The sequence below is a fragment of the Myodes glareolus genome, chromosome 10 (assembly GCF_982192425.1).
Source record: "Myodes glareolus chromosome 10, mMyoGla1.1, whole genome shotgun sequence".
Classification (NCBI taxonomy): domain Eukaryota; kingdom Metazoa; phylum Chordata; class Mammalia; order Rodentia; family Cricetidae; genus Myodes; species Myodes glareolus.
The window spans coordinates 23847948-23970072 of NC_142035.1; the positions used below are offsets into that span (position 1 = coordinate 23847948).

Sequence of the window (122125 nt, forward strand, 5' to 3'; positions counted from 1 at the left end):
CGGGCTGGGCATGCAGAAGAGAAGGTCCGGAAGTAGTGTTCTTCCACGGTTTTAGCTTCAAGATCCTGCCTTGAGTTCCTGCTCTGTCTTCCCTCGGTTAAATAACTTGCTGAAGGTCGCAGAGCGTTTAACCACTCCTCAGAACACAATATAGTGCCTGGAGGACGGTTGGAGTACAATAAATACACATAAGGCACTCTTTAAAAATACAAAGGTAAACATTTTAGCATTAAAAATATGCGCATTGATGAACTTATTTATTTAAGATGTGCTCACAATCTCAGTAAAATTGGTACAGTATTTTTCCCTTCTCTTGGGTGAGCAGGGGTGCAGTCCAAACCTTTACTACGAGTTTGACACATCCCGCTTTCCGTCGTCCCGCCGCAAGCCTTCCTGGGAGTGGTAGTCTTCAGGCCGGTGGGCTCCAGCAGCAGCAGCAGAATCGCCCGGACGAGGTACTACAGGGTGGCGCGCAGGGCTTGAAGCTCTTCCGCATTGCCTTTTGCCCTCCCCGCCTGCGCGCCCGCCTCAGTTATCATGGCGGCTCCCTTAGTCCTGCTGCTTGTGGTGGCTGTGACCGTGAGGGCGGCCTTGTTTCGCTCCAGCTTGGCTGAGTTCATTTCCGAGAGGGTTGAGGTGGTGTCCCCACTGAACTCTTGGAAGAGAGGTGAGGCCACCGGCTGGAGCAGGCCGGTCTGCACTATCCCAGCCTCAGTGGATTGAATCGGAGGTGGAGGCAGTGGGCACCAGCGCGCGGTTCTGAGCGGACTGACCCGCGTCTGGGGTCCTTCGCGAGCTGAGGGCGGAGCTCTGGTGCGGAGGATGGGGGTGTAGAGGAGGTGTGGAGTGTGAGCCCCACTACCCGAGGGGTGGGTCTCCGAGGGGGCGTGGCCCACTCTCCCGAGTCGGACAGCGGGATCCGCGGGAGGATGGACATCCCCAGGTGCCGCGTGCATAGGGTTAGTGGAGTGTTAGGGTTTGGCAGCGGGTTTGCAGGCGGTGGTCCACCCAGTAGCAGATGAGGGGGACCGAGGGAACCCGTGCTTTTGCAAGAATGGTATCTGTGTACTGAAGTCACTTCTGCCCAGTCTTGGACTCTCAGTAAAGTTTTTCTTAGTTTGTCTTTTTAATATATGTATGATACGTTTTTCATCAAACCTTATTGCATGCTATCCCCTCCAACAAGGCACAGAAATTGGAGTGAAGGAGCCACAGGCCAGTAGGGGAGACGAACAAGGGTTTATCATAGTTGCCTTAATTGTCAGACCTGATAAATTGTCTTTCATTTTCCAGAACGGACTAACGAAGGACTAGAGTTTGGAAAAGATTAGAAAAGGGGGGGAGTTCCAGGTTGCAGAAGGCAAACGGGATCAAGAAATACTCGAGGATTTGAAATATCCAGAGTAGAAAAGATCTGTGGGTTAGGTTAGGGCTACAATTTGATTATTTTTTTTTTTTATAATCATTACTTGTGTGTAGGGGGGAGGGATTTTGTGTATGGTATGTGTTCAGAAACTAAAGGAAGATGTCAGGTGTCCTCCGGTATCACTCTACCCTTTATTCTGTGAGATAGGGCCTCTCTGAACTGGAAGCTATTCCCACTGGGCTGTATGGCCAAGAGCTCCAGGTTGCTGCCTGTTTCCACCCCTACAATGCTGGGGTTACAGGCATCTGTGGCTATGACCATTTTTTTGTTTTTTTCATGAGTGTGGAGGGGGGATTTGCATTGAGGTCTTCTTGCTTGTACACAGAGTGAGTGCCCTTATGCACTGAACCATCTGTCCAGATCAAGTTTAAGACTTTAAACAAAACAAAAAAAAAACCTGAAGTACATTATACATATAAAGCACGTGCAAGGGGTCTTAGTGAAGTTTTATGAACCATGCGTACACGGATAACCAGCACCCAGATAAAAAATATTAGCACCCTAGAATTCTCCTTTGTAGCCTTATACTTGCTTATTATTTGTTTCTGAAATTGGATCTCTCCTTTAACCCAGGATGGACTCAAATTCATGGTGACCAGCCTTCAAGTGCTGGGATTGTAGGTGTGAGCCACCACATCTAACTTTATTCTCAAACTTTAATGCCTGTGTTTTGATATCACCTGCTGTCATGAGATAACATTTATTCTTCCTCTACACTCTTAGAACCTTATACATGCCTGTTTTTAAGACTATTTCTCTGAGCTGGGAGTGGTGGCACAGGTCTAAAATCCCAGCACGGGATGGGGAGGCTGAGACAGGAACATCTCAAGTTTGAAACCAACCTAAGCTCCTTATAGAGTTCAAGGCCAGCCCAGCTACATAGTGAGACTGTGTCTCAAAACCAAACAGTATTTCTCACCTTATATGACAATTATTTGTTGAGATCTGGTCTTCCTGTAGTATTACCAGCTCCTTGAAATACTGTTTTATGCTTAAATTCCTTGGTGATGGGCATAGAACAGGTGTGTAGTTAGTGCCTATTGACTAATGTGGAAGAAATGAAAGCATAGGGTCTGTTTACAGAGTAGATAGAAGGATTTAAAGATGAGGCAACGTTATGTATCATTTCTAGAATCTTCAGAAGGATTTGAGTCTTTCTTTGCTCTGCCATTTACTTCCTTTGTGACTTCTGTGAAACAGGGACACTAAGTGAGATAATCCATTCTGAAAATGAGCACAGTAAAGCCAAAACCTCAGTTCTGAGGTCTTGAGTTTAGGTACTAGAACAGGGGTCACATTGGCTGAGCTGAGTAGGTGAGTCAGAAAGGATAGGGTAATAAGCATGTGGCGTGTGTGTTAATTGTATGACATTCAGAGGTTTAGAGCTCCATAGCTGGAGGTCAGTATCTAGGCTAGAGACATTTTACACCATGACCACAGCAACTCTTATAAAGGAAAACATTTCATTGAGATGGCAGCTTACAGTATCATAGGATTAGTCCATGGCGGCATGCAGGCAAATGTGGTGCTAGAGAAGGAGCTGCTACAAGTTGATATGCAGTAGACTGTCCCAGGGAGTGGCTTGAGCAAAGGAGAGACCTCAAAGCGCACCCCCACAGTGATACACTTCCTCCTAGAGGGCCACACCTAATAGCGCCACTCCCTTTGGGGCCAGCTTTCTTTCACAGTGGTCATAAGGCATTTGGAATTTGTTAAGAAATAGCAGTTACTAGCTCATTTTAAGGAGAGGATACAATAACTTTCACTTACGTTTATAATTCGTTTAGTAGGGTAGATCTAAAAGCACGTAATTATGCCAGGCATACTGTCTTATAGTTGTAATTCCAGCATTTAAGAGGCTGAGATAAGGGATTCATTAGGAGTGAGAGACCAGAATGGGCTACATAGTGAGTTCTAGATCAGCTTGGGCTACAGAGTAAGATGTCTCAAAACCAAACAAACAAGCAGGTGATTACATTAAACTCTAAATACTAGGCATTTAAAGATAGTGAAATAGGGCCAGATGTGGCGGCACACACCTTTAATCCCAGCACTCAGTAAGCAGAGGCAGACAGATCTTTGTAAATTCGAGCCTGGTCAATAGAGTGCATTCCAGGACAGCCAGGGCTACACAGAGAAACCTAGTCTCAAAAAACAAACAAAATAAAAGTAAAGTAGGGACCATTCTGGTTTTACATGACATTTTGAGATTTTTGAGTCACCAGCTCTTTGGATAAAGGGCCTGGTATCCTCATAGACTTTGGTTGGCTGTAATATGTGCTTCTTTATTTAGACATTGTGTGTGTTCGTGTGTGTGCAGGTGTGTGTGTAGACCAGATTTGATGTTAGGTGTCTTCCTTGATTATGCTGTAATGAAAGGATGTACTGATTTGCTCTCTGTTGGTGTGGTAAAATATTACCAAAACTGACTTGGGAAGGAAAGAGTTTCTTTGGTTTACAGGTTACGGTTCATCATCAGGGAAGCTGAGACAGGAGCCTGAAGCAGAGACCGTAGAGGAAAGCTGCTTACTAGCTTGCTTCCCCTGGCTTGTTTTGCTCCCTGTCCTGTAAAGCCAGTCAATCCTACATCAATTAGCAATTAAGAAAATACCTCCCAGACATGCCCACAGGTCAGTCTGACAGAGGCAGTTTCTCAGTTGAGATTCCCTCTTCCTTGGTATGTCCAGGTGTTTGTCAGGTTGACAAACACCATGACAAAGGGTCTTTCACTGAACATGGGGTTCACCGACTCAGCTAGGCTAGTGGTCAGTGAGCCTCAAGATCCTCCTGTCTCTGCCTCTGCAGTGCTAGGATTACAAGGTTTTTAATATGGGTTCTTTACCGACTAACCATCTCCTCAGTCCCTGTTTTTTGAGACCAAATCTCATGTATCCCAGGCTAGCCTGGGAGTCAGGTAGTTGAGGATTACCTTGAGGTTCTGACCTGCTTACCTTTACCTCGCAGGTGCTGGGATTACAGGTGTGTGCCATTATGTTTGGTTTTATGTGGTGCTTGGCATTGAACCCTGAATTTCTTGCATACCAGTCAAGCTGGGTCCCAGCCTACCTGATGGGTTCTAAGTTAGGGTGTTATCATTTGTTCTTTTGTATGTAGATAATGACGATGCCTCAGATCCACAGTCCACACCTGAAAGCTGAGACAAGAGGTGTGCAGCCAGCTGTAGTCCAGCCTGAGCACAGAATGAGACCTGTCTTTAAGAAAACCAAAACCACCACTGCCATCACCACCACCACCGCCGCCTCCCCTCTCAGAAAAAAACTTAGGGCTAGAGAATTGGCTTAATGAGTACGAGTACTTGCCATGCAAGCATAAAGACCTGAGTTCAAATCCCTAATCCAGGCAAAAGCTGCATGCATAGTGTAGTTGGTTGTTTTTGACTCATTGACTCTTTTGGGGGCCCATCACCGAGCTCCCAAATAAATGCACATGGAGACTTATTATTACTTATGAATATCTGGGTTTAGCTTGGCTTGTTTCTTGCCAGCTTTTCTTAACTTAAATTATCCCATCTATCTTTTGCCTCTTGGCTTTTTCTTTTCCTCTGTAATCTTACTTTCACTCTTATCTGTGTCTGACTGTGGCTGGGTAGCTGGCCCCTTCTTTTCTCACTCCTTGCTCTCTCTTGCTTCTCATCCCTCTTTTTCTCCTTCTGTTTATTCTCTCTGCCTGCCAGCCCCACCTGCCCTTTCTCCTGCCTTGCTATTGGCCATTCAGCTCTTTATAGGTCAATCAGATGTTTTAGACAGGCAAAGTAACACAACTCACAGAGTTAAATAAATAAACATAAAAGAATGCAACACATCTTTGCATCATTAAACAAATGTTCCACAGCATAAATGAATGTACCATATCTTAAAATAATATCCCACAGTATGCATAGTGTGAGCATCTGTAATTCTGGTAATCTTACTGGGTAATAGGAGGCAGAGACGAGAGAATCTCTGGAATCATGAGGGCCAGGTAGCCTGGCATGTGTAGCTGGCGACTACACTGGATGTTTGGGATCCCATTGTAACCCCAAGCCTGTTACACATACATTCACATGATACATAAAAATAAATGGAATAGAAACAAATGGGCTGTCATGATAGCTCAACGAATGAAGTTGCTTGCTGTCAAGCCTGATGATCTGAGTTTGATCCCCAGAAATCACTTGATAGAAGGTGAATTGACTCCCACAGTTTTCTCTGACCTCCAAATGTATACCGTCACACATGCACATTCACGCAGCCAGTGTCTCTCTCTCTACACACACACACACTCTCTCTCTCTAAATGAATGTTAAAAAAACAAACTTGACAGCTAAGATTTAGAGTTATAGTTCAAAACTATTATGTGTAGAGTGTGTATGTTACATGGATGGGTGTGTGTTTTTGTGTGTGTGTGTGTGTGTGCGTGTGTGTGTGTGTGTACTCCTATCTGGAGGCCAGAGGTCAATTCTAGTTATTTTCTATTATCCTCAGTTGTCTTCTATTATCCTCTACCTTATTTATTTATTATTTTAAAATATACCTTCACACCACATGCATGCATATACATAATTAAAAATACCCCCCCCCCCATTTTAAAAGAGTTGAGCTGGGGCTTCGTGGCTCATACCTGTAATCCTAGTACTTAGAAAGCTGAGGCAGGAGAATTTCTGTGAGTTTGAGGTCATCTTCAGATATAAGTTGTGGTTTTATATATTTATAATATAATGAGTATCAAATAGGTGGTTGTCAGTGTGAGACACTGTCTCCAAAAACCAAAAAGCAAAACTAAATGAATAAAAATCGAAGGACTCTAGGTCTGGGTGTGTTCTTCAGTGATAGAATACTTGTCTGTGATTATGAGGCTCTGAGGAAGCACTTAGAATCAACCAAATGGCCTGGGAGAGTTAGTTCGAGGCATTACTACTTACAGAGGAACCAGAGCTTCTGCCCAATGGTCAACCTCAATAACTCTGGACACTGGTCAGCGAGCAGATGAGAGCTGCCGTCACTGACAGCATATGACTGCTTTTCTACAAAGTTCTGGAAAAGGAAAGCTCCCTAAGCAGTTTGCCAGCCTGAAGTCCAAATGCTTCAGAGGACTGTTTCAACCAAACAACAATTAAATATTTTAAGAGGCAAAACTGAGTAAAAACTCAAAGAACTAATAAGCTTTAAGCTGCCCTTTCTCATGTAGTATTTAACATAAATCCATAAGTACGCTAGAGGAGTACATCTTGTTGTAGAGCCCAGGCTGGCCTTAAACTTGCAATCCCTGTCTAGGCCTCCACAAGTGGGGAGCACAGATATGCAACACCACACCTAGCTGGAACATTTCTACCTTCCTTTAGGAGATTATTATCTAATTAATATTTTGTAATAAGGTAGATTTTTGTTGTTGTTTGGTTGGTTGGCTTTCTACTGGGTTGGGATAAAACCGCCTGGCTTTTGTTGCTATTTTATTTTGGATTCAGGGTCTCACTATAGCCTGGAACTCCATAAATAGACCAGGCAGCCTAGCACTTATCATAATCTTGCCTCCGTCTCCTGAGTGTTAGGATTACAGAAGAGAATTTTGATGCTCTTTTGACTGAGATAGGAAATACACACTGTAGGCCTAGGAAAGTTTTCATACATGTGCATCAAAATAATAAAAGTGACTGAATGCATTCAGTTGAAATATCTGCATAATGACATCTGTTATACTTTATGTTAAATTTAAAAATCAATAGACTAAGCCGGGCAGTGGTGGCACATGCCTTTAATTCCAGCACTCGGGAGGCAGAGGCAGGTGAATCTCTGTGAGTTTGAGACCAGCCTGGTCTACAAGAACTAGTTCCAGGACAGGCTCCAAAGCTAGAGAGAAACCCTGTCTTAAAAAAATCAAAAAAAAAACCCAACCCCCCAAAAAACAAAAATAAACAACAACAACAAAAAAACAAAATAAAAGACTATTCTGAATTTATGCCTTTCTTACATATCTTAATATTACAATAAAGAGAGGTGTTTTTATAAATGTTCTTACATGAGGTTGATTTTCCCCCAGATCTGTTATCCATGAAATAATATGATGATGTCTATCACCAGTTGCCAGAGCCACATTCTAGGCACTTGTCAGAGAATACTCGAGTTTACTGGTGTCTCTAAAAGAAAGGTGTGGAGTCTGCTCTCTAGCTGTTGTTGGAAACCTCTCCCTGGGTTTAGTTGGGGATGTGAAGCCTGCTGTTTCCAGACAGTCTTATACTGTCTGATTCCCAAGTGTTGCTTCTACTGCTGTGTTCAGATGCCTTTGGCCTATGCTGAGGGAAGTCTTGTGCAGTGGGTTAATGAATCCTTGTCTAGGGTCTCCAGTAAAGCTATTACTGAGAGTTAACAGCCATCTTACAGAGCGACCTCTCTGCTGCTTCTTAGCGGTATTTTTTCCTGGTCCTTGTAGAAAGGACCAGTTACAGTTGTCTCTGTAAATTTTTATATATTTTCTTTGCTCCGTGTGTGTGCATTTGTGTACACACACATATACCTGCTTATAGAGTTAAGACAACTTGTGGGAGTTGGTGATCTTCTTATACCATGTGGGTTCCTAGGATTGAGCTCAAGTCATCAGACTTGGCAACCTGATTAATGTGTCTTGCGAGCCCCAGTTAAAAATTATCTTGCACAATCAGGCTTTTTTTTTTTTAATGATGCTGGGTGGTGGTGGTACACTCCTTTAATCCCAGCACTGGAGAGGCAGAGGCAGGTGGATCTCTGAGTTGGAGGCTAGCCTGGTCTACAGAGCAAGTTCCAGGGCAGCCAGGGATACACAGAGAAACCCTGTCTTGGGAGAAAAAATGTTGGCAACTATAGTTTCCTTCTTTAGGTTAAATACACAGTTTAAAGCATTTTAATATTTATTTTCCCAGGTATTTCTTTTTTTGTCCCTTCCTCATCCCTCCCTTCTTCCTTCTGTGTTTGTTTTGAGAATCTTACAGTGTAGCCCAGGCTAGCCTTCAACTTTAAATCCTCTTCCTTCAGTCTCTGTGTTTGTATTACATGTATAAAATGTCCTAATGAATCCCATTCTTTTTGTGTATTTGATGCTAATAAAATTTCTTTAAACATTTAATAAAATTGTGTTATATTTTGTGTGCTGTATTTCTTCCAGCTTTTCTCTTAGCATTTTATGGGCAGATTTCCTTCAGTGAACGTAGATCTGTAGTTTTTTTTTGTTGTTGTTGTTGTTTGTTTTTGTTTTTTGAGACAGAGAAGTTCTGGAACTCACTCTGTAGACCAGGCTGACCGCAACCTCATAGAGATCCACCTGCCTCTGCCTTCCGAGTGCTGGGATTAAAGGTGTAGTCCCCACTGCTGGGCTGAGGGAGATGGTTCTTTCTTCCACTTTAGGATCTGATGATCAAACTCAGGTCATCAGTCTTTTCAGTAATAACCTAATTAACTGAGCCATTTTGCCAACCCTGAAATATTTCAATTTTCAAAAGAGTTGCAAAGGGACTGGAGAGATGGTTCAGCAGTTAAGGGTACTTATTGAGGCAGGTGATGGTGCACACACCTTTAATTCCAGCACTTAGGATCTCTGGGAGTACAAGGCCACCATGGTCTACAGAATGAGTTTCATGATAGTTGGGCTACACAGTGAAACCCTATCTCAAAAAATTAAAAAACCCAACAAACATATAAATGTTTTTAAAATTTTAATACACACATATAGTACTTACTGGTCTATCTGAGTACTGGAGTTTGGATCCCAGCATCTACATCAGGTTGTTTATAAACTCCAGTAACTCTGGCTCTGGTAACCTTTTCTGGCCTCCATAGGTACTCAAAGCACATGTGTGTGTACACACACACACACACACAGAGTTGCAAAAATAGAATTCCTATTTACACTTTACCTAGTACACTTAATATAGTGGCTTCAGGCAGTTAGTAATGTTAGTGTATATACCTTATTAGAATTGCACTGTGTCCCTGTTGTCCAGTTTCTAGCCTAATGTTCAGTCCATGATCTCGTTTTGCATTTAGTGGTTACATCTCCTTAGTCCTACCTGTTTGGGACTCTTCCTTTGATTTATTTTTTTTAAGAGTACTAGGCAGTTATGTACCTATCATTTTTGGTTGCCTGATGCTTTCCTATGATTAGGTGGGTTTTTTGTTAGTTTTTGTTGTTGTTGTTGTTGTTGTTGTTATTCTACCACATTGTTGGTGTGAGGACCACAGAATTCTTCTCATCACTCCATCAGTGAATCCTGAGATATTTGGTAATTAATATAGCTAACATATTGATATTTTAATGGGATTACCTGATTAAAGCAGGGAATGTAAGGCCTACATGAAATTACTACTTTTCCCCTCGAAAGTACTTCTACCCCTAACTTTAGCATCTACTAATGATGCTTGCTTTCAGAGCCATTCTGTGGGCCAGTCAACTGATGACTTTCTGTTCTTTCTTCCATTCTTCCTTGTTTACGCTTTTTGTCCTGATGTTGAACTCAGATCCGCCTGCATGTTTTGCATGTTGCCCTGCTGCTGTGCCACGTGCCTAGCCTTCTTACACTTGATGTTGAACATTCTATAAGGAGAGCATTTCTTTTTCTTCCACCTATTTATTTATTCAGTTATTTACAATATAGTTTTAATGCCTAATATATCAGTATATATATTAGTATATCAGTAAATACATATTTATTTCAATAAATCTCCATTAATCAAATGGCATTATTTTCAAGTCTTTATTAAGTGGAATTGGAGAGATGGCTCATCAGTTAAGAGCACTGCCCACTCTTCCAGAGGACCCAGGTTCCATTCCTGGAACTCACTTGTTAGCTCCCAACAATCTGTAACTCAGTTCTAGAGGATTTGATGCGTCATCAGAACCAGGCACATATGTGGTACATAGACACATACACAAACAAAACACCCATACACAGAAGATAAAGAAAATTTATTACTCTTGGTGCTGTACTGAATATATTGTATCAGGCACGTGATCAATTATTTCCTAATGTAATCTACTTTAAGAATTATCATGTGGGGCCAGGCATGGTAGCACGTGCCTGTAATCTCAGCACTGGGAAGGCAGAGACAAGCGGGTCTCTCTGAGTTCAAGACCAGCTTGGTCTATATAGTGAATTATAAGTCAGCTAGAGCTACATAGTGAGACTTTGCATAAAAAACAAAAATTATTTTGTGTACCTGATACAGCATAGCAGTGGAGTGCTTGCCTGGTGTGCACAAGTTCCCAAGTTCAGTCCATAGCACCAAACCAACCCAAAAACCCTCAAACCAAAAACCCTCAAACCAAAAAACAAACATTTTAAGCTGGACGTGGTGGTGTATGCCTGTAATCCTAGAACTTGGGAGATGGAGGCAGGAGAGTTAGAGTTTAAGGTGATTCTTGACTGCACCGAAAGTTCGAGGCCAACAAAGTATCATCTTAGCTGGGCTTGATGGCCAGCTCCTGTAATTCCAACACTTGGTCGGGGGCTGCTGGGACAGGGGGATTGCGAACTTGAGGTCAATATTTCCTACATGTAAATATTCTGCCACAAAACAAAAACCTAGTTAAACAACCATTCGCTCCTGAAAAACAAAACAAAAAATCAATTCCCCTCTTCCTCCCAAATCCCCTATAAGGTTAGAATTAAAGAAACACAGCTAAAAAGTACATCTTACTCTGTAGAAAAATGACGTAAATGTCACTAAAACAGGTGGCACAAGAGAGTGACTTTCATTAACCTGGAGGACTTTTTTTTTAAAACTTGTTGCTGATTTGTTAGTTGTGCTTTGGAATAGGGTAGACTATGCATAGTAGAAATGCTTTAGGGTTGGTGGAGACCACAGAGAGGTAGAAGAAGTTTATAGTTTTTTAATTGCTTAGTTTTATTTTTTAGATTATGTGCACGTTTGCCTGTCTTTGTGGGAGTATGTGTATGCTAAGGGCAGAGACCAGAAGAGGGGGATGTGTCCTCTGGAGCTGGAGCTCTGGGCAGTTGTGAGCTGCTGGACACGGGTGTTGGGAATTGAACTGAGCACCAAGAGCAGTATGCAACTCTTAATTGCCAAGCCATTTCTCTAACCTCAGAAGTTACAGTTTAGTATAAAACTTCCTTGTAATGGGCACAGCTCATGATGGAAAGAACTGCTTTGTGTGGAAGAATTCTCCATTCTTGAAAATTGCATGTGTGTGTGTGTGTGTGTGTGTGTGTGTGTGTATGCATGTGACATTCTTTGAGAATTTCATACATGTGTACAGTCTTGAGATTTTTTTTTTTATTTTATCAAATCAAGGCCTTCAACCACTTGCTTGACCTGAGGTAAAGGGTTAAACTCAGACATTCCTTGGTCCTAGGAATATCTGACATTTTAGTTTATGACCATTTGCTGTTGTCTCTAAAGTGAACTTGTATTTCTTTGTTTTCAGTGGTTGAAGGCCTCGCACTGCTGGATTTGGGAGTGTCTCCATATTCTGGAGCAGTATTTCATGAAGTAAGTGTTGTACTTTCTTTCCCGGCACTATGAGTAATTCATCGTCATGGATACCAGAGTCCGAGCTCTGTTGGTACAGACGTTTAAAAGGATCTTTTTTTTTTTTTTTTTTTTTTTTGATAGGAATAGCCCTCTTGTAGACCTGCTCTGCATAAGAAAGCTGTTTCACAATTACAGGGACAATGATCCAGGTTAGGATTTTAAGGAGTTGGGAGGGAGGGAGAGAGAGTCAGTGTGAAGATTCTGGGTCCTTCTGTCAGGAGTGCTGAGATTCCAGATGCAGCCGGCTTTCTGTGAATTCTGGGGACCACGCCCGGCTTGTCGGGCTTATGCAGCAAGTATGTTTGTCTTGGCTTGGAGGACTATATGAGGCATATATAGAAATTATTATTGTTTTGTTTGTTTGTTTTGTTTTGTTTTCTGAGACAGGGTTTATCTGTGTAACAACCCTAACTGTCCTGGAACTCACTCTGTAGACCAGGCTGGCTTTGAACTCGCAGAGATCTGCCTGTCTCTGTCTCCTGAGTGCTGGGATTAAAGATGTGCGCCACATGCCTGGCTCATAAAATGAGGCTTTAAGACTAGTAAAATAAGACTAGTAAAAGCAAGCTAGGTATGGAGGCTCACACTGTAACCCCAGCTTTCCAGAGGCTGAGGCAGGAGATCTGCCATGAATTCAAGGCCTGCCCGTGCCTGGGCTATATGAGACTGACTCTATCTCAAAATGCCAAAACAACAGAAGAGTAATCATACCCTTTGGTTATTGTCATCTGTCCCTTGGATTGCTGTAACAGCTTTCTTGTTAAGTTTTTCCTGGTTCAGTCTTGCTCATTTATTCTGCAGTCAGGGACACTTTTCTAAAGTGTGAATCTCGATTTGTCACTGTTGTGCTTGGCACCTGTATTTGCCCCTAACCTCAGGCTTAAAACCCAGGCACTTGGAGGAGCATTCAGAGCTCTCACTGCATTTGTTTCTGATCCCCTTTTCTTCTCTTCACCCTCCCTCCTTTCCTTTTCTTAAGGACACAGGCAGTAACTGGGAGTAGATGTGTTTGACACCTGCATAACAGCCTATTAGCCCCAAGGACCAGTGTGAAGTGGGCCTCAGGTGTGCTTTAAATCATAAGCTTTCCTGTGCCGTTTTCTGTTGTCTGACACCTTGCTCATGCTGTTGTCTCCTGTAGAAGCCAATCTTCCCCTTTTTGTGCTTGGCTCTATTAGTGAGACACAGCGTAGATTTTACCTGCTCCAGAAAACCATCCAGCATCACTTTAGACTAAGTCAGACGCTCCTGCTTCATCACCTGAGCAATCTTATCCTTTCATTGCTCATACCCCACTCTTAAATTTACCTCTCATCTGCCAGGTGTGGTGGCGCACACCTTTAATCCCAGCACTTAGGAGGCAGAAACTGGTGAATCTCTGAGTTTATATATATATTTATATATAGATAGCTGGGGATGATCTTGAATTCCTGATCCATCTTGCTGCTGCCTCCTGTGTACTAGGTTTATAAGAACTTGAATTTTGAGATGTATTTATTTTTATATTATGTTTATGTGTGTCTAACCTCCATATATATAAATATATATCTCACATGCGTGCAGCTTGCATAGAGGCTAGAAGAGGGCGTTGGATTCTCTAGAACTGAGTCACAGAGAATTCTTAGTTATAATGTGGGTGTTGGGAACTGAACCTGAGTCCTCTGGAAGAAATAGTCTTAACCACTGAGCCATCTCTCCAGCCCAGGTGCTTGTGCTTATGGTTTTGAAATAAAAGCAATAAGAAAGGCAGACTCCAAAGCAAAGAATATCGTCAGAGATGACAAAGTTCATTTCATTAGAGTGACAGGATAGGCTTTCAAGAACGGTAACTACAGATCTCTGTTCTAATTACAACGTTAAAACACGTTACATAAAGTCTGATAGGCTGGACTGGGGAAACAGCTAAGTGGGTACACATGCTAACTGTGCAAGTCTCTGGAAACCACATACAAAACCAGACACATCTTTAATCCCGGCATTTTGTCAGTTAAATGGGAGATAAAGCCAGGAGAATCACCTGGAGCCTGATAGGCCAACTAACCTGTAGTGTACGGCATGGCAGCAGAAACAAGAAGAGACCCTGCCTCAATAACATGGAGGATGAGAACTGTGACCTCCAAATTGTGCTATGGCATGCAGTCCCCTGCACCCCTCCCCCCTGCGTGTAAATGAGGCCAGTCTCTGATTTGAGTTGGAACTTTCAGTATCCCTATTGACAGGTGGAAGATTAGCAAGAATATAGAAAGTGTATGTGTCTGTGTGTTTAAAGATTTGTCTGTTTTAAATTTCTGTGTATGAGTGTTTTGCCTGCATGGATGTATGTACATCATTTGTGTGCCTGGTGCCCATGGAGGTCAGAAGAGAGCATGGATCTTTTGGAGTTAGGGTTGGTTGGGAACCACTATGTCGATGCTTTGAGTCAAACCCAGGTCCTGTGCAAGAGCAAGTACTCTAAACCACTGAGCCATCTTTCCAGACTCAAAAATATAGAAAATTTGAATAATGTCAGCTATATTGACCTAAGAATGACCCATTCAGTAACATCAAAGTACATTCTAAGTGTATGTGGAACATTTGTGCCATAGACTATGTTCTGCCCATAAAAAGAAGGCTCAGTATATTTAAGTCACTTAAAGATTCATTTTTCCTGACCACAGAATTGTAGGAGGAGGGCCCACTTGTTCCTGGCCGCCTGGCTAGCTTAGCTCCAAAATAACCACACAGAAACTGTATTAATTAAATCACTGCTTGGCCCATTAGCTCTAGCTTCTTATTGACTAACTCTTACATCTCAATTTATCTCATTTCTATTAATCTGTGTATCACCACAAGGTTGTGGTCTACCAGCAAAGATTCAGCAGGTCTATCTCCAGCAGTGGATCCATGGCATAGTCTCTGACTCCGCCTTTCTTCCTCTCAGCATTCAGTTCCGTCTCCCGTACCTAAGTTCTGCCCCATCAACAGACCAAGGCAGTTTCTTTATTTATTAACCAAAAAAAGCAACACTCAGACAGAAGGACCTCCCACACCATTCCTGTTTTCTGTTTAACCAAAAAGGAAGGCTTTAACATAGTAAAATTATAGCAAGAATTACAGTTACATTATTTATATCTACTTTATCTTTTATCATAACAAAGAAAAACTATAACTATAAATTCTTCAACTCCATCAAAGACAGCAGAAGGATATATTATTACCTAAGTAAACAGGAAGTACATTGTAAGCAACTTGCAAAACTCTAGAATTGACAGAGACATTTCGCTGCCTGGACAGTCATCCATAGTTCTTCTGTACTGCATCAGGAAGTTATGTGTAAAATCCCCCAAATCTTTGGTAACAAATAACCTGGGAATCAAGAAATCAGAAGGGGTGAGTTCAAGGCCAGCCTGGTGTACAGAGTGAGTTATAGGATAGTTAGGACTACACAGAGAAACCCTGTCTCAAAAAACAAAAACAAAAGCAAAACAAAATAATAATAATAAAAAAGAAATCAGAAGGGAAGTTAGAAAGTATTTTTGAAATTAATGGAAGTGAAAACCTTAGCTGTCAAATATGTAGCATGCCACTAAAGTAGTACTTAGGGAAATTTATGGTCACTCAAATTGATACACAACATAAAGACAGATTACATTCAACACATTCTTCTTTTTTCCCTTGTGCTGTATAATTAAACTGCACATACACGCTAGCCCACTGTAGAAGCCAGCCATTTTACTGATAGGCTTTTTGAGAACTGTTTCAATGTTTTCCTTGTTTGGGGCCTTTCTAAATGGTCTGGAGCATCAAGAAATTTTGAAAGGAGGTTATTTGAATTGAAATATAAATATCAGGTTCTTTTTTATATATAAATTGACAAAGATACTTGAATAATAGAATTCATTAGTAGACAGCTGTAGTCCTTTTAGAACTATGAGAACAGTTGATGCCTGTTTTTTAAAAAAGAAGTTAGAAAGTTGATCACAAGTAGCCACATGGTGAGATTTAGCTTATGCTAGGCATTGTGGCATTTACTTTGTACACATAACTGCAATTAATCTCCCCTAGGGCCCTGTGAAATAGATTATTTTAATGATTTATTTAAGTTTTAAAATTTGTGTGAATGGGTGTTTTGTCTGCATGTATGTCTGTGAGACACTTGCATGCTCGGTTCCTGCAGAATTACAGACAGCTGTTAGCAGCTGTATGAGTCCTGGGAATTGATTCTCAGTCCTCTGAAGAGTAGCCAGTGCTCTTAACTGCTGAGCCATCTCTCCAGCCTCTGACATAGAGCATCTTCCCCAGTTTCTGTCAGAGGAAGCTAATTCTCAGAGAGGAAGGCAGTTTGCCTGCAGGCCACACAGGTATAACAAAAACTAAGGATTTAAATCCAAATTCAATTCTAAAGTTTCTCTTCTTTCTACCATAACTTGTTGTTACTTACTAAAAAGCCTGTCAGTGATCTTTACAGTCCCCCCCCCACCCTTTTTTTTTGTTATTGTTTTTTTCTTGAAACAGGGCCTCTTACATAGCTCAGGCTGGCCTAGAATTTACTAGTTAGCCTGGGCTGGTCTCAGCTTCTCAAGTACTATGATTATAGATGGGAGTCACTATTCCTGGTTCAGAGTATATCTGTAACCTTTTTTTGGGGTTGGTAATAGAGTTTCCACTTAGGGCTTTGTGCATGCAGGCAAGTGTTCTATTGTTCACCTACATCCTTAGCCCATTATAGTGTTATAAAGCATTTTTTTACATGTAGTTAGGAGGTGATGAGAATAGATACTTCTGAGCCACCACACTAAAATCAAATTCTGGACTTCCTTTTCTGATTCTGATGGACTGATGAGTTAGCTTACAGTACTGGGCCAACTGTGTTGGTAACGGCACACAGAAAAGAAGAATAAATTGAAGGCATTGAAGGCATTGGAAAGTACCAGGATACTCCTAACTCAAGAGTAAAGTTCACAGAATGAGAGTCGGGGGTTGGAAAGTTGGCTTTGTGGTTAAGAACATTTGCTGTTCTTACAGGGGACCCAGGTTTGAATATTAGCGCTCCTCTCAGCCTGTAAAACCAGCTCCAGGGGATCTGATGCCCTCATCTGACCTCCTCTGGCATCAGCATGTAGGCACACACACATACCACATACACACACAAATAAAAATAGTAAAATTAAATCTTGAAAAAGCTAATGAGACTAGGGTTGGTGATGTAGCTCTGTTGGTAGAGTCCTTGCCTGTCTTACATGAAACCGTGGCTTCCGTCCCAAGCATCTCATAAACCTGGTGTGTACTGCATGCCTGTAACTCAGGAGGTGGAGCTGAGGAGATCGTCAGAAGTTCAGAAGTCATCCTTGGCTCCATACTAAGTTTTTGGTCAACCTGGGATACCTCAGATCCTGTCTCAGGAAAACAAAACAAAGCAGAAAAGGTAAAACCAGAGCCTGTAATCCTAGCACTGGAAAGATGGTGGCACCCCGGTCAGAAATTCAAGGTTGTTTTGGGGCCTGCCATTGCTACATGAGCCTCCATCACAAAGATCCAGAACCAAACCAGACTAAAACAAAACAAAATACAGAAAAAATAATTGTATGTTCTTTTTGAAGAAATGAATCTTCAAGCTAGGGAAATCTAAGATGTATCTTAATGATATAACATGTACCTACCATGTACAAGGACCAGGGTTTAATTTTTAGCATCAAGAAAAAACAAAAACAAAAACAAAAACAAACAGCCATCCACCCTTCTACTATTGCCATCAACAGCACCAACACCTGAAAAGTAAGTACATCTCAGATGTGAGGACACAGAAAAGAAAAGTAAAAAGCTTGAAAGGCTTGGTCTTGGGATGTAGCGCAGTTAGTAGAGTATTTGTGTACAAAGCCACAGGTTTGATCCGTAGCACTCATAAATCTAGGCATGGCGGCACACACCTATAACCCTAGCACTTAGGAAGTGGAGGTAGGAGAATCAGAAGTTTGACATCATCCTTGGCTACATAGTGTGAGTTTGAGGATGGCTTGTACTTTATGAGACTCTGTCTCCTAAACCCAAAAAGCAAAAGGAAGGAAGAAAGAAATCTGTCATGCAGATACTAGTTTGAAGTCAAATAGCTTATGACTTTAAAGCCAAAAGCAAAGAAACAAAAACCCAGAGGATTATTTTATAATAATATAAAAATTGCTCTACCCAGAAAATAGTCTTTCTATATAGAACTGCATCTAATTCACAGCTTCAGGATCCACAAAGCAGGGATGGAAATGTAGCTCACTTGGTAGAGTGCCTGTCTAGCTTGCATGAACTCTTGGGTTTAGTGCATAGCATTGAATAAAACCAGGAGTAGGGCACACACTTGCAGTCCTAGTACTTGAGAGGAGAATCAGAAGTTCAAGGTCATCTTGAGTTTGAGGACAGCCTGGGTTGTATAAGACCCTGTCTCATAAACAAACAAAAACACAAAGCAAAAAGAGAAACAAATATACCTATAGCCATAGTGGGAATTTTATTTTAAACTTAGCTTTATTAATTTTTCTTGCATGGTTTTCTTCTGTGTAGCATGTGCATGCAGTACCTTTGGAGGAGAGAAGAATGTGTCTGGTTCCTTGAGTGTCACTGATGGTTGTGAGCTACCATGTGGGTGCTGGGATCCAAACCCAGGTCCTTTGCAAGAGCAACAAATTCTTTAACTGCTGAGCCACCTCCAGTCACAACAGTGGGATGTTTTTAACCTGTCTTTTTCATCAATAATAGAACAGAGAGACTCAAAAATCAATAAGGATGTAGAAATTTAAAAGATCATTAATTACCATACAAATTATATGTAGAATGCTATGACCATAAATGTTATTATGTACATTCTTTTCAAATGTATGTAGAGCACTTGCCCAAACTGATCAGATAATGAACCTTAGCAAGTCAGACCACACTTTAAGTTATTAAAATCATGTATTGTACTTTTAATGATGATAATATAATTAAGCTATAAATAAATTATAATATAAAAAGAAGGGCTGGGGTCAATGATAGAAGATTTGCCTAGCATGTGCAAGGCCCAAGGTTTAATTTCTAGCACTTTAAATAACAAATATTTGGAATTAAGCCATATACTCTTTTGTTTTTGTACTAAGGATTGAGCATAGGACTCATGCATAATGAACATCCTACCAGTGAACTATATCACCTCTGGCCAATCTGTATATTTTAAAGCAGTATCAAAGAAGAAATGTCAATGGAAATTAGAATATACCTTCTTTAAAAAGAAGATCGATCCATCCATCCATCCATCCATCCATCTATCTATCTATCTTTTTTTTTTATTTTTGAGGGAGCGTTTCTCTGTGTAGCCCTTGCTGTCTTGGAACTCACTCTATAGACTAGGCTGGCCTCCAACTCAGAAATCTACCTGACTGCCTCCTAAGTACTGGGATTAAAGGCATGGGCCACCACTGCCTGGCAAAAATTTATTTTTAATTATGTGTATGTGTGTGCACTATGTGTGCAGGAGGCCAGCAGCATCAGGTCCTCTGTATTGTAACTACAGGTAGTTGTGAGCCACCTGATGCGGGTGCTAGAACCATACTTTGGGTCTTTGCAAGAACAGCAGGTACTCTTCTTAGTGCTTAGCATCTCTCCAGCACCTAGAATATATTTTTAATTGAACAATATAATTGAACAATATTGGGAAGAAAACAACATATCAAAACTTTTGTGTTATTGCTAAACCCATATTAAGAGGAAAACATATTGCCTCAAACAAAAAAGAAAATATTGTGAACAACCTTATGTCAGTGAGATGAAAATTTAGGTGAAATGTATAAGAAAAATACTAATTACCTAGACTAATAAAACAAATCAGAATAATGTTTAATAGATGAAAGAAATTAAATCCATAATTTAAGTCTCTCAAATAAAACAAAATAAAACCTTGAGAAGCCAGACTTGGTGGGGCACCTGTAACCCTAGACCTTAGCAGGCCAAAGCAGGGCCATCAGGAGATTCAGGCAGGCCATTGTTGGTCACATGTTCAAGGCCAACTTGGTGTACATGAGACCTTGTCTTAAAAACCAAAATAAGAATCCATTTAAGGGGCTGGAGAGATGGCTCAGAGGTTAAGAAGTGCATTGTCTGCTCTTCCAAAGGTTCTGAGTTCAATTCCTAGCAACCACATGGTGGCTCACAACCATCTGTAATGAGGTCTGGTGCCCTCTTCTGGCCTTCAGGCAAACACACAGACAGAATATTGTATACATAATAAATAAATTTAAAAAAAAAAAAGAATCCATTTAAAAACAAAGGAAAAAACCCCAGGCCAAGATTAGTTTCACAGCGAGTGAATTTCTCCAAACCCTTTTTCCCCTTGAGTGTTCTGCAGTATTGGTCTTGAACTTTCCATTGTATATCAGCCTAAGTGCTGCAGTTGCAGCAAGCATCGCCATGTGGGTTTCTTCCTCGGACTCTGAGGAGGAATTAACATTTCATACAAATTTATCAGAGAATAAAGGAGCCAGGTGGTGGTGGCACACACCTTTAATCCCAGCACTTGGGAGGCAGAGACAGGAGAATCTCTGTGAGTTTGAGGCCAGCCTGGTCTACAGAGTGAGTTCCAGGACAGCTATAGAGTAACCTGTCTCAAACAAACAAACAAACAAACAAACAAAAAGAATAAAGAAAGGAAAAATTCCTCATTTGTTCATTCAACAGTCTTGGTCCTCTGTGAAGTGTCCCCCCCCCCCCCGTTTTATTTTTTTGCTTACTTATTTTTGAGGCAGGATCTCACATAGCCTAGACTAGCACGGGACTTGCTGTAGCCAAGATGACTTTGAACTTCTGATTCCCTTGCCCTCCTTTCCTTTGCACTTCAAGTCCTGGGATTATAAGCACACCCCTGGGTTTTGGGGAGTTCTGGAGACCAGCCCCAGAAATTCATGCATCCTAAGCAAACATCCTACAAACTGAGCTACATCATCAGCCCCTATTTATTTTTTTAAATGAAGTAAATTGAAGTGCCCAGTCCTAGGCTCAATATACTTTCTCATTTCAACCTCTTGAGTACCTACTGCAGGCATGAACCCCCAAGCCAAGCATGCCAAGCAGATAGCTAGCTTACTTCACATTTTGTTATTTCCTCTACTATGTTCAACTGATCGTTTCAGTGATACCCTGTGATTTAGGATACTAAGTTGTTCAGTTAGTACCGAAGTAGCTGTTGCAGGAAGGATCAGATTTCTTAGCGGAATAAGTTTTTTCCCATCCCCAGTTTGGAAACTGATCATTTATATCAAGGTTTGACTTAATTTTTACCTCTTTGTTTTTCTCCCACAGACTCCATTGATAATATACCTCTTTCATTTCCTAATTGACTATGCAGAATTGGTATTTATGGTAAGTATCTTTCCAGAGAAAATCAACATATGTGTATATTTTTAATTTTACAGTTTGTTTTTAAGAAAATAAGGAGCTTGTAGGAGGCAGAGGCAAGTAGATCTTTGTGAATTTGAGGCCAGCCTGGTGTACATAGCAGGTTCCAGGCCAGCCAGGGCTGCCTTGTGAGACAGAAAGAAAAAGAAAGGAAAAACAGAAAACCAGAATTTCTGAGAAAATAAAAGCCAAGACAATGCCTTTAGCTTGGAGCCTGGCTTTGGGATGGTATTATAGAGTATAAGGAACAGGCGGGAACTTGTGACCAGTTCTACTTTCTTATTCTTTGGTTTCCGGACTATGTAGTCTTCAATTTTCTAACCCAAGATTCTGTGGTTGACGTTAACTGTGCCAATTTGGAGGACAACCTGAGTTTCCTAAGCATTCTGCCAAGAGATTCTGAGGGGAACTGAAGAGGCTTTCAAGGATAAGGTTTGAAGATTGAGATGACAGGAACAGAGCAGCCTGAAACATTAGTCAACAGAGTTGGAAATCTAGGTCAGGATAGCATAAGAAACCCCGAAGTCTTCCTTAATTATAATGGCTACTGTTTGCTGAAGGCTTACCATGTATGAGGTGCTAGACATACCAGAAGCCTATAGGTCAATGGATATTGTTCCCCTTTACACGTGTGTGTGTGTGTGTGTGTGTGTGTGTGTGTGTGTGTGTGTGTGTGTATGTGTGTGTATCTTTGTTTGTTTCAATTTTTTTTTGAGACAAGGTCTCACTGTGTGACCTAGGCTGATCTTGAACTCATGGGAATTCTCCAGCTTCCTGGTATTACAGGTGTTAGCCACAATGCCTGGCTTATTTTCATTTAACTTGCTGGTCTGAGAGATATAGGCTTCCAGATGGAATGGATCATAATATAGGGGTTTTCTATCATACCTCCCTTAGTAGACTGTGGCCAGCTGTGAGTTTGGTGCTGAACAGTCAACCTAGTACCATCCCAGAGCTCTTCAGGCCTGGCAGCATTCCAGTACCCTGTACCAACTGTACTTTGTGTTACTCCTGTACTTTCCGTTACTTCTCTTTCTCTTGACAGATAACAGATGCCCTCACTGCTATTGCCCTGTATTTTGCAATTCAGGACTTCAATAAAGTTGTGGTAAGTCATTAATGGGTAAGACAAAGCTGGTGGGATTTGGTAATGTACTTATTATGGCAATGGATCAAAAGTCATATACTTAAAGAGATCCAACTATTATTTTTTGGTGTGTGTGTAGCTTGTTTACTTGTCTTTGTTTTTTTTTTTTTTTTTTTTTTTTCAAGCCAGAATTTCTCTGCATAGTCCTGGCTGTCCTGAACTTACCATGTAGACCAGGCTGGCCTCAAACTCAGATCTGCCTACCTTTGCCTCCCAAGTGCTGAGATTAAAGGTGTGTGCCACCATCAGTCAGTGTAAAGTTTATTCTTAATTATGTAATAGCTAAGGAGCATTGCATCATGGGATCATTCTCCTCTTCAGGCCTCTGGGAGGATTAACAGATAAACCATGTGTACTATGTACATAGTTATGAAAACAAAAGTTGGCTACCATCCTCCTTGTGTGGCTGGGAGCCACTGAGTTAGGTCAGGGTAGGAGGAGGGTGCATCTTAGTGACCTTCTGTTACCAACTAATAGACCCAGAAACAGCAGTTGGCCATTCTGTTGCACTGTGATGGGTTAAAAAAAAAAATAAAGTAGTTGAATTCTAAACTTTTAGACCTCATAGAGATTTTAAAAACGTCTGGAGTATGACCTTGTAATTTGATCCCATTTATAGGTTTTGGGGTATAGTGAACCCTTGATGTAACATGAGGGGGCCTGCTTGTTGGGGGTTTTCTGTCCTGCCCTGCCCCCCACAACTGTTTAGTCCCAGAGAAAAATTAAACAAAGATCTCTGTTATAATGCTGATTGGCCCTTTAGGTCAGGCTACTTATTAGCTAACTCTTATATCTTGATTAACCCATTTTTCTGATCTATGTTAGCCATGTGGCTCAGTACCTTTTTCAGTGGGGCAGCTCACATCCTGCTGCTTCGGTGATCTGGGGGGGAGTGGGAGGAATCAACTTCCTCCTCCCCAGAATTCTCCTGCTCTCCTTGCATCATTTCCACTTCCTGTCTGGTTTTCCCGCCTACACCTCCTGCCTGGCCAATCAGCGTTTTATTTAAAACATGATTGACAGAATACAGACAATTCTCCCGCACCACCTTGAAATGGTGTAAAAACCATGTATATGTATGTGTAATGTTTTAGATGGTCCACAGCTCTCTTTGACTCTTCCCCTAAGGGTTTAAAAATTTAATTTAAAATGTTTTATTACGTTTATGGGTGTTCTTAAGAACTATATTTAAGTTTTTATTACATTTATTTGTGTGTTGGGCTGGCAAGTTGATATATATGCCACAGCAAATGTATAGAGGTCAGAGGACAACCTGTGGGAGTCAGTTATCTTCCTCTATGATGTAGGTCCCAGGGAACTGAACTCGGGATGTCAGCCTTGGTGGCATACACCCTTACCTGCTCTGCCATCTCACTGGCCCTAAGACCTATATTTCAGCATTACAGGCTTAGATTGCTAAGGCTGAGGAGTATATATCATACTAGTGAAGCATGATCTATAAGCTTTAGGGGGGAGTTGAACTATTCCAACAGTTCCCTTGAGGACCACAGATGAAATAACTGGGCATAAGATTCATAAGCTGGTGATTCCACAGATAATTCCTAGCAAAGGCAGATCTCCGTGATTTTAAGACTAGCTTGATCTACATAGTGAGACCCTGTCTTGAAAATAAACAAACAGAAAAGATAGATTGTGTGTTTCTGAGTTTATGTGGAAACAGGATTTTTTTCTTTTGTGTTTTAAAATTAAGAAAGATAGATGTGGTATCTCATGCCAGGTAGATGCTGAGGCTACACAGAAAATTTGAGGCCAGCTTGGTATTTGTAAACCCTGTCTCAAACAATAACAAAGAAATAAAAAGAAGGAGAGAGAACTAAATGACCTTATGTAATTTTTTGTTTGTTTTTGTTAATATGTATGAGTATTTGTCTGTGTGTTTCTTTATGTACCATATATGTGCTTGGTGCCGGCAGAGGTCAGAAGAGGGTGTCAGACACCCTGGAGCTGAAGTTACAGAGAGTTGAGAGTTACCATGTATATGCTGAGAATGGAACCCAGGTCCTCTGCAGGTGTTCTTAACCTAATGAGTGAGCCATCTGTCCAGCCACTTGTGTGTGCATGCATGCTGATGTTTTTTTTCCTTGTATTTTGAGACAGGGTCTCACTAGTAGTCCAGGATGACCTTGAACTTCTAATGTTCCTGTCTCTCCCAAGTGCTAGGGGTATAGGCATGTGCCACTGTGCCCAGCTCACTGTGCTATTTCTTAGTGTACCCAAGGTTCTCTTATCCCCAAGACTGAATTAAAATTTAAAATATTTTTGTTTCCCTATTTGTAAAGTTCAGATTATTATGACATTGACTTAGAGTGACTTTTACTTACACTATGTCACAAATGAACTCATTTCGAATGCCAGCTGTTTATTTATTGATATATTTTCCTTTTGTGTTTGTATTGCTGGAAATCAAACTCAGTACCAGTGCTCTATGATTGAGCTATATTCCCAGCCTTTTGGTTTGTATGATTTGGACAGGGTCTTGGTGCATAGCTCACTCAAGTGGACCTAGAATTTGTGATTCTCCTGACTCAGCCTCTTTCCCCCCCCCCCCCTTGCTGGAACAGGGTTTCTCTGTGTAGCTCTGGCTGTCCCGGAACTTGTTCTTTAATCCAAACTGGCCTGACCTCGAACCCAGAGACTCACCTGTCTCTGCCTCCCTGAGTGATGGGATTAAAGGTGTGCGCCACCACCACCTGGCCACTGATCTGGCGCCTTGAGTACTGGGATTAGGGGTTTGTTTCTCCCCCATGTGAGTGCTGAAAGTGGCGCTCTTAGTGCTAACATTACATCATATGCTGCTTTTTATATTGTCCTTTTTCTAGTGTTTAGGATAAAACTCAGAACCTTATGTTTGCGAGGCAGTCTACTACTGAGGTACACTCCAAGCCTCTGTTACTTCATTATTTATTTATTATGTGTGTACACGTGCTATGGCACACACATGTAGAGTAAAACTTGCAGGAATTGGTTCTCTCCTTCCACTATGTTGATGTCAGGGATTGAACTCAGGTCATTTGACTTGATAACAAGCTCCTTTACTTTCTCAGCGTTCTTCCTGGCCCTGTTATTTTTTCAGACTGAGTCTCCATATGTAGTTCAGACTGCCCTAGAACTAATGATGTAGCCCTGGTTGACCTCTCACTCATGATCTTTCCTCTACCTCCTGGGTGCTGGGATTACAGGTGTATGCTACCACATCTAGAGTATACTACATACTACTATTAATTTAGATAGAATGGCAGCACATGTATTCCTCTACTAAAAGGCTCTACTTTGTAAAGGAGGGAGATTCATTCTCTTCAGTAGTGTTACTGAAGTAACTTGTTTGTGCTCCAGTATATAATGCCTCCTTCCCGTGCTCATGCAAGCAACCCTAATTAAACTCAACTGGTCTTTGTCTCTCTGTCTCTAACTGGTCTCCCTACAACTGGTCTCTCTCTTTGTCTTTTGTCTCTCTGTCTGTCTCTGTCTCTCTATCTCACACACACACACATACACATACATACACACACATACACATGAAATAGAAAGGTTGTCAGGTGGTGGTGGCATACGCCTTTAATTCCAGCACTCGGGAGGCAGAGGCAGAGGCAGGCAGATCTCTATGACTTCGATGTCAGCCTGGTCTACAGAGTGAGTTCCGGGACAGCCAGTGTTGTTACATAGAGAAATCTGATGTGTGACTATTGGCAGAATGAATTCCCACAACAGAAACCCTGTCTCAAACAAACAAAATAAAAAATTAGATCTGGATGGCTCAGTGGTTAAGAGCATTGATTGATTTTCCAGAGAACCCAGGTTTAATTCCCAGCACCCACATGGTAGCTCACATCTATTCAAAACTCTAGTTCTAGGGGATCCAAAGCCCTCTTCTGATCTTAATGGGTACCAGGGACTCAGGTGGTGCACAGACACATGCCAGCAAAACATCCATAAACATAAAAGAAAATGGAACAGTGTAGAGCAGGAGTGAGAAGTAGGTAAGAGAGCAGTAGGAGATGACTATGATCAAAATTACCATTATATACATATCTGAAATTATCAAAGAATAAATAAAAATTATTTTTAAAAAGTTTCCATTTGACCGGGCGGTGGTGGCACATGCCTTTAATCCCAGCACTTGGGAGGCAGAGGTAGGTGGATCTCTGTGAGTTTGAAGCCGGCCTGGTCTACAAGAGCTAGTTCCAGGACAGGCTCCAAAGCTACAGAGAAACCCTGTCTTGGGGGGAAAAAATGTCTCCATTTGTCAAAAGGATCCTTTTGCTATAGTCTACAAATGTTTAGTCTTGGTAGGCCTTGGGACTGTATCCCTGTAGTCTGCACAGCATCCTTGAAAACTGCTGCTGAGGGGACTTCCCACCCACCCTCTGCTCAGCTGTTAGCCTGTGAAATATGAACACTAACTCTTGGTAGCCAGTTGACCGTGGCCAAAGTATTGCTAGGCTAATCTGCCCTTTGTTGTGATGATGGTTCCATTTTAGAACTCAAGCCCATGAATTTGTTGGGATACACAAGGAAAGCAGAGAGCTTTCCACCCGCGTTGACTACCTCTGAACTCCAGCTCCCCAGCCACACCAGTCTCCTTTCTATTTCACGCCTCCTTTCTGGAGGTATAAAAGAAACCAACCAAACAAACCTTTGAAACAGAAGAATGAGGAAGGGAACCTGAGATAACATGCATCCAGGTCATTGAAACTGCTTGGACATGTTTTGCTGATAGTGCTTTGAAGCCCTGCCACCACTGATGTCACCTCCCGGAATGACTAAGAAGTGGCTTTGCCATACCTTCAGACATTGTTTGCCCACTGTGCTAAGTGTTAGGCCTACACAGAGAGCAAATAAAGTACCCCAAACCCTTGTGGAACTTACTCTCTAGGGAGGAGCCGGACCCTCATCAGTTACACAGGAGGGCAAGACCTAGGGCTGTGAACGAGGATAGCAGGAGCTAAAGGGCTGTGTGTCCTTCAAGGGAGGGAGGACTTAGCTGAGGTCTCGAGGCTGTGTAGGCGCTAACTAGGGGAGAGTTCTGCGTGCATGAGGAGCATTGCCTGTTCATGTGCTAGAACTCGGTGGGGGTAGAGTGGAGGAACGAGTTTGAGAGGGCCCTGGAGAAGTAGGGTAGGGCAGACAGTGTTATGTGGTCAGGGCAAAGGTTTTTGTCTTCATCCTAAAACAATGGCAAATCATCTGTTTTGTGTGTCTTGTGCACCCTCCCCCATTTCTAGTTTAAAAAACAGAAACTCCTCCTAGAACTGGACCAGTATGCCCCAGATGTGGCTGAACTCATCCGAACCCCTATGGAAATGCGATCCATCCCTCTGAAAGTGGCACTGTTGTAAGTATCCCTCACAATTCAGAGCTCAGAACCAACAAATGCAAGGAAAATCTGATGAGACGTTCCCATGTTGTAGTTTTAGAGATTTGTGGTCTTAGTCATCAAGTATTTGCTGCAGTTCTCTTGCACAACTGGAGTTTTGGCCAGCAAACGACACAGAGCCACTCTGTCTCTGATGAGACAAAGACTCACACAAGGGCATGCACAATCAAACCCTTCACAAAGGCTTTCTGACTCAGTGCTGATCTGGGCTGGAACCTGCTTGGAACTAGTGTTTCTAAAAAGCGGTAGTTCTTCATTACTGGTGTATTGTATGAAATTCTGGTCTTCATCTGGCGGTTGTTTCACACAGCTTCTATATTTCCTGTACGATTTAATCCCTATTTATAATTTAGAAAACTGAAGTAAAATACCCATCTGGGCTAGGTGCCCAGCCTGGAAGAGTGAGACCCACCGATGCTTTAAGAAAGAATTCTGTAGGAGTAATTATCGATGCTAGTGAGTGTGATCCTCTCAGGTTATTCCCCTTTGTGTCTCTGAGATAGGTGAAGTGGATTATTCAACCAACCAGTAGTCATCAGATATCAATAACATGCTAGCTTCTCGGAACTCACATGAAACAAAACATACATTTTCTCACGGAAAAGCATGTCCATAGAATTCTTCAGAATTAGGAGCTGGACATCCCAGCCTCAGGGGTCCTAAGGCAGAAGGATTGCTTAGAGGAAGCTAATCTGTGCTATGTAGCTTTATTCCATATCAGAAATCAAGGGGCTGTAGAGGGAGCTCGGTTGGTAGGGGGCTTGCATAGCACATACAAGGCCCTGGTTTTGGTCCCCAGGACCAAATGTCCTGGGCGAGGTGGTGCTTGTCTGTAACCCCACTACGTTGGAAGGAGGCAGGAGGATCAGAAGTTCAAGATCAGCTTCACCTAGTGAATTTGAAGCTAGTTTAGGTCATCTTAGATTCTGTCCTGGGGAATGGGGTTTTTAGGAGCCTTTGCCCGGTAAAAATTTCCTATTCAGTATTCCAGGTAGATGTCTAGGCAACTGCCTTTTCAATGTCACTCACTATTTAAAATGGTTTTGTGAATTTTTTCCTATGAGATAATTTTGGTATATCGGTTCTCAACTACAAATTTCAGAAATTTGATGGGAACTACTTTAATAGGACCAAAGGTTTAGCAACATAATGAATCCTTATGGACTCTTGTGTCCCCTGAGGGTAGTTTCATAATAGCTGCAGCCATTTCTGTAAAGGTTGTGTAACATGTCTATCTGACTGCTGGGAAAAACAAAACAAAAGAAAAAAAAACACCAAACCCCAAAAGTTTCTAGGCCTTTGGTTTTAGAACTACTAATCTTATATTCCTATGAGGTAGAATTAGATTTAAGATCATTATTTGAGAATAAGTATCTTTTCCTAAGATACTGGTGTGTTTCTTCCTGACAATCAGAATTATGTAACTGACCTTTCTTCCTTTGTCTATCAGGAAACTCAGCCATATCTGAGGCTGGTTATTGTGCATCTGTAGACCTGTCTGAGGCTGGTTATTGTACTGCTGTAGTCTGTCTGAAGCTGATATTGTACCACTCTAGTTCTTTGGTTTTCCTAACTCTGCCTTTACCTTTTCTTCTTCTGTGTTTCCCCCGGTCTTGATTATGGCTGGTTTTACTTCTTTACTATTTTATTTATTTGTTCTCATTTTAACAGATGCAAACCTTTTGTAGAAGCAGGACAGAAATAAATAAAAAGAATCCTCTCTGACTAAGACTTTCCAACTCAAAGCACTTCAGATTCGTTTCCTGATTCCATTCCTTCCTATTTTAGGGGGAAAGGACTCCAGCTTAACTTTTTCCTAATGGTCCCAAGATCCTGTGATGTTCTATGCCAGATAACTTGTAGAATTTAGAGGATACTTTGTTCATGGTCTGGGTCAGGAGATACTGCTGACTACAAAGAGGGCTTCATAGAGAGAATGTTGGCTTTAGAACTAGGAAGATTTTTGCATATATTTAATAGCTTGTAAAAACTTAGGCAAGTTAATAACTGAATCTCAGTTTCCTCGTATGCAAAAGTAAGATAATGCTCCTGGGCCAGGTAGTATGCCTGTCCTCCCAGCACTCTGGAGGTGGAAGCTAGAGGGTCCTTCCCAGCTGCTTAGAGTTCAAGGCCGGCTTGGGCTGTGGAGACCCTGTCTCAAAAACAAAACAAAAAGCCAGGCCTGCAGTAGTGGCACACAGGCCTTTAATCCCAGCACTAGGGAGGCAGAGGCAGGTGAATCTCAGAGTTCAAGGCAGGCCTGATCTACAGAGTTAGTTCCAGAACAGGCACCAAAACTACACAGAAAAACCCTGTCTGGGAAAAAAAAAAAAAACAAAATAACCAACCAAACCCCAAAAAAGCCCTAACAAACCAAAATAGAACCATGAAAAACCCCACTAAAAATGAAACAAAAACTGCAATGTTTTTGTTAGTTTATAGGATCTTTGTCATTATTAAATAGAAATGTGACAGCTTTGGATATGTCCTGTAGCATAATGTTGAGTGCCTTTATTCGCTGACACCCAAGCCCCTCTATCCTCTTGTATTTGGGATAACTCATTTTTTAAGGAGTTTTCTTCCTTTTTGTAGATGAGTTGAACTTCATGGCTGTGGTGACCAGGACTCTCTGGTCCATTGACCAGGTTTATTAATGACAAATATGTGTGTTTTCCCAGCTACCTCCTGAATCCCTATACGATCCTGTCTTGCGTTGCCAAGTCTACCTGTGCCATCAACAACACCCTCATTGCTTTCTTCATTTTGACCACAATAAAAGGTAAGGCACCCAAGAAGAGTATAAAATAGGCAGGACTTTATTATACTTTATTATACTTATGTTCCAGATTTTTCTTTTCTTTTAAACAGCAGAAGCTGCACATGGTGGCACATACCTATAATTCCAACAGCTGGGAGGTTGAGGCGGGAGGATAAGGAATTCAAGACCAGCCTATGTTGTATAGCAAGAATTTGACTCAAAAAGAAAGAAAAAATACAATATTTTTAGAAATTACACACAAATAATAAAAGATTATGGAAAATGGAGCTAAACCGAGAAAAAAAAAAGTTAGTCTAAAATATCTATAACTCAGAGAATCATTGTTGACATAGTCTGTTTAAAAATGTTTCAAAAGAATTATAATGAGAATGTCAGTCTTCCACAACCCTAGGCCAGCTGTTATCTTCTCTCAGTTTAGCTGATATTAAGGAGAAGTGCTGTACAGCGGCAAGGCCAGCCTTTGTTGTTGTTCTGAGTCAGGCTGTTTTATTCCGAAGACTACTCCTCCTGCCACCACCTCCCTATGCTGGTGTTACACTTCTGGTTAGTTCGGCTTCTTTGGAGCAATACTTTGTGTGTTCATGGGGATGCATATGCCATGGTACATGTGTGTAGGGCAGAAGACAACTCTGTAGTTAGTTCTCTCCTCCTACCCTTTTTTTTTTCTTTTTGAGACAGGAGACAGAGTTTCTCTGTGTAGCATTGAACCAGGCTAGCCTCAAACTCACCTGCCTCTGTCTCCCAGGTTCTGGAATTAAAGGCGTGTGCCACCATTACCCAGCTCTCCTACCTTTTTCTGGATTCTGAGATAGAATTTGGGTCGTCATACTTTCACAAGTGCCTTTACCCACTGAAACATTTTGCTTTTTTGTTTTGAGACATGGTCTTTTTGTGTATCCCTGGCTGACCTGGAACTTTCTATATAGACCAGCATAACCTTGAACTCACAGAGCTCCACCTGCCTCTGCCTTCCAAGCATAGGGATTGTAGTATGTGCCACTATTGATTGCTGAACCATCTATCTAGCCCCCAAATGTACCTTTTTGTTTATTTTCTTTCTTAGAGACAGGGTCTCACTTTGCAGTCTGCGCTGGTCTAGAACTCAATTTGTAGCCCATACTTCCCTTAAAATTGTAATGGATTAAGTAAAATGCTGCAGGATCCCCGGCAGTTGCAGCGGCAAAAGACGCTACAGGTTCCTGAGTGGCAGCAGCGGGCAACCCGTCCCAAGAACAGCCAGTCTTAGGTAGGGACTGGCGAAGTGGCTGCAGCAAGCCATGAGGAGAGACAGACAGATGGGCATGCCACGAGACCATGGAAGCAGGTCTCCGAAGAAGGCAGCAGGGAGCCATGCAGTGGGTGGGTTGGAGAGAGAGAGAGAGAGAGAGAGAGAGAGAGAGAGAGAGAGCGAGAAACAGAAGGGGGGAAGGGGAGAAGTGGGGAGAATGGAGTGAGGCAGAAGCTACTTCTTTGGGAGAGAATGGGAAGGAAGATCTGCCTGCCTCAGCGGATGGGGGGAGGGAGTGGGTGGGGCTAGTCTCATAAAGGGACAGGACAGATCTTTACAAAAATTTCTTTATTTACCCAGCTTTAAAAGTTTGGGAATTGGGGGCTGGAGAGATGGCTCAGAGGTTAAGAGCACTGGCTGCACTTCCAGAGGTCCTGAGCTCAATTCCCAGCAACCACATGGTGGCTCACAGCCATCTGTAATGAGATCTGGTGCCCTCTTCTGGCTTGCAGGCATACATATTTTGGTGTTTTGAGATAGTTTTTCTCTGTGTAATAGCCCTGGTCATCCTGGAGCTCACTCCGTAGACCAGGCTGGCCTCTAATTCATAGAAATTTGCCTGCTTCTGCCCCTGAGTGCTGGGATTAAGGGCATATAACACGAGCCTCTGGCCCAGGCATGAATTTTTAAAGTTTCTGGTTGCATCATATATATTAATATCTCGTTGATCAAAATATAATATATGGGCCAGTTGTGGTTACATGTGCCTGTATTTTTAGCACCCAGGAATCAGAGGCAGGAGGATTGACACAAATTAAATGACAGCTTTATTTGTAATAGTGAGTCCTAGGCCAGTTTGAGTGACAGTGAGACCATAATTCCAAAATAAAACAAAGCAAAAATAAATAATCAGAAAGGGGGAGGCGACTGTCTAGCTTGTTCACCATGGTAAGGTACTGGACATAGGGAGGGATGGAGATCTGAAGCCAGCTAGTAACATGGTCCCATATATATCATTTTTCTGTGTTTTTTTTTTATTGCATTAGTTCCTTTTTTATTGCTGTGACAAAACACTGTGACCAAGACAACTTATTTGAGGTTTGCAGTTCCAGAGGGTAGGAGTCCATCATCATCATGGTAGGATTATGGCAGCATGGACCAGCTGCTGAGAACTCATCTAAACCCACAAACAGAAGCAGAGAACATACTGGGAGTGGCGTGAGTCTTTTGAAACCTCCAAGCCAGCTCCAAGAGACATACCTACCCCAACAAGGCCACACCTCCTAATCCTTCTCAATCAGTTCCACCAACTGGGGACCAAGTAATCAAAACTATGAGCCTATATGGGAGCTGTTCTCCTTCACACTACTGTAGTTTGTTTTAGAGAGAGAGAGAGAGAGAGAGTCTGCCATGCTGTCTAGGTTGGTCTCAAACTTATAGTCCTCTCTTTGTAGTTTTCTAAGTGCTCAGATGTAGTCTGGGTTTATTTTTTTTTAAGTATTTACTTATTATGTATAGTGTTCTGCCTGCATGTATGAACAGAAGAGGGCGCCAGAAGAGGGCAAGCCAGAAGAGGGCGCCAGAAGAGGGCGCCAGCTCTCATTATAGGTGGTTGTGAGCCACCATGTGGGTGCTGGGAATTGAACTCAGAACTTCTGGAAGAGCAGCCTGTGCTATTAACCTGTGAGCCATCTCTCCAGCCCCATTTATTTTGTTTTTATAAAATTGTGTTAATTATGTGTCTGAGTATGTGTGAGCATGTACATACATGCCACAGCACACTTGTGGAGGTAAGAAAACAACTTTGGGATTTGATTTTCACCTTCCACTGTGTGCCCTGGGGATTGGACTCATGCAATCAGGCTTCTGTGCCATATGCTGTAGCTGCTGAGCCCTCTCACCAGTCTGAGTTTGCTTGTTTGGTTTTCTCTTTGGGCTGAGTCTCACTTTATAACCCTGTGCTCAAGCTTGTTGTCTTCTCAGGCTGCCTCAAGCCCACCGCCTCCTCTGTCGCCTGAACGCTAGGGTAAAGGTGCGTGCCACTTTGACCAGTCCAAATCTTCCTGTTATTTTTGAATACTATTCCATTGTGTGAATGAATATATGTAGATTCTTTTTTAGACTTAATTTTTAATTATGTATATATGCATATGGGGGCTATGCACTCAGATTGTTGGATCCTTGGAGCTGGAGTTAGAGATGGCCGTGGGTGCTGGAAATTGAACAGATCTCCTGGAAGAGCAGCAAGTTCTCTTAACCCCTGAGCCATCTCTACAACACCTCCCCCTTTCTGAGAAAAGGTTTTGATATGTAACCCAGATAGACTTCAAATTCAGGATGTAGGCCAGACCAGCCCGGGTCTCTTGATTCCGAATTCCTCAGCTTCAGAGTGTTGGCATTATAAGTATGTTTCAACCACCATGCCCAGCTTAGAAAATTTTTAATCAATTTAATATTAGGTGATTTCCTAATATTTAGCTATTTAAATACTACTACAATTAGCTTTGTCATTTTTATTAATTTTTTGCATTTATAACCAGTGGAATCATTGTGCTACTGCCCTCGTGATTTCTTAAAGTTTTTGCTAAATTTATATTCTTATAAAATATCCCTATGATAAGAATGCTTATTTCCAAAGACTATTGCTTAATCTTTTGTAAGATCAAGAGAAAGTCATGTGACATCATGTATCATGGAACTGTTTATGTACAGTGTACTGACCTTTTGCAGGGAAGCACAGAAGAATGACTTAGCTCTTTGTAAGACATTGTTTCTTCTAAATTTCTTAGGATGTTTTTTTCTTTAGGCCTTTTAGTTTAATTTATTGGGTTATTTATAATATTGCAGCCAGGGATGTAGCTCAGTGCTTGTATAGCAAGCATAAAGTCCCTAGCTTCAGTTTCCAGTGCTGAAAACAAATAGTCATATTGTATAACTTGAATTGTTTTGTTCTGAAGGCTGTGGTCATTTTGCAACAAGCACTTCTTTTTTTGAGACAGGTTTTCTCTGTGTAAGAATCCTAGCTGTCCTGGAACTAGCCCTTGTAGACCAGGCTGGCCCCGAACTCACAGAAATTCACCTGCCTCTGCCTCTTGAGTGCTGGGATTAAGGTGTGCACCACCATCACCTGACTGCCCTTTTTGCTCAGCCTTCTAAGTAGCTGGGATATGTGTCACCATCAGTGTTGAAAACAAAAGTGTCATTTTCAGCACTAATAGTGACACATCCCAGTCACTTGGAAGGCTGAGCAGAAGGGTCCCTTGTACTCAAATGCTGAAGGCTTAACTTGAACATAGCAAGACTTCTCTACTCAGGTAAAATAATAATAATAATAATGATAATGATAATGAAATGATAATGATAATAATGATAATGATAATAATAACTATTTCCATTATGAACATTGCCAGTTGACTTAACACATTTGTATGGCCCTTCTGGGAGGCATTTATCAATAGTCTTAAAATGTTTGTATTTTTTTTTATTTATTTACTTTTCTTGATACAGAGTTTCTATGTAGCTTTGGCTATTCTGGAACTTACTATGTAGACCAGGCTGGCCTTGAACGCCATAGACATCTGCCTGCCTCTGATTCCTGAGTGTGCACTATAATACCTGGCTTATTTATTCTACTTTTGAGAGCCTATCCTAAAGTAATGCAAAGGCTTGGGATGTAGCTCACTTGGTAGTGCACTTTCCTAGCATGCACGAAGCCCTGGGTTCAATTCCCAGCACTGTATAAATTGTGTGTGCTGGTGTACTTTCTAAACTGATACAGACATTAAACACACACTTGTCATTTTCTTTATACCTTTAATTTTTAAAAATTAGAAATGGTTCAAGCATTTCTAAGAATAAAAATAATCTAAAAATAATAATGTAAGAATAAAAGCAATCTAAGCATACCAGAGAAAAAGCGAGTCTTCTGCACTCCACCCCATCCATTTCTCACACATTTGTTCTGAAGCCTGACTCTTTTTTGTTGCTGGACATTTATTTTCCACTGATGTCCGCTATAAATAGGGACTATCACAGTTTTCCTAATATTAAAATATTTGAAGAATTCTGTCTTAGCCACATCTCTCTGAATCATGTTGACTCTTCAACTATAATAGTGATGCCTAGTAATCTTCAGTAAAACTGAATCAGTTTTTCATTCTCCAACCTTTGTTTTTGTATTTCACACTTGCAGTGCATAAATGATAAAGCTAAAGACGGGATTATTCACTTTCTTGTGTTTATTTTGACTTTTTGAGACAGTCTCGCACTGACTTCTGTCTATTATGGTTCAGATACAGGCTGAGATCTAGATGGTGGTGATGCAGTGGGCCTGGAGTGAGACTGGCCAGGCTCACCTCCCTTTTCCTCATCTGTAAGACGGGGATGGTAGTCGCTATTAAAAGGCCTACTTTTTAGGGCACGTGGCCTGGTCACAGTCCTGTCTGGGACAGAGCAGGTGCTCAGAGTTTCATCATCCCTGGTTTGGCTGGACTGCCTTCACACAGACTGCCCTGTTAAAAGAGCACAGTTGCCAAGGGGTGTAAATGCACTGGGCTTTGTCCCTAGCTGCTCCCCCGCCTCCTGTTGCCTCAGATGCTGGTGCAATTTTCTTTTCTGATAGTCTCTTGGGACCTCAGCTCTTTTGGTCAGAATCCAGTCTGTCCCACTGGCAGTCTGTCCTGGAACAGGTCACTGTCTGTGACCCAGTCTCTGACTATGTATTCCTTGCTAAGTCCACTGTGTAGCACAAACTCTAATTGTTCCAACAATAAAAACCGGAGTCAGCTCTCAGGTGTGAGAGCTGAAGGATTAGAGGAGCAGAGCAGCCAGCACTAGAGTTCTTTTTTTTTTTTTTTTTTTTTTTTTTTAAAATATGATTTATATATCTTTATTTTATGTGCATTGGTGTGAAGGTGTCAGATCCCCTGGAACTGGATTTTCAGACAGTTGTGAGCTGCCATGTGGGTGCTGGGAATTGAACCCGGGTCCTCTGGAAGAGCAGTCAGTGCTCTTAGCCACTGAGCCATTTCTCCAGCCCCAGCACTAGAGTTCTTACCTCTATCCGTGCTCAGACCACAGAGCTGATCCTGTCCTCAGGCTGCCTCAAACTGCCTGCTGCCTATACTGCTCCAGACTGTCTCCGCCCGCCTTACATTCCCCTCTCCTCCCAGCCATTCACTCCTGTCTCCACCCCCCTACTGTTGGGATTAAAGGCACGTGATTCCAAGTGCTGGGATCACCTTGTTTGAGCTCTGTTTTTCCTTTAGAAGGGATCTGTTTCTGTACTGCCCAGGGAGTCCTTGAACTAACAGAGATCCCTCAGACTTTGTCTCGGGATTAAAGGTGTGTGCCACCACTGCCTGGCTTCTAGTGATTTAACTCTGCATTCTGATCTTCAGGCAAGCTTTATTTGTTAAAACACAAACAGAATGTCACCACACCATGTGCTGAGTCAGTCCCCTGGCTTTTCCTTGTTTCATTCCTATGTCTCTTTCCTGCTCTGCCCTGCTGCTGTGCCACCCACCCAGGCCATCATGAAGGTGCAGTCCCTAGAGGCACCTTCTTGCAGAGGCTTGTTTTGGCCCCCACCCTGATACAGAGAGTTGGAAAACATATTCAGAGTTAGATTGGGTAATGCCGTTCCCTGATGGCAACCAGTGCCCATATCAACTTAGCTAATGTATCCTAATGTTTCTGTGACGAGGCCAAAGGTAAAGTTTTGCTCATGAAACCTAGTGCTTATATGGGCTGTGCTCGCAAATACTAGTAAATTGTTTTATTTGGGGGTAAAACTCATATCCTTTTTGGCACAGTTCCCCCTAGTTAGCCATTGATTCAGTTTTAGACCTGTAGGTAGTTATTTTTGATTATTTGTGTAACTAAACCTATGCTCTGATCTCTGCCTGCTTGTTGAGACTTTAGATGGCAGTTTGTAACTTTTACTAAAGTATATTAGCTAGGCCAGGCGGTGGTGGCACATGTCTTTAATCCCAGCACTCAGGAGACAGAGGCAGGTGGATCTCTGTGAGTTCGAGGCCAGCCTGGTCTACAAGAGCTAGTTCCAGGACAGGCTCCAAAGCTACAGAGCAACTCTGTCTCGAAAAACAAAACAAAAAAGTATATTAGCTCTACAAAAAAAGTAAAATAAAAAAAAAGGCTGGGAATGCAGCACAGTTGGTGGAGTGCTCGCCTCGCCGATAGAACCCTTCATAACGCATAAACTAGAGCTGGTGGCCTACGCCTGAAGTCCTAGCATTTGGAAAATAGAGAAAGGAAAATTAGAGGTTCAAGGTCATCCTCAACTGCTTTGCAAGCCCAAGGCCAGTCTGAGCTACGTGAGACCCTGTATCAAAAAAAAAAAAAAAAAGGGAGTAAAGTGTCTCTTGTGAATACTGGTAACATTCTGCCTCTCAGTCTGGGTTCTGGAACTCATTATTTTGTAAAATTTCATTTGTCTTCATCCTAATGGTTCCCGTGTTTTTATTTTTTTATTTTTGTTATTGCTTTGTTGTCTTGAGACAGAATCTTAGGTATCCTAGACTGACCTTGAACTCACTGGTTAGCTGAGAATCACAGTTGAACTCCTTGATTCCCCAGCCTCCATTTCCCTTTCCTGTCCTATAGACCGCCCCCCCAACAGTGCCCATTCTTCTAGCTCCTCCTTCCAGCCTCTTCATTTGCCTTGTGTTAGTTAATGTCCCCCCTGGTCTTAGGACACCATTCACCCTCACCCTCCTGCTTTGCCAGTGCTGTTTTCCTTAGATGACTGGGTCTCTCCTCCTTACTGGTCAGAACTCAGGTGTGGCCCTGATGGCTTGTCTGTTTCCACTGTACTTCTGTCTTATATTTTGTATTGTTTACTGGAAGCGCCGTGAGGACGTGAACTGAGTCACCAGTCTCCCTGACACGAAGCATGTTTGACACAGCGCAAACTCTGGCAGTGTTTGCTTATTGCACAGTTTGTCTAAAATATTTGGTAACCTTTTACTTTTCATCTTCCCTGCCCCTGTGCCAACCACCTTTCATCCTTACTCGATGCCATCTTCATTCTTCTTACCCTTTTAGATTTCTGCACACCTTACCAGTTCCTCCTGTCTTTCTGTACCTCCGTATACTCTCTTACTTTTGCTTAGGTTATGCATGTGCCCATCCATGCCTGACTCTTTCTCATACCCAGATGCCAGGCCACTGGCTAGCATAGCACCATATTTCTACCCCAGAATTCAGGCAGCAGCCATCATTTTTCTAGAAAGCTTCCCCATGCCAGGCCCCTGGCATTATGAGCCTCAATTGCTCATCTGGATGATCTGATCCATTCTAATGTCAGGTTTGTGTTACGCCTTCCTCATGCTACATTACCCTCTCTTTAATGCTCTCTGAGGTTTTCCTCAAGACGTGCTTGTTTTTCTTTCTGTCTGTCTGTCTTTCCCCCCTCCCCCCGAACCAGGGTTTCTCTGTGTAGCTCTGGCTGTCCTGGAACTCACTCTTTAGACTAGGCTGGCCTCGAACTCAGAGATCTGCCTGCTTCTGCTCCTGAGTGCTGGGGTTAAAGGCATGCCATCACACCCAGCTATGTACTTTTTGAAAGGATCTCCTGTGTATTATTGAATGATGTTCATTCATTCAGTTATGCATTCATCACGTGTGCTGCAAAAGGTGGAAGAGATTCAAAATTAAGAAAGATTTATTGCCCTTGAGAAATTCCTAAGACAGACAGGGAAGAAAGGGCAAACTGGCATTGCTAGAAGACAGCAGACGCGGCTGCTTAGCAAGAGTTAAAAGTATGGACTGGGGCAGTTGGGCAACTCGAGTTTCTTTACTTAACCTTGCTTCTGTGCCTTGGTTTCTTCACTGGTGGAATGAGTAAAATATGTGATTTTGTGACATTTAGTGTGTCACAGGAAAATGAGCTGAAGGTGGTTCTTTCCCAAGTCTGTTTGATGCTTCCCTGAGGGCCTCTTTGAGTCTGGCACATTCCTGAGGTAGACACTACACATGCATGTCACCTAGTAACTGAGCAATCGGTGTTAGCTGTGGCTTCTTTTGTTACGTCTGCTCGTGTTCCACATGCTGCTGAAGGTGACAGGACAAGGGCTCAGTCAGGAGGAAGAGCCTGAGCCCGAGGCCTGAGTGGAAGAGCAGCAGGTGGGATGTGTAGGCAAGCAGCGGGCAGGAGAGCTGAAGACAAAACCAAGACACTGAGGATCTTGTTTGCTCTTGGCGGTTGAACTTAATCTGACTGATAAGATGTGACATTCAGAAGTCTGTTTGGTTTTGTGTTGTTTTTAATGAGCCAGGTTTATTTGTTCATTTCCTGCATTTGAGAAACTCTTCAATGATGTTCTTGGCTGGAGATTCTTTGCCATAGTCTTTAACCACTACACAACTGCAGCCAACCTCTTTATGGGGTTCCCCTCTTGATCAGCTTTGCAGAGGCCCACCCATTCCCCTAGTCTCTTGCTGTCATCAAATTTCATTTGTGTGTTTTGGCGCTTGGTACAAAGGGTCTCCACCAACTTGGCATATACAACTGGAAGCAAGCACACAAAGACAGGCTTGGCACTTGTCTAAGGCGGTGGCAGTTCTGAGGATTCCACATGGTAGGACATTGTGGTTGAGAGTGGTTTTCAGTACTACTTGTTGTAAAGCAGTATGAATGCCCATTACAACCCCATGAGTTATGGGTGAAGTCCAATCTTGAATTGCACTTGAGCCCCTGCTGCCACATGACATGGCAGCAATGGGAAAAGACTGTCTGTTTGTTCTTTTCTTTCTTTTTTTTTTTTTTTTTGTTTTGTTTTTGAGACAGGGTCTCATGTAGCCCAGGCTGGTTTCATCTAAGCCAAAGGTCCTTGAGCTCCTGATATCCTGCTGACATTATAGGTGTGCACTGCCATACAATGGCTGGGTCTTTGTAGATAAGTCACTGTTTTAGAAGAGTCCTTTAGTGCTGTCGTGAAGGAGAAGCCAAGAAGAAAGAGACTGCAAACACTGGTGATAGATGAGAGCAAGAGCTGACTTACTTCAGAGGTGGATCTGGGCTTGCGCGCTGGTGTAAGAGGGAATGTAGGGCTGAGGTGCCCAGCTGGACTTGATGCCACTTATTAATAGAAAGCTTGGTGGGACAGATTCTCCCTTCTCAAGATTTCCATCTAGGCACTAGGAATGTAGCTCAGTGGTAGAGCACTTGCCTAGCAAGGTCCTGATTTATAATCCATAATACTAATTAAAAAAAAGATATTTAAGATATCATCCAAGGGCTGGGTGTGGTGCAGATTCCTTTAATCCTAGCACCCAGGAGTCAGAGGCAGGTGGATCTCTATGAGCTTAAGAGCAGCTGGTGTACATAGTGAGTTCTACGACAGCCAGGGCTATGTAGAGAGACCATGTCTGTAAATTAATTAATTCATAATGAAAAGGAAGGAAGAATGCTTTGTCCTTATCTGCGGAGCACATTTTCTAAGACATTTCTCATTCTTTCTACCCCTCTGCTAGCCTTTTTCCTCTCTTGGGTCTTATAGACAGCTGTTCCAGACAAGAACTATTGATCTTGGGCAATTAGGGCAGGAGGTAACTGTTTAGTCCACTCTCTGGTGTCTCCTGGGGCAGAGAGTGAGGTGAAGGTCATGTGTTTTCACCTCATTTGTATGAATGAACGAATTGGAGTGGTTGCCTCTCTGCCTGCTCTCACAGCTCTTAATGGGCCTTTCTCTCTCCTGCTACCAGATACGGAGAAAAGCATGTGGAATAGGAAATTCTCTACAGCATTTCCACACTCTTAGCCAATTTCCCACAAATTGTTATTCAGTTTTTTGGCCAGGTCAAGGAATCCTGAGCCTACTTTTGCTCTGAGCTAAGCAAAGCACTTTTCCCACGGTGCCACCTCCCCGTCTTGAGGTGACTTGGTTCCAGTTCCAGATCTGTACAGCTTAGTAGGTAGGAGGAGGCCTTCCATGGTGTCAGGACTTGGCTAGGCCTGTCCCCGTCTTTGCTCAGTTGTAGCAAGTACCTGAATTTCAGAATTTGTCCATCACTCACTGCAGCAGTGGGCCAGCCTTGTTCCGGGAATTCTGCTCCTTGTCCTTTACATCCCACTCCCCCTTCTCTGCCGTCCTACTTACTGCACTGTCCACCATGATGATTCTCAGTCTGTAGGGTCTTGGTTTGAAGAATGGATTGTTTGGAGTTCTTTTTTTCTACTTTCTCATCTTTTAAAAGAATAACCTATTTTTAAGAGTAACATACAAAGTAAAGGTTTCATCATGACGTTTCTCTCCTCCAGCTTGTTCCCCTTCTTCCCCAGTTAGTACCCCCTATGCTTTTTAAGCATGCATTTTGTTAATACATTTCCCATCTTCTTTAAACTATTTTATTTCCCTGTCATAATCCCCTTCTAATTCTATCACACATGTATGTCCCTAGCCTTTCCTCCTCCCAAGGTGACTCCTTATGTTTCAAGTATATAGACTGCTCAAAGGGATGGTGAGGTTGACTTGGGGAATGGTGAGGTTGACTTGGTGATATTGACTTGGGGGATGGTGAGATTGACTTGGGGGGGATGGTGAGATTGAGTTGAAGGGATGGTGAGGTTGCCATCAAGTAACTAGAAGAGTGAGTGAAAGAACGCATTGATCAGCTCTGTGTCCCTGCAGCTAGGCTGAGAAAAGTGTAAACTTCCTCGGTTCGAGAAGAGTGAGGGTTTCTTGTGAGACACCAGTGAGAAGATTTCTGTTATTTTTAGTAAAGAATTGATTCCACACTCAGGAAAGTGACCATGAGTTTTACTGTTTTATAAACCATAATCATATGAGACACGTGCTTTGAACCATTATATTCTACTGATTTCTAGGTCACTTTGAAGCCTGTGTTGAAACTTCTCACCTTGATATAAAGGTACCTAGTTGTCTTAAAATATCTGAAAGGGAATAGCTGTTGTCATTGTTTTTTTCCCCAAACAGAAAAGTCAGTGCCTTTCCTGTAACAAACAAAGCGTGTTCTTTTTTTTCTCCGTTTTTTTGGACATAGGGTTTCTCTTTGTAGTCTTGGCTGTCCTGGAACTCACACTGTAGACCAGGCTGCCCTTGAACTCAGAGATCCAGCTCCTGAGTGCTGGGATCAAAGGTATGTGCCACCACTACCTGGCTATGTTCATTTTTAAAGTTTTTAAAGAAAACAGACAAGCTGAGTCTGATGGTATAAGCCATATCGCTTAAAATGTTACTTAACAAGGTATTGTATCTTTTCACATCATCATGGATTCTTTCATGACATGCTTAATGACTCCCTAGTAGTTGATTTTGTGTAGGGAGTAGCCTCATTAATAAAAGGAATGTACTCTTAGCTGGATTTGATGGTTTATGTTTGTTACCCCAGCACTTGGAGGACTTAGGCAAAAGGATTGCTACAAGGTTGATGTCAGCTTAGGCTACAAAGTGAGACCTAAAAGTAAAGAATCAATAATATGTTTTTATTGGAAAAGTAGAAACATTCAAAATAGAGGTATTACAGAGTGATGAACTGTTGTGATATCCAGAGGGCTGGGTTTCACGGCTCTGAATATCATGAATAGTAGTTTCAGGTTAAAGAACTTGGTGCATTAGACGTGGACATTAATAGATGTTATCTCTTTGTAAATCTTTGGGTTAAGGTTTCATAAAAATCTTTCTGGATCTGAAAAATTCTTGAGAAACATGTCTGTGACATTGCAGGTCGCTGAAGGCAGGTGATTTTGACTTCCATGATTTCCTTTCATGGGATCAAAGCCAAGTGTTTTATTGTTTGGGTTTGCCCAGTACCTTGCGTATGAGGAGCACTTGGCAGGTAATTGGGCAGTTAGGAGTTTGGTGTTGTGTGAGGTCTTGATTGACGAGGCTGGGTTGTTCTACACCTTTGTTTCTTTTCACAGGCAGCGTTTTCCTCAGTGCTATTTTTCTTGCCTTAGCAACATACCAGTCTCTGTACCCAGTCACCTTGTTTGCCCCAGGACTTCTCTATCTCCTCCAGGTAAGCACTTGTTGGTGCCAGTGCCCAAGTGACACTTGGTACATGGCCTGGTTCCTTCGGGGGGCTCGGGGAGGAAATGAATGGCTACAGTGATTAGCTCAGTGTTGGATGTTTGCCTCTCACACATGAGGCCCTGTTTCAATCCCTGGTGCCACAACAAAACAAAACAGACTTTAAAAGTGTTGCTGGGAGTGGGTCTTCCTGCTGCCACTTGAAAAACAAAGGAGAGAGACTTCATGGCCATTAAGTTTTCGATGTGTCTGTCATTGCAAGTGTGTGGGGTGTAGGGACAGTTCACTTAGAATATTTGTAGTTGGGATCCACCAAACACTGGGCACTTTCTTCTACACCTGATGTACATAGATCTCTTTGAGCTCATTTATGTTTTTATTTCTTAATAACTGCTCTTGCCTTGTAAGGTTCTTACAGTGATTACACAAAAATGGCAATTTAAAAAAATAAAAATTTATTTATTTTATGTGCATTTGCATTTTGCCTGTATGTATGTCTGTGTGAGGGCTCCAGATTTCCTGGAACTGGAGTTACAGACAGCTGTAAACTGCCTTGTGAGTGCTGGGAATTGAATCTGAGTCTTCTGGAAAAGCAGCCAGTGCTCTTAACTACTGATCCACCTCTCCAGTTCCCCAAAATGGCAAATTTTAAATAGCATCTGCTATTTTCAGTAAGCAGTTGACTCCACACTAGTGAAAGTAATGGTAGGTATTGTCTTATTTTGAAGCTCGAGGCACCAACCAGCCTTACACCATTGCACCTGGCTGACCTCTGCACTGCTTCGGAACCTAGGTGTGAGCAATTGCAGAGTACGAAGTGCTGATGTTTGTGGGGAGCAGCCTGCATGGGAGGCACTTACGTTAAGCCCTCTGCAGACATCATCTCATTTCAGCTTTAAAGAACTTGGTAGGGTAGATTGTAGTTTTATTTCATTTAGACACACGAATTAGAACTAGACTGTTGGGAGGTTCAGTCAGCTAATCCATCAGATGACAGCACTGTACTACAAGCTCAGGCAGTCTGACTCGGGAGTTTGCTTTCCAGTCAGCTCTTTTTTTCATTTTATAAAGAATATTCACCTTGCTGGACGGTGGCGGCGCACACCTTTAATCCCAGCACTCAGGAGGCAGAGGCAGGCAGATCTCTGTGAGTTCAAGGCCTGCCTGATCTACAACAGCTAGTTCCAGGACAGGCTCCAAAAGCTACAGAGAAACCCTGTCTTGAAAAACAAACAAAGAACTAAAAAGTATACACCTCAAGCTGGGGATGTAGCTTGGTGGTGGATCCCAACAGTCAGCATTCATGAAAAGCTTTGGGTTTGATCCTTAACTACTCATCCTACCCCATAAAAGAGCACACATCAAATGCAGGACCGAGATGGATTCAAGTCCATTCATAGAAGGGAAGTTTTGCAAAGTGTATGGTTGGCAGCACTGGGATTCAAATACAGAAGAGTCTGCTGTGTAGGCCAGGACAGACTATACACCGCCACTCATTAAAACAGATCATATGCTCATTATTTTATGTTACTTGGTGATCTAGAATCATATTGATGTGCACAATGATAAAAGGTTAATTCTTGTTTGTAGAACTTGAGGTGCCTATTTATTGTTAATAGTTTGTGTATGTGTGTGCAGTGGAAATTTATTTTTCCTCTTTTTTATACTGAGAATTGAATGTAGGGCTGAACCCACAATAGTCAAATACTCTACCACTAAGCCAGATCCTCAACCCTTTTCTTACTTTTTAAAAATTTGAAATACCCTCTACTAAATTATCCAAGGTAGCTGCTTTGTACTCACTATGGAAGGAAGGCCTTCTCAGTAACTGGGATAACAGGCTTACATTACCAGGCCAGCTTGAAATTCATTCATCCTTCCTTTCTTTTTCCTATGTACCTTCCTTCCAACCATTTTTACTCTTCCTTTTTTTTTTTGGTATATACATATATATGTGTGGTCATGTGTTGCTGTATATGTTCATGTAGACATCTAGAGGCCAGAGGAGGACATTGGGTATCTCCACTGGATCTGGAGCTAAGCTGGTAGCCAGAAAGCCCCATGGATTGTCTGCACCCCAAGTAGTGCTAGGGCTATAGGTGTGTTTGCAGCCATGCCTGACTTTTTTTTGTGTGTGAGTATGGGAATTTGAACTTGTGTCCTGCCATCTCCCTAGCCAATAAAAAGCCTTTTCTCTATTATTTTCTAATTGGATCCAAGGCTGCAAAAAGTTTTATAGTTATTATATGCAAAACCAGACTGTTCCTCAGAGAACTTGAGGCAGCCTGTGGTGTCACCAGCAGTATCCACAGGGTCGTGAACTGTCTTCTTGTCTGCCAGCACTGGCTTTTCAAATTAGATTTGTGGTTGCTAATTTAATAGACAAATTAAAGTTACATGATAAAGTTACTTTGTTTTGGTTTTCTTTTATTTTCTTGTTGAATTCAAGCATTTTCCACATATCAGTATGTGTTTGCTGTGTGTGTGTGTGTGTGTGTGTGTGTGTGTGTGTATGATTATGTGTAGGTACACTTGCTTCTGTGTGTACATGCAGAGACCAGAGGTCCAAATTAGGTGTTCTTTATTGTTCTCCTTTTTTTTTTTCTTGAGACAGAGACTCAGTATGTGGTTCTGGGTGACCTAGAACTCACTATGTAAATCAGGCTGGTCCCAAACTCATGGAAATTTGCCTGCTTCTTTCTCCCTAGGGCTGGGATTAAAGGCATGTGCCACCATGCCTGGCATCTTCACTTTTTTGAGAGTGTGTCTCACTGAACCTGAAGCTCACTGATTCAGCTAAATTATCTGGCCAGCACACCAAGACCCCCTTGTCCCTGCCCCTCAGAGCTGTGATTCCAGGTCCATGACACCATGTTAGACTTTTTAGGGGTGCTGGGGGATCCAAGCTCAAATTCTCAAGCTTGTGCAGCAAGCTCTTTGCCAACTCTGTAACCTGTGCATTCCCTCCTTTGCCAACTCTGTAACCTGTGCATTCCCTCCTTTGCCAACTCTGTAACCTGTGCATTCCCTCCTTTCCTTTCTTTCCCCTCCTTTGCTCCTTTCTTCCTTTCTCCTTCCTTTCTGCTTTTGCTTCACCCTCCCAAGTGCTGAGATTACACAAGTGTACCACCACTGGCTACATTTTCTTTCATCTTATTTTTCTCCTCCTGAGACAATGTTTCACTGTGTAGCCCTGGCTATCCTGAACTCAGAGATCTGCCTGCCTCTGTCCCCTGAATGCTGGGATTAAAGGCTTGTGCCACCATACCTGGCTTCTTTCGTCCTTTATCTGTATACTTTATTTAGGAAATCTGGTAAAGGTGCTTACCTCCAGATCTGATGACGCTGGTTGTATCCCTAGAGCTGAAACGAGGAAAGCAAACCAGTTCCCACAAGTGGCTCTTTGACTTCCACATGTACACTGTAGCACATATATGCACCTGTACATACGCACAAATAATGAATAAATGTAACTGAAAAAATATAAAAAGAAAACCTGAGCCCGAATGTAGCAAGGTGTTAACATTTAAACTAGGTATAAAATAAAAAAACAAAAATAGACTAGATGAGGGGCTAGAGAGATGGCTCAGTGATGAAGAGCATTGCCTGCTCTTCCAAAGGTCCTGAGTTCAATTCCCAGCAACCACATGATGGCTGACAACCATCTATAATGAGGCCTGGTGCCCTCTTCTGGCCTACAGACATGCATGCAGACAGAATATTGTATACATAATAAATAAATAAATCTTAAAAAAATAAACTAGATGATACATGTTTGATGATTGTATCGCTGCAACTTTTTTTCATTCTTGAAAATTTTCAGAATAAGAAAAAAAGGAATAGCATACAGTTTCTAGTATCTTAGTTTGGACACTCTTGGCTTTTCTCTTCAGTTTCCTTAAGTATAAAACAGGATAGTGGGCAGCAAGAATGGTCACTCTGTAAAGCACTGACAACCTAACTTAGGTCCCCTGAACCCACCATGGCAGAAGAGACTTTACTTCCCAGAGTGGTCTTTTGACTTTCACATTACATATCACACACATATGCACACACACTGATAATAATGATAAATAATTTAAAATGGGATAATAGAACGTGTTGAAAGGGTTCACACCGGGCGATGGTGGCGCAAGCCTTTAATCCCAGCACTCAGGAGACAGAGGCAGGTGGATCGCTGTAGTTTTAGGTCAGCCCGGTTTATAAGAGCTAGTTCCAGGATAGACTTCAAAGCTACGGAGAAAACCTGTCTCGAAAAACCAAAAAAAAAAAAAAAAAAAGAAGGTTAATGCATATTGTGTGTCTAGAATATAGTCTAATGAGAGCTCGGTAGGTGTAATTATTTAGTATTCAAGTGACAATGATGTGGTTGTTGACAGGATAGTCACTCATCACGAGGGGAAAGGAAAATTACTTTTTTTCTAGGGTCAAAGGAATTGTAAAGTTAGTTTGTATTTGGTCTTTTGACACCATCAGCCTGCCTCCATACTGCTGGTGGAGTTTCTGGAGCCTGTAGGGAAAGATTGTTTTTCTGTTCTCTCAGGAGACACGGGGTCAAAAGCAGGGATGCTGCATCTGGCTCCCTGGTGAGTCACTAAGGAAAATGATAGTTTTGAGTCCATCTGGTCCCCTCCCCCAATGCTGCTCTTCCGTTGACCTTGGCTTGGAGTCTAGTTTCCAAATTAGAGAGATACTTACAGTGTTATGATCTGATAGCATGCAGAATAGAACAGAGAGCCCTAGTATGCACGGCACCGGAGTTCACAGTGAAAAACAAGCTGAGCTTGTTCCCTTTGTGGTGATGCAGAGTTGTAATTTCAGCACTCAGGTGACTGAGACAGGGGGATTGTCATGAGTTTGGGGCTAGTCTGATTACCTAAAGAGGTCTACGATAGCATGGGCTACATAGTAAAAAACCAAAACAAATGTACAGAAGGGAAAAAGAAAATAAAGAGAAAGCTTGACTGTGATACCAGTGAGGGAGACTAGGGGTTAAGGGAGCTCCTCGGACAGTCCAGGAAATTTTTCTCTCCTCTCCTCCCCTCTCCTCTCCTCCCCTCCCCTCCCCTCCCCTCCCCTCCCCTCCCCTCCCTTCTTCCCTCCCCTCCCCTTCCATCTCCTCTCCTCCCCTCCCCTCCCCTCCCCTCCCCTCCCTTCTTCCCTTCCCTCCCCTTCCATCTCCTCTCATCCCCTCCCCTCCAAGTGGGGGAGGCAAGTGTGTTTGCAGATGCCCATGAACACATGTGTCTGCTTGTAGATGCCAGAGGATAACATTAGATAGTTTTCTTGGTCTCTTTCCGCCTTATATATTGGGGCAGGTGTCTCACTTGAACCCATAGTCCCCCCCAGTTTGCCTAATCTGCTAGGCAGTTTGTTGCAAGTATCCCTTGTCTGCATGTCCTGTATGCTGGAATTACAGGCATAAGCCACCTTATAGGGTCTTGTTTTAAAATTCCAACAGCTTAAATATAAAACCATTGTTTGGATTCAATTCCCTTTAAAGACTTGATTCATGAAAGAAAATAGTTTCCATGGAAATATTTTAGAGCATTAAGGAGAGGTGAACTTAATTCCTCTTGTCGGGGACCAGCCTCGACAAAAATTCCTCTTGTCGCGGTAGAGGCTTGGGGATTTAGAAAATCTTAGTAAAGAATATGAAGAAAATATATAGGGTACTATTGGGAGGGAGTTCCAGTGAGTACTGAAATTTGCCTGTGTTTAATTTCCAATTGCTTTAAACACTGCTGACCCCAAAAGGTAGGAGTAAGACAAAAGACTGCATTAATTTGATACACGGAAATAAACCAATTGAAGGTCGTGGGCTAAGACCATAGTTAAACATTCTGTCTAGACCAAAACATTCTGTAGGCAAACCACTCCCTGGGTGGAATCCAATGTTATCTTCATAAAGGAACTGGACCCTTGATTGGATCCTTAGACTTTTGTTTGAGTTAGAAACACATCTACACACATCTACGTCTCTATTCCTGACACACAAGGTCTGGCTATTAGCCACACCTATTGACGATAACCTTGAGGGAGCAGAACTCTTTTACCTAAATCTAGGTAGGACCTTTGTCTGAGACAGAAACACAATAATCTTGAAGGACTAGAGGTAGTTCCAACTCTGACCTCTGGTCAATGTGGAAATAGGCTCCACATTGTCTCCTGCTGGAAGTCGAGTTAGTTCAGTGGAGCACTAGCCCAGCATGTACAGGCTCTAGGGTCAGTGTCTAGCCCTGAGAAGCCCTCTCCCTTCTGTAATAAGAGAAGCCCTCAACAAGATGTTTGAAAATTATTGTCCCTAAATTTTTTGTTTGTTTGTTTTGTTTTCGGGACAGGGTTTCTCTGTGTAACAGTCCTGGCTGCCCTGGAAACTCGCTTTGTAGACCAGGCTGGCCTCAAACTTACTGCCTGCCTCTGCCTCCCAAGTGCTGGGATTAAAGGTGTATTCCACCACCACCCAGTTCCTAAATATTTATATATGTTAGTAATAGTATGACTTTTGGATATTATAAGTATTGTGTAAAATTTCAGTTTGAAAGTATATATACCCATGAACCAAATCTGGCTACAGATAGGTTTAGTTCATTGTAGTATTTAATTTTAGGAAATAAATTTTAAGAGGGATTGGGGAAATGGTTTAGTGGTAGAAACTTGACATGTGAGTGGAAGCACTTAAATTTGGGTTCCCAGAACACACATAAATTTGGGGTGGGCACAGTAGACCACGTGTGACCGCGTGTAATCCTGCACTGGGGACACAGAATAAGGGAGTCCCTGTAACAAGCTGGCTAGCTAGACTGGCCAAAGTGAAAGATCCTGCCTGAGTAGAGCACCTGAGGAGGGGGAGTGACGGCAGCCATTCAATATCAGCCTCTGCCTCCCACGTGCACACACAATACATGAAAGTTGTATTTTTCAAAATTTGCATCAAGAATGTCCATTTCTGGCTTTTTAGAAAATAATTTATTTTTAATTTTATGTGCATTGGTATTTTGTCTGCATATATGTCTCTGTAAGTGTCAGGTCCCCTGGAACTGGAGTTTTAGACAGTTGTGAGTGGCCATGTGGGTGCTGGGAATTGAACCTGGATCCTCCGGAAGAGCAGCCTTAACCTCTGAGCCATCTCTCAACCCTACCATTTCTGGCTTCCTGCATTGATTTGCATAGACTTTTTGGGTCAAACTCAGGTCCTCTTATTTGCAAGGCAAGCCTCTCGCTGATGTAAGTCATCTCAGCAGTCTTTCTGAATTCTTTTGCAGAATCTGAAGGTCTGTCTGCTCACATAGAGCGTAGTCTTTACCATAGTCCCCATGTTTTATCTCTGTCACATTGTCACCTGTTCTTTCCCTATAGATAGCTGATTCATGTTTTTGTTTGTGCTGATGTATGCATGTGCTCACTAAAAGGTCTAGAAACAGTGATTGACCCAGTGGACGTCTGTGCCCATACTATAATCTAGAGTTTCCATTTACCCATTAAAATAAATGGTTGGTTCCAGCACAGGGTGATCATAGAATGTTGTGATATCTGAAGTCATCCCAAAAGGACTCAAGATTCAACCTGAAGATTCTCCCATTGACTAAAGGTGGATTCCATAGGATAAGAATTGCGAGGGAAAGGAGGCTGAGACTGGAGCTCAGTTGGTAGAATACTGACTTGGGTTTTGTTCCTAATGCTCCACAATGCAGTGAGACATGATGGAGCGTGTCTGTAATCCCAGGACTGGGGAGGTGGAGGCAAGAGGATCTGAAGTTCAGGGTCATTCTCGGTTACTTAGTGAGTTTGAGGCCAACCTGGGTTACCTGAGACCTTATCTCAAAAAACAAAAACAAAACCAGGAGAAGCCTGATGACCTGAGGTTGATTCCTGGGCCCCACATGGTGGAGGGAGAGCCAATTCTCATCGCTGTCTTCTGACCACCTGTGTATCACATACACAGATAAATAAGTAGATGCTATTGAAACAGTAAAGTGAATGTTTCTTGAAGGGTACCCAAAGTTGACCTCAACACACACACACACACATGCACACACACACATGCACACACACACACATGCACACACACACATGCAAACATATACACACACTACCAACAACAAATGAATTTTCAGTGACTCACGCCTATAATGTCAACGCTTGTGAGGCTAATGCCGGAGTATTTCTGTAATTTGTGGCCAGCCAGGGCTATATAGCAAGACCTTGTCTCAACCTAGTGTAGTGATTGTAACACTTGGGAGAATCAGGAGTTCAGGGTCATCAACTCAACTACATAGTGAGTTGGAGGCCAGCTTGGGCTGCGTGAGAACCTGTCTCAAACGAAAACCAAAACTTGTATTTCAGGTGCTGGAGAAGTGGCTCAGTGGTTGAGAGCATGTGCTGCTCTCGCAGAGGACCCGAGCCCCAGCACCCATGTTGGTGGCTCACGACTGTCTGCAACTCCAGCTCTAGAGGGATTAAACACTTCTGCCTTCTGTGGGCGCCTGCACTCACATATGAGTACCCACATACAGACATACAGACATACATATAATTAAAAACAGAATAACTTTTTATTTTATTTTATTTATTTTTATTTTGTGTGCATTGGTGTCTGTATTAGGGTGTCAGATCCCCTGGAACAGGAGTTACAGACAGTTGTGAACTACTATGTGGGTGATGAGAATTGAACCCAGGTCTTCTGGAAGAGCACCAAGTGTTCTTAACCACTGAGCCATCTCTTTAGTCTCTGATAGAACTTTTTGTGATGATGGAAATGTTCACTTACCTTGTCAGTACAGTAATTACATGCACACAAAATATAGTAGTCACACAATATATCGTAATTACAAAAATACACCAGTTGAAAAGTACAATAGTTGCTGGGCGGTGGTGGCTCACGCCTTTAATCTCAACACTCAGGAGGCAGAGGCAGGCAGATCTCTGTGAGGTCAAGACCAGCCTGGTCTATAAGAACTAGTTCCAGGACAGGCTCCAAAGCTACAGAGAAACCTTGTCTTGAAAAACAAAAAACAAAAAGAAGAAGAAGAAGAAGAGGAAGAGGAAGAGGAAGAGGAAGAGGAAGAAGAAGAAGAAGAAGAAGAAGAAGAAGAAGAAGAAGAAGAAGAAGAAGAAGAAGAAGAAGAAGAAGAAGAAAGAAAGAAAAGAAAAGTACAGTAGTCATAACCCCACATTTGGCTGTTGAACACTTGCAAAGTGCTAGTTGGGCCGGGTGGTGGTGACACACTCCTTTAATCCCACAGAAGGCAGAGGCAGGCAGATCTCTGGGTTGGAAGCCAACCTGTTCTACAGAGTGAGTTCCAGGACAGCCAGGGCTACACAAAGAAACCCTGTCTCCAACTTACCCTCTACCACCACCACCACAAAGTGGTGACTAAAAGAACTCAAAGTGAGACTAAAGAACTGAATTTCATCTGTATTTCTCATTAATCTAAATAGTCACAGCACATTTAAGGGGGGAGATGAGATAAGAAGAGTAGAGCTGGACAGGCTCAAGATTAAAGAGCCCTGGGGTGGAGCAGGCTCCTTGCCTGGTTTATGCTCCATTCATTTTTTTTTTTTTAGAAAGTAATTTTATTAAATTATAAAAGTTTCCATTTCCGCCCCTCCTCCCAACACCCTCCCACTCCCCCCACTCCCTCTCCTCCTCCCTCTTCGTCCCTAAGGGCAGTCAGGGTTTCCTGCCCTGTGGGAAGTTCAAGCTCCTCCCCCTCCCTCCAGGTCCAGGAAGGTGAGTATCCAAACAGACTGGATCCCCAAAATCCAGAATATGCAGAGGAAACAAGTCCCAGTGTCATTGTCAATGGCTTTTCAGAAAGACTCCGGGCCAGCCACATTCAGAGAATCCGGCCACATTCAGAGAATCTGGTCTTGACCTTGCATGCAGATAACAGAACGTGTGTGGCGTGTGTGACGTGAAAGTCTAGGGAGAATTTCCTGGTGGAAATGAGAACCAGCCAGAGATGGGCCGGGTAGAGAAGAGGGCAGAGATACAGATTCGAGCAGAGCCAGTGACATACGTGAAAGGCGGGTGTGATGACGCACACCTGTATCCTGAGCCTGTGGAGAAAGGCAGGTTTGGTGCTTAGCACCCATTTGGTGGCTCACAACCATCCACAATTACAATTCTAGGGGATCCAACACCTTGCTTGGTACCAGGTACGCACATACTAAAACACTGTGCACATAAAATAAATAAATCTGATCTGTAAAAACAGGAAAATACCACAATGAAACTTACTCTGGGTTTAAAGAATACTTGGAGTTTTGCATGCTCTGTGGCTTTAGTTTCATTTTTATCTTATTTCAGTTTTTTGAGACAGGGTCTCACTCTAGCCTAGGCTGACCTGGAATTCATTTGCTACCTGAGTCTGGCTTTGAACTCTCAACAATCCTCCTGTCTCTGCCTTCCAAATATCAATATGTGTGAGGCACTGTACCCAGTTTTAACCCAGAACTTGATGCAGGTGAAATAAAAACATTTTTTTTTAAGATTTATTTATTATGTATACAGTGTTCTGTCTGCATGTACAGCTGCAGGTCAGAAGGGGGTGCCGGATCTCATTACAGATGGTTGTGAGCCACCATGTGGTTACTGGGAATTGAACTCAGGACCTCTGGAAGAGCCACCAGTGCCCTTAACCTCTGAGCCATCTTTCCAGCCCATAAAAGTCTTTCTTGTGTAAGGCTTCCTCCAGGTAGTCCGCTTTGAGATCCGACAGGCAGTGCTTTTGGACACATTCCATGTTGTTAGGTATAGTACACTGCACTTGGCTCACCTTACCCTCCCTAGTGTATGTGACACACTGTCCGTGTGGAGGTCCAAGGACAACTTTCAACAGTTATTTCTTTCCTCCCATGTGGATTTTGGGGGTCAAACTCAGGTCGTCAGACTTGGCCACCCTGGGTTTTTCTTGTAGTTAGTACCTTCGGAAAGATAATTTGAGATTATACAAGTCTGTTTCCTTTCAGAATTTCACTCACTAATATTTTACTTATTTTTTGAGACAGGGTCTCACTGTGTAGCCCAGGATAGTCTTGAACTCTCGGGAATTCTCTTACCCCAGCCACAGTGCTGGGTGAGGCCACTATACAGACTTTGTGATGTGTCCTATGAATTTTAACTTTTCTTTCTTCTAGAAAGCAGAGAAATATTAACTTGAAACCCTCCATCAGTTATTTTTAAACAGGGTCTTAATGTAAAAAGAAATCAAGATTTTTTTAACCATTTTATTTTATATTTGCTTTTTATGGGAAGGTCTCATTGTGTAACTCTGGTTGGTTTGGAACCTGATATGTAAACCAGACTGGCCTTAAGCTCATGAAGATCTGTCTGCCTCTGCCTCCTAGGTATTGGGATTCAAGGTGTGTGCCACCATGTCAGGCTAATATTTGCTCTTAACATATGTATTGAACATTATAGATAGGGCCAGTGACATGGCTCACTGGGTTAAGGCACCTGCTGCTGATCCCAACAGTCTGAGTCTGCTCTGTGAGACTCACCTAGGGAAAAGCCAGAACCAATCCTATAAGCTGCCTCCTGACTTTCACATGCAGAATGTAATTTATAAAGTCTTGTGGGTTTTTTCTTTCTGCCTTGGAAAGCTATTATGACTTCAGTGTATATCCTTTCTTTTTTTAAAAAATTACATTTAAAATGTATTTTTTGTGGTGATGGCACAGACATGCTACAGTACTTATAAGGAAGTCAGTGCACACACAAGCCACAGTACACGGGAGGAAGTCAGTGCACACACGAGCCGCAATACACGTGAGGAAGTCAGTACACACCAAGCCACAGTACATGTGAGGAAGTCATTGCACACACAAGCCACAGTACATGTGAGAAAGTCAGTGCACACACAAGCCATAGTACACGTGAGGAAGTCAGTGCACACATGAGCCACAGTACACGGGAGGAAGTCAGTGCACACACGAGCCACAGTACACGTGAGGAAGTCAGTGCACACATGAGCCACAGTACACTTGAGGAAGTCTGCACACATGTGCCGCAGTACATGTGAGGAAGTCAGTGCTCAACTTGAAGGACTTGATTCTTCTATCATATGGATATTGGGAATTAAACAAAGTCACCAGGCTTGGCGGCAAGTGCTCTTGCCCACCAAGCCATCTTACCGGTCAGTGTATGTCCTTCTAATATATTTCATAAAACTTTTATGCTTAAAACTCCTACATATCTATAAATAATACATAATATTGGATTAATTCAAGATAGCATAAATGTTTTCATTTTCTATTGATTATTTGGCAAATTTCTACTATAACCTTACATGTTACAGGTTCAGCTATGGTGACATATATAGGTGCAGTTTATATGTCATTGCTACTGTGCCATGGTCCCATTGCTCCACAGTTAATTCTTCTTCCTGATGCAGTGAGTATTTTCTAATTGGTATTTTGTATGCATCTCCAGGATGCACACCTCTAATGGTGTTAGTAGGTCTCAGGCAGAGAATGCACACACTCTTAATACCTTTTTTAAAACACTTGTAATTTTTTTTCTAGTTTAAGAAAAGAATTGGTGTCGGGTGGTGGTGGCAGCAGCACATATCTTTAATCCCAGTACTCAGGAGACAAAATAGGTGGGTCTCTATGGGTTCGAGGCCAACCTGGTCTACAGAGCAAGATCCAGGACAGCCAGGGCTACACAGTCTCGAAAAAACAAAAAAACAGGAAGGAAGGAAAGAAAGAAACAACAAAATTGTAAACCTACGTGCCATGGCTTGGTTTTACAGAAGGAATTTTATGTATAAGCTGATAGCTGTTTTTCATCCGTGGTGTCCCTGAATGTCCTGTTCTGGCCTCTTTCCTAGCGGCAGTACATCCCCGTGACAGTGAAGAGCAAAGCCTTCTGGATCTTCTCTTGGGAGTATGCCACGATGTATGTAGGAAGCCTAGTGGTAATAGTTTGCCTCTCCTTCTTCCTTCTCAGCTCCTGGGATTTCATCCCTGCAGTCTACGGTTTCATGTAAGTACAGACTTCACGAGAGATTTCTGGAAGCTAATTTGTTTTTGTAGCTCCCAGTGGAATCCCAGGAAGAAGACTATATAGGCAGTCGGCAGCAGGGGTCCTCATGTTGTAAGATGCCTCAGAGCTTCTGACATCCAGATTACCGGCCCATCCCTAGGGGCTCTGATGAAGTAGCTGTGAGACAGAGATCAAGAATTTCATTTCTCAAGTACTCCTGGTACTAGGGTAGTACAGGGAACAAAGTTTGAGACCTCTGCTCTTCAACACCTTTCGTTAGCTATTAAAGAAACTTCCAAGGCTCATAGATGGCTCAGTGAGTAAAGGCACCTGCTGCCAAGCCTTGCGACCTGACTTTAATCCATAGAACCCACGTGGTGGAAGGAGAGAATAGACTCCCACATATATTTGTTAGGGAACACTGTGACTCTCTTGCCCTTTTCCTCATTCATTGCCTTTTTAAAATTATGAATTGGAGACAGATGTGGTGGCCTATGCCTTCAATTACAGTACTTGGGAAGCACAGTCGAGACATCTCTGTGAGTTCAAGTCCAGCGTGGTCTACATAGTATGACCCTGTCTCAGAAAGATAAAAAAACAAAAATGAAACAAACAAAAAACCCCAATAAAAAGCTGGGTGGTGGTGGTGCATGTGTTTAATCCCGGCACTCAGGAGGAAGAGGCCAGCCTGGGCTACAGAGTGAGTTCCACGACAGGCTCCAAAGATGCACAGAAAAACCCTGTCTTGAAAAACCAAAACTAAAAGCCGGGCGGTGGTGGCACATGCTTTTAATCCCAGCACTTGGGAGACAGAGACAGGGGAATCTCTGTGAGTTCGTGGCCAGCCTAGTTTACAAGAGCTAGTTCCAGAACAGGCCCCAAAGCTGCAGAGAAACCCTGTCTCAAAAAACCAAAAAAAAAAAAAAAAAAAAAGAAAAGAAAAAGAAAAACCAAAACTAAAATCAAACCAAAAGAAACAAACATAAAAAACCCAATAAAGTAAAGATAATAAATTATAAACAAATCAGTTTCAACATTGCTTTTTTTTAGTACTCTTGTCACTACCCAGCCTAGTGCCCCTTACTGTCTCTGTCCTTTGAAAGAAAGACACACAGAGCACAGGGTGTAGCTCAGTCATAGAGTGCCTTTTTAGCAGTCTGGAACTCCTGAGTTCCATCCCTAGCACTGGAGAACAAAAAACCACAAATGTTTGTTTTTTCGCCTCTCTCTCTCTCTCTCTGTGTGTGTGTGTGTGTGTGTGTGTGTGTACATAGGTAGCATGGACTTTTGAAAGAGCCAGTATTGCAGCCAGTTCTTAAATGATTTAACTAGACAAAAGTTTCCTAGATAAACTGAAAATTTTCAGGTGAGTTCTATAGCCCTGGGAATTTTCACCACCTGCTGAAGGCCCCTGAAGCCCTTGGAAAACTCAGGTGCAGGCTTAGGCAGGCAGTTTTCTGGCTCCTGCTGTGAGGCTGTGCAGCAAGAATTGGGAGGAGCAGGCTCTGAGAGCTTGTTCCTCTGGGCAAGTCTTTGGAATGCCCAAAATAGATTTTGTTTATTTAAGTCTCCTTCCTCTTGTAATACTGAGTTGCTCCTGATTGTGAACTGGCCTGTTGAAGAAAAGAAGGACTGCTCTCTTGATTTCTAGGATGGATCCCTTTTTCATTTCAGATTCTTTTAGCTTAGCTGGTTTTTGGTTGTTTTGCTTGGTTTTGGTTTTGTTTTGTTCCTTCATGTAGCCTGTTCTAACCTGGAGCTCAATATTCAACCAAGAATGACTTTAAGCTTTTCATCCTCCTACTCTTACATTTGAACTTAATGCAGTCCTGGGGGTCAAACCCAAGGACTTGTGCACACTAGGTGAGCGCCCTACCAACTCAGCTGTGTCCCCAGTCCTTAGCTAGTATGTAATATGGCTTCTATTCTTTGCATCTTTGGCCCTGTATTTTGTAAATTATCTGTATGGGGTATCTAGAGAGCTCTTTACACTACTATGACATTTAGAAGGATGATGCCATCCTTGGTCACCTAATAGTGACCCCAAAGTCTTCGAAACAGCAGGGCAAAGCTAGCCACATGTAACTCTGCTCTTTTCTCCCCCTGTTTTCTTATTCCAGACTCTCTGTTCCAGATCTCACCCCAAACATTGGTCTCTTCTGGTACTTCTTTGCAGAGATGTTTGAGCACTTCAGTCTCTTCTTTGTCTGCGTGTTTCAGATCAACGTCTTCTTCTACACAGTCCCGTTGGCCATCAAGTTAAAGTAAGTTCATGTGACCTGATCTATTCTTCAGACTTGTACCTCCTGCCATCCGGCTTTTGGCTTTTTTTGATCATGTGCCAGTAGCCAGGGTCAGCAGTCGAGAGTCACTCACAAGTACAATTGCAGGGAGGATGCTCTGGAGTCCTGGGTTCCCTGGTCTCACCTGGAGATGTCTGCAGCCACATCACAATTTAGTCTGCTCACCATTCCAGGAAAGAGCAGAGGTTACACTGAGGATGTCTCTGGGAAAAGTGAGTCTGGTTGGATGTTCTTGATCAGCAGCCCAATTATGAGTTATCCCAAGGGATTCTAATTGTATTATTTTGGAGGCTGGGCATGTACAGCCCTGTTTAATCTTTTGATCAGTTTTCTTCAAATGGGATTTTCTGTGCAGCACACTCTACAATGTGAGAGTTGTCATGTGTTGAGCCTCCGTCTTCCTAGGTACCTTTCTAGCTCTATGAAATGGGCTGATAGCAAACTCAGCAACTTGGAGGCCAGCATTATCTCACTTCCATCATTCAATTTTATAGTTGAGAAATTGTTGCTTAGAGAGATGTAGTTCTAGAGTTACACAGCTAGCAAGCTGCGGAGGTGGAATTCAGACACAGGTTTGTCTGACTCCCGAATCTGTGCTCCTCTCCTTGGACCATGCCATGTTCCCGAGGAGAGCACTTGCAGTGGTTCCAGGAATGGTCCAATTATCCTGGCCTCAGAGCAGCTGACAATGACCTACCTAAGCGGGCATCCAGCTCTGTGCAGAGTCGGCCCTTTGCTTGTGTTGAGGGGTTATTGAGAGGGATATATACCTGGCTTTCTCTTACTTACTTCCCTTTAGCTCTTGCTGTGCTCTCAGAGGGCCACCGTAGAATGAGCCCAGTCCCCCTCCTCTCCTGACTGTCGCTGCAAGACACGTGAAGCACCAAGAAGAGGAGGTGGTGGTATTAGGAGCTCTGTAGACACATAGCTCCATCACTGACTTCATTTTCCTTACCTAGGAAGGACAGGAGACAGGAATGTACCTGGAGGGCTGGCTGTGGTACTGTGAGGATCGTCTGAGATGATGCAGGAAAAACTTTTTACAGAACTCATTATAGAAAAAAGGGCTCAGGGAATGGGAGCCATGGCAGTTCATTAATTTAAAATCAGTTTCAGCTGTTACTAGTTTAAGGTCCCAAAAATTCCACTCTGAGACAGTCATGGTAGCTGCCCGTAATCCTAGCACCTAAGAAAGTAGAGGCAAGAGGATCAGGAATCAAGAGATTCCTGTCTCCTGTCCTTCCTAGGTAGGGAAAATGATGTTAGTGATGGAGCTGTGTGTCTACAGAGCTCCTAATACCACCACCTCCTCTCCTTGGTGCTTCACGTGTCTTGCAGCGACAGGAGAGGAGGGGGACTGGGCTCATTCTACGGTGGCCCTCTGAGAGCACAGCAAGAGCTAAAGGGAAGTGGGTAGGAAAAAGCCAAGGTTAGCCTCAACTATGTAGTGAGTTGTAGGACAACCTGTGCTACATGAGATCCCATCTAAAAAAACAAAAGAGAGAGTCGGGTGGTGGTGATGCACATCTTTAATCCCAGCACTCGGGAGGCAGAGGCAGGCGGATCTCTGTGAGTTCGAGGCCAGCCTGCTCTACAAGAGCTAGTTCCAGGACAGGCTCCAAAGCTACAAAGAAACCCTATCTCAAAACAAACAAAACGAGAGAGAGAGAGAGAGAGAGAGAGAGAGAGAGAGAGAGAGAGAGAATATCCTGGCCTCTGAAGAGGTAAATGCTCTGACCAAATTGTCAGTGAGCAAGCCATCAGCCAGCAGGCACTGCCTGTCTTGGGACCTGTTGACAAGAGCCCTTGCTGGGAGAGACTGCCTGATTTCTCTAATAAGCAGTCATTTAGGCTACTAATAAGGAATGCTGACTTAATTTGCTTTCATGCTTTGGTTCCTGGGGGCCAGGCCCAAAGCTGGTAGATAAGAGGTGGCTGTTGATGGGCAGTATCCCTGTAAACTGGTTCGCTGGTGTTTGTCTCGTCTTTCTTGCCACCTCTGGAAATTTCTTGATCTCTATATTTTTTCTGCTCTGCTAGTGGGGCCTGGCCATCCATGCCTTGTGAGTAGTAAGGCAGCCTTTGCCTAAGTTTGGTTTGTGGAATGGGGTCAGGAGTCTATAAGAGCTGGACTGGTCCCCGGCTAATCTCTCTGCATGTTTGTCTTCCCTGCCCTGCTCCAGGGAGCACCCCATCTTCTTCATGTTCATCCAGATTGCCATCATCTCTATCTTCAAGTCCTACCCAACTGTGGGAGATGTGGCCCTCTACATGGCTTTCTTCCCTGTGTGGAATCATCTTTACAGATGTGAGTAGTTTGACTCTCTTCGTGGGGTGGCTTCCAGTTCATCTAACTCTTGGGCACAGCAGCTGGGAGGAGGGAGCTGATGAGCATTTACTGGGTGCCTGCTGTGCTGGCAGCACTGAGAAAGAGAGGCAGTCTGCATGTGTGTGCCCCTGTGCCCCCTGGTGCTGAGAGCAGTGATGAAAATACAGCTAGCCACCATTTATAGAGCACTTGACTCTGCACCTGGCCATTGTCAGTCATTAGCTCATTTGGTCTCTGCCTCAGCCTTTGAGGTAAGAATCTCTTTTATACAGATGAGAAAGCTGAGGTGGAGAAAGGCAGAGCCACTTGTTCCAGGTTCTGTGACTGCTGTGAAAGACTAGGATTGACGCCTAGCTCTGGGAGCCTTGCCTTGATTCCATAATGATGACCATGTCCAACGTGTGTTCCGATAGAGTGGCTACTAATATTCAGAGACTAATTTTTTTTCTTGTTTTCTCCCCTACTCCCAGCTTTCTGAAATAGGGTCTCATAACCCAAACTGGCCTTGAGCTCACTGTGTAGCTGAAGATGACCTTGAACTCCTAATCCTCCTGCCTTTACCTCTCAGATCTGGGATTCCTGGGGTATCCTTCCATGCAGATTTTGTTCTTTGTTGTTTGAGACACAGCCTAGACTGTAGCCCTGGCTAGTCTGAAACTCACTGTGTAGCCTAGGCTGTCCTCAGGTTAGGAGCATTCATCCTGTTTTAGCTTCCTGAATACTGAGATTACAGAGTGAGTCATGGTGTCAGCAGAAACCAACATTTTCATTTAAATTCAAATGTAGGACACCACACATGGCCAGACTTCCTATTGGACAATGGCCAAGTTTCCTATTGGACAAGTGCAACTGTAGCCTCAGGTTTTGAACACCTGCCTTCCTCCTTCCTACGAAGACCCTTCTCAGTTCTACCCATCTCTCAGAAGATGGCTCAGAAGTGTTCTGTGTCCCTTAAACCTCCAATCTTTCTCTCGTTTGGGCCCTTACTCTCCCTCCCTTGGTAGTTCTTTTCAGGGTCTGGAGGCTCCCTCGGGGCAGATATTCTTTGCCCTTGTGTTTCTAGCATCCGCCGTGGATTCTGGCACAAAACTATCAGCAAATGCCTGTAGAGGGCTTTTGAAGGCTGTCCTTGAAGGAAGCAGATCCCAGTTACCCTCCCGGTTCTCTATGTTCCAAAGGGAGGGGAGCTGTGATACACAGCCAAGTGTCAGAAATGAACTCCAAGTGCAAGCTAGTTTTGTTGTTGTTTTGGGGTTGTCTGGTGTCAACCAGGAAGTGAAACTGACCAGCTGCAGGCAGGAAACCTACCTGCAAGTGTAGGCCCTAGTGTAAAGGTAAACAGCTAAGTGGGCAGGGCCAGCCCAGGCCAGGTGTGACTCTTGAACCTGGTGGCGTGGTGACCAGTCTGAGCTGAGAGGAGGCAGCATCATCCGCTCATGACATCCTCATTTTACAGACGAGAATCACCCAGGGATGAATCATGAGGCAATCAGAATATATGGGCATGCCTTGGTCTGTGGGAGGGTAGGGCTTCAGACACTGCTCTTTCCCTCTCTGAAGCAGGTTGTTTGCCTTAGCTGTCCACCCTGCACCGAACAGTGTCCCTTCTCAGAGGTGTTATGTAGCAGTCTGACATTGCCGAACTCGGTCTGTGTCCCGACTTCCCCGGCAGCTGTTTCAGCCTTTCTGGGCCTTTGACTTCCTTTTCCATCCCTCAGCTGAAGAGAGCATCCTGGTGTGGGTCCTTAACCCCAACACTTCAAAGGCTGAGGCAGGAGGATAGCAAGTTTGAGTTTAGCCAGAGATACATAGGGGAATTTCAGGCTACATAGGAGACCCCTCTTTCTCTCTCTCAAAAAATATCTTTCATGGATATTTTTAAGTCTGGGAAGAAAATATTTTAATAGTAATGAGTTACCATCAGTAATAATTAGCCAGGACCACCCTGCACATTTTCACCATCAAAGCTTCAGACTTGGACGCCAGAGACATTGAAATAAATATATATTTTTTAAAACTTGAAATAAATTGTTTTATGCCCACAGGGATGATAAGGCAGAGAAGGAGGAGGGAGTTTCCAGAAACCTGGATGATCTAATAGACTCTTAAGTAGAGGCTGTTGCTGATTGATTGGGCAAGGAATTTAGAGACACAGCTTATCTGAAGTTCTGTTCAGAGTAGTAGCTGTCAGCTTTGCCCTGTACAGGGACTGCTCATGTTTGGAGCGCCTGTTTGGGGTTTGTCATCTATGAGTTATTATACTCACTTAAGAGTGTCTTCTGGGCTTTGGGACCTCTGAGTAGACTTTGTCTATTCAGGTTTTGTCAAGTCTTTTGTCCTAGTTAAATATAGGTAATGTTATAGGGCCCCATTGAAGCACTAGCTGCAGTACTGCTCTCCCTGCTTCTACCTCACCTGTTTTCTTGTATTGGCCAGTGGGAAAAAAATAGGCCCTGCCCTGGGTATAACTCTCAATCACACCAGGTGGTGGTGGCACATGCCTTTAATTCTAGGACTTGGGAGGCAGAGGCAGATGGATCTCTGAGCTCCAGGACAGCCAGGCTACACAGAGAAACTCTGTGTTGATAAAAAACAAACAACAGCAACACCTAAATAAATAAACCTCAGTCACTGGCTTCTGTAGCCTTGGGTTAGGATGAGTCATGCAGATGCATACCTGTGGTGTTAGAGAACAGCCTGCTGGCAGAGCTGGTGCCAGCCTGCAGTGGTCCAGATGCAAAGCCAGCTACTTCAGGACTGGAGTTGAACGTGTGTTGTATTTCTTCTTGTTTTTTTTAATTAATTATTGTATAAAGGTAAAAGAATGTTGATTAAAATACAAATAAATTATAAACATTATGTTGTAAGTTCTCATTTATCTAGCATGTAATTTAAGAAAAATAAAATCTCTTTGACCTTTGAAACCCCTAATTCCCTCTATGACCCTCCTAATGAGACCAGATACTTTAAGTGATATTTTATTTCTGAATGTCTGAGACTCAAGGGCCTTGTCAGAAGTTCCTGTTCTTCAGTGTGGTGCCACAGATTGGATAAGCAGCCCTGTGAATGTCTGAGGAACTTGACTCCATCTGACCTAGCAGGTCTGATGAAAGGTGTAGGCCTTGGTCATCTCTAACACCTCTGGGTGCCTGGAACAAGCTGTCCTGTGCCCCAGCTCCCCAGTTCCATCTGCTCTGGCATAGAGCTTTAATCTCCCGGCCTTCCAGCCAGCAAGAGTGAGTAGCAATTCCCTGTTCCTGCAAAGGTCACCACTGGCCTGAATCCAACTGGACGCTAGCGAAGGTCTTCCAAGCACATTGAAAAGCCTTTGCAGCCCAGAGGCTGCATTCATAACCCCTTTCATTTTTGTACCCAGTCTCTTTCCTGTCACCCCATTGGATCCTCTCTCTGACTGGGTCACAGTGCCAAGAACCACTTGGACTACCAGGCCCTACAAGCTTTAGTCTAGAAATAATACATGTTCTTGTCAATCAAGGTATTTATAGAGGATGAGAAAGAACCACTGAGAACTGAAATTTAGAATCGCAGAGTGGAGGAGTAAGCAGATCCGTTCTCCTGTCTTCAGTCTGTAGTTCTGTTTAATGATAAAAATATAATAATGCAGAGTATAAACATTGCTTTCCCCGGGTTCCCTATTCCTGAGAGAGGAAGAGTCACAAGCTTCCCTGGCAGGTTTCAGGAGACCTGAATCAGGCTTTGGCTTGTCGGTATTGACCATTTGGACTATGGAAATTCCAGACATGTCTCCATTTTAAATGACTTGTGTTGATTCAAGACTGGGTCTCTCTGTGTAGCTCTAGTTGTCCTGGAACTCACTCTGTAGACCAGGCTGGCTGCAAACTCTCAGAGTTCCACCTGCCTCCACCTCCTGAGTGCTGGATTAAAGGGGTGACCACCACACCCAGCTAAAATGACTTTTTAAACACTAATAATAACAAAAGAAGTTTCTGCCAAGTGGTGGTGGCGCAGGTTTTTAATCCCAGCACTCGGGAGGCAGAGGCAGGTGGATCTCTGGGAGTTCAAGGCCAGCCTGGTCTACAAGAGCTAGTTCTGGGACAGGTACCAAAGCTACAGAGAAACCTTGTCTCAAAAAAAAAAAAGAAGAAGAAGAAGAAGAAGAAGAAGTAGTTTCTGACCCTTCTTTAGAAAGAGTGAACTATAGCTGGGCATGATGATGTGTATTTGTAAGGTGGAGGTGGAAGGAACGGGAGTTTAAGACTTTCCTATCCTAGGCTACATATCAAGTTGAAGACCAGCCTGGGCTATATGAGTTCCTGTTTCAAAAAACAAAATCAACCAAGCAAACACTTAGTTTTAAAAATAAATTCAAACTACTTTGTCCTGTTAGTCCACATATTAGTGGTGATTCTATGGCAGACTGTCAGAGCCCATATTCAGTTACCCAGGAGACTTACAAAACTTTTGCCTTGCCGGGCGGGCGGTGGTGACGCATACCTTTAATCCCAGGACTCAGGAGGCAGAGGCAGGCAGATCTCTGTGAGTTCAAGGCCAGCCTGGTCTACAAGAGCTAGTTCCCAGGACAGGGTCCAAAAGCTACAGAGAAACCCTGTCTCGAAAAACAAACAAACAAACAAACAACAACAAAAGCAAAAACAAAACAAAACTTTTGCCTGGGCTGTACCCTAGGACTCCGATTTCATCTTGGTGGGGGCTCTCCTGTTATTTGCAGCTAGAGCATAGAATTATGTTATCCAGTCTCCTTTCAATGTATGAGCTTCTATACAATGTATAGTGTTTCTACCCAGTTGTTGTAGAACTGAGACACATGACCTGGGATTGTCTTCATTTTGTAAAGCCCCAATTTTCTGAGCTTGATGGCACACGCCATTAATTCCAGCACTTGAAAGGTAGAGACAAGCAGATCTCTGGCTCAACCCCAGCCAGGACAAAACTTGAGGGGCCTGATTGCCCCTGGTTTTATGATCCCAGTCAGAGACAGGCCATCCAGGGCTACATAGTAAGACCTTATCTTTAAAAACAAAGAAAGAAAGAAAAGAAAAGAAAAGAAAACTGGCTTCCTGTGAGTCTGGACCAGTGAAGAAGTAGGAACAACACAAAATGCATAAAACAAAATAAGTTAATTTAAAAATGTGGCCTGTTGTGGTATGCACCCAGCATTTGGGAGGGAGAAGCAGCAGTATCGGGATTCAGAGTCATCTTTAGCTAGTTTAAGGCCAGCCTGTGCTACAGGAGACCTTGATTTGGGAGGACGGGAAGAGAGATTTGTAAGTCATCTAAGAGTAAGGGTCATTTAAAGAGCAACACAAGCACATGAGACAGTGCGTTTTTACCCTGTGTGGCCATGGTCCCATGCAGATCCACTGTGGAACTCTAACCATGCCAGTTCGTACCCATTCTCATCCATGAGACATCATGGCCATGTAGTAACCCAAGTGATGACGTTGGAGAGTAAACGACCAGTGTCTTCATGAAATGGCCTCACTGTTATGCCTGGAAGCATTCACGGGGTTGCTGATTGTGGCTAGTTTTCAGGCAGACAAGCCTGCAGGGGAAAGAAAGTCTCCAAATAGAGATTTCCAGTGGTTATGGGCATGGGGAGCCATTGACCTGGGTCTGAGGTTTGCCTCCTAACACGGTATTTCTGGGAGTGCTCTGCCTTTGAGCCATGTGAGCTGCTCCCTGTCTTGTGTGGCTATCACAGCAAAAAGAGGTTGTCAGAGAAGGAGTGCTGGGCTAACTGACCGTCTTTCTTGCAGTCCTACGGAACATCTTCGTCCTTACCTGCCTCATCATCGTCTGCTCCCTTCTCTTCCCTGTCCTGTGGCATCTATGGATTTATGCAGGAAGTGCCAACTCTAACTTCTTTTACGCCATCACACTGACCTTCAACGTTGGGCAGGTAAGAGTTGAGGATAGCACAAGGTCAGGGATTCATTTTGAGCCTTAGGATGTCAGCTGAGACCCTGTTCCCATCCTCTAGTTTTGAATATGCAGTGGGGAGAGCTCCTCTGTCATTGGGTAGGAGGGATGGGAAGCGAAGAGTGTAAAACTGAATCTGTTGTGCGTGTATTGGGTACCACACTGAGTGCTGCTCCACTGAATCCTTACAACAAATCTAGACCAAGTGCTATCCATAGTTTACAAATGAGGGACTGAGGCTCTGCACTCAGGGTCATTGGAGTCAAGAAACAAATCCAAGTAAGGCCTAACTTCAGAAGCACCCCACTCTTAAAACTGTGCCTTGTTGGCACTGTCAGTAGGCACATCAAGTGAAGTGTGGTGAGGAGGTCAAGGGGAAGCAGTCTTGAGGACAACAGAAACAAAGGCAAGGAGATGGATTGGCTGTTGGGTGAACAGTAGAACAGCAGTGTCTTATATAGCCCAGGCTGGCCCCAGAGTTACTGTACCAACAATGACCTTGGTCTTCTGACCTGGTCTCCACCTCCTGCGTTTTTTACCATTCCTGTTTTATGCAGTGCTAGAGATAGAATTCAGGACTTCCCAGATGTTCAGCAAGCATTTTAACAACTGAGCTACATCCCTAGCCTCTGGTTTTGTTTTGCTCTAAATTTTTTTTTTTTTTTTTTTTTTTTTTGGTTTTTCGAGACAGGGTTTCCTGTAGCTGTTTCTCTGAAAGACTAATGGTATCAGAGAATAGGCTCAGGGGGCTTCTTGTCTCCAGGGTTAGCAGTTTGGGCAGGAGTTTAAGCTTTTGCTTGTGAGTTGCTGGGACTGGTGTTTGCTCTGTGGATGTCGCTGGAGGATTTACATCCAACTCACCCACCTTTGGTGTATGAACAGCAAGAGAGGTCTCAGCCCGAGTGGTGGCTTCTGATGGCAAATGAGCAGCACCTCTACCCATGTCCTACAAGGGCAGAAGTCTACAGGATTTCTAAAATAACCCTTCTGCTTACCAGAACTCCGTCCTTTTGCATATATCTCAGGGCTTGCATGTGATGATCTTGGACCTGCCTCGGCCTCTCTAAGGAGGTTGGTGAACTCCAAAGAAATATTTCTCAGTCTTGACTGTCTAGTTTTGCTCAAGAAATGAAATTGGCAGTGTTTATGAGGCATCTATGGGATGCTGCCTCTATGACAGGAAAGCTTCTTAATACCGGGAGACGGTTTGCAACTTATCAGGTACCATCAAAAGCAAGAGAAACTTAATTATTGTAAAAGAGGACTTGGGTTGGACTGGAGACCAAAGATAGCAGGATGAAGTATATTGGTAGCTGAACTGAAGAGAGTAGCCAAGTTCTTGGCGTCATTTCTTACCTTCAAAAGTTTTTGTTTGTTTGTTTGGTTTTTTTTGTTGTTTTTTTCAAGACAGGGTTTCTCTGTAGCTTTGGAGCCTGTCTTGGAACTAGCTCTTACAGACCAGGCTGGTCTCAAACTCACAGAGATCCGCCTGCTTCTGCCTCTCAAGTGTTGGGATTAAAGGCATGTGCCACCACCACCCAGCTAAAAATTCTTATATTATTACTGTGTGTGTGCATGCTTGCTCTAGGAGGTTAGAAGAGAGCATCAGATTTCTTAGGACTGTAGTTACAGGTGGTTGTGAGCCACCAAATGTGTCTCCTGACACCCAAACTTTGGTCCTCTGCAAGAGCAGAAAGCACTCTTGATCACTGAGCCATTTTTCCAGCTCCCAAACCTTGTGTTTTGGGAACGGTCTCTCACTAGGACTTGGGACTTGCCAAATTAGGCTAGGCTAGCCAGCCAGTAAGTTCCATGGATCCTCTCGTCGCTACCTCTCCAGCTCCAGGATTACAAAATATACCACCATGTCTAGCTTTTTATGTGGGTACTGGAAATCAAACTTATTTCGTGCTTGCATGTGAAGTACTTTATTGATTGAGGTATCCCCCCTGCTCAATCATTTCATATCTTTTATTTATTTTTATTCTATGTGTTTGAGTGTTTTACCTTCCTGTATGTATGTGTACTATGTGTGTTCCTGGTGCCTGTGGAGGTGAGAGGAGTGTATAGATGTCCCAATAATTGGAGTTACAGATGTTGTAAGCCACCATGAGAGTGCTGGGCTAAACCTGAGTCTTCTGGAAGAGCAGCCAGTGCTTTTAATTGAAGAACTATTTTTCCAGTCCCTATTTCTTATCTACCTTCTAAAAACACTTTCTTTCTATTTCTCTCTCTCTGGCTCCCTCTCTCTCTCTTGGTTTTTTTGAGACAGAGTTTCTCTGCTTAGCCCTGGCTGTCCTGAAAGTCACGCTGTAGATCAGGCTGGCCTCAAATTTAGAGATCCGCCTGCCTCTGCCTCTGAGTACTGGGGGGGATTAAAGGTAAGCACCACCACTCCAGGCTTATTTATTATTGTATGTAAGTATATGTAGATATATATGGTACATATGTGACATGACAAGTGTAAGCACTTTACCTGCTGAGCCATCTCACTATCTCTTAGCTATCTCTTTCTTGGCCTCCCTTTCCTTCCTTGCTATGCTGTCTGTCTCTTGTTAGACCATGAACTTCTTGAAGGTAAGGATCTACTTCCTCCCCTTGTAGGTCACCAACTACCAAGTCAGTAAGAGGTACAGAAAAGTTGTTTAGAAAAGTATTTGTTGGACTGGAGAGATTGATCAATGATTAAGAGCACTGACTGCTCTTCCAGAGGACCTGGGTTCAATTCCTAGCACCCACATGACAGCTCCCAACTGTCTGTAACTCCAGTTCCAGGGAATCCGATATCCTCACATAGACATACATGCAGGCAAAACAACAATGCACATAAAATACATAACTAAAACTTTAAAAAAGAAAAATATTTGTTAAATGAATGAGTGAGTAAACGAACACACCAAAGGCAGTCAGAGAAAATACCACGTGGTTTGTGGCCAGATGTGTATAACTGGTGAAGGAATCCGGTAGGAACAAGATGGCTTCCCTGTTGAGAGACCAGACAAAGGCCAGAGCGACTCAGAGTAGTAACAAGAAGGGAAGGGAAAGCTAGGTGATACCTAAAGTGTCTGATATCTGTAATCTCAGCACTTGAAAGGCTGAGGCTGGAGCTTCTTGGTTCCAAATCAGCCCAAGCTTCCTGGGGTAAATCAAACTAACCTGTCCATTCCAAGACCTTGCCTCAGGGAAGGAAAAAGTGAGGAGGGCAGGAGGGTGTGAGGGAATGAGAGGGAAAGAAAGGTGGAGGTGAGGCCTCACATCTGACTGAGGTCAGTGTGTAGCTGTCTCTGCCCTTTTCCTTCCATTCACATCTGGCCTCTTTATGTCCTGTGCAGCCAAGTTGGGTCCTGCTTCAGTGTGGGCATATTTCTATTACGGTATCAGGCATTTGGGGACATATGCTCCTTCCACACCCTATTCTTATGAATATCTTTCTAGCAGGGAAAGGTATTTTCCTCTAGCGTCCTCCTTCGCTCCCTAGTACACGCAGATAAGAGCTATTCTGTGTGCCAAATGGTGACAGATGCCAAATGGATGCCCAGAACCCAGACCTTCATTGTCCAGATCAGCTTTATTTATATAGACTGCATAGAACAGCTTGACCCATTGAGTTCATGTTGAAAAGGATCATGCCCTATTACAGAATGAATATATGTAGATTATTAGTTACCCCAGCAGGTACTCCAATGACTAAGGCTCTGTTCTTTCTCTTGGGGGCCATTAAATATTTTTCATCATGTGGTAAGTTCACATCATTTGGTAATTACCATTGCCTCAGAGTCAGTAACAGGAAATGACCGTAGTAAACCATCTAATGAGGCATGTGTGCTTGTGTGTGTATGCGCTTGAGTGTGAGAGAGAAGACTGAAATCTACTTACTGTTTGCCTGCTTGAGGTGTCCTCCAACTCCCTCACTGGTGACCTTCAGCAGGCGATTTAACTTCTTTAGGTTACAGTGTCTTAGTCCCAGTTTTAGGGTGATAATTCCCACCCCATGGATCCTATTATTGCCATCAGTCATATGCTGGCATGTGAAATGTGGAGAAGAATGTGCTCTTTAGATTACACAGCAAACTTCTAGGGCAATGCTCAGTTCATAAATGATGAGATGAGAAAGAGACAGTCTCTTTTTCTTTCCTATTGAAATTTCTGGACAGGGTCTCATGTACCCAGCCTTACCTCCAGCTTTCGAGACTAGATAGCTGAAACTGGCCTTGAATTCTTCATCTTCCTGCCTCTACCTCCCAAGTGCTGGGATTATAGGTGTAAAAGTTGGTCAGTGATTTGTGTACACACAGACAGACAGACAGACAGACACACACACACACACACACACACACACACACAAAACTTTCATGAATTTGTCTTTTCTAAAAGAAAAAGCTAGAGAGTCCCAGGAACCCTAAGAAAGAACAGAGAGCACAGGGGAATTTTGCTTTAAAATGATAATAGTGGCTCATTCTTAAGGAAGGTTTAGAGGGAGCAGGCCCATGTAATGTGGATCATTTGCTCATTTGGCCTTCTAAACCTTTCTCTATGTATTTACAAGTATCATGTACTCATGGAGAGTTTGTGTGTATGTATGTGTGTGTTCATTATGATGGAAGTATCTTCTATTTTCCATTACTAAAACATCTTGGCTGGGCAGTGGTGGCTCATGCCTTTAATCCCAGCACTTGGGAGGCAGAAGCAGGCTGATCTCAGTGAGTTTGAGGCCAGCCTAGTCTACAGAGGGAATTCCAGAAAGATTCCAAAGCTACAGAGAAACCCTGTCTTGAAAAACCAAATAACTAGATAGATAGATAGATAGATAGATAGATAGATAGATAGATAGATAGATAGATAAAGCAGAAGCAGCAACTTGGTCATCTTCCTTTGCTCTATATGAGAGGAACCTCCTGTTTGTTTACGTCCTGCATGAGAGATCTCATCATGCTCCATACATGTAACTACTGTTCTCTGTAGCTCTTTAGGTGAATGAGACATAGCTCTCCTTTCAAAGACCCCACAGTTGGGGAGAGAAAACAAAATAAATAAGCAGGGCAAAGCAGTGTGATGGGCTCACCGTGGGGCTGGGAGCATGGAGCCAGGACTGTGAATGCTTCTTGAGAAAAGTGGCTTCTAAATACAGTTCTGGGGAACATAAACGATCCAGCTGGGTACTAGGAGGAGCAGGAGGAGGAAGGGGGAGAAAGAGAGAAGGGATACCCGAGGGAGAGGGTAATGCTGCATGTTACTAGTGGTTGTGTAGCATTGGTTGTGCTTGCTGACAAAGAAAAGGGACATTCCAGGGTTGCAGTGGTCAGAGCTACACAGCCCTTAGGGACCTCATTATGCTGAGGTTCAGGCTGAGGCATTAGTTTTCAACCAAGGATAAATGCGGTTGGATTCAGACTGCAAACTGTATGCTGCCAGGAAGAGAAGAGGTTGTGAGCAGGAATCCTGGTGTGGAGGAGGCTGCTGTAATCTGGTGAGGGGCTGTACTCTTCGTTTCTTCAGTTGGAAGGTAGCTATGAGGACTCAGTATGGTGTTGAACAGGAATGTTTTTGAGAATTGAAAGGACCAGGTAGATAACCATTGCTACTCTGGCACCAGTCTACAGTCCTACCTGGTAACAGTGACTTGAAGCCCAGTGATTTCGCTGACTTTTTCTGTTTTAGAGACGGGATCTCTTTCTTGTAGCTCATGCTGGCCTCAGACTTACTAAGTGACTGAGAATGACTTGAATTTCTGATCCTCCTCCTTCCACCTCTCAAGTGCAGGGGTTGCAGGCCTATGACACCACTCCCCCTTTCCTGCTGTTTTGCTCTTTAGAGTTGAAAGGTGAAGCTCTGACCCCTCCCTTGCAGGGTCTGTTTGGCCCGAGTGGGTAGGCCAGCGCTCCACACTCAGCTGCCAGCCTCCTTAGCGACTTCAGGCTAGTCGCTAAGGAAGCAGCACTTGGCCAACTATGGCAACCAGTTGAAGTCCTCCAGAGTGTCAGTGTCTCCAGCAGGAGGAGGCCTAGGGAGTCAAGACATGCTAAGGGGATCATAGCTGTTTCCAGGAGCTGTAGTCAAGAGGCTCCAATTGATCAAGGTGGATAACCCAATTGGCTTTGAAGTCTCAGACTTACTTTGCCTTTTCCATGAAGAATCTGGTAGAGTAGCAGATCTGGGAACTGGGAAGCACAGCCCACAGGATGCTTGTTAGGGCGTGGAATATCAGCCAGTCTTGGCCAATTTGAGTGCCAAGCTAGGAGGTATAGGGTGGAGGAAAGAACTCAGATTTTTGGATGTAGACAAGCCAGGCTGATGATATAGCCCGACTTTCCACTCACACCTGTGACCTTGGGTTATAAATGGACCCCAGTCTGGGAGTTGTGATGTTCCTAAAGGGACTGGCCAGGTGCTTAGAAGATCTTTTTTTCTCTCTCTTTTCTGTTACATCTGTACTGAAGCACATTCTGAGTCTCATTTCATTTTTGTGATCCTGTTTCATTGTTACCTCATGAAGTCTCCACCACAGAGTGGAGAAGAACAGCCCAAGGAGAGGAGTGGAGTCTCACCAAGCCATGCCTAAAGGGTAGTGCCAAAAGCCTAAGAACCAACACGTGCCCCCCGAGTATGAGCCCTGTACGAGGCCAAAGGCTCTAAAGCTGGAGCAGATGCCACCCCGCTGGGGTCATATAACTGAGCATAGGGTTCTTATGGGGGCAGGTGGAGCAACAGAGGCTTCTGTCAGTGTATGGAGGCTCTGAAGATACCTCAGGAGCCGGGTGAGATACAGAGCGTATGCATGTAATTCGAGCATCCAGGGGGCTGACGCAGGCAGATTGCACTGAGTTCAAGCCAGCCTGGTCTACATAGTGAGTTCCAGGGCAGCCTGTCTCAAAAATGAAAAGGCAACAAAGAGATCTTTCAGGGGCCAAGAAGACATCCTCTCCATCATCCCTAGCCCTGTACCCCTGTTCCTATGGTAGTGCTGGGTGTATTAGTGTACTCCTTTAATCCTAGCACTCAGGAGGCAGAGGCAGGTGGTTCTGAGTTCAAGGGAAATTGGTCTACCTCGTGAGTTCTAAGCCAGAACCACATAGTGAGACCCTGTCCAAACAAAACAAAACAACAACAAAAAAAATAGCCAACAACAACAAAATGGCTCTGTTGGGGAATCAAAGGAGCCTTATAGGAAGTCCAAGAGAGGCTGGGTGGTCAGCCACAACAAGTAGGGCAGCTTCCAAAAACAGGCAGAGGGACAAGCATGTTCTTGGGCCACAAAATCCTAGGTATGGACTATTACTTAGGAATTACCACTCTGGTGCGTAATAAACTGGAGCTGGTTGTTATCATTTTATACGCGAGGAAAAGGAAATTTAAGGAACGGAAAGTCGGTTACTAACTTGCTCATGCTTCTGTTATTCCCTGCTCAACTTTCTCCTGCTCAGAATAGGCAAAGGGGCTGTGGGTTTGCAGCTGTTGAGCAGGGTGAATTTTAGGACCTCTGGGAAATCCCTTCTTCTTCTAGTCTTAATGGAAAGTCCCAGGCCCAGGCTTGCCTCTGAAAGAGCCAAGCTCCAAGCTAACCTTCTATCCTTTTCCCGTAGCCATGGCACCCTCCCAGAACTGAGGACAGTCGAGACTGTGTGCCGAGATGAGTAGGACCCTTTTCTACACTTTATTATGCAAATTTGACGCATTGAGCACTCTTATGTCCACTACAAAGACCCTATCAGTGACATGCTACAGTACTCCTTGGTTACAAAATGAGTCCCGTAAGCCATCTTTTATTTATTTTATTGTTATTTGGATTTCTTTTTTTTTTTTTTACTTACAATTTTGGGCTTTTTGATCAGGGTCTCCTAGGTGCTTCACCAACATGCCCTGTTCTTTCCTGTTTTGTGTTTGTGGAGGGGTCATGCACATGCCGTGCATGCATGTGGGCAGAGAATAACTTGGAATCAGTTCGCTCCCACCATCATGTGGGTTCTGGGGAGAGACTCATGTCATCAACTTGGCAGCAGGTGCCTCAACCTTCTGAGCCATCTCACCAACTCCTCCTGCATTATTTTTACATTTATTTCAAATTGAAATGCAGACATCAGTATATTTCCTGCTAAATATGTCAGCTTTTACATAATTGAATAGAGTTCAATATTTATTTTCACTTACACAATTAACATAGTTGAATTTTTGGGTCTTTCACATGTATTTTTCAAAACTACCTTTTACCATTTTTGTTTCGAAATGAAGTTTACATCCTTGGGATGCCTGAATTCACTCTGTAGACCAGGCTAGCCTCGAACTTGAAAGGATCCCTCTGCCTCTGCCTCCTGAATGCTGGGATTATAGGTATTTTTCACTGTGTCTTACCACCAAAATGTTTTGAGGTTTATTGTATTCTCACATACAATAAATAGTACACATGGGGGCTGGAGAGATGGCTCAGCATTTAAGAGCACTGGCTGCTGCTCTTCCAGAGGACCCAGGTTCAATTCCCAGCACCCACGTGGCAGCTCACAACTGTCTTTAACTCCAGTTTCAGGGGATCTGACACACTCACACCAATGCACATAAAATAAAATTAAATAAATTTTAAAAAATAGTCCATGTGTACCAGACTGGGTCTAAAATTCACTATGTAGCCAAGGATGACCTTAAACTCCTTGATCCTCCTGCCTCTACCTTCTTGCTATATAGTAAATGCCAGAGCAGCTTAGATTAGATATTAAGACCCTGTCTCAAACAAACAACTGTTTGTTTAGTTGTTTTTTTGGTTTTTTGAGACAGGGTTTCCCTGTAGCTTTTGGAGCCTGTCCTGAAATTAGACCAGGCTGGCCTCAAACTCAGAGATCCGCCTGCCTCTGCCTCCCGAGTGCTGGGATTAAAGGTGTGTGCCTTTGAGTAGAGGCCAGCCTGGTCTATGTAGAGAGACTCCATCTCAAAACAAACAAACAAAAAACCCAACAAAAACAGAAACAGAACCCCAATAGCCAAAAAGGCCATTGTTTTTGTTTTGTTTTTCTCTAGATAAATCTTATATTGTGGAATTGTCTTGGAGTCATAGAAGGTTGCAGAAATAAAGAGAAATCCTGTATATCCCACTCTGTTTTCCTGTGTTAACATCTTAAATTGCACAGAACTTTTATTAAACTAAGAACCCACTCTGGGACATTACTCCTAGCTGAATGGGAGTCATGTCTTCTTTGTCCAGGACCAACCTAGAGGACCATGTTAGACTTGGTTGTGTCTCCCCAGTGTCCTCCACTCTGCACCTCATCTTTGTTTTTCAGGTCCCCCAAGGTTGTTTTGTTATCAGACTGAGACTTGTTCTCTTTGTTTATTTTTAAAGAACCCCTGGGGATGGAGAGATGGTTCTGCAGTTAAGAACACTGTTGCTCGGGCAGATAATCCCAGTTTAACTCCAACATCCCACTTGGTCACTCACAACTCCAAGACACACATGGTGCACATACGTGTATGCAGGAAACCTGTAGAGTAAAATAAATAAACCTAAAGGAAAGAATCTGCAGGTCAAGCTCTCTTCTCATTATCCTGTCAGAATGTGTCAGCTATGTGGCTCAACCTAATAACCTAGTTTGATTTGCCTTCCTTTGACCTAGCCAGCTCATCACCATGGGACAAATTGTGAGTTCTGAAATTTCATGATTGCCTTTCACCTACCCTGCCACAGGAACTGGGTTTCCCTTTCCCAGACAAAACATCTTGGGGTCTGGGTGAGAAAACCCCAGGGCTCAAGGTCAGTAACTGCTGCCTTAACCAGGCTGGCCAAAGACTGCCTGGTTGCTTGCTAATGTTACAGAGCCCTGTGTCCTTTTGTGGCCTGGGCCCACAACACATCACCCTCTAGGTATGGCGTTGGTCCAACTAATTGAATGCCTTGAGCCTCAATTTCTGTTTCATTTTTGTTTTTGTAGCTTTTCGAGTCAGGGTTTCTCTGTGTAGCTTGGAGTCTGTCCTGGAACTTACTCTATAGTCCAAGCCTGCCTCGGCTTCCCAAGTGCTGGAATTAAAGGCATGCGCCACTACCACCCAGATAAGCCTCAATTTCTCTATTGGTAAAATAGACCATTAATTAACCTTCCAGTGAGTTGATGGCAGGTATGTGTCCAGAGACTGTCAGTGCTTTTGGCCACCAGGGTCTTCGTAGCAGCTCTTCTACCTTCAGAAAAGTCTATTAGCTGCCCAGGACAGGGCTCTGGAGACATACCTCAACCTCTAATCTGCCCCAAGACCGTCACTGAATGTTTACCACATTCAAGGCCTGTCTCCCCATGTGAACTAAGAGGTGGTTGCTGCTGGTACTCCAAAAATTTTTGAGAATTTTTTGTGGTGTCTCTGACAGTGTGCCTGCCTTTCTTTGGTGAGGTGTCAGCTCCAGTTAGTCCAGTCTTGGGGATGTTGGACTGAATAGGGTTGCAGACTTTGGGGTTAAGTGGGCAAATGAGACAAATCCTGTTCCTTTCTGAGGCTTTATTCAGGGTGAGAATGAACTGAGATTCCCGGCCCTTTTGATTTTGTGGTCAGCCTGAGTTGTGGCAGGTAAGTGTCACAGCAGCAGAGGCACTCAGGGCGCATCCTCAGCAGAAGCAGTATTACCACAGAGTGTCACACAGCTGGATGTGAAGTTGCAGTCTGAATGAGTATATGTCAGCAGAGAGGTTAAGCGGTTAGGACCTAGGCCAGGGGTAAGTGAGCCTGCAACAGAGTTGAAGAGCAGACAGGTATTGACTAGATGATAATGCGCCAGGCAGAGGAAACCGCAAAGACCTATGGTTAGAAGGGCAGTGCAGGAAGTGATGTAATGTGCAGCAGGGACCAGGTGCAAGGCCCTGAACCCGAGAAGCCTTTGGGAGAACTCAAATCAAGCGGTAACATAATCAGATTTGTGGTCTTAAAAGCTCCCTCTTGCTTCCTGGCACAGGACAGGGTTTGAGAGCAGGGAACCCTGGGAGGTGGTTTTGGTACTGTTTAGGTGACAACAGTGACTTTGTTGGGGGTTGTTACAGGGATGGGTGGAATTGTATGTTTTCAAGGTAGAATTGTGGGCTGTGTGTATGGGAGAAATACTAGGCAGTTCTGTGTCCTGAGCCGCTGGACAGGGGAGGTTTGGCAGAGGAGGCTGGATGGGGAGTACCTGTGGGAAAAGACAAGGTACATGCACAGTTTCCTAGAACACTCACTGGTCAGGATTCCCAAGGACGGAAGTGTAAACAAGAAGGGAGCAGAAGGTAAGATGCAGGCAGCTGCCAGGTGGTCATAAGCCCTTTCAGAACTAGGTACGTGCTAGGAGGGAAAGAGGTCCCTGGGTAGGTTCAGACTGGGCTTTGATGGGAGGTGCCAGGCAGGAACTGTCAGCCCACAGGGGCTTTATTTAGTAAAGTGTGCTCCATGGCTTCTCATTCTCTCTTCCCCTGCCAGATCCTGCTCATCTCCGACTACTTCTATGCCTTCCTGCGACGGGAGTATTACCTCACACACGGTCTCTATTTGACTGCCAAGGACGGCACAGAGGCTATGCTTGTGCTCAAGTAGCCCTGGCTGGCACAGAGCTGCATGGACAAGAGGGGGAAGGGCCAGAAGCCAGGCCAGGTCCTTCATCAAGAGTTGCCAGCAGGCAAGTCCTCAGGCAGAAGAGGTTCAAATCCAGGGTTGCGAATCTCTGGCACCAAAGGGGACTCATAGCTGGCCACAAGCCCCATGGGGAGAAGCTAGGAGCACCCCAGTTGAACCTCTCACTTTGTGACTCTGCACAGGAAGGAAGGGGGAAGCAGTAGGTGAGCAGGGCTTTATAGGTTGTGGCTAAACTTAATAAACGTGTGGGTTTTTCATTGTTGTTGTTCTGATGACATCTATTCCTGGAGTGGGGTGAATTTGGCCCCTAATACTGTATGACATCCTGTACTAAGGAGTAGGTTTCTGGGAACCCTGAATGACACAAGTGTGTGGCCACACTCACCTAGCAGCCCTCCCTACTCCCAAACAAGCAGCTGGAGGCAAAGGGCCAGGCAGGCCTGAGTAATCTTTATTCTGTTGAGGAAATGACCACAGATCCATACACCATGTCAGGACAAGGGGAACCAGCCTTTCAGGGGTGGGCAAGTTCTGGCAGGAGGCAAAAGCCTCAGGTGGATGAGGGACAGGTGGGCAGACAGGCAAGGGGCTTTAAAAAAAAAGACAAACCACAGAGCAAGGGTACTGCTCCCCACTCCCAACCCAGCCAGCACCCAGAGGAGCAGCCCTAATATGACTGGCCCAGGGTATGGTAGGCTGGCTGGTGTCCCCTACCTAGAATGTGGGGTGGGGGGGGGGTGTCACATCTCTGCCTAACCCATTGGGGACTGAAAAAGCTCAGTTTAGGAGCCAGGACCTCCCTGGAGAGAGCCTGACCAGAATTCCCTGCCACCCCCCACCCTTACTCCTGACTCAGAAGCCAAAGGTTTCTTGGGAGGCATAGACCATGTAGAGGAATCCGTCTTCATCCTTCTCCTGTTCATAGATGTCAGCGATGGGCGTGGATACGCTCACCATGCTGTGCTGGTTCACCAGCAGGAAGAAGGCCTGCGTGGGGTTGAGCTGCAGGCGGCGCCTGCGGAGGCAGGAGGGCATGCCTGGTGAGAAGGCCGCCTGCTGGGGGCCTGGGTGACCCACCCAAAATGATTCTGAATCTTCACTTTTCGTCCATCACAGCCCAGGCTCTAGCCCTCACCTCTTTAGAAGTTCACTCCAATCCCGACCTTGACCTTTCCCAGCCTCCTAGAACCGGCTGGGTGCCCTCTCCTGTCCCCTCGCCCCACTCCACCTCTTCCGAGTGGAACCTGGCCCCTACCCCTCAAGGCCTTCGGGAGGCTGCCCACGCACCGGATGATCTTGACCAACTCGCTCATGTTAACATGGTCTGGGACCAGAAACTTGGTCTTATCCAGGACAGGCAGCTGCTTCTCACCCTTGTAGCGTTCGATGATCACCTGGGAGCATAGTGGGCGGGGGACTCGTAAGGCAGGGGCGGGACCTAGTAGGGCAGGGCGTGGCCAGCGGGGGCTATAGACTCACCGGGATCTTGCTGGGGTGCTGGTCGCGGATCTGCTGCACCTCCTTACAGCGGTCGGCTGTGGACAGCACTCAGAGTTAGGCCCCACAGGGCTGAGGCCTCTCGCGACTCCGCCTCGCCGGCCCGAGGGGCGGCTCCGGGCCCGCCCCGCCCCAGCGCCGCCCCCGGGGCCGTCGGCCCCACAGCCCTCGACCAGGGACGCGGTAGGGAGGCGGACGACCCTGCCAGGCCTTGCGGCCTCCCCACCCGGGGTCCGGCTGGCCGGTGCCTGACGTCATGGGGCTGACGTCACCTGCGGCAATCGGAGCCGGCTGGCACCCCCATCCCTCGGTCCCTGCTCGCAGTTCGCCCCTAGGGCCTCACCGAAGCTGCGCCGCTGCTTGAAAGGCCGGTCGGAGGGCATGGCGCGGGCCCGGCGGGGCGCGCAGCCGGAGCTCCGGGGCGCGCGGCTCAGGGATGTGGCTGCGGTTCGGTGCGCCGGGGGCTCCGGGGCTCGAGCTCAAGGGCTGCAGGGCTCGCGCTGAGCCTGGCGGTGGCGGCTGCGGGAGGTAACTCGCCTGGGTGACGTCAGGTCACAACATTCCTTAAAGGGGAGGCCGGCGCGCCGCTCCCATTGGGCCGACGGAAAACCCGCCTGCCCGGACCTGTGACGCCACGGCGCAGCCTGCCCGGATTCCCGGCGCAGGTCGCGAGGGGGCGGAGCTCCCGTCGCGTCACAGCTTTGTGACGTCACGGTTGGCGGGCTTGTCTCTCGGTCCCTCAGACTGAGGTGAAAGCTTCATTTCGTTGCCTCCAGTTCTTGGACACTGCGCCTTCATCGAACTTAGCATTAGAGGTCAAAGATGGTAACGGAGGTGGGGCGAGAGGGGGAGTAGAACACCCAGGCTTTTTAAAGTTGTTATGCGTTTGTGTAAGTGTACGACGCGCGTGCGAGTGCCCGCGGAGGTCAGACGACAAAGGCGGATTTCTTGAGACTGGAGTTAATACTGGCGGTGATGGGAACCGAACTGAGATCCTTTGTAATAATTGCCAGAACTCTTAACTGCCGAGCTATCGCTCCAGTCCTGTCCCGGCCCCCTGTATCCGTCCGTCACTCCTCCCTCCCGCCGGCTTTAAAAAAAATTTGGAACTGCTATAGGAAGCATAGTCTTGGCAACGCGAGGTTGATAGGCGAATTAGATAAAGCAGGAAAGTAAAATCACAGAATGGGGGTGTGTATCAGAAGAGGCTAACCAGACGATAGAGAACACGCAGAATCGACAACATTCAAAGTGAGCATTCACGGGTAGAGGAGTCCCTTGAGAGTAGAAAGACGTATGGTCTAGGAACGTTACTCAGGATAGAGTACTTTCCTAGCATGTGTAAGGCTTAAATTTAACTACACGGGTTTTGCGCAAGGTGGGAAGCATAGCCATTCCATGCTTTAAGAAGAGGCAGTTCCTAAAGAACTTTTAAAATTGATTAATGCCAGATGTAGCTCACACTTATAATCCTAGCTCTGTGGGAGTTTGAGGCAGAAAGATGGGCTAGAGTTGAGGTAAGGAAGAATAAAGATAAAGAATTTACAAAAGGCCATTGTTTGGGACAAAAGGATGTATTTCAGAAACAATATATAATTACATGGAAGAAGACGTTAGATGAAAACTGGTAAATTAACTGATAGATATATAAGTAAATCTAAGCAGGTAAAAAAAAAAAGCAAGTTGCTGGGGGCTGGAGAGATGGCTCGAAGGATAAGAGCACTGTCTGCTCTTCCAGAGGTCCTGAGTTCAATTCCCAGCAACCACATGGTGACTCACATCCATCAGTAATGAGATCTGGTGCCCTCTCCTTGACTGTAGGCACATAAGCAGACAGAACACTGTATATGTAATAAATAAATAAATCTTTAAATTAAAAAAAAGTTGCTTGGGTCACAAGAATTCCTAGAGCAGAAGAGAGCAGTGGCGCTAATCCTGCTTTAGGGAGGCTGCGCAGGGGCGGGGCGCGCCTTAATTCTAGCACTCTATAGGCAGAGGCGGGTTGATCTCTGAGTTCAATGCTGGCTTGGTCATTAGATAGTGAGACTCTGCTGGGTTGTTTGTTTTGTTTTTTAAATGTCCTAGGACTCTGGATTTGTTTAGAAGTATATTATTGTCTGCTTGGCCAGGTATATATTTCAAAAACTACAAGGGGAGGCACCTAGATGGCACTGTGGATAAGAGTTCTTGCCCTCAAGCATGAGGGCCCGAGTTCAATCTCCAGGATATGTTAGAGCAAAGAGGCTGCCCTTGCCAAGGGGATTAGCCAGGCTTTATATCCCTAAAATGCTAAGTCCTAGTATATAGCAGCTACAGGTTAGGGAGGGACAGTAGGATTGGTTTCCTAATTATGGCCTTAAATCCTATTTATTTAGTGCCTTCTCAATGCTAATCTGAGACATTCCCCATAGAGAAGGGTTCACTTTTGTTTTGGGGTTGCTGCTGGCTCTGTGTCGCATTCCAGCTCCCCTGTGGCCAGTAGACAGAAGTCTGTCTCAGGACATCTCTCTGCTGAACCTGGAAAGAGTTTTTAATGATGATAGGAGAACACCTACAAGCTGTCCTCTGATTTCCAATACATAGCGTAAATAGAGAAATGTAAAAAACACTTAAAACAGGAGGGGTCATTAAGAGAATAGAAATGTAAAATATGGTTCACATACAAGAAAAAAGGGGGTGGGGGTAGTGAAGGTCACTGAAACGTGGAAGCCAGAAGCAGCTTATGAAGGAAAATAAATAGGACGGTAAATAGCACAAAACCAGAGCTGGAGAAATCTTACATTCATTACATTCACCTATGAAAATACAAAGTGCTCACTTGGTGGAGTGCTTGCCTCGAATGCAGAAAACCCTGGGTTTGATCCCCTCCTTCACATAGGTGGGATGTGGTGGCACATGTCTATAATCCCGTATTACCTGGTTGGCCAAGAAAAGTAAGAAGGAAGGCTCTAGTGTTTACAAGAGAAAAGATTAGGAACAAAAGTGAATATATATGTATGAAAATGTCAAAGACCAGTTTCTTTGTATACTAAGTAAAAAACAATAAAATCAAAATGTGGGCCAGTGAGATGATTGTGGGTAAAGGTGCTTCCTGCCAAACCTCACCACCTGAGTTCAATGCCTGAAACCCATGTAGTGAAAGGGGAGAACCAGTTTCTGCAACTTGGCCTCTAGTGTGAATACAAACAGTTCAAAATAAATGTTTAAAAAAAAAACAAAACAAGGTACCAAATGTAATGTGGGAAAAGGTGTACAGAAAATCCACACAAAGTAGACTGTAAGGCAAAGGTCACTAAAGGGTTAAGAGGGTCCCTGCTAAGCAATGGAGTCTTTCTCTAGGGAGAGAGAACGCTGAACTCTGTTCTGAGCTTATGAAAGGCTGAACTGGGTGTTGTGGTGCTGCCTGCCTGTAATCCTAGCACTTGGGAGGTAGAGGCCGGCAGGGGATCCGAAGGTCAAGGTTAGTCTGGAACGTGAGATTCTGTCCCAAAATAAAAATGCTGTGATCCCAGGACTCTGGAGACTAAAGAGGGCTACTGTGACTTCAGAGCTGACCTGTGCTACAAAGCCAGACACTGTCTCAATACATGAGACTCACTTAAACATCTTGTTATAGTAGAATAGACTCTGACCGTGAAGTAGGGAGCAGACATTATCAAACCTTTGAAGTGGCAGGAGCTAAAGGTTTGAGATTTTTGTTCTCATGGTTGTACCCAAGTCTCTGGCAACTTCTCAGTTCTGCAGCATCGTGAGGGGCAGCCTTAGCCTGAATGGCACAGCATACTACAGTCAGGTTTGATTCTTGACATATTTGGGCTGAAGGCCCCAATTTGCTCTTGGTACGGAGCTATGTCTCATAAACAGTGTCACGGGAGATTGAGTATTCTTGCAGCCAGGAAGGGCAGCTGGGAGAAGTGGGTCAGCCATGGCCCTGTCTGTCGTCAGACTCTGTCCTAAAGGTGTGCACTTGATCTTCCTGACACACCTGTATGCTGCCTCCCTCTAGGCTTCATACCTTTGGTCCCTGGGCCACCCCATTTCCCCAGAATTCAACAGCCTAGCCTCCTCAAGTTCTCTGAAGCGAAATGTCCCACTGATGTCCCCTTAAACTTGACCAGTTCCAGATCAGATCTCCTAAAATGTACTCCAAACGTCAGTCATTCACAGTAATTTGTTCCCTACCTTTGAGATATTTCTCTTTTTTTCCCTTTTCTTTTTTTTTTTTTAAAAATTTTGTTTTGTTTTTGAAACAGGGTTTCTCTGTGTAGCTTTAGAGTCTATCCTGGAACTTGCTCTGTAGACCTGGCTGGCCTTGAACTCAGAGATCCACCTGTCTCTGCCTCCCAAGTGCTGGGATTAAAGGCATATGCTACCACTGCCCAGCTTGAGCTTGTAATTGTTTAGCCATAGGCTCTTAGTCTGATAATGGTGCCAGGCTTGGGTTTCGTCCTGTAGAGAGGGATTTAGATTCAGTCAAAGGTGGTTGGTTCTTCCCATGATATTTGTGCCACTATTAAGCCAGTGAGCCTGTATTTCCAAGCCAGTTATTTTTGTCGCTTTAGGGTTCATAACTGATCATAAATAATAACCTTCCTCCTTCAGTGACTTGCATAGCACCTTTCTGGACTATGAAAACTAGCTGATCAGTAGGCATAAAGCTTCCAGGTGCTTCCCAGCTTGATTTTTGCCATGACTCAAGTATATGCTGTCTTCAGCAATAGGTTCTTCCTGCCTGGAGGGCAACCAAGAGTAGTGGCGATCGTGGGGGATCTAAGGGACCTCACTGGCCAACAACACCTATGGGCATCTCATACCTGTCACTGGGTTTTTGTTAGCGTCTGATGTCTAGTAGGTAAGTTGTTGCTCTGTTCCAGGATAAATCCATTTTAACTTGTGTATGTGTGTGGGGGGAAATAGATTTAGGAAGGCTCTGTAGTAGTACCTTTCCATATGCCCCTTTTTTGTTTTTTCGAGATAGGGTTTCTATGCAGCTTTTGGATCCTGTCCTGGAATTAGCTCTTGTAGACCAGGCTGGCCTCGAACTCAGAGATCCAGCTGCTTCTGCCTCCTGAGTGCTGGGATTAAAGGTGTGCACCACCACTGCCCGGCCCATATGTCTTAGTGTTGTTTATCCCTGCTCCACTCTGTCCTCTACCTTCCACTGCCTCACCCCAGTTTCTCCTCCCCCTTGAACATGGCACCTTTATGAATATTCCAAATGACTATAATTCCAAATTATAATTTCATTTTTATTAATAGCTAAAATGCTCTGTTGTGTAAATATACCGTATTTGCACCCACTCATCAGTTGCTGGACATCTGATTTGTCTTTGTGTCCTGGCTGCTGTGACTACAGAGCAGTAAACATCAGTGAGTGAGCAGGTATCTGTCCCAGAGTGTGGAGTATGGTGCGCCAGGATGGTAGGGCCGGAGCATACAGCAGCTCTGTCTCCAGCTTCCCCACTTAGCAGTGAATTAGTGTTTTGTTTCCCCACATCCACAGTTGTCATTTGTGTTTTTGTTTTATTGAGATAGGATGATCTGACTATTTGCCCTGGCTGCTGTGAAACTAGACCAGGCTGTCCTTGAATTCACAGAAATCCACCTGCTTCTGCAAATGGAATGTTGGGATGAAAGACCAGTGCCACCATACCAGTCTTGTTTGCTGGGGTGGAGGTTTGGTTTTTTGAGACAGGTTTCCTCTGTGTAACAGTCATGGCTCTCCTGGAAATAGCTCTGTAGACTAGGCTGGCCTCAAATTTACAGGATCTATCTACCTCTGCCTCCCTAGTGCTGGGATTAAAGGCGTGCGCTGCCACTGCCTGACTTCAATCAGTGGTTTTGTTTGTCTTGTTTTAGTCATTCTCACTGGGCTAAAATGAAATCTCAACTTTTAGTTTACATTTCCCTGGTGGCAAAGGGTGTTGAATATCTTTTTAAAAAAGTCTCTCAGCCATTTGTATTTCATTTTTTGAGAACTCTGTTTAGTTCTGTATCCCATTTTAAATTGGATTGTTTGTTTTCTTGTTTGATTTTGAGTTCTTTATATGTTATAGACACTAACCCTCTGTCAGATGTATAACTGGTAATTTTTTTTCTCATTCTCTAGGCTGCTTCTTCACTCGTGTGATTGTTCTTTGCTGTACAGAAACAGTTTAGTTTTATGAGGTCCCATTTATTTAAGGCCTCTGCTGTTGGGGGTCTTTCCTGTGCCAACTAGTGTTTCAGATTGTTAACCATCCCCAGTTCCCTTAGCTTATCTTTTAAATAAAGTATCACAGCATAAAACAGCTTTAATATTATTTATACCCAAATGGCATATAAATCTCTGTCATTACATCAGACTCAGTGGCCAGAAATCCCAGAGGCAAATTCTGAGCCCAGATAGCTAGTTCCAGCAGCTACAGCTGAGCTATCAGGACACAGAGAGTATAGTAAACTCACATCCAGGATAGGTCAGGAACAAGCATGCAGTGGCCACATACATTGATACATTTAACTGAGCCTGATGTAATTTTGTGTGCTCCTATGTCCACAAGAAACCTTATAGGCACAGATCCGTACATACAAAATAGACAAAACTTTCCCAGCAGCAACACAAAACTCTCCTTGGGAAACAGACTTTGTGACACATTATAGATTTTAAACTGTGTCAGATGAGCAACTTAGAAATAGTGCGATGAGTTAATAGCATTTTGTTTTGTTTTGTTTTTGTTTCTCGAAACAGGGTTTCTCTGTGTAACAATTCTGACTGTCCTGGAACATTGATGACTAGGTTGGCCTCAAACTCACAGAGATCCACCTGTCTCTGCCTCCTGAGTGCTGGGATTAAAGGTGTGCGCCATCACTACCTGTCGAGTTAATAGATTAGTCTTAATATTAGAGCAGCACGTAAAAAAAAATAATAGGAATAGATGATTTTTAGGAGCGAGAAGTAGAGCCTCAGATGTAAGGGACTTTGGAAGTGTGGCAGAGCAAGTTTGGATGTAAGGTATTTGGGGACCATTGTTTACATCAGTAACAGTTAACAAATTGTGAGAATTTGGAAATCAAGTTCACCAATTTTGGCCATTGATTAGTATTGAGGCCAAGTTGATAAAATAAAATCTTGAGTCCAAAGCTGGGCGGTGGTGGTGTATGCCTTTAATCCCAGCACTGGGGGAGGCAGAGGCAGGCAGATCTCTGTGAGTTCAAGGCCAGCCTGGTCTACAGAGCGAGTTCCAGGATAAGCTCCAAAGCCACAGAGAAAGCCTGTCTCGAAAAAACAAAAAAAGAAGAATCCATGGAGGAAATGAGAGAAGGTATCAAATAGAATACTTTGATGGTCAGGCTGGCTGCAAGACAAGAGAAAACCAGGAGAGAGGAGAAGGGAGCTGTCTACATGGGTCAGCAGGCCAAAAAAGTCAGAGCCACATGGAATACAGGGGTCTAGAGAGCAGGAGAAAAGATGTCCATGTGAGTGCAGGAGCCAGACTAGCACATATGTGTCCTCATGGATGGCAACACAGGGCAGAGGTCAGCAGCAGCTGAAGTATCGGATTCCAGAATTCGGAATCAATTTTTTAGACAAACGTATATGTTATTGAGGGTTACATCAGTAGACACCGAACAGTTAGTTCAAGCATATCCTCTGCTTTCTCCTCTGTCAGATGTGCTGTTGAGGTTCTTGATCAATTCTGAGTTGAGTTTTATGCAGTGAGAGATAAAAATTAAGTTTCATTCTTCTACATGTATCTATTCAATTTGACCAGCACCATTTATTAAATATGCATGGTGATAGGGACTGGAAAGATGGCTCATGGTTAAGATCACTGGCTGTTCTTCCAAAGGACCTGGGTTCAATTCTCAGAACTCACATGACAGCTCACAACTGTCTATAACTCCAAGATCTGACAGCCTCACACAGATATATATGCAGGCAAAACACCAATGCACATAAAATAAATAATTTTTAAAAAGATGCATAGTGGTGCTTGGTTGAAACCTGGCCCTGCATGATCCAGAAAAACCCATTCCTCTTTCTCTCCATGCCCCACCCACTCAGAGATTCCTGAACCAAGGAAAGGCCACAGAAAGCCCAATTCTGCATTCTTGGCAGCTACTGCAACTTCCTCCTCTGACGTTGACAGTGCTCAAGTCCCCTCCCAAAGTGTTCATACTTGAGCCCAAACTGAACTTGTGGCAGAAATGTCATCACCCCTTGACTACAACCTACATAATCTCCCTGCTTTAGTTCAGACGTGGCTTTTCCAGCCTTGATCTCTGGGACTGGAGAACCCATCTGGGAGTTGCTCTACTCAAATAAACCTGTTATACCTTTTCATTTCAACATGATCTGGCTTACTGTGCCGGCAGAAAACCCTATTAGGTGGCATATGCCTTTAATCCCAGTGCTCATACTCTGATACTCCAAAGACAGAGGCAAGAGGATCTCTGTGAGTTCTAGACTAGCCTGGTCTACATAATGAGTTCCAAGACTACATAGAGAGACCCTCCAAACTCCCCCCCCCCACTCCACAAAAGATGTTAAAGATGCTGTCTCTTCAGTGTTTGTTGTTGACTTTGTCAAAAAGCAGGTGGCTGACTGGGTGTGGTGGCGCCTGCCTTTAATCCAGCATTTGGGAGGCAGAGGCAGGCAGACCTCTGCGAGTTCAAGGACAGCCTGGTCTACCAGAGCTAGTTCCAGGACAGGCTCCAAAGCTACAGAGAAACCCTGTCTCAAAAAAAAAAAAAAAAAGAAAAAGAAAAAGGAAGAAATCTGGGGTAGTTTGAACGAGAATTCCCCCTCCCCATAAGCTCATATATTTGAATAACTGGTCGATGAGGTGCATCCTTGCTTGGGGAGTGTCATGGGGCAGGCCCTGAGGTTTCAGAGATTGCCAGTGCTCTTCACTGAGTAATTGTGGATGAAAACATTTGAGCTCCCAGATGTCCTTCATTTCTGTCAGCATGGACTGATTCTCTGAAAAGCCAAATGAAATGTTTTCTTATATAAATTGCTTTGGTCATGGTGTTTTATCACAGCGATAGGCGAAAGACACCTCCAGCAGATTATCTGTTGTTTGGTATTTGTTTGGTGATTTTTTTAAAAATATATTTCCATATGAAATTTAAGATTTTTTTTCAATTTTTGTTAATAATTACATTGGAATTTTGTTGATTTCATTGAATCTGTAGCTTGCTTTTGGCCGATTTTATAGTAGTGATTCTGCCAATCCATTTCTTTTTTTCTTTTTAAAGAGTCTTAAAGTTTTCATTGTACAAATTTTCCCTTCTTTGGTTAGATTTATTTCAAGATATTTTTGAATCAATTGTGAATAGTCTTGATTTGTCATTTGTATATGTGAACACTACTGATTTTTTATATGTTAATTTGGTATCTTACTACTTTACTGAATGTATCAGCTATAGGAGTTTTCTGGTGGAGTCTTTAGGGTCTTTAAATACAGAATTGTATAGTCTACAAATATATTTTGGCTTCTTCCTTTCCTATTTGTATCCCGCTTGCCTTCTTCATTTGTCTTACTGCTTCAAGTACTGTGTTGAACAGGGGTGGGAATAATGGAATCCTTGTCTTGTTCGTGGTTTTACTGGAAATGTTTTTGCGTTTTTCTCCATTTAAGATGGTATAGGCTGTGGGCCTCTTGTATATTGCCTCATTATGTTGAGATCTGTCCCTGCTCTCTCCATGAATGAATGCTGGATTTTGTCAAAGGCCTTTTCTGCATCTAATGAGATGTTTATTATGTGGTGAATTGTACTTACTGATTTATATATGTTGAACCATTCTTATATCTCTGGGATGAAGCCAACTTGGTCATGGTAGATAATCATTTTGATATATTCCTGAATTCGGTTAGCAAGCATCTTGTTCAGAAATTTTGTATCTATGTTCATCAGAGATGGTGGCCTGTAACTTTGTTTTTCTTTTTTCTTTGTTGTTGTTTTGGTTCTTTGGTTTTAGTATCATGATAATACTGGTTTTGTAGAAAGAATTTGGAAATGTTCCTTCCTCTTCTATTTTGCAGAATCATTTGAAGAATATTGTTATTAATTCTTCTTTGAAAGTCAGGTAAAGATCTACACTTAACCTGTCTGGTCCTGAGGTTTGTTTTTTTTTTTTTTTGTTAATTTAGGAGATGTCTAAGGATTTCTATTGCTGCTATCGTAAAACACGATGACCGTAAGTAACTTGAGAGGAAAGGGCTTATTTTGTTTACATTTCCATGTTAAAGTAAGTCAGGGCAGGAGCTGATGCAGAGGCCATGGCACTGCACACTGGCTTGCTCCCCATGGCTTGCCCAGCCTGCTTCCTTATAGCACCTAGGACCACCAGCCCAAGAGTACCATTGCCCACAGTGTGCTGGGCCTCCCACATTATCAATCAAGAAAATGTACTCAGGCTTGCCACAGGCTAAACTATTGGGGGCATTTCTTCAACTGAGGTACCCTATTCCAAAATGACTCTAGCTGTATTGAGGATCTACTTAAATTATGTATTTCATCTTCATCTTGATTTAACTTAGGTTGGTTGCATTTATCTAGAAAAAATTTTCCCCCAATTTTCCAGTTTGGTGGAGTGTGTGTGTGTGTGTGTGTGTGTGTGTGTGTGTGTGTGTGTTTGTGTGTGTGTATGTATGTCTTAGGGCTTAGTTAGGGCTCAGTGAGCTTATGGGGGGGGTCAATTACATTCAAACTGTGTGTGTGTTTTATGTGTATATCTGTGTCATATGTGCCTAGCACTCATGGAGGCCAGAAGGGGTCATTGGATGGTCATGGAGATACTGATGGCTTTGAGCTGCCATGTGGGTGCTGGAAATCTAACCTGGGTCCTGTCAAAGAGCAGTGAATGTTCTCAATTACTTAGTCATCTCTCCAGCCTCTATAGGGCCTTTCCTTGATTTAGGATTGATGTGGGAGAGCCCAGGTCACTATTGGTGATGCCACACGCTATAAGAAAGCAGATTGAGCAAGCTACAAGGAGCAAGCCAGTACGTAGTGTTCCTCCATGGCCTGTGCTTCAGTTCCTGCCCTGGTTTCCTGCACTGACTTCCCTGGATGACCAACTGTAAAGGAGAACTTTTCTCCCCAAGATGCTTTAAGGTCATGCTGTTTGATCACAGCAATAGAAACACTAAGCAGCTAGTGTTTTCATTGGTTGTGAAGTGTGTTTCTTGGAGGCAACAGAAAGATGGATGCTATTTTCTGACCCAGTCTGTTAATCTGTATCTCCTCATTGAGAAGTTGGGATTAATATTAAGAGTTGTTATTGAACAATGTATATTAACTTTTTGGGTCTTGATGACCTCTTAAGATCTGGTGCTGTGGCTTATTTGTTCCTTGTTCATTCTTGGGTGTGTGTAACCTCATTTTCAACCTCTATGTCTTTCCATTGCTTTCTCTAGCGCTGGTTTAGAAGGCATAATTTCCTTAAATCTGTTTTATAGTATCCCCCAGTTCCTGCATATTGGGTTCTTGGATTTTGTCCGCCTGTTTGTTTGTCTGTCTACCTACTTATCTATTTATTTTGAGACAGTATTTCTTTGTGAAACAGTCTGGCTGCCCTGGAACTCGCTTTATAGACCAGGCTGGCCTCAAATAGAGATCCTCCTGCCTCTGTCTCCCAAGTGCTGGGATTAAAGGCGTGCACTATCACTACCCAGTGGATTTTTTTATTTGATGTTTTCTATGGCTAATTATTGTCCATATTTATGGATTAGTAGACTTACTACCTCTATGAAATCTCAGACAGAATGGGGTCATCCTCTCTCCACAAATCCTCAGACTGAATGGGAGAAACCCTGTCTCTGCCTCCCCAGAGCTGGTATCAAAGGCTTGAGATCTCATGCCAGGTGGTGGTGGCACAAACTTTTAATCCCAGCACTTGGGAGGCAAAGGCAGGCAGATTTCTGTGAATTCAATACCAGTCTGGTCTGTAAAGTCAGTTCCAGGACAGGTTTCAAAGCTACACAAAGAAATGCTGTCCTGAAAAACCTAAACAGATAGCTAGCTACATACATACATACATACATACATACATACATAGACACATAGATAGATAGATACATAGATACATAGATAGATTGATTAACAGCAACAGCAAGAAGCATGAGATCCCAAGTGCTGGGATCAAAGATGTGAGTCTCCACCACCTGGCTCTGTTTTTCTCTTTTAGACTGGTTCAGTCTCTTGTAGCCCAGGGTACCTTGAATTCCTGATCTCTCTACTTCTCCCAAGTGTTGGGATTAAAGGTGTGTGCCACCACTGCCTGGCCTCTGTGGTTAACTAGTAGTTAGCTCCACCCTCTGATTTTCAGGCAAGTTTTATTTTATTTTTTTTTAAAGATTTATTTATTATTACGTATACAGTGTTCTGCCTGCATGTATGCTTGTATGCCAGAAGAGGGCACCAGATCTCATTATAGGTACCCGGGAGGCACCATGTGGTTGCTGGGAATTGAACTCAGGACCTCTGGAAGAATAGCTAGTGCTCTTAACCTCTGAGCCATCTCTCCAGCCCTCAGGCAAGTTTTATTAGTCAGAACACAAAATATCACACAACACCAGCAGGCCCCAGCAATAATCTTGTCAGCCTCCATAGTCTTTGGGCTACAGGCTCACACCTGTAGGAATTGGGGATCTGAACTCAGATCTTTATAATTACTCAAAAAAATGCTTACCTGCTGAGCCATTTTTCTATTCCTTCTTCATATTTTTAATCCCCCCTCCCCATAAAGGCCGTCTTCTTGACCCCTTCTTCATGTTTTATTGTTTTTTCCTACCTCTCAGTGTGTTCTTAGCCTTCTATGTGGACACTAACCATGGCTTACCTGACTTATGTCAGTGGTTTTTTTGTTGTGTTTGTTTTATTTTTCTACAGCCCAGGCTTTCCTGTAACTTGGTCTATAGATCAGGCTTGCCTCAGACTCACAGAGATCCGCCTTCCTCTGCCTCCTGAGTGCTGGGATGAAAGATGTGTACACCACCACTGCCCGATGTTATTGGTTCTTAACATAGTGTAGGCTACAAGTGTCCATAGGCTCACTCTGAAGAACTGTCTGTCTGGGGTGGAACCCAAGCACAGTTACATTTTGTTTAGTTGGCTGTCTCACCTACATTAAACTACTCTTATTGCTATGTCCTTATGTGTAGGCTGGCTCTGGTGCATAGTAGGCATTCACCAAGTACCAGGTGAGTGAATAATCAGATGAAGCCTGTCCATGAAGGATGATTAAAAGGGAAGTGCAGGCGTTGTATTTTGTTTTCCTAATAGGATACTAAAATCAAATGCACATCAGGAAGGTATTCAGAACTCCAGAAAACTTGAAACACCACCCAGTTCCCATTTGCTGTGAATTTGGATGTTAAATTGGACTTAGTATCATCTTGTTTCTGCCGACACCACAAGACCTAGTTCTTTGTCCACATGCAAGGAGACAAATAGCCTGAGACAGGACCACAGCCAAATGGGCCATGTGGCCTCGTCCTTTTGCCTGGGCTATATGTGTGTGTATGTGTGGAGTGGGATGTAAGACAGAGGTGGCTTCTAGGAGGCTTCATGCTGTGAGACCCATAATCAGGGAGGGGTGATCTGGCTTCAGTTTGGGTCAGCAGAGAGGAGGGGAGCAGATACTTAAAGAAGTGTGGATGAATTGCCTCTCCCAGCTCAACAGCCTCTTAGCAATATTGGGGGACAGTGATGGCGTAAGGTGGGCAGGAAGGCTAAGGCCAGACACTTAGGGCTGTGTGACAGTTGAGGAGGGTAGACTCACAGTGCCTGGTTCCATGAGCAGGTCACAGATAATGCTTTCTATGTGGAGGGGAACAAAAATCAAGCTGCTTTTGTACTTGGTCTTGCTTATCCAGGTACATCTAAAGTTTTGGGTTTTGTTTTTTTGTTTTGTTTTTGGAGACAGAATCTTGTCTCTGTTGCTCTAAACTCTGTGGGGGTGGGAGAGAGGAGAAAGGAGAGAAGAGAGAAGAGAGAGAGAGACATGCCTTTGATCCCAGCACTAAAAAGACAGGCTGGTGGATCTTTGAGTTTGAGGGCAATCTGGTGTACAAAGATGATGTAATTGAACAAGGGGGCCATGATACAGCCTCAATAAGCAACAGAACTTGGCAGCTTTGGCCACGTGGTTCCGGATTTAAGGATAGAACAAAGGGGCTACGGAATTTGCCTCCGGGATTAAGGAAAGTCACTGAGGCTAGGCCTGTGTCAGGGGTGTCCCTGAATGGAGGCCCCGAGAAACCATTTTGTGAAACTGAAGGTGAACTGGCTTTGTGAAACTGAAGATGTTGGAGGTGCCAGAGCCATGGGATACCAGCCAAGGAAAGCTGCCAACAAGGAAAAGAACCAGCCTGAGAGAAAAGTGTTGCAGTCAACAAAACTGAATGGAGTTGGAGCTCTGAAGAACACTTTGTCATCAGAAGTTTGGAGTTTGCCCAGATGGTTTTCATTCTTGCTTTGGTCCAGTATGTTCTCACTATGCTCTCTTCCCTATGTTTGGAATGATAATGTATAGCATGTGCCATTATATGTTGGAAGTATATGGTCTGCCTTTTAAATTTGATTTTAACAGATCATAGTTAAGAGATAACATGAATCTCACAAGAGTCTTTGATCTTTAAAATATTGTTGAGACTGTGATAGACTATGGGGACTTTTGAATTTGAACTGAATGTATTTTTGCATTATTACATGGCTACAAACCTTTGGGAGCCAGGTAGTGGAATGTGGTGGTTTGAGAGGAAATGGCTCCCAAAGGGAGTGGCACAATTATTAGGAGGTGTAGCCTTGTTGGAGGAAGTGTGTCAGCGTGGGGGTAGGCTTTAAGCTACACCTAGTGAGACACACCATTTCCTGTTGCAAGTCAAGATGTAGAATTCTCAGCTCCTTCTCCAGCACCATGTCTGCCTATAGGCTACCATATCCCTCCATGATGAAAATGGACTAAATCTCTGAAAATGTAAGCCGCCCCATTAAATGTTTTCCTTCAGAAAAGTTGCTGTGGCCATGGTATTTCTTCACAGCAATCAAAACCTTAACTAAGCATTTTCTGTTCCTCTCCAGATACTTGTAAACAACCACTTCTCAGGGGCAGGGGTTTTGTCTTGAAGGATTTTCAGGATTTTATTGTCAGTCACAGGATGGATTTGTGCAACATCCAGTGAGTCCCTCAGGATCAGACCCACCTGAGGAAGTCAGGAAAATTTTTAAGTTTGTTCCCTCAGTTAGAAGACTTCAGCCAAATAGGGCAGAGACAACTGGGTCAGGCCCCACCCTCTGACCTACACATGTGCACACACAAAAATAAAAATGCATTTGTGGGGTATGTGTGCCATAGCAACCATAGTCAGCTCAGACTTTGATTTTCTCTTCCAACATGTAGGTTCCAGAAATCAAACTCAGGTCATCAGGCTTGGTGGCAAGTGCTTTTACCAACTGAGCTACCTGCCCCATCCCTCACCCTCCTGGGCCGGGCTCCAAACTCTTGAACTCTCTGCCTCTTCAGTGCTGGGATTGCTAATTTAAGCCACCATTTTATGTACAGTGTGGACATGTATATGACAGACATTTGTGAAGTACACAGTTGGGGGCTGGGAAGTGAACTTCGGTCCTCCCAGGACAGCACAGCTGCTCTGGATTGCTGTGCCATCTCTTCAGCCCCAACCCTTTTTCATTTTTTAAAAAAGATTTCTTATGTATACAGTGTTCTGCCTGCATGCCAGACAGGGACACCAAGTCTCACTATAGATGATTGTGAGCCACCATGTGGTTGCTAGGAATTGAACTCAGGACCTATGGAAGAGCAGCCAGTGCTCTTAATCTCTGAGCCATCTCTCCAGCCCCAACCCTTTTTTATTTCTTTTATTTTTGAGGTTATAATTACATCATTACCCCCCTTCCTTCTACTATAGTCTCCTGTTCAACTTCCTTGCTTTCTTTCAAATTCAGTCTCTTTTCATTAATTCTTAATCTTTTTTTTAAAGACAGTTTCATAACTCTAACTAGATACATACTGTTTACTGGGTTCCGGGGATTGAATCCAGGGCCTTGCTCATACCAGTGAGTGTTTTCCTGAGCCCAACCATGATCCTTTGGAATTTTTTTTTTAAAGATGTTGTGGGAGTAACTTCCGCTGCCTCAACCGATAGGCGCTGAAATACGAGCCCACAGTGCAGCGGGGAGCTGACTTCCGCTCCGTCAGCCAATAGCTGCTGAAATACCAGCCCACTGGGGCGTGGTATATTTCTCTTTTAAAAAGAGAAGCAGATCCGGATCAGGCTCTCTTGGTTCCGGCTCTTGGTTCCGGTGCTTGCTCCTGGCTCCTGCTCCCGGCTCCTGCGACTAGGCTCCCTTCCTGACGGTTTATGGTGTATGTAAGTTTTACCCCCCAAATAATAAATAACCCCTTAAAACATGTGTGGGATTGATTCGCCGATATAAAGATTCTTATGTGTGTGTCTGTGTGTGGGTATGTATGTATGAGCCCAGGTGCCTGTGGAGGCTAGTCGAGGGTGAGGCATCCCCTGCAGCTACAGTCAGTGAAAGGTGGTTGTGAGCTGCTTGACATCGATGCTAGGAACTGAAATCAGGTCCTTTGCAAGAATAGTGCACACTCTTAGATGTGAAGCAATTGCTCCAGCTCCTGAACATTCTATTTTTTAGACAGTGTATTCTTCTAAGTCATTGTAGGACCCACTAGAATTACAAAGATGCACCAAGTTATTTTTGTTTTTTTCTGTGCAACAAGGAACAAAAGACAAACATGTAACGACATGTAATGGCAAATACAGGTGGCTTTCAGGGTGAGGAGCAGCAGAGTGGTAGTCTAGAGCCTTGGGGAGACCTCCTGGTAAGGACCTCCTCCCCCTGTACATGCTACAGGTAGAAGGATGATCACCCAGAATGAACTCACCAGGGAAAGACAGGTGGTTTTCTGAGGAAAACTGTGAAAGAGCAGGCTACCTACAGACCACGTGTGCAGCCGTGAGGTCCTGGAGACTACCTGTTTCCTCCAACCCACACACTCAGCTGTCCGGCAGTTCTAACAGTGATGTGAGCACCTCAGGCACACTGGGTGCACTGTGGGCACTTGGCAGACACCACTTTCTTCCTCACTTAGGCCACTGCAACAGAAAAACATTAGCATGTCGGGCAGTCACGCATGCCTTTAATCGCAGCACTCTGGATGCAGAGGCAGGCGGATCTCTGAGTTCGAGGCCAACCTGGTCTACAAGAGCTAGTTCCAGGACAGGCTCCAAAGCTACAGAGAAACCTTGTCACAAAAAAACAAAACAAAACAAAACAAAAAAAAAAACCCCAAAACATTAGCAGGAGTAGGATTTAATCAAACAGGAATCTAAGGGGGTAAAGGCCCAGGAACCAGGGTACCAACCAGTATATACCAAGGTTTATTCAGGAAGTATTCCACAATGAGGAACAAATCCAGGAACCATGAAAACCTGCCAGGGAATCGAGACCATGGGTTTGGTCAGTGACCATTTGCTGACATAGGAACAGGCCTTTCCAAACAAGTAAAGACAGAACAGTCAGGCAGGTTTTGAAGTTATTTTTAGTAAAAGAAAAAAGCAGGCTTTCCAAAAGTGACTGTGAACTGAAGGTCAGAAGGAAGCTGGGTGTGGGCTTATCATAAGCTCTTACTCTGAAGCCTGGAAATGAGATCCAAGCTTTCCCAGGAACTAACTGGATGCCAGAGACATTCCTTGTTGGAGTGGGCAGAGCTACCCTTGATCAATGGCATGGTCTACATGGGCTCTCAGGCAACCACCATGTGCCCACTGACATGATTAACACTTATTCTGGGGGACATTAAATTAAGGAATGACATAGGAAGCTGAGATGGTGGCTTATTCAGTTGGATTCTGAATCACAATCAGGAAATAGTCTTTATCTGAAAAAGAAAAAAAGCAGAAAAACATCACTAAATATAAACCAGGAGAAAGATCACAGCATCTCCTTACTCACTAAGCATATAGTGCAGGAGAGGAGAAAGCGCTCAGAAGAGCAGCGGTGGCGGTTATTTCCACAGCTGGAACAGGAGATAATCTACAAGTTTATTGCCTCCTGACAAGTGGCTACTAGAAAATGGAGTCTTCATGTGCAGGGCAGTGGACACTTTGCAGCATACTCTAATTTTTATTAATAAGTAAGAGCTGGGGCTGGCAAGATAGCCTAATAATCTGAGTGTCAAACCTCAGGACTCAAATGGCGGAAAGAAACAACCAACTCCGAAGAGTTGTACTCTACCTCTGCAATAGTAAAGGGTGTACTATACACACTTTAGTATAAATGAGATTTTAATATGATTGAGAGATGTCTTAGTTCAGTGGTCATGACCCCTTTGTGGTCTGTCTATCAGATATTTATATCACGATTCCTAACAGCAGCAAAATTAGAGTTATGAAGTAACAATGAAATAATTTCATGGCTGTGGTCACCAGAACATGAACTGTATTGAAAGCTCGCAGAATTAGGAAGGTTGAGAAGCACAGCCTCAATTCATCTTAATAAGCCTGTTGCTGATCTCTACCTTCTATAACATATGCCCCCCCCAAAAAATCCCAACATTTTGAAAGATCACAGGAAGTTATTTGCTTCTTTGAAGCATTTTCCAGTGATAGTCTCATGAATCACACTCCATAGAGATGATAGGTCTCATTTATCAATAAAACATGGCAAAGTGCCATCTGTCAAGGCAAAATTCAGATTTTAGTCATGTTTTGAATCAGTCTGTTCCCTTTATTGTTATTATTTATATATTTATTTGGCAGTACTAAGGGTCAACGCCAGGGTCTTGTAAATGCTATAGGATTGAGCTATACCCTCAATCCCAAATCCATTTATGGACTTTAGATGCAGGCACTCTGTTCAACACAGCATGTCAACTGAAGCTTTGCTGAGCTTAGCAGAGGTGCCTCAGATCTGGTGAGGATGAAGCAGAGTGCAACATGGTGAGCTCATGCCATGAAAACTCTGATCTTTTTTTTTTTTTAAAGATTTTTTTATTTTATGTATGAGTGCTCTGTCTGCATGTGCAACTCCATGCCAGAAGAGGGCATCAGATCCCACTATAGATGACTGAGAGCCACCATGTGGGTTCTGGGAACTGAACTCAGGACTTCTGCAAGAGCAGCCATGCTCTTAACTGCTGAGCCATCTCTCCAGGCTGAAAGCTCTTCTCTTGAGGGACAAAGACTGCAGGTTCTACAGGTATACAGAAGTTGGCATTATGTTCTCGTCATCTGACTGTCTCTATGCCAGCTCAGGTGGCACCTCAGGGAACCCTAGCATCACTCTAGGCAGGTGCTAGTGGCCTACCATTTTACTAATAAACCCATGACAACTGGCTGTTTCAAGTGAGAAGTAACTGTTTTGTAGCTAAGCAGTCTGCACACACAATTAACAAGCTACCAGCAAAACCAGGCTATCAAGTTCTAAATCCTACAGTACCAAATTAAGTACCATGAGGGAGGCAGTGTTTTAAAAATTGTACATTTTAAATTTTACTAAGCACGCACACATGCTGGAGTATGCCAAGTAGAGGTCAGAAGAGGGGTCCCTGCAGGAACTTTCGGAAGTGGTTAACTTTTTATACCATGTGGATTCTAGGACTCAGGCTCAGGTGGTCAGGCTTGGCAACAAGGTCCTTTACTAGCTGAGCCATTTGGACAGCCAGGGATGTAGTGGTTTGTCCTGCATCAGTGAGGTTAGTAAGGCCAACTGTGTGAAATACCTTGATTTGTTAGAATATGAAGAGTTAAACTTTTGGCCCAGGAAGCTGCAAGTGAGTAAGAAAGAGACTGGATCTCTTCCTTTTCTTCACTCCAGTCTGCTCACACTGCGTGGTGAGACCACAGACTCAGCTAGGCCTGATCCCTGCTGTGGCTGCCCTAGGTAATCCTCAGGCATTCTAGTCCTGCTGCCTCTGAGAGAGCTCTGACAGCTGTCAGTGGCTCCTGCTCACGGAGTTCTGGTCCCAAACCCAGAGTTTCTGTATTAACCACATAAAACTGGGTAAACAAATCAGTATGTGCCACTGATTTTCACTTGAAATACTGTGTCCTGGGGGCTGGAGAGACGGCGCAGCGGCTGGTTAAGAGTGGGCACTGCTCTTGTAGAGGACCTGCCATTAGTTCCTAGCATTCCCGTGGCAACTCACAATGTTCTGCTGCTCCAATTCTAGGGGGATCTGGTACCCTCTTCTGACCTCCACTGGTACTGCATGCACATACATATTCCCAGGCACACATACATAAATATTTAAATACCATATCCCAAACATCCTTAACTCTACCCCTCTACTGAATCCAGTCTAACCCATAACAGGGGGTATCTACAATGGGAGGAAATTAAGCTATATGGGGGCCAAGTCTGGGGGCATGTGCCTTTGATCCCAGCACTTGGGAGGCAGAGGTAAGTGGCTGGCTTGGACTACATAATAAGTTTCAGAACAGCCAGGGCTACGTAGAGAAATCTTATCTCAAAACAACAAAAGTCACCTGTTTAATGTGTTTGTTAAACACTGTGCTTATGAGTCCCTACCCAATAAAACTTACTATGGAAAATAGAAACAGTAGAAATGTAGCTAAGTAGCTGGTTAGCCAGGCAATAAGGAATGATGGCATGTTCCAGCAGGAGGATGGTGTGTGAGAAGGCCCCAGGAAGGGAGATGCAGCGGTGTGGTGGTCCCAAGAAACACCACTGCTTATGGTTAACATGTCACACACCTCCAACATACCAACTACCAGCCAGATCAAGTGCCAGGATGTGTACTCCCTGCACCTCTCTGTATGCTGCCCATGTGAAGGTCTGGCCATTTAACTCCACTGATAGAACCACTGAACCCGTGAACCCCAATGAGAACAAGCATCAACTACCCACAGACACCATGAATGTTCATGGGCCCCAGAGGACAAACTGGAGGTACTATTGCACTGCATGAATAGGCCTTCCAGACATCTCTGGAGCTTCGCTGGAGAGACCCTGTCTTCCAGGTACTCGTCTCTGTGTCATCTGTCCTTTACACTAGGTTTCTAGGTGTGCCACTGGGCACCTCAAGTCTGCATTGGTAACTACTAAACGGAAAGATGATTCCCAATACCAGTTTTAGGGACATGGAGATATGTCTTCCATAGTCCCACAGAAAGAAGCTGGGGTGGGCGTGGACTTTCTATTCAATTAGGATTGCAAGGCTGAGCTCTAACCTGATCTTAACATACTCTTCCTGATGTGTTTCAGGATCACAACAGCACCTGGTTCTTTTTTTCCCTTTTAGTTTTTCAAGACAGGGTTTCTCTGTAGCTTTGGAGCCTGTCCTGGAACTAGCTCTTGTAGACCAGGCTGGCCTCAAAACTCACAGAGATCCACCTGCCTCAGCCTCCTGAGTGCTGAGATTAAAGGTGTGTGCCATCGACCCTCACCCCAACTCCTAATCATCACTTCTGCTCTAAGCGCCTCTGCTCAGGATCAGATCCACATACAGCTAAGTCTGGAGTCTGTGGCCCCTTCTAGGCTGAACCCAAGTCACACTTTTCACACGTTCTTCATAGGCAAGCTGTTCTACAACCTGAGGCATCACCGTGTAAGACCTCGTGTATGTCCCAGCCACGGCTTGGCTAAAAGACAGGGAAAGAGGTAACCACAGAAAAGGAATCCTATAGAAACTGTCACGGAAGTCTGTGAGTTTGAGTTAGATGAGGCAGAGCAGGAGGCAACCCCACGCCTCCCCTCTGCAGGTCCCACCCTTGTGGACTCCTCCAAGTGTGAGCATCTCATTACACTGAGAATGATCCTAAGGCCTAAACACAGCCATGCTTGTACTACCCAGACAAGCTTTTCACAGATGAGTCAGAATAGCGATCTGCTCCAGTGCTGGTGGGGGGTTGGCTGCACGGGATGGAGACAGGACTATAAATTCTTTTTCATATAGAAATAGCTTTTCCACCCCTCTGACTCATATTTTCCTGGCCCATAAGATCAGTTCTAACATCCTGCTTCTGAGAAGTCTTTGTTGATTGTCCAAGCAGACCTGATCAACCCTTCCATGTCCTTAATTCTTATGGAGTTCTTACCACGTTGAGAATGACCAGTGCTAACATTTGTGTCTTTCTCCAATTCCCATGTGAGGCCTACCTTGAAGCTGTGGAGACAACACTGTGCCATACTTTCAGATAAGCCAAAGGGAACCTGCGATGGGTTCTGAAACTAAGCTAGAGGCGCAAGAACCCTTACCTGGTGCAACCATAATTTCATTCTTCTTGGAGCGAATTCGAAGGAAGGTTAGGTCATTCTGGGGGTCAATTTCACGCACAGTGCTCCGTGCCTTTAAGATGAAGTTGTGCATCAGGTTGGCATATTGTGTAGTAGTGGGATTGTCCATGGTGCTCTTGATGGGAATGCCTGCGGGAAGAATAAATGAAAACCAAGCAGTTTATGGGAGCCCCTTTCTGTTCAGTGTCTCACCTCACAATCCCTAATTCTAGAAAACTGGGCTGGCAGTTAGCAGACAATGACACTATTTACAGAAGGCACAGCGCTGACCTTGTGTACCTGTGCCAGAGCATCTGTGGGTAGTATCACCATCTCCACTGCTACCAGGCAACAGAGCTGAATAATGGGGTGACCTGCCTTTAGGTACACAAATGGTAAGGATTTAAATGCAGGCCTGGTTCAGTTCAGTACTCCTTCTCTAGGGTTCAAGCAATAGAAGGAGAGGTACTCTTGCAACACTTAAAGCTGGAACTCAGTCATCACTTGGGAAGCAAAAGCAGGCAGGAGCTCTCTGGACAGATCTCAAGGCCAGTTCAGGCTACACAGACCCTGTCTCAAAAAGAAGAGAGACTGAAAAGGAAGAAGAAAGAAAAGATGTCAGCTTGCACCAAGACATACCAGACAAAACCCATTATTAGCTGGGTGGTGGTGGCGCACACCTTTAATCCCAGCACTTGGGAGGCAAACACAGGTGGATCTCTGAGTTCGAGGCCAGCCTGGTCCATAAGAGCTAGTTCCAGGACAAGCACCAAAGCTACAGAGAAACCCTGTCTTGAAAAACAAAACAAAAAAAACAAAAACAAAAACAAAACAAAAGCCATTATTGTTAGGACTGGCTCAGGGCTCAGCTGTAACCACATATACATGAAGTTACCTCCCTACTTCAGTGGGCTTCTATGTAAGCAGCACTGCTGTCTTTAAAAAGAGCCCACTAAGGGGTCAGAGGTGTAGTGGAGTGGTAAAGAGAGAACTTTCTGAGACCTGGGTCCAATACCTAGCACAACACAACAAAATACAGAGTCCATGAAGTAAGTCAGTTCTTAGATTCAACATTCCCCTATTGCTGGATGCTTAGGCTGGGATTTTACTGGTACAATGAACCAGCCAATGACCATCATTGTGTATCAAGTCTCTCTCTGAAGACTGAACGATTAAATGGACATTACTGGGTGTCCTGCTGTCATGGAGATGGGGAATGTGGCTCAACCTGATGACCATCAGGTGCCTGTGAGCTGGCTGTGACCTGTCGGAAAGCTCCATCCAAGTGAAGTCCAGAGGTGACTGTAACACTTATGAAGAATGTAGTATCCAAGTGGCCCAGGACCCTGTGAATCTGTCCAATAAGTGACCCACTTACAGAATAGCCAAAGGTAGGTATTATTCAACCTACTCGATTAAGGCACCAGGAATGCGAAGCCTCTGAGCAGGATAGGCTTTTGTGAGCCAAGTGAAGCCACAAGAATGGGCTACAATAGCCATCTGCCTTTAAGGGACCAAGCTGGGGCCTCAGTGCTGCTACTGGGTCCTAGATAGCAACAATGTGTACACCTGAGCCCATGAGGCCTCTACAGCTGTACCTTTCTGAAGGTGACAGTGTAACTGGTATGTACTATCATCTGTCCATAATCGGATGATCCTAGAGGAAGGACCCTCAAGTCTGGGGATATCCCAGTACCAGGCAGTTTTCCTTTAGAGTAGTTAGGATCCAAGCACCACACTATTAGGAAAGTAGACATTTACCCACCTCTCACTAGACCCTAAGTTCCCTCAGAGCAGGACCTACTCTCATCTGTGCTTATACGTTAAGCATTTACTGATGTTGGTATCTGAGTTGTTTCTGGGTTTACTTTCTGTGGTTCAGATAACAGAATGAATGTGGTTATATATCAAGTAGGCAAATGTAAAAGGACCAACAAACTTAACCCACAGTGGCTCGATCTTAAAAAAAAAAAAAAAAAAAAAAAAAAAAAAAAAAAAAAAAAAGAGGTAAAGAGGCAAGGAATCAAAATTCAGAAGAATTTCAAACAGGGACAAAAGTCCATATTCAAGGATGACAGAGCCGGGGACCTCACAGATGGCCTACTATTAGGCAACCTAGTTCAATCCTTTTCCTTCACAATACTGTGTAGCTTGCAGAAGTAGCTAGTTACCGAGGAAGCACAAGTTCTAGGCATGCCACACAGAGCCACAAAAAAGCCTGCCTGAGACCTTTAATGGAACTGATGGGTGGAGTATTTACCTAGTGTGTACAAAGCCATGAAAAGAGAAAATTTTACTAGATGCTGCTGTCAATCTGTATTAACCTAGGTGTGCATTGTTGTTGACAATGCAAAGCCTGCACAATCCTATTAGGTACATCCACCGCTGACCCCTGTTTTTGGACCCCAGGGGTCATTTGAGTTGTCCTTAAACTCACTATGAAGCTGAGGATGACTTTCTTGGGCCATTGTGCTGGGTACAGGCTGGTGCCACCATGCCAGGTGCCTACTTGATCTCTCTCAATCTCCACTTCTTTGTTGGCAAAATGGGTTATGGCTAAAAAAGATTGCCTACCACCACTCACCCGCCACCTCTTTAAACTAGGGTCTCATTACGTAGCCTTGACTGACCTAGAACTCATGATGAGGACCAGAATAACTTGGAATTTGCTGTGGTCATCCTCTTGAGTACAGACATTACAGATCTACTGCCACACCTGGATAAGGACTTAGCTGCTGCTTCTTTTTCTAAAATACTGTCTATGTATGTGTGCCTGAGCGTGTTTGTATGAGTATGCATATATGTGTACCGTGCATATATGTGTACCGTGTACATGCAGGAGCCTGTGGAGGTTAGAAGAGGGGATCAGATGCCCTAGAACTAGAGTTACAGGTGGTTGTGAACCACCATGAGCCCTCTGCAACAGCCGTAAGTACTCTTAAGTGCTGAGCCGTCTTCCAGCCCTAGAGCTTAGCTTCTTTAAAGATGAGACTCGGAGGAAGGAGGGTGATACTGGGAACAGTAGAAGGTGCATTCTAAGCAAGGGTAAAAACATGGACTAAGAGAATAGACTTAAATGATGAAGACTGCCAGCTTTAGCCGTCTCAGACAGCCATCTCCTTGGCTTACTCACACCCAGAAGCTGTGTTTGCTGCCTTGGCACACTAGTCTGTCAGCTAGCCGTCTGTCTGTCTACATACTGGGCCAGAGGCTAGAGGAAGGGGCTACCAGGCTTAGTGGGAGTTCTCTTTACTGTCTTTTGGATAGGTTTGTGAACCTCTCTCCAAGGCTGGCTCCTCATTTTGGAAACTGTTAATGCTTGATTCTCACAGAGTGTAATGGTGACCAGAAACCTGTTCTTTTCCAGCATGTTGCTAGCATTGCCATTACCATGATTATTAATGGAAGGAGAATGGCATCTAACGTGTTCTCGCTTGCCTTTTCTTCTACTAGGCCATCCTGGAACACATTCCTCAGTGTGTTGACTGAGGCTTTTTCATTTAACAAATATCACTGTGCAGGATGGACAGCAGGAGTTTCAGCAGTGACTCAGACAAGGTCTTGCCTTCATGGTCCTTTCGTAGCCAAACTGCTGATGTTGGCAGCAGTGTCTTGGTATACACCTGTCTTCTGGCCCTGCAGAATGGTTTATGTTATTTTTGTATTTGCTAGCGGGTTTGTCTTTCTGGTCTTTCTTTGGTAAGTAAGGTTTTGTTGTTTACGCTAGTCATGGCTAGGCCTTTCATTCAGAGATTTGCCTGCCTCTGCCTCGTCAGTACTGAGGTTAAGCATGTGTGCCACCATGCCTACCTTTTTGTTTTAAAATTGGCTGCTTCTGGATGGTGGTATCAGCAGCTTGAAGCTTCCAGAGTACTGGGGTTATAAGTTGTGCCAAGTTACCCACTGTATTTGTTGCTGGGGGTTTAACTCAATGTTCCCTGAATGTTAGGTAAGCACTCTACCAACTGCTCTACATCCCTAGTCCAAAGCTGTAGATTTTAAATACATGCCAAGCAGGGTATGTCTACTGGTGTTAATAGTGGCATAAATATGGGGATGATCATTTTCTGCTTAGATCTGAGGCCGGCTCCATAAGAGGAAATTCATGCTTGGTACTACAAGTCTGGTCAAAATGCATGGCTTGGGAGGTCACAAACCCTAGGGGAGATACTACTACAATTATTTTGCTAAATGGACATGTTGCCAGACTGCTGTCTAGATATTTGTTTCTACCCACAGATTAGCGCTCTTCTCAGCCTTGGCCAAGGAAACCTTTCTACAGTGGGCAGCACTGCGGACACCACAGCTCACTAAAGCGAGTGTTGAGTGCTCAGCCTAAGCCCAGGCTCAGGGAACATCAGGACAGAGAGGGCAGAAAGGATGGGAGAGTGGTGGTGAAATGCTGCCTTCTGACATGACATGGGCATTGTGCCCACAAACTCACTGCCGCTCTGGTTACCTGCACAAGCTCACACCATTAAGATCAGTGAGCATTCTAGTAGGCAGTGCTAATTAATTATAGAATCAGTGGGTTACAAAACAAAATAGTACAGGAAGATGAGAGGGTAGACAGGTGAGTGTTGTTGGGGGGCTGGGAGAGAGGACACGGGTATAATCAAGATATACTGCATACATGAAATTGTCAACAAATAATAGTTTAGCCAGGGGCATGCCTTTTATCCCAGCACTCAGGAGGCTGAGGCAGGTGGAGTATTTCTGAGTTCAAGACCAGCCTGATCTACTGAGCAAGTTTCAGGACAGCCAGGGGTACACACAGTGAAACCTTGTCTCAAAAAACAAAAACAAAAACACCAAAAAAGTTTTAAAAGACAAAGAAAAGCTCTAAAATAACAGTAGTGACCCACACCTGGAGTCCTACACTAGCACCTGGAAGATGGAGGCAGCTTACAGAGCAAGTTCAAAGCCAGTGTGGACTACATGAAATCCTGTGTGTGTAGTCTAGAGGCAGGAAGCATGTGGTGATGCCTTCAACCAACAAAGGAACCTGACTAGGTAAAGACTCTTAAGTGTCATGGGGTCAGAAATGAGGGTGAGTGCAAAGTGCTGCACACTGCTGTCTGAGTGAAGTCTTTGTATCCAAGTTTGTAGACACACAGGTTACAGGCCTAAGTGCACTGCTGAGGCCATCCTTGCAGGGCGGTGGGGGAAGCAGAGCACAAGTTCAGGAAGCACAGCCTTTGCACTTAGGGTAGCTGGGTCCACCATGGCCCACAGAGCACGCAGGTGCGCTCAGACTCAGATTTAAACCCTGCCTTGGCAGATGAGAGAGATGGCTCTTCCAGAGGATCTGATTCGAGTCCCAGTCACAACCTTCTGTAATTACATTTGTAGGGGATCCCATACTCTTCTGGCCTCCTTATGCACTGCACATACATGTTGAATACTTATCTTAGAAAAGACCTTAGCTTTGAAATGAGAGGCAATCAATCAAATTGATAAATTCAAGTTTTGTCAATAAACAGAGGCAGCAGGGCTGCTGGAAGGAACAATATGGTGTTTCCTGCTAGCTCCCTTCACACACCTCTGGTGCAGGGAGACTCAGCATCCACAACTCATTAGCCACTCAAACTCATTCCCGGAAAGAGAGAAGAGCTCTGGGCACACGGAGACCAACCAGAGAATTACACACAGAAAAGTAAAAATCAACACAGATGGATCCATAATGTCCATCTAGTGGGCACACAAAAGTAGCAGCAACTAAATAGAGTAATCAACACTGTATTTAGTTGGGAAGTGACTCAAATTTGTAACCCTAACAAAGATAGACTCACAAGGAATGCCATAAATTCTAGGCCACCCTGGGCTACACAATGAGTTTCAGGCTAGGACTGACACTTAAATTTTTTGCTTACAGGGGCTAAAGGAGCAGTTCAGTCACAAAGCACTTGCTTAGTGGGTGTGAGGCCTGGCTTCAATTCTTAGTGCTTAAAAAAAAGAAATTTTTAAAAAAAGTTTTTGCTTATGTGAAATCTACAAAATCTCAAGGTAAACATATTTTAAAAGAGTAACAATTAGGTGCGATAGAAAAGACTTTTTTTTTTCCTTTTTATTTTTTTTTCTTTCTGAGACAGCTATCCTTGAACTATGTAGACCTGGCTGACCTCAAACTCAGAGATCCAACCAGCCTCTACCTCCCAAGTGCTGGGATTAAAGGCATTTGGCACTATTCCTGGCTCTAATGGTGTATACTTTAATCCCAACACCCAGGAGGCAAAGGATCTCAGTGAGTTTGAGAACAGTGAGACTTTATCTCAAAACACAAGTCTTAGCAACTCTGATCGCCACAAGAGAGAGGAAACCATGGGTTACTAACAGCTGCACCTCAGTGCGGTGGGACTGAGCTGGACAGAGAAACCATGGGTTATTGGCAGCTGCGCCTCAGTGCGGCAGGACTGAGAAAGTTTTCCCATTTACTAAATAAAGATGTCTGAGGCAAGTGGTGCGTGCCTGTAACTCTAGCATGTGGGAGGTGAAAGGAGGATTGTGAGTTCCAGGACAACTTAGGTTACACAGCAAGACCTTTTCACAAAAAAGGGGGAAAATCCCAAGAATAGTATCAGAACTTTGGAAATGTTGAAAATAAAACAAAACAAAACAAAAAACTAGAAGGAATCTGGGTTTGTGAAGGGACTGAGGAGGGCAATGGCATGTGGTGTCGGGGCTGTTCTCTGGAGGCCCGCCTGGATGGGGGCCATGGGTGAGGGCCTACCTTCAGTGTTCACCACGATGATTCCCTGCACTCCTTTCTGGCTCTGAAGTCTCTTGAGTGTTTCCTCCACCTCTGCCTGCCAGAAAAGGAGACCAAGATTAGGTCTTCAGATCCCAGCATATGAATGACACATCCATCTAACAAACCAGTAACACCCAGCCACTTGGCACTGCTCCAAAGCTGCCCAGGCCAGGCCCATGCAGAGTGCTCCTTAGGCCAACACTGGCACCCAGAGCTTCAGTCTCAGCCATGAGGAGCTGCTTTTGGCCTTTTACCACCAGGCAGTTATCCCTTCCCTGCCCATCAGCTATTTGAGAGCAGACTATAAACACCATTTCTGGAGTACAGACACACCCAGGACACACACAGACGGTACAGTACTCTGATGATTTGAAAAACAAAACAGCCCTAAATAGTAGCTTCTAACAGGAAGGAGGCACTTTATTTGTGGCTCAAACATCACAAATGAAAATACTGCCAGGGAGCAAAATGACCCCATAATAAACCCGCTTACTTAATGTGTCATCTAGACAGGGTAACACTCGGCACACAGGCACAGGAATGTCCTAGGAAGGGGATCACTAATTCCGATAACCCAGAAACAGCTCAAGTGGAGCTTGTCGACACACAAAGAGATGTCTGAGTCTTCCTGTCATACATGCTTCTAACTTGTCATTCAAGACTTTGCCCTGCATCTGTTCTCCAGCTGCAGAGTCACATCTCTTGTCCATCTATTTTTTCGTTTTTGAGACAGGGTCTCTACATGGCCCTGGCTTTCCTGGAACTCACTACGTAGATGAGGCTGGTCTCAAACACAAGGATTGCCTCCCTCTGCCTCATGAGTGCTGAGATTAAAGGTGTACACTATCACACCTGGCCCTCCCCTACACTCTTTAAAAAAAAAAAAAAAAAAGGAAACCTGGGGGGTGGGGGTGGGGATGGTGGCGACATACACCCTTAATCCCAACGCTCAGGAGGCAGAGACAGGGAGATCTCTGTGAGTTCAAGGCCAGCCTGGTCTAGAAGAGCTATCCAGGACATCAGGGGCTATAAACCCTGTCCCGAACAACAACAACAACAAAAAAAAAAAAAAAAAAAAGAGAAAGAAAGAAAGAAAAACTTTAAGGCTTCTCTGACACCCAAGTCTTTCAGACCACCTCTTCGTGAGGATCATGTCTTCTTTGAAGCCTATAATCAATGATCTTGCCTTCAACTCTTCAAGCCCTTGACTATGCTTCAGTGAGACATACATCAGGTACTGTAACTAATTACTCAGGCTCTACAGAGGTCAGTAGAGTAGGAGCCCATAAACAGAAGTCTAACCAACCTTCCTCTCCCCGTGGCTGGGAACCTGGTCTTGTAGTGTACTTTTTATTAGGGTGTCTCCTCCAGAGGTTCAGAATCTAATCAAGCTCCTCAAATGCAGAATCTCTGAGTTCAAGGTCAGCCTAGTCTACATCCCATGTGTCAAAAAAAAAAAAAAAAAAAAGCAGATGATCTTTGGAAATGGGTACCAGTCACAGAAATTCACATCATTCTGTTTCTGGGGCAAAAGGGCTAGGGCTGGGGCTCCTGAACAACTGAAGACAGCACAATGGATTGTTTTTCTGGAGAGCACAGGCTGACAATCCAGTCACCACCACCTACTTCCTCTAAGAACAGTGCCAGATGCTGCAGGGATGGTAGAGGCACTCCTACAAAGTGGCAAGTAGCCTGATGCCTCTGTGGAGGAGAGGACAGTGAGGGTGATATACATGTCTCAGATCCTGGTCATGGCAGACTCCCTAACCTCCGACCACATGTAGGTGCTGCTCTGGATGGAAGGGGAACCACTGTAGATCCTGGTCACCCTACTGAAAATCCATCCTATGCAAACAATGCCAGAGAAACAAAGGAATGTAGCAAGATGCCCAGGGCAGTGCCACCTGCAAGAGCAGAACAGAAATGCCCAGTCCTCAGGAAACGACCAAGGAGGACACAGCATCCACTGCAGGCGATGTTTACATGGCCTGAGAGAGATTAGGTCACGACACCACCTCCAAAGTCTGAGATTGATATTCCACAAAAATAATAAAGTACAAAAAGTGCTTTCCATGTGGCTACAACTTCCTAAAAAAATAAAGCCATACAGAACACGGAATTATAGATTGGGTTTATTTTCTTTTTTCAAAACAGTCATTTTTGCTAACCATTGTGGGTTCCACCTATAAACACCAGCACTTGAAAGCCAGAAGCAGGAAAACATGAATAAACAAACATCTAGTCAGTCAATGGTGGTGCTGTAGGTCTGTAATCTCAGCACTTGGGAAGCAAAGGTATAAACAGGATCAGGGGTTTAAAATCAGTATTAGATATGAGGAAAATTTAGGGTCAGCTTGGGCTACATGAAATCCTATCTCAAAAAATATATAAATATACTAACCAAACCATTACCTAAGTATCTCTTTTAATTCTACTGTATATTAAACATGCACAGATTTACTTGGAGCTGGAGAAATAGCTCAGCAGTTACGAGCACTGGCGACTCTGCAGAGGACCTGGGTTCAGTTCCCAGAACCCACATGGTAATTCACAACTACCTGTAACTCAAGTTCCAGGAGATTGATTCATCATACTGTTCGGGCATATTTGGGTACCAGGCACACATGTGATGTTCATACATACAGGCCGAAAAACACAAGTGTTAGCTAGCTTCTTTCCTTCTAAGAGGTCTCTATTATGGGGGCTGTGGGGCTTGACACACTCAAATCTTTTTTTTTTTTTCCCCAAAACAGGGTTTTTCTGTGCAGCCCTGGCTAGCCTGGAACTCCCTCTGTAGACCAGGCTGGCCTTGAACTCAGAGTCACCTGTGTTTGCCTCCCCCCCCCCAGCAACACACTTAACATCTTGAGAATATGTAACATGTGGTGGCTTGAATTAGAATGGCCTCCAGAGGCTCCTGTGTGTGAATGTTTGCCCGTTGGTGAAGCTGCTCCGGGAGGATTAAGAGGTGTAATCTTGTGGAAGACGTATGTCACTACACAGGCTTTGAGGCTTCAAGAGACTCGGGCCATTCCCAGTGTGTGCCTCTAAACTGCAGATGTTCCCGCTGGCATGCCTTTGCACTGCCATCATGGACTCTAACCCTCTGAAATCATAAGCCCAAATGAAACACTTTCTTGTATAAATTGCTATAGTTTGTTGAATCCTTGGTTCCTAGTTGGTGAACTGCTGGGAAGGATTAGGAGGTGTGAACTTAAAAGTGTGAGACTGTTAAAGGTGTGTCACTGCAGGTGGGTTTCGAGATTCCAAAGCCCATGCCAGGCCCTCTGTCTGCTGTGTCTGCTTGCTCCATGCCTGTCTGCTTCCTACCATGGTGACAGACAGTGAACTCACCCTCCGAAACTGCAAGCCAGCCCCAGTGAATGCTTTCTTTCATGAACTGCCATGGTCATGCTGTCTCAAAACACACTAGAAAGATAACTAGACAGCCTGTTACTGCTAGGTGTGTGTGTATGTGTGAAGATTTTCATTTTATAGCCCAGGCAGGCCTCCAACTTGTGGCATTCCTTCTGCCTCAGCCTCTTGATATTTTTTATTTCCTTTTGGTCTGTGGAGACAGGGCCTGATTATATAGCCTATTTTTATCTTTAAGATTTATTTGTAGTCAGGTGTTGGTGGCGCACACCTTCAATCCCAGTACTTGGGAGGCAGAGGCAGGTGGATCTCTGCGTTTGAGGTCGGCATGGTCTACAGAGTGAGTTCCAAGACAACCAAGGCTACACTGAGAAACCCTGTCTCAAAAAAACAAAACAAAGATTTGTTTGAGTATACGTACATTTGTGTGTGCAGATTCCTACAGAGACCAAAGATGGCAGCAGGCTCCTTGGAGCTGTCCGAAGTTGAAGGTATTTGTGAACTGTCCAAGACAGGTGCTGTATCCAAAGATTAGTTCTCACGACGGAGCAGCGAGTACCTTTGACCTCTGAGTCCATCTCTCTCTCACCCCCAATAAAGCTAAATCATGTGAAAAAATGTCCTCTATGCAATGGTGAAGAAGGGACAAGTTATGCGCTCTCTAGTTAGGTGTATATGCGTCAATAAAGCCCCAGGATGCATGGGGTCTGGGGCCACCACACCCAGTATCTCAGTATCTTAGCATTTAGGAAATCATGAGTTTTAGGTTAGCCTAAACTACATAGTGAATTTAAGGCCTGCCTGAGCTACATAAGGAGCTTGTCTCAAAAACTGGTGGCTGATGTAGGTCAGTGGCAGATCTGCCCAGTAGGCATGAGACCTTGAGCTCTATCCCTAGTAGAGCAAAATTTAACAGAAAAAATAACTTTAAAAACATTACATAAAATAATTAAGAAAAATAACAAGTATCCAATAAGAGGTAGAAAACAAATCTAAGATAAATTACAAACACCTACAAGATCATCATTCCTTATAAAGGAATGGAAGTCAGCAATGCAGCACTGTCTGGATGCTGGGCTCACTGAGGTAACCGCCTGGGGAAGGGACACAATTCAAGGTGAGAACGCCAAGTACTGGTCCTTTGTCTCAACTCTGAAAATTATTATAAAGAAATAATCTAATAAAATTTAAAATACCAATCAAAAATTATAGACCAAAGCACTATGACTTTGAGTTAGGAATTGGAAGCAACTGTACTCCAGGGAAATAGTTTGGCAAATTCTCATACAACCATGGCTGGGCATGGTGGTGGACACATTTAATCCCAGCACTCAGGTGTCAGAGGCAGTAAATTTTTGTGAGTTCAAGGCTGACCTAGCCTCTGTAGTTCCTGGACAGCTAGTGCTCCACACTGAGACCTTGTCAAAATACACACGAACACACACACTTATTTTCCAACTACTATGTAGTAAATAAAAATAATTTATCATAAAGATGATGTAACAAGCCAGGCAGTGGTAACGCACGCCTTTAATCCCAGCAGAGGCCAGCGGATCTCTGTGAGTTTGAGGCCAGACTGGTCTATAGAGCAAGTTCCAGAACAGGTTCCAAAGCTACACATAGAAACCTTGTCTCAAAAAACAGAGAGAGAGAGAGAGAGAGAGAGAGAGAGAGAGAGAGAGAGAGATAACATGATTAAAAGCTCTTGAACATTAAATAAAAAAACATGAACATCTTGAAAGATACATATGTAAAAATGAGCAGGAAAAGGGGAAAACAGCTACACGGTAGATAAAACTGAATAAAAAGTGTGGATGATGTTATGTAATTGTACTAATGAGCAGTTTCCACCAATATATACTGTCCTGTAGATACTGGCAGGAGTGTCAAAGACAAGGGAGAGGAAACTGTAAACTAAATGTGTATATGGGCATAGGGGACTATGCAGCCTTAAAATGAAGTAGGTTTGGAAAAGTGTGTGTGTCTATGTGTGTGTCTGGAATGAGTATGAATGCTCCTGGGGTTCAAATCCACAGCCTCTTGTAGTATAGGGTTTTGGTTGTTTTCTGAGAAAGGGTTTCTCACTTTATAGACCAGACTGGCCTCAAACTCAGAGATCCATTTTTCTCTGCCTCCTGAGTGCTAGAATTAATGGCATGTGCCACCACCACCTATTTCTCTCTCTCTTTCTCTCTCTCTCTCTCTCTTTCTTTTTTAAAGACACAGTCTTACTATGTAGACTGGGCTGGCACTGAACTCAGAAACCTGCCCTACCTCTGCTTCCCAAGTGCTGGTAGTATAGATGTGAGTCACCATGCCTGCCAATGCTAGATGTCTTTAAGTGAACGGAGGAATGAGTGAAAATATATGTATAATATTATGTATATATAATTATTATTTTGTAATCATGTCTATAGGTTTGTATACATGAGTGTAGTGACCCAGGAGTCCAGAAGAAGGGTGCTGGGATTACAGGCAATTGTGACTGCCTAATATGGGCACTGGTCCTTTGGAAGAATGTACTCATATCACCGAGTCATGGCTCCAGACCAAAATAAACTTTTTTTTTTTTCTGAGACAAGGTTTCTCTGTGTAACAGTCCTAGCTGTCCTGGAACTAGCTCCATAGATCAAGCTGGCCTCAAACTCTCACGAGATCCACCGGTCTGCCTCCTGAGTGCTGGGATTAAAGGTGGGCGCCGCCACCACCCGACTAAAATAAACATGTATGTCATAAAGTAAACCTCATGACAAACATGCACAAATTGTTCCAGTCTCGTGCAATATTGCTGGGCATAGTGGCACTTGTCAAAAATCCCAGCACTTTAGAGGTAGATAAAGGATTGGAAGTTCAAGTCATCCTTGGCTAAGTAGCAAGTTGAAGTAACCTGATCTATAAAAGGCACAGAGCATAAAACAGTCCTTATGTACCAAACAAATCCAGAAGGAAGCATACCTGACTGTCAACACTATTTAGCTTGGGAAAGTAAGGGACCACATGCACTTCCTATAGATTACACACGACAGTGCCGCACGAGGTCATTTGGAATGTTCACCTAAATATGTAACAATTTTGAGTGCAAACAACAGCACAGTACCGATTATAGAAAAAAAAACGGCACACACATGCTTGTGTAAATATACAAGAAACTGGCTGTTCCTCAAGCAGCCTGAAGGTGGAGACATTCTTTGTGGTATAATGAAAAGCGTAGAACCCCCAATTGAGTGGTCGATGATGGTTACAGCTAATAAAAACATAGTAAGCAATGCGCCTAAGTAGTTGTTGCCTCTAAGTCAGCGGTTCTCAACCTGCCTGATGCGAAGACCCATTAATAGAGGTTCCTCACATTGTGGTGAGCCCCCAAACACAGACTATTTCCATTTCTAATTCATAACTGTAAATTTGCTACTGTTATAAACTGTAACGTAAATATCTGATATGTAGATGGTCTTAGGCGACCGCTGAGGAAGGGTAATTCAACCTCAAGAGGTCTCAAGCCACAGCTTGAGAAACTGCTCTAGGTGATGCGCTTCCGTTTTCCGTCTCAGTTTCTTACATGTTTATAGTTTTCTGCGGGCTGAAGAGACGGCTCAGTACCTAAAAGCACTGAACGCTTTTCCAAAGGTCTGGAGTTTGACTTCCAGCACTCATGGTAGCTCACAAAGGAGCCGACCCCCTCTTCTGGCTCTGTGCCAACACCAGGCACGCCAACGGTGCAGGCAAAACATTATTCATATACATACAAACTGAAGAAAACGTTTCTAATAAAGTTTTTGTTTTGCGACACGAACTCGCCTTGAAGTGCAAATCGTCGCCTTCCCGGTGCTGAGATTTCAGGCGTGCACCGCCACGCCAGTCCGATTCTGATGTTTGCTTTAACTTTGGAAAGGGCCTTTTAAATTCTCTACAACTCGTGAGGACGGAAAGGACCACCCTGGAAAGGTAGCGGACGGCTTTGGGATGCCCCAGGATTGGACCCCACGGTTCCTAACAACCCGCACACCGGACTGAGCCCACAGGCGGCAGCCAAGCTCCATGGAGTTCGATTCCCCAGCACGGCTGGCTTTGGACTCAAGTGAGAAGATGGAGCTAGGGGCCGTACCTACTTCACAAAGTGGAGGAGGGGAGGCAATGCATGTAGCGCCTAGGGCGCCTACCGCCCCCTGTACTCCAGCGAACACAGCAGCCTGGCTGGGATCGCCCCAAATCGCCCGAAAAGCTAGGCTACAAGCGAAGCAGAGGGCGGGCCTCCGGGGCGTCGCCTCACAGACCGGCTTCCGGTCAAGGGCCTGTGGCATCCGGTCGCTCCGCCTGGGCCCGGACTAAAGGCCCACAGTGCGGGTCCCGCGAGGCGACGCCAGCGACCAGGACCCCGGCCGGCGACGGACGTGCGCCTCTCGGGGGTAGCCGCGCCCCCCACCGCAGCCCTGGGAGGACACTCACCATCTCGGACCGATCCAGCAGCTCCGAGTCGCCGACGCTCAGCGAGGTCCCCGCCCTTCTGAGCCTGCGCACAATTCTCTGTGGAGACGGACAGCTCGGACAGCCTATCAGGAGCCAGTGGGGATAAGGGCGGGGCTGATGTGAGTCAGCTGGGCAGGGACTCTTCCCTGTCAGGAAAGGCTAGAGCTGCTGTGCCGAGAGATGCCGGGTTGGTTTTCAATACTCGACCGAGGGCCCCGGGCGAAGGCCGACTGTTGCTGAAACTCCCTTTGGCCCAGATTGAGGCAGAGACAAGAGCCCAAATAAGCTGAGGATATGGGCAGCCCTGAAGCTGGGCATCTCAGGAACAAGCTCTGGAATGAACTGGTCAGGACTACGCTGCACTATAAGATTTAGGATGCGGACTCCACCGCACTCCAGTGTTTCTTTGGAGAATCTTTTTATTTCTGCCCTACCAGTTTCTTGCCTCTAAAAGAAAACGCATTTTCCTGTCTTGTCCTCTGCTTTAGAAGTTTACTCTTGCAGGTTACAAAAAACATCCGGGTTTCTAACAGAAAATTTAGGTTAAGCTGGTGGTAGCAGCACACTCCCTTAATCCCAGCACTCAGGAGGCAGAGGCAGGTGGATCTCTGTGAGTTCAAGACCAGCCTGGTCTACACATCAAGTCCCAGAACAGGCTCCAAAGCTACACAGAGAAACCCTGTCTCGAAAAACCAAAAAAACTTAGCCAAAAGGCAACAATCACAAAAGTCAGCTAAAAGCTTAGGTGATACAGATGATGCCAGCAAGGCTCTGTCCCCATTACTCATCTGGCATGTGGCCCTGTGGGCCTGAGACAGTGGAGGAGCTGCCCCGGGGTCATAAGAGCAGGACTGTCCTTTCCCCTCGCCAGCTGCAGCACTCAGGAGAGTGGCCCCTGCACCTCCCCTGGACAGCACAAAAGAGCTGACCCCGAGGGCCCGAAAGTAGAACTGGCCTCAGCCCTTGCTCACTGCTGCAAGGGTGAATTAGCTGGGGCAATGAACTCATCCTGGTGGTGAGGACCGGGGAGAACTGGTGGGTGGGCCAACCCTGCCGCTGCCCAGTCCAGAACCAGGGTTATGACTTGACACCCTCCCTATGGGGGGGTATAGCATCCACCCCATCTATGACCTGCTGGAGCAAGTGAAGGGGGCCTGACTTGTAGATTCAAAGGAGCAGGATCTCCATGGGACACAGGACAACAGGATATCCAAGAGTCTCAATGAGGGCCTAGCATCAATAGTGTTGTAGAAACCAGAGGCCTTGAACTAGACCAATGACTCTTGCAAGATATGTGGTCAAAGGGTTTGTAGTGTGTCAGGCGGTGGTGGCACAATGGCAGGCGGATCTCTGTGAATTCGAGACCAGTCTGACCTACAGAGCGAGTTCTAGGACAGGCTCCAGAGAAACCCTGTCTCATACAAACACACAAAGGCTAAAAGGTTTACTGTGTGACTTACTTTGTCACACTGCAGCTTCCATGACAAGATTTTTAATTTTGTTATTTTTTCTCTTAAATTTTGTTTTACTTCAAGGGGAAGTGCAGGGGCAGGGAGCAGATGTGAAAGGACAGGAAATGAATGGGATCGAGATGCATGATGTGAAAGACACACTGGATAAAGTTTTTAAAAGGCCTGGGCGATAACACTCCGGTATTCAAGCTAGGTGCAATACTCTGCGGGATCTCCTGCTACAAGGGAACTCACCTAGTAAGAGCACTTGATGCTCTTGCTGAGGACCTGGGTTCAATTTCCAGCACCCAAATGGCAGCTCACAGTCAACTATAGCTCCATTCCAAGGTATCTGATGACCTCCTCTGACCCCAAGAGCACCAGGCACACACATGGTGTACATAAATACAGGCAGGAAAAATACTCATACATTAAAAAGAAAAGATTGGAGCCTGGGTGTGGTAGCACATGCCTTTAGGGTGGCAGAGGCAGTCTGATCTCAGATCTGGAGGCCAGTCTGAGCTATAGAGTAAGTTTCAGGACAGCCAAGGCTACACAGAGAAACCTGTTTCAAAAAAAAAAAAAAAGTAAATAAAGAAATGGTTATGGAGTGCACCTCACCTCCAGGGCACCTCTTCATTCCAAATAGGGTAGAAGTGTCATAGTGAATAGGTCCCTAGAAATCCAGGTGTTAGTTACAGGAAGGATATAAGCCAGGCGGATGCAGGATGGGCAGCTCTGTGGTGAGGACTGTAATGGCCATTTATTTGATAGGACTTGAAGTCTAATTAGGATGGCAGAGTTGCCTCTGGGGAGAATTACATTGCTTGTAATAGCAATGGAGTATAAAAGGGTTTGGAGTTAAAATCAACCCTGGATTCCAGTTTGAACTCTCCATTTAATTCTTTGGATGATATTAATACTTTGGAGCTATTTTCTTTAGATAATCATTCCTTTCTAAGTATAGTATAGCCGGTCACATATTGATAGTCTGGGATGATGTTGCGTGGATATGGTATCTCTTGCTATACCAGGGAAGTTAAATAGAACAGGTCTGAGTTAGAGAAGAGGAAAAGAAATAGCATGGCTGTTTCTCTGCATTTCAGAAGCCCTATAGCCTAGAGCCACTCTGCTGAAGAGGAACCCACTCAGGAGTGAGTAACAAAGACCTTCTCCTAACAACCAGGATCTGGGAGGGGTCTGTAGTTTCTGGCTACTTCCTGAAGTTTTTCTCTGCTGGTTCGGCCTTCTTTCCTAAACAATTGTGTGTGGATTCCTGTGAAGGGTGTATGTGGAGGCTTGAGCACCATTTGTGGAATTGGTTCTTTCTTTCTTCCTACTTTTTCCATCTGCTCCAGGGACTAAACTCAGGTTTATGTAGCAAATACCTTGACCCAGTGAGCAATTTGCTAAACTTATCCATGTTTTTCTAAACATTTTGTCTGTATATATATATGGGCTCCTATATACCACAGGACAAGTCTGTGACAGTCAGAGGACAATTTTGGGAGTGTGATGTGGGATTCCCCTCTGTATGCTGTGATTACCATTAATGAATAAAGAAAACTGGCTTGGCCTGTTAGGGTAGAATAGAGCTAGGTGGGGGAAACTAAACTGAATGCTGGGAGAAAGAAGAAGGACTTAGAAGCCATGTAGCCCAGCCGGAGACAGATGCCGGAAGTTTAGCAGGTAAGCCACAGCCACGAGGCGATACACAGATTAATAAAAATGGGTTAAATTAATATGTAAGAGTTAGCCAATAAGAAGCTAGAACTAAGGGGCCAAGCAGTGATTTAAATAATATGGTTTCTGTGTGATTATTTTGGGTCTGAGCAGCCGGGAATGAACCAAGCAGCCTCCTTACAACAGGAGTGGTTCTCTCCTCACACCCAGTGGGTCCCTGGGATTAATTTCAGATCCATAGGCTTGCTTAGCAGTGAGTGCCTGACTCCCAGTCATCTCACTGACCCTCAAGCTTGGATTTCTGAAGAGGTGTACTTAAGTGGGTTAGGGGGCAGACTGGGGAGAATGGTCAGTCTCTTCTTAAAAAAAAAATTGATTTTTGACTGTTTTACCTGGATATATGTATGTGTGCATGTATGTGCACCATGTGCATGACTGGTCTCATGGGGGTGAGAAGGAGGCATCAGATCTCTTGGAACTGGAGCTGCAGGTGGCTGTGTGCTGCTCTTGAATGGCACTGGAATCGGAATTGTGTTCCCCGGCTAGAGTAGTAAGCACTTTCTTTTCTTCTTTTAAGACAGGGTTTCTCTGTATAGTCCCGGCTGTCCTGGAACTTGCTCTGTTGTCCAGGCTGGCCTTGAACTCAGAGATCCACCAGCCTGAGTGTCAAAAGCATACACTGCTACCACCACCCCTGGGGTGTAAATACTTGTTATAACTGAGCTTCTCTCTCCAGCTGTTTGGGTTGTTTGTGAGACAGGTCTCACTATGTAATCCAGCTGTTCAGGAACTCATAGAGTCTGCTTGCCTCTGCCTCTCCAGTGCTGGAATGAAAGGTGTGCACCACCAATCCTGGCTCCACCTAAAAAGCTTACTGACAGTTTCATGCACACATACAATGCATTCTAGTCACACTTGCCCCTCCCACCCTCTCAATTCCACTGTCATGTCTTAGTTTTTGCTTGGTGACCCAATCAATGGTTTGAATCAGAGCCTTCTGCATGTGTGTGGTCATGAGCATGACACTACCCTCTGTAACTCACCAGCGGGTACGTTTTGTCTCTTTTGAGACACGGTCTTGCTGAACCTGGAGTTTATCTAGTCTGCTAGGCTATCTAGCTGGCCAAAGAGCTTCAAGAATCTGCCGCTGCTCTGCTCTGCTGCACACCGCGACTCCAAGCTTCACATGGGTGCTGGAGTCCAGCATGCTTGTGCAGCAAGTGCTTTGATCGCTTTCTGATATAGCAGATCTGCATTTTTTCTATACACTCACAACAGACAGGCTGTCAACTGCCTAAAAAAGTCATGTAAAAGGCTTTCCTACATGTGATATATACCATTTCCTAACAAAACCAACAGGAAAGTATGAAAACCGAAGAACTCAAAAAACTTTAATTATAAACAGTCTTACATCTTCTAAGGAAACCCAAGTGAGGCAGCCTCCTGAAGGACTCTGTGATATGTGTAGTTACCTGCGCATTTGAAATCACAGAAATCACAGCAAGGGAGGCGAGCACAGGGACAGACTAGGGTGCCGCTCCCTGGCTGACATGATAAAAGCACACACAGACACTTCAAAGTCCAAGAGAAAAACAGAAGGGGGTGGCGACTGCAAATACC

General features: G+C 44.1%; 3 protein-coding genes, 1 long non-coding RNA gene and 1 pseudogene across 4 annotated transcripts; 2 read left to right on the forward strand and 3 right to left on the reverse strand.

Annotated features, from left to right (window-relative positions):
- Window positions 1–468: 468 nt before the first annotated feature.
- On the forward strand, window positions 469–79266 carry Pigu (phosphatidylinositol glycan anchor biosynthesis class U). Its single transcript, XM_048431540.3, has 12 exons — window positions 469–667; window positions 11837–11901; window positions 21238–21297; window positions 22379–22441; window positions 27724–27833; window positions 30554–30654; window positions 43788–43885; window positions 56733–56887; window positions 59008–59151; window positions 61374–61498; window positions 67279–67421; window positions 78857–79266. The coding sequence occupies exons 1-12, from the start codon at window positions 538–540 to the stop codon at window positions 78968–78970; spliced, it is 1308 nt and encodes a 435-aa protein (XP_048287497.1). The 5' UTR covers window positions 469–537; the 3' UTR covers window positions 78971–79266.
- On the reverse strand, window positions 40128–40814 carry LOC146892783 (small ribosomal subunit protein eS12 pseudogene; annotated as a pseudogene).
- A 172-nt stretch (window positions 79267–79438) lies between the features above and the next one.
- On the reverse strand, window positions 79439–81035 carry Map1lc3a (microtubule associated protein 1 light chain 3 alpha). Its single transcript, XM_085697177.2, has 4 exons — window positions 80850–81035; window positions 80489–80544; window positions 80297–80403; window positions 79439–80024 (listed from the first exon to the last, which is right to left on the reverse strand). The coding sequence occupies exons 1-4, from the start codon at window positions 80887–80889 to the stop codon at window positions 79862–79864; spliced, it is 366 nt and encodes a 121-aa protein (XP_085553303.1). The 5' UTR covers window positions 80890–81035; the 3' UTR covers window positions 79439–79861.
- Window positions 81036–81149: 114 nt separating this feature from the next.
- Window positions 81150–95057, forward strand: LOC148120588 (uncharacterized). The gene is made up of 2 exons (XR_015739036.1): window positions 81150–85358; window positions 86616–95057. It is a non-coding gene; the product is annotated as an uncharacterized LOC148120588 (long non-coding RNA).
- Window positions 95058–98066: 3009 nt separating this feature from the next.
- On the reverse strand, window positions 98067–117220 carry Dynlrb1 (dynein light chain roadblock-type 1). Its single transcript, XM_048431537.1, has 4 exons — window positions 117014–117220; window positions 109512–109587; window positions 102764–102931; window positions 98067–98423 (listed from the first exon to the last, which is right to left on the reverse strand). Exons 1-4 carry the CDS (start codon window positions 117203–117205, stop codon window positions 98380–98382), a joined length of 480 nt encoding a protein of 159 aa, XP_048287494.1. The 5' UTR covers window positions 117206–117220; the 3' UTR covers window positions 98067–98379.
- Between the last annotated feature and the right edge of the window lie 4905 nt (window positions 117221–122125).

Coding starts and splice junctions, on each gene's coding strand:
- Pigu (XM_048431540.3), top strand. CDS start 538: ATGGCGGCTCCCTTAGTCCTGCTGCTTGTGGTGGCTGTGACCGTGAGG. Junction 11,902..21,237: donor CTGGAGCAGTATTTCATGAA/GTAAGTGTTGTA, acceptor TTTCTCCCACAG/ACTCCATTGATAATATACCT. Junction 59,152..61,373: donor CCGTTGGCCATCAAGTTAAA/GTAAGTTCATGT, acceptor GCCCTGCTCCAG/GGAGCACCCCATCTTCTTCA.
- Map1lc3a (XM_085697177.2), bottom strand. CDS start 80,889: ATGCCCTCCGACCGGCCTTTCAAGCAGCGGCGCAGCTTCG. Junction 80,545..80,849: donor CAAGCAGCGGCGCAGCTTCG/GTGAGGCCCTAG, acceptor TGCTGTCCACAG/CCGACCGCTGTAAGGAGGTG. Junction 80,025..80,296: donor GAGTTGGTCAAGATCATCCG/GTGCGTGGGCAG, acceptor CTGCCTCCGCAG/GCGCCGCCTGCAGCTCAACC.
- Dynlrb1 (XM_048431537.1), bottom strand. CDS start 117,205: ATGCCACAGGCCCTTGACCGGAAGCCGGTCTGTGAGGCGACGCCCCGG. Junction 109,588..117,013: donor CCCCTCCTCCACTTTGTGAA/GTAGGTACGGCC, acceptor CTTTTCTGGCAG/GCAGAGGTGGAGGAAACACT. Junction 102,932..109,511: donor CATCGTGGTGAACACTGAAG/GTAGGCCCTCAC, acceptor TTCTTCCCGCAG/GCATTCCCATCAAGAGCACC.